The 124,109-nt window shown below is 46.8% G+C and overlaps 2 protein-coding genes, 1 long non-coding RNA gene and 1 pseudogene across 6 annotated transcripts; 2 read left to right on the forward strand and 2 right to left on the reverse strand.

Annotated features, from left to right (window-relative positions):
• Positions 1–34,550: 34,550 nt before the first annotated feature.
• Positions 34,551–41,887, reverse strand: LOC148162820 (uncharacterized). Its single transcript, XR_015766520.1, has 2 exons — positions 41,612–41,887; positions 34,551–37,045 (listed from the first exon to the last, which is right to left on the reverse strand). It is a non-coding gene; the product is annotated as an uncharacterized LOC148162820 (long non-coding RNA).
• Positions 41,888–47,908: 6,021 nt separating this feature from the next.
• On the forward strand, positions 47,909–48,062 carry LOC148162821 (thymosin beta-10 pseudogene; annotated as a pseudogene).
• A 3,450-nt stretch (positions 48,063–51,512) lies between these two features.
• Positions 51,513–90,830, forward strand: WDR26 (WD repeat domain 26). 3 transcript variants are annotated; one of them, XM_028111518.2, is made up of 14 exons: positions 51,513–52,263; positions 54,094–54,193; positions 54,295–54,399; positions 59,723–59,859; positions 63,156–63,253; positions 64,366–64,522; positions 70,209–70,347; positions 74,478–74,618; positions 77,454–77,573; positions 79,247–79,392; positions 79,901–79,979; positions 80,253–80,382; positions 83,661–83,846; positions 86,204–87,189. In XM_028111518.2, the coding sequence occupies exons 1-14, from the start codon at positions 51,851–51,853 to the stop codon at positions 86,227–86,229; spliced, it is 1,977 nt and encodes a 658-aa protein (XP_027967319.1). In that variant the 5' UTR covers positions 51,513–51,850; the 3' UTR covers positions 86,230–87,189. The 3 variants fall into 3 exon arrangements, with proteins under 3 accessions (XP_027967319.1, XP_027967317.1, XP_027967318.1); XM_028111516.2 differs by lacking the exon at positions 86,204–87,189 and adding an exon at positions 89,441–90,830 and having other exon boundaries at positions 51,768–52,263; XM_028111517.2 differs by having other exon boundaries at positions 51,768–52,263; positions 54,295–54,351.
• Positions 90,831–96,407: 5,577 nt separating this feature from the next.
• Positions 96,408–114,657, reverse strand: CNIH4 (cornichon family member 4). 2 transcript variants are annotated; one of them, XM_028111843.2, is made up of 5 exons: positions 114,536–114,657; positions 111,209–111,277; positions 106,213–106,325; positions 100,249–100,389; positions 96,408–96,610 (listed from the first exon to the last, which is right to left on the reverse strand). In XM_028111843.2, the coding sequence occupies exons 1-5, from the start codon at positions 114,602–114,604 to the stop codon at positions 96,583–96,585; spliced, it is 420 nt and encodes a 139-aa protein (XP_027967644.1). In that variant the 5' UTR covers positions 114,605–114,657; the 3' UTR covers positions 96,408–96,582. The 2 variants fall into 2 exon arrangements, with proteins under 2 accessions (XP_027967644.1, XP_027967645.1); XM_028111844.2 differs by lacking the exon at positions 111,209–111,277 and having other exon boundaries at positions 114,461–114,543.
• Between the last annotated feature and the right edge of the window lie 9,452 nt (positions 114,658–124,109).

Raw genomic sequence — 124,109 nt, forward strand, 5'->3', positions numbered from 1 at the left:
AGAAGTGGCAGGTGGACTGAAGCCACACTTCAGAGGGTGCTGAAGTGAGGGCATATTTGTATATGTGATACTGTTCGTAATGGAGAGTCATTGACGTTTAATGAGGAGAGTGATTTGATCCAAGCTGTGCTTGGGAAACTGAACTGGCCCCACGTGTCCAGCGGATCCAAGCAGGGAGATGCAGGAAGTGAAGGCACTCGGAGCCAGAGTCCCTGCCCCACGCGGAGCCCCTGCAGGGAGTGTCCAGAATGGCCCACGGCCCACTCCACAGAGCGCCAGCCACGTCCTGACACTCACGCTGAAAACCACACCTCAGGAATTAAGACAGACACAGACACAGCACGAGACCCAAGTGCACCAGCACCAGCACCTCTGTCTTGGCAGGAAAGCCCGTGCCTTCCAGAAGCTTCCACAGTCCCACCACCACCACCACCACGGCCAGGCTGGTGCCATCTCACGAGCATGCACCAGCCCACGTCTGGCTTTAATGACCATTGTCTAAAAGAAACATATCCGGAAAGCTGGACAGGAAGGAAAAGCTTGTGTTTGGGGGGAAAGGGAGGAGGATGTGCTTTATCTCAAACCATCTAGCTTCTATTTAATAAAACCGTCCATGGCCAAACCCATGTCAGGCCAGGATTCTCACAATGCTCACACAGAATAGAAAATAAGGGCCTAAAATGGAAATGCCTCTCATTTGTTGCCCTGGTGTGGCAGATAGCCCTTTCCTGACATTCGGGGAAATGGACTTTGCTTCCAGAGAGAACAGCCTATAAAACAATGTGGGTTGGGCAGAATGTGCGGAAATGCCTAACCCTGGCCACGGGCATCGAGCGTGTCTGTGGCACATGAAGAGCATTCCCGAGCAGTGACCTAGTGTGGTTCATCATGCCCTCATCAGAGGTCGCTACGCAGAGCAAATGCCTTCCAAAGATGAGCGCACATATAACCAGTTTGATGTGATGTCTCAATCCCTGCTATACATATTAACGGGTCCCTCACACTGGGAAGCCTATGAGTTTCTGCAATTCAGCATGAATCCAACTGGGAAACAAGATGCCAGGTGCTCATTTCTTGCAGACAGCCTTGAAAAAAGAGCAGTGATGGAGGTGAGTTTTGGTGTACCACAATATGCTGTGGCATGCTATAGTATACTGTGGTATTCTATAATATTCTGTGCTATGCTGTGGCATGCTAGAGTATTCTGTGGTATGCTGTGGTATGCTATAATATTCTGTGGTATGCTGTGGCATGCTATAGTATCCTGTGGTATGCTGTGCCATGCTATAGCATTCTGTGGTATGCTGTGGCATGCTATAGCATTCTGTGCTATGCTGTGGCATGCTGTAGTATGCTGTAGTGTACTGTGCTATACTATGCTATGCTGTGCTATACTATAGTATGCTGTGGTATATACTGTGCTACACTGTAGTATACTGTAGCACACTATAGTATACTGAGCTATATTGTGCTATGCTGTGCTATACTGTAGTATGTTGTGATATATTGTGCTATGTTGTGGTATGCTGTGGTATCCTGTGCTGTGCTGTGGTATACCGTGGTATCCTGTGGTATACTATAGTGTACTGTGGTATACTGTGCTATGCTGTGGTATACTGTGGTATACTGTGCTGTGTTGTGCTGTGGTATACTGTGGTATCCTGTGGTATACTATAGTGTACTGTGGTATCCTGTGGTATACTATAGTGTACCATGGTATCCTGTGGTATACTATAGTATACTGTGGTATACTGTGGTATGCTATAGTATACTGTGGTATGCTGTGGTATACTGTAGTATACTGTGCTGTGCTGTGCTGTGATATACCGTGGTATACTATAGTATACTGTGGTATTTTGTGCTATGCTGTGGTATACTGTGGTATACTGTGCTGTGCTGTGGTATACTATAGTATACTGTGGTATACTATAGTATACTGTGGTATACTGTGCTATGCTGTGGTATATTGTGGTATCCTGCGCTGTGCTGTGGTATACTATGATACCCTGTGGTATACTATAGTATACTGTGGTATACTGTGCTGTGCTGTGGCATACTGTGGTATACTGTGCCGTGCTGTGCTGTGGTATACTGTGGTATCCTGTGTTATACTATAGTGTACTGTAGTATCCTGTGGTATACTATAGTATACTGTGGTATGCTATGCTATGCTGTGGTATACTGTGCTGTGCTGTGGTATACTGTGGTATCCTGTGATATACTATAGTGTACTGTGGTATACTGTGCTATGCTGTGGTATACTGTGGTATCCTGTGTTATACTACAGTGTACTGTAGTATCCTGTGGTATACTGTAGTATACTGTGGTATGCTGTGCTATGCTGTGGTATACTGTGCTGTGCTGTGGTATACTGTGGTATCCTGTGGTATACTATAGAGTACTGTGGTATCCTGTGGTATACTATAGAGTACTGTGGTATCCTGTGGTATACTATAGTGTACTATGGTATGCTGTGCTATACTCAAAGCCTTTTGGTTTAATGATGGGCCCTCAATGGCAAGTCAGACTTTAGTATCTAACATTATGGGCAGATATATGTATCAGAGAAAGATTTTAAATATATATGCATATTCAGCAAACACTTATACAGAGTTTATCACATTAGGCATTATCTTAATCACTTTTAAAATGTGAACTCATTTAATTTAATGTTCATAAAAAACCCAAAAGGCTAATTAGTATTATGATCCTCATTTCCAGAGGAGAAAACTGAGGCACAGAAAGAGTACTCAACTTGCCCAGGGTCACAATGTCATGAAGCGACAGAGTTGGTACTTGAACCCAACCTGTCTGGACCCACGTTCTCTGCCAACCCCTGGTCTTGAACACGCCTCTTTTCTGGGTTGCTACAATTCTCCTACTGAAAGATTTTATCTGGAGTGAGAAACACTTGATATTCTGAGAATTGGAGCATGCACGGTTTTATGAACAAGAGTGCTTCTCACGTAGATGTCAAGCATTAACATGCAATCATCCTCTCCCTAGTCATGCTGGCCTAGCCTGATGGCTGAATACACATACAATTTCAGCATAGAAAGGGCCCAACGTAAAAACAACTCATTCCATGTCCGAAGGCTGGCGGCTAGACCCGGGGGCTTGTTGGCTCCCCTTGGGACCCCACATTCCCCCCAAAGGGCTAAGTTGGGTTTGACTTCAGGGAAGGCCTTAGAGGTGGAGGTGAGGCAGACTACTGTTGATCCGCCCCACAGACGGTGCCCACTAGGAACACAGACTCTGACACTGGGCCCACGAGCAAGCGGCAGGGCACTGGCTGCCATAGGCCCTTTGCTGTGGGGCAGGAGGAGGTGTTGCCAGGAGAGCCAAGCCAGAAGAAGGAGCGGAGATGGTGCAGATGGAATGTGCTAGTAGCGGAGCTCTGCCCGCGGTCCTTCACATTCCACTGTTGTTGCACAAGGAGCAGCGGCCGTGTGTGCCATGCGCACACGTGTGGGTGACAGGCGCGCGGCCCCTGTCCCGGTGACCCATGGCAGCGCCACCTCACTGCTGGGTTTTGTCGAACACCCTCTGTCACAAGGGAATTTCATTCCTGAGACACGTGCTAGGCCCAAAGGTTTCCTTCCCAAGAGGTCACTGGAGGGCAAAATTCCATGAACCAAGATTCCTTAAACTAAGGAAACTGCCCGAGGAGCTCGGGCACCACAGTCTCTCTGACGGGGGCAGAGAAAGCGTGTGTGTTCACAGTGGCAAACGAGCGTGAGCCTGCAAGCCCGCCGTTGCAGGAGAAATCACCAAACTTCCAGTGCAACTGAGAGCCAAGTACTACTCCCAGTTTGAGCGCTGGGCCAGTTCCAAGTATTCCACTCCTCCGGATTTTTTTATAATCAGTGGACGGTTTGCCAAGTTCGTGAACACCGAGAGTTTCCAAGGTATCAATATAATCAGTAAATAGGATTCAGGTTTAGCATCTGTTGTGCCAAGACTGTGACCAACAGGCACCGATGATGGAAATAAAACAAAGCGAGACCCCAGCTGTGTAACCTGGGTCAGGTCACTCAGGCCCTCTGAGCCCTCGTTTCCTTGTTGGTAAAGTGGGGAGAGTTAACACCTGCCCCAGGAACTTGATGTTCCTGCAAAAGTTAACGAGATACCACGTGAGGGTGCCGAACACCATGCCAGCTACATAGGAGACACCCCTGCTCCCCGTAAATACACACACACAAGCAACGGGCCTGATTGTGGAGGAGCATCATTCCGCAAGATTTGCTTACGAGCTGACCACAGTGGGGGGGAGGGTGATCAAGGTATTTATTGATTATGCAACACCTCCATGCTATGATAGGTGATATGGTGAGAAAGCAGAGGACACAGCCTGCTTTTACAGAGCTTACACTCAGGACCGGGAAGCAAAAGGCTCCTATGAGACACTCAGCAGCATGGAAGTCTTGACAAACCTGAACTGAGCAGGTACCAGGCGCCAAGCGCGATGACCACTTCAGACATAGGGTCTCATCAGATGCTCTTACCGACCCCTGGAAGAACTTCCCAGGTTGGGGCCTTGAACTCGAGCAATCTGGATCCACGAACACTGGCATGCACGGCTAGTTACAGAGGGGTAGTCGGACCGGCGACACAGCCTTCCCAGAGGAGCTGAGCTGAGTCCCAGAGGAAAAATGGAATTTGGACTGGCAGGTGCCGCGGTCGGCTGACATGTGGCCTTGGTGGGGTTTGACTCCAGATCTAACTCTGGAAGGCATCCCCAACCAGAGTCCTCAAAACGGGGCAAGGATTGCTTCCATTTTGTAGGTGAAGACACCGGGTCTGAAGGAGAGCAAGTAACTTGAGTACGTCTCTCCACTCACAAGCCAGCCAGGCTTTGGGACATCTACGCCCTGCCCTCCCCCAGACGGCCAGCTGGGAACCCTTCCTTCTCCTGTGACCCATGCAACTGGGAGCAGCGCCACAGGCCTTGCCAGCCCGAGGGGCGTGGGGTCCCGAGCCCCCCTCCAGCCCCCCGCCCCGGGAGCTGGTGGCCACAGCCCGGGCCGAGTGTTTGTGCCTGCTGGGCTGGGCCTGTTCTTCCTTCACGGTGCGGACGCTGCCAGAGGGCTGGGCCGGCTTTCCTATCTCCCCTGCCACAGCTGTGTTCTCAACAGGGAGAGTCGCCCTGGCTCGCCTGATGCATCCCAGGCCCCCTGCGCAGCCAGCAGGGTTGTGTGAGGATGAGATTAGGTGGGTGGGCGGCCCCTGGGCCCGGGACAGCCTGGCCACGGCGGGCACAGGGGACGAGGGTGGGGATGCAGACACCAGGGGCCAGAAGGACAGCACAAACAAGAGGTGCAGCCAGCCCTAGCTTTCCAGCCAGCATGGGGTCCTGGTCCCGGACACGGCTGAACGGAGGTTACATTTATTCAAAATCACGTCACAGACAGAAGTTGGCCCCTGGGGACCAAGTGGTATACTGGGGTTTCACCTCAAATCGAGGCAGACCCCCGCTCCCCAGGGCGCTGGCTCCACCCCTGCAGAGCCCCCCAGGGGCCTGAGCCCGGCTCTCGGGAGAAGCACCCCGCCCCACGCTGCGCCTTCTCTCTTCCCACCCTCCGCGGCTCCTTCACGCCCTTCCCTCCACCGTCCAGTCTCTCTGGCTCTGTTCCTTCCTCGCTCTTCACATGGTTCTTAAATCCACTGCTTCCTTTCGGTGGTTAGAGAAGGGATAAAAGCTTCCCTTTTCTGTCTGCCAGTGTTTAAATTCCTTCTGAAAACATCCAGAAAAGCCTATAAAAGGGAAACAGTCTTTTCCTACGGACGGCTCAAGTAGAACTCAGCAGGCAGTGCATGTGGGTGCAGGCGTGGGGATGCCCAGCCTTGGGGGCTCCTCCCGGCCCCCCAGCCCTTGGTGGTGCAGCTACACCCCCTCCCCAGGGCCCCAGCCCCCCGTAGACCAGGAGCGAGCCTCCGCCCTCTGCCCGCTCAAAGCCCGGAGTCTGCAGAAGCAGGCCCAGTGGGGTTGGGCTGTTGTTTTCAGGGACCCCGGCTTTCTGCTCCAAAGGAAGCTCCTCTCCCCTTGCTCCACGGCGTCCACGTGGACCTTCTATAAGGAGCGACTCTCCGTGGACCCTCTGCCTTCTCAGAGGTTGCTCCTGGCCAGCCGCGTACCACTCAGTTCATCTCAGCAGGTGTTTCTGATCAGGAGGTCTAGCAGAAAGGCTTGATCCGCCACCCCCCGTTTCTGAGGACCCCAGGACATGAGGGCCTCAGTCTCTGCGCGCCATACTCAGCAGCACTCCTGGGCCCTGCCCACAGGTGGCTTCCTGGAGGAGACCCTTCCCCCGCAAAACACCTGTGCAGTCTCTCAGGGGGCACCAGTTCCTCGGCCCCGCTTGCCCCTCTCCCCAGCAGTCACCTCGGCAGGACTCGGCTTCCAGGCAAGTATCTCTTGGCACACAGATCTGGCAACATGATCGTGCTTAAGAACGTGAACTGTGGAGAAGGAAAAATCGAGGTTCACGTCTATAGCACTGCCTGCTGACCGTCTTGCCAGACTAAACGGGATTAAGTAGAACCGTGTCAAGAGACCTTACAAAGAGCCGTAGACGCAGAAAGCTCAGTAACGATGTTATTGCGACTCACAACCATGTGCTCACCACTCACGCCCCTACCATGAGCACCCTACAAATCCCCCTACCTCAAGGTTCTTTCTGCTGATTTTAGGACTCAGATAAATAAACAACTGGATATAAAGCTGTAAAACAGTAAGAAAGATGTGTGTATATTGGTCTCTGCCCCGTGCCTACTTCTATTTTGTCTTTGACCCCAGTTCCTGACACACGGAGCTCCTCAGTCCTCCCGGAATTTCCTGGGTGATAGGAATCTCTTTTGTTCTACTGAGGTGATTCTCGGGGGGCTCCTGGGTGGGGGCACTAGAAAATCTAAACCATATTCAAAGCTCGGGACTTCCAGCCCCATCCCCACTCTTGGGGAGGGGCGAGGGGTGGGGAATGAGTGAACAATCAATCTCACCAATGTGATGAAGCCTCCATAAAAATCCCTGCAGTGCAGGGTTCTGGGAGCTGGCGGGCTGGTGAAACAGGTGCGTGCTAGGAGGGTGGCACACCCCAGCTCGGCAGGGACAGACACTGCTGCGCTCTGGACCCTTCTGGACCTCGCCCCATGTGCCTCTTCATCCGTATCTTTTATTATAACCTTTATAATAAGCTGGTAGATGTGTTTCTCTGAATCCTGTGAACCATTTTAGCAAATTATCAAACCCGGGGGGGGCACGGAAACCCCAATTTATACAGACGAGAGCCTGGGACTCGTGACTGGCCTCTGACACAGGACAGTCTTGTGGGACGGAGCCCTTAGCCTGTGGGATCTGAACTGAACCCCAGGCGGGTGCTGGAGCTGAACCGAGTTGTGGGACACCCTGCGGGTGTCGAATGACTGACACCAACGGTGTGGGGAAGAAAGCACGCATCGGTGTCAGAGTGCCGAGTGTGAGGATACAGGGAAACGGCGTATTTTTCCACGACAAATGCAGAATGAACAAAACACAGTCACACATGAGACGGAGCTCTGGGGAGTGGGGGAAGGAGCGGCATGAATTACAGCGGGAAAACAGCAGGGCTCCACCCAGGCGAGGCTGTGATGCATGAGCAGGACTGTGGTCAGTGGGAGCGAGCAGGGAGCTCCGGGAAGCTGCAGGAGGCAGGCGTGGAATTTCGAAGGGTGCAGGCGGGTCATGCGGGGTGAACACATGCTGGATGCTTCCTTAGGTTCGAGCTTTCCTTCCTCCTCCCCCCAGCTCCAGTGTCCACTTAGGTGCCCACTCAGTTCTGGGGAAACCCCTAATGTGAAGAGGAGGCTTGCAGCAGAGTGCAGACGGGCTAGGAGTGCTGGGGCAAAGGCAGTCTCTCTTTATTTAGAGACATGAACGAAGAAGCACAAAGCCCAACCACCTCGGGACCATAAAATCAGACAGAAAGAAATTGAGTCCTTGAAGAAATGGCTGAGCTGCTGGATCAAGCCTTGCCTGAAGCTCACACTGATATTGGACTTTTTTTTTTTTAGGAGCTGATAAATTCCTGTCTTATATAAGCCAGTTTGAGCTAAGCTAATGAAATGATCCGAAATCACGTACAACATGAATTGTGGGGGCATGGAGGGATGTAAACAACATCAAAACTAGAAGGAAATCCGAGGATTAAGCCATGAGGGGCTTTCCTTGTTCCACACTAGGGCGTTGGACTTCATGTAGGCAGCAGGGAGACCACTGAAACTCCTTGAGGAGGGAGGTGTGGGGGGATGGAATCTGTTTTAAGAAATTAGCTCTCATGGCAGAATGAGTGACAGACTGGAGGGAAGGGAGATTAGGAGCAAAAAAAAAAAAAATGTGATTAGTAATGGGTCTGGGAAAAGGACATTTTATCAAACATCCCCAGATGTCGGCACTGCGGGGAGAGGGGGTGTTGGTGAGCTGGCAAAGTCACTCCAGCAGCAGCCTCTCCCAGTATCAGTACTGAGGGGCTCCCCCTCACCCCTAAGAGCAAACAGCATGCACCTAATATCACAATACCTCCAAAGGCTATCCAGTCGTCTTAGAAGTTTCAAAAAAACAGGAGAATCTTTTTATTTTAAAACCTAAAACAAAGTTCATTGTAATTTACTTTTAGACTAACCATACATTTACACAGTGAAAAAAAGAATACACCGCAAAACAAGAAGCCGTAACAAAGCGTCCCAACTCCCAAAAGTTTGTGAATCACCGATCTAAATCATGGGGCTCCCAGCTCCGCTCCCCAGTGGGAGCACCTGTCCCGGCAGCCGCCAGAGTGCTAGAGCCTTCCAGAGCCTTCCAGAGCCTTCCAGAGGCCTCCAGAGCTCACGTGGTTCCGTCTCCACGTCCACGAGGAAGGTAAGCATCTTCAACTCCTCCTACTGTGGCCAGAGAGCGCCCTGGCTGCCCCACGGGTCCACCCTGCCTGGGGCCCCACACCCCACACCTCGCCCCTGCCTCACAGCCTCCTCCCTGACCTGGCTGTTCCCATTCTCAGCCCCCAGAGCTTCCCATACCCAGACTGCCACCTGCGTCCCAAACCCACTGTTTAATTTACATAATTCCGATAGTTTTCCTTGCCAGCTTCCTGTTTTTGTAAACCCTGCAGGGTTTTTTTTTCCGTCTCCCAAGAGCCCGGCTCACAATCGCTCTCTGCCAATCTGGTTCTTCTGCATCGAAGGAGACAGAGGAGCTTCTATCTGATGAGTTCCCTTTTTGTTGTAGAAACAGAAGCTTAAAAACAGCCAGTGGTTTCCAATCCAGAGAGTTTCCTACAAGCTTTTGACTCCACTGGTTACTGGCTTCCTGTCAGCAGAACAAAGTTTCAGGCTGAGTCACAGCAGAGCGCCAAGCCCAGCAGTGATTCATGAGTGTGGCTCATGATGGCCCTGCCACCACCAGCAGCCACCATCAGCGCAGCCCCCAGTTCGCCTGATCCTCGGAGCGCAAGAGACTGATTCTCTTCTGGGTGGAGAAGTGCCAGCAGTCAGCACAGGCCGGCCTGGAGCTCGGGGACCAGATGGGGCTGAATCGGCGAGGCTCCAGGGATGCCTGGGAAGGCACCCCTGCTTCAAAATAACGTCCCACCCTCCCCTGCACAGGGCTAAGGGTTCCTCCCTCTGAGCTTTTCTGGTCCTCCTTTAAGGCACAAATGGGCCACTCACACCCTAATGTGATTAACGTGATGAGCTCACTTAGGAAAACACTCATCACTGCAGAGAAGCAGATGGGAGAGACGCAGAAAAAACCCGAAACACAAGCAGGCCGAGACACGGATGTCAGCCGCTTCTCAGTCTCACCCAGGACCAGGCTTGGCTGCAGGGTCAGCGGCAGAGAAACCCTGCACCCTTTGCCATGACTCAGTTTGGGGGTTTCTCCAGATTCCAAGATTCTCTTGAGGGGCCTCAATGCCTAGCAAGCCACACGGAAGCTGCGCTATAAACACGGGGTGAAACACAGGCTCCAGACCAGGCCCAAACCACCATAACAATGAGAAGTCCGCAGGGGGATCTGTCACGCGCATTGTCCTCGTGGATCTTCGGACACCTGGGAAATGCGGTTCCTCCTGATTCCAGAGAGGAGGATGAAGAGGTTTTCTGACCCGAGGTACCATGAGACATCACGGACTAGTTGATGAATTCCTAGATTCATGAAAAGTCAAGATATCGTCCCCTAACATGAAATGCACCACTTAAGCGTCTACAGTCAATGGGCTCCAGCAGGTTCACAGTGCCGTATGACCCCCAGCACAGTGCGTTTCCGCGTCCCGGCGGCACGTGACCCAGGCAGATGTGAGAGACCCTCCCGCAGGCCCCCAGGATGGCCCGGGACACGAGAGTAGACGAAAAGCAGAAGCTCCAAGGCCCCGAGAAGGGACTGTCTGTTGTTGTAGGAGCTTCGAGGGCGAGTGACCCCAGCACCAGGAGGACCGTTGCTGAGCCTCTGGAATTCCAGAGACTTGGGCAATTTCTCACTTCCCGGATGATGTCCCAGTCCACAAGCAAGGAGCATCTCCCACTGCTTGCCTGGTATGTCTCTCGCCACGGGCACCTCATAAACGTTGTAAACTTGATGAAATGAGAGCTAAAATTCTCCATTTTTCTCCTCAAAGTCTGCTCCCTTGACCCCCGGCTCCCCTTCTGTCCTCCAAACCCACTGGCCTCCTGTCACCTGCTTTGACTCGCTCTGTTCCTCTGGCCACGGAGAACTGGCACGGGCCGCACCCTGCCCTCCATGCGCTCAGCCTGTGCTTCCGTGGGCCCTCTCCTCCCCCAGCACCCACAGGGCACACCGCTCCCAGGACCCCCAAATCCCTGCCCAGGAGGGCCCCTCGGCCACCAGCCATGCGGCCTCTCCTCCGTGCCCTCCTGGCTGCATCAGGCCCCGCCTCCAAGTGACACTCGCTGCCGCTGTGGCCCCGCACGTGCAGGGTGACAGCTTCATCAGGGTCCACCCCGCAGACACCCCATCTCTTCCAGCACGCCCAGCCCCTGGCACAACCCGGCACTAGCAGGCGGTACAGATCTGACCAACCAATGAAGTCGGGTTTTGTTTCTTTGCTTTTACTCACCTACTTACTGATCGAGGCATAACCAACATACACGATTCAATCTCTGTATGTATGTTGTGAAATGATCAGCACAACAAAGTCTAGTGAACATCCGTCACCATACGTAGTTACTAAACACATTGTGTTCTGATGGTCAGCAAGAAGGCCTAAGAGCTCCCTAGGATAAAGTGGCTGCAAAAAGAACCTCAAAAGAACCCCAGCAGTTGGTGACGGAAACCAGTGTTTATTACCATCGAGTTGCTTCCCACCTTGCTTTGACCACAGGCAAAGGTTTGGCAGGAATGTGGCTTCAAGCACAAGGACTGGCAGGCAGACAGCTTGATAAACCGGTTCCTACCTTTGGTCTATTCTACCCTGTTTGTCTTCCTGCTTCCAGAACGCAGACTGGAGGATGGGGAGCAAGCGGGGAGCCTGGCCGCTGTCAGGTGCACGCAGCCCCCACTGCCAGGGCATGGGGGGGCACAGAGACAAGTGGGGGGACACACGGACAAGCAGGGGGACACAGGGACAAGTGGGGGGACACAGGGACAAGCAGGGGGACACAGGGACAAGTGGGGGGACACAGGGACAAGCAGGGGGACACACGGACAAGTGGGGAGACACAGGGACAAGCAGGGGGACACAGGGACAAGCGGGGGGACACACGGACAAGCAGGGGGACACACAGACAAGTGGGGAGACACAGGGACAAGTGGGGGGACACACGGACAAGCAGGGGGACACAGGGACAAGTGGGGGGACACACGGACAAGCAGGGGGACACACGGACAAGCAGAGAGACACAGAGACAAGTGGGGAGACACAGGGACAAGCAGGGGGACACACGGACAAGCAGGGGGACACAGAGACAAGCGGGGGGACACACGGACAAGCAGAGGGACACAGAGACAAGTGGGGAGACACAGGGACAAGCGGGGGGACATACAGACAAGCAGGGGGACACACGGACAAGCAGAGGGACACAGAGACAAGTGGGGAGGACACAGGGACAAGCAGGGGGACACACGGACAAGTGGGGAGACACAGAGACAAGCGGGGGGACACACGGACAAGCAGGGGGACACACGGACAAGTGGGGAGACACAGGGACAAGCGGGGGGACACACGGACAAGCAGGGGGACACACGGACAAGTGGGGAGACACAGGGACAAGCGGGGGGACACACGGACAAGCAGGGGGACACACGGACAAGTGGGGAGACACAGGGACAAGCGGGGGGACACATGGACAAGCAGGGGGACACACGGACAAGTGAGGAGACACAGGGACAAGTGGGGGGACACACGGACAAGCAGGGGGACACAGGGACAAGTGGGGGGACACACGGACAAGCAGGGGGACACACGGACAAGCAGAGGGACACAGAGACAAGTGGGGAGACACAGGGACAAGCGGGGGGACACACGGACAAGTGGGGAGACACAGGGACAAGCAGGGGGACACACAGACAAGCAGGGGGACACAGAGACAAGCGGGGGGACACACGGACAAGCAGGGGGACACACGGACAAGCAGAGGGACACAGAGACAAGTGGGGAGACACAGGGACAAGTGGGGGGACACACGGACAAGCAGGGGGACACACGGACAAGCAGAGGGACACAGAGACAAGTGGGGAGGACACAGGGACAAGCAGGGGGACACACGGACAAGTGGGGAGACACAGAGACAAGCGGGGGGACACACGGACAAGCAGGGGGACACACGGACAAGTGGGGAGACACAGGGACAAGCGGGGGGACATACGGACAAGCAGGGGGACACACGGACAAGTGGGGAGACACAGGGACAAGCGGGGGGACACACGGACAAGCAGGGGGACACATGGACAAGTGGGGAGACACAGGGACAAGTGGGGGGACACACGGACAAGCAGGGGGACACAGGGACAAGTGGGGGGACACACGGACAAGCAGGGGGACACACGGACAAGCAGAGGGACACAGAGACAAGTGGGGAGACACAGGGACAAGCGGGGGGACACACGGACAAGTGGGGAGACACAGGGACAAGCAGGGGGACACAGAGACAAGCAGGGGGACACACGGACAAGCAGGGGGACACACGGACAAGCAGAGGGACACAGAGACAAGTGGGGAGACACAGGGACAAGCGGGGGACACACGGACAAGCAGGGGGACACACGGACAAGCAGAGGGACACAGAGACAAGTGGGGAGGACACAGGGACAAGCAGGGGGACACACGGACAAGTGGGGAGACACAGAGACAAGCGGGGGGACACACGGACAAACAGGGGGACACACGGACAAGTGGGGAGACACAGGGACAAGCGGGGGGACACACGGACAAGCAGGGGGACACACGGACAAGTGGGGAGACACAGGGACAAGCGGGGGGACACACGGACAAGCAGGGGGACACACGGACAAGTGGGGAGACACAGGGACAAGCGGGGGGACACACGGACAAGCAGGGGGACACACGGACAAGTGGGGACACATGGACAAGCAGGGGGACACACGGACAAGTGGGGAGACACAGGGACAAGCGGGGGGTACTGGGTGCCAGGGAGATGTGCGTGGACTCCGTTCCTTCTCATCCCTGGGACCACACGGCCTTTAAAGGGCTCGGTGACTTCTGAAATTCTGTATGAAAATGATAGATCTAATTTTTCCAATTCCCTTTAGTGAATTTTATCGATAAAGGATGTGAAATACCGACATGGCTGATACAATAGTCAGAAATCACATTTATCACAGCTTTTGACCCAACACCTGGGATGAGATGAATTCAGGAATGGGCCCTTGAGGGCTGCTAGAGTCTGGAAGACATTATTACCGATTTTGCAGTTACGCTGAAGAACCGCAGCTGGTGTGACACCGCCCCTCCTCATCAGATCAACATGTTCAAGTGTACCGTCTGTTGAGAGCCTGCGGTCGTGCGGCTGGCTTGCGCAGCGCTTGGCTCCGGGGCCGCCACCGCAGAGTGGTGTGAACGGAGGAACTCTGGCCTGCGTGCACACTGGGGGTCGGCACGGGGTCTCCGGCAGAGAGCAGGGAGGACCTGCACTCGGCCCATCCCCCCCGCACCTCCGGCCTCCACACCCTCACTACCCGGCCCCCCAAGCACCTGCGGCTGCCAGGGAATGAGAATGACCCGAATTATCCCTGATACACAAGTGAATCATCCCCAAATGACAACATTTTTACTATAACCGCAACAAATCCCGTGTGATACACCTTCCAGCTCATCTGGACACCTGGTTGAGAAGCTCCGTGAGGACCTGGTTGCTTTCCTGGAAATCAAAGCCCTGGTTTTCCAGCCCATGTCCACACATTACCACCCCTGCTAGCGGAGGGGAGAGTCCAGCCTCCGTTCAACTTCTCTGAGGTTCGGTCTCACTTCACAGATAGCTGTGCCCCTGAAAATCCGCGTGCATTTAGTTTTCTGTAAACAGTCCCACATTTGAAAGACACTAAGGAAGCCTCCTATTTAGAGGAATTCCAGGGGCACCTCGGTGGTGCAGTTCAGTGTCCCTCTTGATTGCAGCTGAGGTCATGATCTCGGGGTCGTGAAATCGAGACCCACCTCAGGCTCCATGCTCAGCGGGGAGTCTGCTTAAGATTCTCTCTCCCTCTGTCCCTGCACACCCCCACGCTCCTGCTCTCTCTCTCCCTCTCAAATAAATAAATAAACCTTTTAAAAATAATACAATAAAGGAATTCCATGTGAAGCAAATATCAAAATTATGGCTACAAAGATTTTGTGGCAAAATGAAAAATGCTTACGAGTCAGAGTTAAGAGGAAAAAGTCCCAATCAAAATTGTGTGCCTCATGTGGTGTGTCCCCCTCACCGTTCTGCCTTACCCTGTACTGGAAACCCTCCACTCCTCCTCCTTTTACATTTGCTAACAGCAATCACACCACTTCCTTGAGCCTCTGGGGCAGACTGAAACTACTTCAGAGACCACTGCAGTTCTACACGCTCACACAGGCACACTCGTTCACGCTCACACACGCTCACACTTACATCACACCACTCACGCTCACACATGCTCACTTGCATGCCACTCATGCTCGCACATGCTCACACTCACACATGCACACATCTACATGCACACCACTCACGCTCACCTCGCTCATGCTCACATGTGCTCACACATACACACCACTCACACACACTCACATGTGCACACACATGCATACCACGCATGCTCACACATGCTCACTCACACATGCACACACTTACATGCACACTCTCACACAAACTCACACACACTCACTCAGTGTCAAACCCTCCAGAGCCTCCAGTAGGTTTCCCTGGCCTTTAGGTTTACTAAGCACAACTTTAAAAGCCCCCCCCCAAAAGGCTGGTAAACATCCTTTATGCTCAGCAACTATAAAATTGCCACCTGTGGGGCGCCTGGGTGGCTCAGATGATTAAGCGGCTGCCTTCAGCTCAGGTCATGATCCCAAGCTCCTGGGATTGAGCCCCACATCAGGCTGCTCAGCAGAGAGCCTGCTTCTCCCTCTCCCTCTGCCTGCCACTCCCCTTGCTTGTGCTCTCTATCTCTCTCTCTCTGTGTCAAATAAATAAATAAATAAATCTTTTTAAAAAATAATAAATAAATAAATAAAATTGCTACCTGTCTGTTACACAAATGAGCCACCTATCCAGCAACCTATTTATTACCCACTATATGGAGTTTATATACAAAGACTAACCAAATAACTCTCAACAAATTAATTCCTTTAAAAAATAAATAAAAAGAAGAAAGATCTTATTTCTCAGCCTAAAATGCCCTTGTCAACTGGCGACAAATAAACCACACATTATGGGATAAATTAAAGGCCCTGGGTCAGTGCCCTCACTATCCAGGGAAGTCAATGACTAAATCCTTTTAAATGGATTCGAGGCTCCCTCTCCTCCATTCTGACATTGTTGGATGTTATAAGAAATTAGCCAAAGTCATTTAGTCTTGCCATCAACAGACGGCATCTGCTTTTCCCTTCTTCTTGCCTAAAGGCCTCTGCTCTAAACTCAGAAATAAAACAGAAACTTTTGGAAATAACCTGAAAAAGAGGTATAAAAAAACCTATAGCGGGCACTCCTAACTATGGACGCCACAGTGAACAGACCCAGGCATGCGGGCTTCCCCGTGGGCGTGGACACCATGTCCGCAGACACCTGTCCAGTCCGTACCATGGAACTGGGTCAGGACCGCCAGGACCCCAACCACAGAGACAGGTGACCTCGTGAAGGCAGGCTGCTCAGCCCATGGTTGGCAAAATAAAAATCGATTTCCTGGGATTGAGTGAACAGATTTAATTTGGTTAACGCTCTATTTTGAGTAGGGATATGAGGAAAAATACTTTTCTTCCTCCTTTATCTCTAACTTTCTGTTTAACATGCTTCCATAAACTGAAATGGGACATTCTGCAAGTGGTATAATATTCCAACATCCCTCTTTAGAATTCAGGAGGAAAAAAAACTTTTTATGAAAATTTACAATATAGTGTTTAAACGAGGAAACTAAAAGAGAAACTTGAAAATACTGATTCTGTAGAATATATTAGTAGACTTTACAAACTACCCAAAACAATGGTCACAATGGTTAAATATTACTCAAAATGCTTTTACTAAGTTCCTTTACTTTTCATTATTATGTAATTATTTACTGAGGACCAATAAAAATCCACCCTCCTTCCTGTAAGATTGAACTGGATAAATCAAACTTGCAACCATAAGCAAGACATAAACCTCATTTAATTTGATATGGCAAAGCCACCTTGGGACCAAAGGCTTTATAGGTCGAAGGGAAATGCCTACAAGCACTGCAATGTTGATAAGGGTTTAACACCAGCTCTCCGAAGGAAAGGCACTGCCTGGTCGTACTTGCCAATTTCTGTTTCATAAACACTCCCATCACAGCCAATGTCAATAAGATGTCTCTGAGCACGGAGCAGGGAGCAGACACACAGCAGCATGTCACTGCAGCATCTCTACCACGAAGACCCAAGAGACGTGAATGACCTCAAGAGCACACATCGAAAAACAAAATGTCATACGATAATTAGGAAGCATGGATTTTGAGTACTACCACTGCCTTAAGTATAATGTATTTAACTGTTAAGTGATAAAGTTAATAAATTCTAGTAATGGCCTCGTTTAACACGCAGCTCACAAAATTCCCACAGATTTAACATTCAACTCTTGTGAACCAGGATGAGCCAACTCTAGTATACTGCTCCGGGAAAACGGTCCTGGAACCTACTCCACGGTTTACAGAATATCAGCTTTACAGGTAATAAACTTTCCCCACAGGCCAGGAATCTGACAAAACTGAGCGTCTCGGACAGAGAGTAACCCTTACTCTAACCCTTCCAGGCTACTGCAGCCAGACCTCCTAGAAGCAAACTGGATGGTCCTTGTTCCTTAGCTCAGGAGATGAGCTGATAAAGCCAACGACATCGTTCTGGAACATAAAAGGAAATTACAACTGTAGAGGATTTACAAGTTAACTCTGGAAGCAGAAGTGCCCTGGTTGTATTACTATGTAACAAGGATGCCTCTGTACAAGTGGTCCCTGACTTAGAACGGCTCCCCTTACTGGTTTTCAACTCTGTGATGGTGATATGCTTTCAGGAGAAACCATACTTCCAATTGTGAATTGTGCCCTTATCCCAGGCTAGTGATATGCGATACTCTCCGGCGATGCTGAGCAGTGGCCCCGGCACCCTGTCAGCGGGCCATCACAGGCTCAACACGATACACTTATAACCATTCCATAGCTGTACAACCGTTCTGTTTTTCACTTTCAGTACAATATTCAATAAATTAAATGACATAGTCAACACTTTATTATAAAACAGGCTTTGTGATAGATGATTCTGCCCAACTGTAGGCTAATGTTTTGAGGTCTGCAGGGCTAAGCTGTGATGTTCAGTAGGTTAGATATAGTACGTGTATTTTTTTTAAGATTTTTTATTTATTTATTTGACAGAGAGAGAGACACAGCGAGAGAGGGAACACAAGCAGGGGGAGTGGGAGAGGGAGAAGCAGGCCTCCCGCTGAACAGGGAGCCGGATGCGGGGCTTGATCCCTGGACCCTGGGATCATGACCTGAGCCGAAGGCAGGCGCCCAATGACTGAGCCACCCAGGCGCCCCTATAGTACGTGTATTTTCAGCTTAATGATATTTCCAAATGACAAGGGGTTTATCAGACATAACTCCATTGCTGTAAGTCGAGGAAGATCTGTGTATTTTTTTTAAAGATTTTATTTATTTATTTAATTGACAGAGAGAGAGACAGTGAGAGCGGGAACACAAGCAGAGGGAGTGGGAGAGGGAGAAGCAGGCTTCCCGCTGAGCCAGGAGCCCAATGTTGGGCTTGATCCCAGGACCCGGAATCATGACCTGAGCCAAAGGCAGACGCCCAACCAGCTGAGCCACCCAGGTGCCCCGGAAGAGCTGTGTATTAACATCTCTTACACACTATGTAAATAAAACCAGTGAAATAAAACAAAATAGCAGTTGAGTTACACTGAATTGGAAAACCTCAAAACAGTCTATGAGATCAAATCTGAGCATCAGGGTGGGGCTCGAAGGAGAGATAGTGAAGATACAACACTCTGCGGACCCACACTTACGCGCACCCATCCACTTTGCACCGAGAGACAAAACAAACAAACAAAACAAAACAAAACACAAAAACCAGGATCACTCTGTGTCATCCCATACCCGAAAATGTGAAGCCTTGAACTTTTCCTGCAGGTTGCAGACCCCCTACAAAAACATCTCTCCCCCTACCGTTTGCAATGTTGGTGTCTGAAGATACATCTAGCCTCTGTATGTACTAAAATCATGCAAGAAAACTATGATTTTTCTACCACACACAGACCGACCGTAAACTCAGATATTTGGTCGTTTCTTTCCTTTAAATACCTGTCACATTTTTACTTAATGAGCCCGTCTTTCCAACGCCTGGACTCGCTTACAAACCTCTGTGTAAGTTATTTTCATCTCGGAGTCTTTCTGTGAGAGTCACTTGCCTATCTGTCCCAATCTTGTGGTCTAAACAGCGAACGAGGTTCTCCTAGTCACGGCCACGTCGCTGCTGTGAGACCAAACTTTGCACAAATAACAACTATAAACTCTGCACAAAATATAAAAACAATTATCTGAAGATGTTGGAGAGTCATCAAAAACAGGTGGATACCGAAAGGAAGTCAACACTTGGATGAAAGGAAAGGAACTGGGTGCATTTCCCATTTTTTATGGCTTTTACCCTGAGGGGAGGCCTCACCATGCAAGGCAGCTAAAGGTCAGAAAGGAAACCTGAAGTCTTACTGACTTGAAGAACCAGAGCACAGAGTTGAGGGACACATAGCCGTAAAGCAAAGGGGAAATCCTGAAAAGTGGAGAGCCAGAAATGGGGCGGGGGGGGGCAGGCCTCCAAATTGTGTATATAAATTTGGCCAAAACCTCTGGCTTATGCCAGAACCACACATGTATGAAGCAGACTTCAAGCAGTCCAGCAAATACTAAAAGAAGAAATTGGACCTACCTTTCACAGCAGGGAAGATAAAATTAGCATCTGAATTCGACCAAGTTCACTGCCTACTATCCAAAAAAATAAACACAATACTCTTTAGGAGAACATAACAGAACTGAGAATCTCTACAACATATCATTGTGACACAGTTCAAAATTACTTAACATTCAGGGTGACTCAGATGGTTAAGTGTCTGCCTTCGGTTCAGGTCATGATCTCAGGGTCCTGGGGTCCAGTCCTACATCGGGCTCCCTGCTCAGTGGGGAGTCTGCTTCTCCCTCTGACCCTCACCCAGCTCATGCTCACACACTCTTTCTCTCTCTCAAATAAATAAATAAAATCTTTTTTAAAAATTACTCAATATTCAGGGCACCTGGGTGGCTCAGTCGTTAAGCATCTGCCTTCGGCTCAGGTCATGATCCCAGGGTCCTGGGATCGAGCCCCGCATCGGGCTCCCTGCTCAGCAGGAAGCCTGCTTCTCCCTTTCCCACTCCCCCTGCTTGTGTTCCCTCTCTCACTGTCTCTCTCTGTCAAATAAATAAAGTCTTTTAAAAAAATTACTTAATATTCAAAGAAACAGGAAGACATTATCTATAGTCAAGAAAAAAAATGAAGATCAACCCTGAAGTGATTCATGTATTGGAATTAGCAGACAAGGGTTCTAAAACAATTGTTGTAACTAAGCTCAAGGACATAAAGGAAAGTATGCTTATAATGAATGAAAAATAGGAAGTATCAGCAGGTAACTAGAAAGTATAAAGAGAACTAAATTGACATTCTAGAGCTAAAAAATATATGTCTGAGATGTTAAAAATCACTGGATGGGCTTAACAGCAGAATGAAGAAGACAGAAGAGTTGGTGACATTGAGGACATTAACAGATTTCTAATCTGAAGAGTAAAAGGAGAAAAAGAGAAAAATTAACAGAGCTTCAAGAACCTGTGGGACATTATCAAAAGATTTAACATAGGTACAATTGGAGTCCCACAGGAAAAGAGAAAGAAAATGAAGCAGACAAGATATTTGAGGAGATAATGGCCAAACATTTCCCCAGATTGCTATGTCCCATCTGGATGGCAAGCTCAGTGAAAGCAAGGAATTCTGAGTTATACCTCTTTAGTGGCCCACACAGCACCTAACAAAGTTAGGCCACATGGCAGATTTGCAACTAACACATATTTATACATTCGGCATCCAAAACAATTATCTATTGAGTGCTTACTGTATGTAAAGCATAATGAAAGGGGCTAGAGACACAAAAATGCTTTAGTTACAGCCACTGTGCTTTAATGGAAGACGAAGATTTTGGAAAAAAGGTAAGAGGGAAAATCCCCACAGTTTCTTTCTGAGGAAGGGTTTCATTCTTTCTTAGGCAATTTATCATGATTTGACTGGCTTGCTGATGGTGGTTCCTGACAAAGGGAAAATACAACATTGTGAAAAGGGGTCTCAAATCAGCAGGTGATGGTTACAGCTATCTCTGTCTGGATCCCCTTCAAACAGCCCTTTTCTCCCCTAACTTGGTTCGTTTAGGATGAAAGGGTGAGCCTCTCTACACAATTTTCACTGATTTTGCTGGCCAGGGCCTTTAGCTTTTAGACAGAATTTGTACCTTCAAGACACCTACAGATGATTCACCATGACATATTTTGATAGTTCCATAATATACAGGGAGAGATCTCTGAGAAAGACCATCTCTCACTTTGGAAAGGACAGGCAGAGGTGTACGTACCTCTTCAGAGCCTAAAGAATATAAGATCAAAGGGATTAGGTTCATGTGTGCGTGCGTGTGCATGTGTCAGACAGCGGGGCAAAGAGAGTCAGAAACACAGAGAGAAAAAGAGAGAAAGTGGGACTCTTAACGTTCCCTTCTCTGTGTGAAACCTTGAAGCATTTCCCTCGGTCTACCAGCAGTCTACGATTCTGAGGAGCAGCCTGTCCACAAATAAACTCAGCAAAACACCCCAGCAGAGATGTACTGGACTGATATGCTCATTTCAAGTATTACCATGGATATAAGGACATGGTTTGGGGCACTGTGCCCAAAACCAGATGCCTGAAACCATAAATGCAGTAAATCCCCTCGAAATGAGCTGCTGGAAATGTCTTCTTTCTGTTATAAAAAAGAATTCGCCCATAAAGATATAAGCAGAAATTAGATTTTGGTATGTTTGCAGGAGCCTCTGAGTCCAGGAAGTGGCATTTATGAGTTTGGTTATGGCTCTGTCACTGGCTCTCGGTGTGACTTCAGCCAGTATTTCAGTCTCTCTGGTGCCTGTGTAGCCAGCCAATCGGGGATCACCCTCCCTGCCATCCATTGCACAGCCATGCCACATCTGTCATAATATCATAGTCGTCATCCACTGACTTACTCCCATGTATCAGGCACTGTGAGGAGCACTCTGTTTGCATTATTTCTAATCCTGGCAATCTTCCTGCAGGTGGGCATTATTCAATCCATAGATGATGGCACTGGATCTCAGAGAGGTCTAGCAAATTTGGAAAAGTCACACCAGCTAGTAAATAGGGGCACCAGGATTCTATTAGATGCCTCTCACTACATGACATTAGTTTGCTCTTACATATTAGGCATAGTTGATATATAAAAGGACACTCTAGGTATATAAATACTCAGAAAAGAAGAAGAACGCTTAGGAACTGCATTCACAGAGTGTAAACCTAGATGAAAGAGGAGATATGGCTGAATCAACTAGAGGCTATAACAACGCACAGAATGAAAGCTACAGGCTGCACTTAAGGACCGTGCATAAAACAAAAAGAGTATTTGAGATGCTTGGTGGGTCCCCTGGAAATCACTGGAGACTCTCAGTTCTCATGTGGTATGCATCCTAACCTGGATAATAAACCAGAGTCCCACCCCCACACCACAAGACAAAAAGGGCTGTGTATCCCCCACTGCGTGATTTCGGATATAACTTGAAAATAAGTCCCTAATGTTTGCAAATCCACAGCATTAGAAAAATGCACTCACATGAGTGGATGATTGTTGATGAGGACACAGGAGCCCATTATACCATCTTCTCTATTTGGGCAGGCATAAAATCTCCCATAACTGAAGTTTTAAAAGAGACAAAGGAGAAAAGAGAAAGAAAAAGAAAAATGGCGGTCCCCCTGGGGTGGAAGAAGAGTGATGCCTGAAAACAAAGAAATCCTGATAAATGACATACGAAGGTGCCTCTTGCACCTGTTGGCCAATAGCTACAGGGTTTCCAGGGGAAAAAAACTCAGGGAAGAAACAGAAAGCCTGTGAAAACCTGAGTGGGTTCTTACAAGAAGTGAGGGATTCTGAACGATCAAGAAAAGCCGGGACATGGGGCGCCTAGGTGGCTCAGCTGGTTAAGCGACTGCCTTCAGCTCAGGTCATGATCCTGGAGTCCCAGGATCAAGGTCTGCATCAGGCTCCCAGCTCAGCAGGGAGTCTGCTTCTCCCTCTGACCCTCCCCCTCTCATGTGCTCACGTGCTCTCTCGCTCACTCTCTCATTCTCTCTCTTTCAAATAAATAAATAAAACTTAAAAAAAAAAAAAAGAAAAAGAGGGCGCCTGGGTGGCTCAGTTGGTTAAGCGACTGCCTTCGGCTCAGGTCATGATCCTGGAGTCCCGGGATCGAGTCCCGCATCGGGCTCCCTGCTCAGCAGGGAGTCTGCTTCTCCCTCTGACCCTCTTCCCTCTCGTGCTCTCTCTCATTCTCTCTCTCAAATAAATAAATAAAAAATCTTTAAAAAAAAAAAAGAAAAAGAAAAAGAAAAGCCGGGACCTTGGAAGAGACTCCAGGGTGGCCCAATACGGCAGGGCTGGGAGCAGCTGTGTGCGCAGCTCATGAAGGAAGGGCAGGGTTACAACAGAGACCTGTTTACAACGGACTTAACTGCATTCCAGCACAAAATTCAAGAACATCACTAGGGTATATTAAAATACACATATCGGGGCGCCTGGGTGGCTCAGTTGGTTAAGCGTCCGACTTGATTTCAGTTCAGGTCATGATCTCAGAGTCGTGAGATTGAACCCCACATTGGGATCTGCACTCAGCAGGGAGTCTGCTTGAGATCCTCTCTCTCCCTCTCTCTCTGCCCCTCCTGCTTGTACACAAGCTCTCTCTGTCTCTCTCTCAAATATAAATAAGTCTTTTTTTTTTAAGATTTTATTTATTTATTTGACAGAGAGAGAGGAACACAAGCAGGGGGAGAGGCAGAGGCAGAGGGAGAAGCAGGTTCCCTGCTGAGCAGGGACTCGATGCGGCACTCGATCCCAGGACCCTGGGATCACAACCTGAGCTGAAGGCAGCCACTTAACTCAGTGAGCCACCCAGGTGCCCCTCAAATCTAACTAAGTCTTTAAAAAAAAGTCCCCATATCAAAGATACATCTATACCAATGTCTCAGGGAATCAGTCTGTTTAAGCACTTATCGGGGCTTCCAAACAGTTATTTATTTTTGTCAAGTTGATCTTGTTTGCTGCCATTGGCATGAGATGGCAAGCTGGAGCTGTGACCATTGTTCTTTTGTTCAACTGTAAGTTGTAAACCATTGATTCCCAATCTTTTTCAAGTTACTATTGCTTATTTGACTTTATGAAACTTGTTCCTTTTTTTTACCTCCCCAAAGGAAAAAAAGCTTTATGACATACTTATTTTTTTAATAAAACCAAGCAAAAATAAAAGTTCTGGTAATTCTTTTCAAAAAATTGTTTTTCAGGGCACCTGGCAGGCTCAGTCGGTGGAGCATGTGACTCTTGATCGCAGGGTTGTGAGTTCAAGCCCCAAGTTGGGTGTAGAGGTTACTTAAAAATAAAATCTTCAAAAAATTGTTTTCACATTAATAGGAATACAAAAATACCCATCATTCAATGTGGTGAAATTAACAATATTAGGCATCCAATCAAAAACTACTAATCATACAAAGGAATGGGAAAACCTTGCCTTTAATGAGTAGAATGATCAATCAAGATAAACTGACCCAGATCCCAGATGTTAAAATTAACAGACAGGTACATAAAAATTGTCATTATAGTTGTATTAAATATGTTCAGGGATGCCTGGGTGGCTTAGTTGGTTAAGCATCTGCCTTCAGCTCTGGGATCGAGCCCCATGTCAGGCTCCCTGCTCAGCAGCAGGGGGGTCTGCTTCTCCCTCTGCCTGCCGCTCCCCCTGCTTGTGCTCTCTTTCTCTCTCTCTCTGTCAAATAAAATCTTTAAAATAAATAAATACATAAATATGTTCAAAATTTAAGTGGACATATGAAACATATTTCCTAAAGACTCATCAAATTTCTAGACAATATAGAACAATAGAACAGAACAGAGAGCCCCCCCAAAAAACCCATGCATATTTGGTCAACTAATTTATGACAGAAGAGCCAAGAATATACAATGGGGAAAAGTCAGTCTCTTGAATAAATGGTGCTGGGAAAATTGGACAGCTACATACAAAAGAACAAAATTGAACCCCAGTCTTACACCATACACAAAAATCAACTCAAAATCAATTGAAGACTTAAATTTCGGACCCGAAACCATAAAACTCCTAGAAGAAAACATAGGTAGTAAGCTCCTTGACATTTGTCTTGGCGATGAGTTTCTGGATTTGACAACAAAAAGCAAAAGCAACAAAAGCAAAAATAAATAAGTGGGACTACATCAAACTAAAAAGCTTGTGCATTGTTGGTAGAAATATAAATTGGTGAAGCCACTATGTGAAACAGTATGGAGGTTCCTCAAAAAATTAAAAATGGAAATACCAGATGATCCAGCAATTTCACTTCTGGGTATATATCCAAAGGAAAGGAAAGCAAGAAATCAAAGAGATATTTCTATCCCCATGTTCACTGCAGCATTTTCTGAACAGTGAAGATATGGAAACAACCTAAGTGTCCATCAATGAGTGAATGGATAAAGATGTGCACGCACACACACACACACACACACAAACAACGGAATATCACTCAATCATAGAAAGGAAATTCTGACATTTGTGATGTCATGGACCTTGATAGCACCACTAAATGAAATAAGCCAGACAAAAGATTACATTACAATTCAAATGTAAACTGTAAAATTATGAAATTTTGAAAAAAGCAAAAACATAGGAAAAAATCTTGAAGACCTTAGATTAGGAAAAGAGTTTAGACTTGACATTAAAAATATGATCTATAAAAGGATAACTTGACAAATTGGACCTCTTAAAAAGTTTTGCTCTGTGAAAGACCCTGTCAAGAAAACAAAAAGACAAATTACAGACTGGAACAAAATTTTCACAAACCACATATCTACCAAAGGACCTGGTGTCTAGAATATATAATAGAATTCTCAAAACCCAACAGTACAAAAGCAAATAATACATTTAGAAAGTGGGCTGATGACATGTCAATGAAGAGAATACACAGGTGACAAGTAAGCAAATGACCCAATGTCAAACATCAGCAACCAGGGAAATGTACATTAAAACCCCAAAATAGGGGCGCCTGGGTAGCTTGGTCAGTTAAGCGTCTGACTCTTGGCTTCAGCTCAGGTCATGATCTCAGGGTTGTGGGATCGAGGCCCTAGTCAGGCTCCATGCTCAGCGGGGAGACTGCTTGAGATGCTCTCTCTCCCTCTGCCCCTCCCTCCACTTGTACGCTCTCTCTCTCTAAAATAAAGAAATAAAATAAATATTTTTTAAAAAGCCACAAAGTAAAAAATCCCAATGCTGGCAAGAATGTGGGAAAACTGGATCGCCCATAGACTGCTGGTAGGAATATAAAAGATTACGGCCACTCTGAAAAATAATTTGGCATTTTCTTCTAAAACTAAAAATGCACTTACCATGCAACCCAGCATTAGCACTCTTGAGCATTTATCAAAGGCAAATGAAAACCCACAACACTCAAAAACCTATACATGAATGTCCATAGCAACTTTATATATAATAGCCAAAAACTAGACTTGACAGGAATGTCCCTCAATGTGTAAATGATTAAATAAATAAATTGTGGTACATCCAAACCATGGAATACCACTGAGCAATTAAAAGGAACAAACTACTGATACAATGAGACCATAGACTAGCCTCAAGGGAGAGCAAAAGGCTCTCTGCATGATACTACATAAATTATTCCACTTATATAACACTCTTGAAACAACTATAATATGAAAATGGAGAACAGATTAGTGGTTGCCAGTTGTCATGGATTAGAGGAAGGGGGGCAGATTGACTATGAAGGGAGCCTTGTGGTAATAAAAGATACTGTATCTCACTTGTGGCAATGACACAAAGCCACAGAAAAAGTAAAATTGCACAGATATATATACACACACATTACACACAAATGAGTACATGTAGAGCTGATGAAATCTGAATAAACTCTGGGCTGTTCCAATGCCAAGTTCCAGGTTTTGATATGGTCCTACAGTTATGCAAGAAATCAACACTCAAGGAGGCGCATGTGAAGGGTACACAGGACCTTCCCATACATTTCCCTGCAACTTCCTGTGAATCTACAGTTTATTTCAAAATAAAAAGTCAGAAAGAAAAAGAAACTTACTATTTAACATAAAAACAATAATACAGCCTAGGGTTTATAGCAAATATATAAAGAAAACATATGAGAGCAATGGCATAAAAACCAGAAGGAGAAAAGCGTAGGTATACTCCATCAGCTCTTACACTACACCTAAAGTGGCCCTAATATAACTTGAAAGCAGGCTGATCAGTTAAAGATGATACTATAAACCCTAGTGTAACCACTAAAAGAGCAAGGTGAAGAGATATAACTAACAACCCAACACAGAAGATAAAACAGAAACACAGAAAATACTCCATCCAAAAAAGGTAGGAAAAGAGGAAAAAGGGAATAAAGAACAGTGTCAAGAGACTAAGAGAAAAATATAAATGATAAATTTAAGTCTAATCATATGAATAATCACTATTGCCAATAGAAGCAAAATACATTCAAGTGCACATGGCACATTTACCAAGATGGACCATATTCTGGGCCATAAAACATGGCTCAAAAATGTAAAACGGCTTAACTCATACAAAGTATGTTCTGTGATCACAAGGAATTAAATTAGAAATCAATAACAGAAAGATGTCTGGAAAAATCTTGAAATGGTTGGAAATTAAATAACACACCTCTAAGTAATCCATGGGTCAAAGAAGAAATCAAAAGGAAAATTAGAAAGTACTTTAACAAGATGAAAATGAAAATACGACCTATCAGAGTTTGTGGGAGTCTGCTAAAGCAGTTTTTACAGGGAAATTGATAGCACTAATTGCCTATATTAGAATAGAAGAAAGGTCTCAAATCAGTGACCTCAGGTCCTACCATACGAAACTAGAAAAAGAAGAATAAGTGAAACTAAAGTAAGCAGGACATAGGAAACAATAAAGATCAAAGAGGAAATCAATGAAACAGAGAACAGAAAAACAACATACATAATCAATGAAACCTAAAGGTCATTCTTTGAGAATATCAGTAAAATTAATAAACTTCTAGCCAGACTAATCAGGAAAAAAGAGAGAAGATACAAATTAGCAATATCAGGAAAGAGAGAAGTAAGTAACATCACTACAGACTCTACAGATACTAATAAAATAATAAGAAAATATCATGAACAACTTTATACCTGAAATTTGACAATGTAGATAAAATGAACAATTGATTGAAAAATGCAAATTACCAAAGCTCACTCAAGAAGAAACAAATAACTTGAATAGAACTATATCTATTAAAGACGTCAAATTTATGGTTAAATCTTTCCCTCAAAGAAAGCTCCTGGCCCAGATAGCTTTACCAGTGAATTCTACCAAACATTTAAGGCAAAAGTAATACCAATACTACACAAAGTCTTTCAGAAAATTGAAGAGTGAATACTTCCCAATTCACTCTATGAGCTAGCACTTCTCTGATACCAAAGACAAAAGCATTATAAGAAACTACAGACCAGGGGGCGCCTGGGTGGCTCAGATGGTTAAGCGTCTGCCTTCGGCTCAGGTCATGATCCCAGGGTCCTGGGATCGAGTCCCGCATCGAGCTCCCTGCTCCTTGGGAGCCTGCTTCTCCCTCTGCCTCTCTCTCTCTCTCATGAATAAATAAATAAAATCTTTAAAAAAAAAAAAAAGAAAAAGAAACTACAGACCAGTATCCTCATGAATATGGATACAAAAAATTCTAAACAAAATTTTAGTAAACTGAATCCAACAATTATTAAAAGGATAATACATTATGACTAAGTATGGTTTATCCCAGGAATGCAGCCTCAGTTTAACACTTGAAAATGAATGTAAGTCATTCTGTTAAGAGGTTAATAAGAAGCACCATGTGATCATCTCCCATGCAGAAAAAGCATTTGATAAAATCTGACACCTTTTCATGGTAAAACAACTCAACAAATTAGGAATAGAGGGGAACTTCCTCAACCTGATAAAGGGCATCTATGAAAAGCCTACAGCCAACACCATACTTAGTGGTGAAGGACTGAACACTTTCCCCTAATATCTGAAACAACAAGAGGACACCCACTCTCATTACTTCTGTTCAACAGTGCACTAGAGACTCTAGCCAGTGCAATCAAGCAAGAAAAAGAAATAAAAGACGTCAAGATTGGAAAGGAAAATATAAAATTGCCTTTAGTCACAAACAATACGATCATCTAAGCAGAGAATGTGATGTAATCTACAAGACAGCTACTAGATCTAGTGAGTTTAGTAAGTTTGCAGAACAAAAGATCAATATAACAAGTCAATTGTATATCTGTATACTAGCAACACAAAATCGGAAATTGAAATTTTTAAAAATAATATTATTTACAACAGCATTAAAAAAAGGAAATTAGGGATAAATATGACAAAAGGTATGCAAACAGGTACACTGAAAACTACAAAATGTTGCCAAAGGAAATTAAAGAAGAGCTTTCTAAAAGGGGGAGAAATATACATTTTTCTTGAGTCTGAAAACTCAAATTGCTAAGACATCAATTCTTCCCAAATTGTTCTATAGATTCAACACAATCCCAGTGAAGATCCCAGTGGGATTTTCTGCAGAAACTGGCAAGCTGATTTTAAAATTTGTATGAAAATGGAAAGAGCTTAGGATAGCTCTAAACAACTATTAAAAAAAAAAAAAGTTGGAGGACTCATGCTACTTGACTTCAAGATTTATTTAAGGACTACAGGAATCAAAAAGTGTGATTTGGTGTAAATAAGTGAATAGATGAATGGGAGAGAATAGAGAACCCAGAAATACATCCATACATATATGGACAACCAGTTTTTGACAAAGGTACCAAGGTGGTCAGTGGAGCAAGGACAGTGCTGGATCGACTGGATACCCATCTACAAAACCAACGAACTCTGGTTCATACCCGGCACCAGACACAACATGGAGCGATAGACCTAAAAATATATTCAAAAGCAAACACAAATAACATAACATAAAAAAATTCATTAAATTTCTTTGAAAGACACATATATGTAAAGAAAAAGTATATATTCAAAAACAAACACAAATAACATAAAAATATAACACAAATAGCATAACATAAAAAAACAAATTCATTAAATTTCTTTTTACTTGTGATCTCGAATTGGAGGTAACACAAGGCAAGTAGGAAGTACCTTCTATGTCAATATTTTTCTATAGAATTTTGGCACAATTATCTCCCCACAGAATAAAAGGGAGTAAAAGTCATACTGGCTACAAAAACATCTCTTCAAAATGTATAATGACTCAGAGATAAGTCTGTATTAAACATCTTTTGTTTAAAATATACAATGAGGGGGCGCCTGGGTGGCTCAGTTGGTTAAGCGACTGCCTTCGGCTCAGGTCATGATCCTGGAGTCCCGGGATCGAGTCCCGCGTCGGGCTCCCTGCTCAGCGGGGAGTCTGCTTCTCCCTCTGACCCTCTTCCCTCTCATGCTCTCTATCTCTCGTTCTCTCTCTCTCAAATAAATAAATAAAATCTTTAAAAAAATAAAAATAAATAAAAAATAAATAAAATATACAATGAGGGGCGCTTGGGTAGCTCAGTCACTAAGCGTCTGCCTGCCTTCAGCTCAGGTCGTGATCCCAGGGTCCTGGGATGGAGCCCCGCATTGGGCTCCCTTGCTCTGCGGGAAGCCTGCTTCTCCCTCTCCCACTCCCCCTGCTTGTGTTCCCTCTCTCTCTGTCTCTCTCTCTGTGTCAAGTAAATAAATAAAATCTTAAAAAAATAAAAATAAAATAAAGTATTTTAAAAAATAAAATAAAATATACAATGAATCAAGGGTAAGGGGTAAGTATAGTAAGAATATCTGATTAGGAATAAAGAGTTAAGCATACTCCTACCATATGACCCAGCCATTCTACTCCTCGATATACACCCAGGAGTAACACAGAGTCCTGCACACAAGTGCTCTCAGCAACTCTAAGAGTCGATCCCAGTAATTCCCCAAACATGCATGAACAGGCGCATAGATATTGTGATGCACCCACAACAATATCAATGGAATATTATTCCACAATAAAAAGGAATGATACATACAACGAGATAGATGAATCTTAAAAAAAATTATGCTGATACAAGACAGACTAAAAAAAGAGAGAGAATGTGCTATGCGATTGTATTTGCATAAAACTTTAAGAATGCAAACTATGGCCATAGTGACAGAAAACAGTGTGGAGCCTGATGCGGGGCTCCATCTCACCCTGAGATCATGACCTGAGCCGAAACCAAGAGTTGGCTGCTCAACCGACCGCACCCCCCAGGCGCCCCATTAATAAAGCTGTTTTTAACAAAGGATGCATCCAGGATCAAGAAAGACCTGGGTCCTAGGGCTGGAACAAGCCCCAGAGTCTCCTGTGCAGGGGAACGGAAGTGAGCTTTTCAGGGGCTTAGGACCAGGGCGTTCAGCAAGCTCCAAAGGGACACTTTACCAAGGCAGCCTGCCTCTCCCCTTTGCATCCTCACTCCCCTCTTCCCTGCTCATCCCCCATCTTTAAACAGAAGCTGAGAGACACTGCAGTGTGCTCATGAAAGTCCAGGCCCACCCACCCCACAGTGAGAACACTGGAATTCAATAGTTCTAAGAACAATAGCGCAAACAGATCTATTTTATTGTGTGCACAAGGTCTTCGCAGAGATTCGAGTTGTGGGATTCCGTTCTTTATTAGAGATCTTTGCCCACATGGCACAGCGTGTAGATGAGAGCAGGAAAACAGCTCGGCATCACTGAGGGTCCCTGCATCTGCTCCAATTAGGTTTGACTTCGTTTAACAGGAAACCCGGTCATTGACATATGTGGGTTCATTCTTCTACTTTCCCGGAGACTAGTGGTGCGTTGTCAGAGAGCAGCTCTGCAAGGCCATCAGGGTCTCCGCCTTCTGCTATCTCCCTGGGCACGTGGCCTCCAGCCTCCAGGTTCCGTGACGTCTGTGATCCAGCCAGCAGGAGCAGGAAGGGGGAAAGGCAAAGGGAAGAGCCCTGGTTGTCTGGGAAGGCAACAGGGGTGCTGCCCAGAGGAGGGAGAGAGGGGATCACCAGCAGGTCAGGGGCCCGGCTGTATGGAGTCAAAAAGATGGCAGATACTGGAACCAGTCCTGGGATAGCACTCGTGCTATCTTGTTTCCCTGAGGGTGTATCCTAAAAGAGCCAATCACTGGAGCTGAACCACGTCCTCTGGGTCTAAAGGCCAACAATTGAGTGTGTTGCTACAATTTTCTTCCCCTGAAGAATGGCTGCCAAGGAGCCCCACGGCAGGGCTCCAGTCCCACCCTTGAGGGACCACATGGCAAGTGCAGGAAGGAGCCCCCCTCCGCGGAGACCCAACCCGGCACCGCTAATCACTGAGGCTCTGCCCTGAGCGCCGGGCATGCTCCTCTAGCCTCCTCAGCGCCCAGGGTCTCTGGGCCGCCAGGGGGGTAGCTGGGTGAAGGGGCCCAGCCCATTGAGGAGTGTCTGCTGTCCCGGAGCACAGACTCAACAAATGGTCAAAGCAGGTATGTCATCACAGGGGTGCGGTGGGAACGCAGGAGGAAGTCTGTTCAATGGGGGTAAGGTCGCATTGATATCAGACAGTAAGAGGCACAGAGGTGGTGGGTGTTTTCATCAGACCCGGCTCTCCTGCCAGCCAGCCACAGGCACACCCGCCTGCAGCCCCGCTCCCTGAGTGGGTACCTGAGCAAGGGCTCAGCTCTCCACCTGGAGCCCTGGCCCTGAGCTCGTCCCTGGGGGGGTGGGCGGCCCAAGCCCGGCAGGAGGGGCCCCACGGGAGCTGCTGCTCGCTCCAGGCCCAGCCTCCACTCGTGAGCAGGGTCAGGGTGAGTCCAGCTACACGGGCTCCCGCACATGCATGACGGCACTCAAGGTGCCCGAACAAGGAACGGGGAGGGGCAGGGGTCCCTAGGGAACATTCTGCACCTCTGGGCCTCCCGCTCCAGTGCAGCACCTCAGCTACAAGGACTAAAGCAACACACCCCTTCTTGTTTAAAACAGATTTCAGAGAGAACCCAAAGGTACACTGTCCAAGAAGTCCCCCAGACCTGGCTGCGCTCCCCATACGGTTCCTGTACATCTTTGCATAAGTTTTCTGGTCCACATGTATTTGCCAAAGAACGTTACTTATAAGTAATTCGATTCACAATAACTAACGTATAACGTACATCTTATGTTAAAATTAGAAGCAGGGAAGCTACAGCCCTAAAACTGATCCGAGCAGAGGGGACCCTCCCAGGGCGCAGTTTCCGGGACGGCCAGCAGGTGTCAGAGCCTCCAACAGTATCTCCGCGCTCCCGCGGCGAGCTCCGGGTCGGGAAAAGTCCGGAGGGAGACGAGATGGGGAGACCCCCATCCGCCATTGTTTGGCCCTTTGGCCCGATATTTTGTCTGCCACTGGGTTTGGGGCGGGGGGGGTGGCGAGGGGGGCTGCAGAAACCAGTTAAATCATCAGACCACAGATTCCCATTCAGCTGGGGAGCCTTTGATCCCTGGAGAAGCTGTTGAAACGCCGCCGTTGGACGGCCTCCCACAGCTGGGCGGCACTCCTGGAAGCCAGGGCCGTCTCCCCCCGCCAGCTGGACACCCGAGGAGGGTGCACACAGAGGAGGGCTCCGCCATGGCCATCCTGGCCTCCCAAGTTCTGTATGCGGAGGCCCCCGACTTAGACTTAACATCGGGGTCACGGCCTCACTGGCCAGTCTGGCTGTCCTGAGCTGCTGAGCTAGGAAGCCCTCGCCGTGCTGGAGCAGGCCTGGGGCCCAGGGCTGGAGGCACCGTTCCTCCCGCAGGGGCGCCCAGCGGGACAGACATGCCTGTGGGGCACCATGCAGCGCCCCCACCAGCCTCACCCTGTAATTCCTGGAGCACCAAAGCTAGGCCGGCACAAAGGGAATGTTGGGGCAGGTACAACACCGTCGGGGACCGGGTAGGGGGAACGGCGACCATGGCTCTGGCCAGGCAGACCCTTCCCTGAGAGTGTCAGAAGGGAAGGGATCCTGGCCACGTGCCCCAGCTGGCACAAGCCCGGGCTGCTCCCCAAACCATACCCCACTTCTGGCCGTGGGTCCAGGGAAGGGTTCGGACAGGGTCCAGACCCACTGCACGCTGGGGCTTTCCCCTGGTAGAACTTCACCACGCAGAATGATGCCAAGCCTATGGGAGAGGGCAGGAGGCAGGGTGCAGGGAGGGAGGGGGTAAGAAAAGAGTTCAGCATCTCCTGGACGCTGCTGATCCTTGTGATTTCCATGCATTCTGACAGGCGGTGAAGGCGACCTTTCCATGTGATTCAAATGACCTCATCTGCTAAACTGGTACATCCTACCACAGGCCCCATGAAGCAGCAGTCATTACTTAACTCACTATCCATCTTCCATGTCATCTATATCATTTAAAATAATACACCTGTGCTGCCGTACACACAATAAAAATGGCAAATTACCATTAAAACACAGGTGGCGTTCATATTCAAATACGATCATGCATTTTGATGCTCAATGTTTCAAGCATAATATACAAGCCAAATGCTTCATTTGAAAACAAACAAGGATAAAACACTGTCTATATGGGGATCCACATTCATTGACCACAACTGGTGTAATGACCACAGCTTTGATGTGGCCCACACTGGTCTGGCCATTGTAGGGCTTTCTTCCATCACCCTGTTCCATATGATGTAAGAGGTATGGAACTGGAAGAATCTCTCGTAATGCTAACCAGACTACTTCTTTGATCATTTCAAAAGGAATACTCACTCTGAGGAGGGTCACACGGAGGCAAGGGAAGGGGTCATCAAGCACCACCCCGATCTGTTCGGGGTTTGTCTACCTCAAGGAAGCCAGGTTAATGATGGGGCTTCCCCTCCAGGCACTGTGTTAACGCAGTGACTCCTGGATAATCCTGGACCCGATGCATTCCTGGTAAGTCAAAGAGACTCCTAAGCCCCTGAAAAGTCTAGCTATTCTTCCCTAGTTCTACTTCATCAGGCCGCTCATGTGATGAGGCTACACAAGGCCAAGACAGACTTCACTGGTCAAGGTCTGAGATCCCCAGGCTTCCCAGTCCCTGGAAAAAAAGCAACCAGTGGGGTCTCGGGGTGGGAAGGGACAGGGTTCAGGCCCCCGCCTGCCTCGCTGAATCAAATACCTGCTTGCCACACACCCCCTCCAGTTCAATCATGCTTTGGGGGTGAGTCAGAGAGGAGGTGGGCGGTCGTGCCTGGTTTTGACAGGTGTCTGGTCCCCTGATGACCACGACTCCTCCCTCGACTTAATCCTTCCCACACAGAGACTCCTCCTCTAAGCCCTGTGCTCAGCCAGGCAAAAGGCCTGATTCAGAACCCTGTCCCCTCAGCAGTACCCGAGGCTGTTTCCCTGCCGTAACGCAGGTAAGGAAATCACCGATGTGGACACACAAAAGCAGACAGAGGACTTCCTGAGTCACACCTGAGTTTGGGCGCAGAGTAAGGCCAAGCTACAAGCTCGAGGTCACTGACCATAATTATCCCTCCCGAAAGGGCGGTCTTCCTTACCTGCCCTCAAGCAGCTTCTGAGGCCATGACAAATAGCCGTGCCCGTCGGAACCCCAGAGGAAGCATTCCTCAGCAGGTCTCCCAGCCCAAGCGTCAGGGACGGGCACCAGCAGAGTAAACAGACCAAACCAAGAGAAGAGAACTGGTTCTCCTGCTCTCCAGATGGCTCACGACCCGCCAATTATGCGCAGCACAACATCGCTGAATTATTTTTAACCTTTACGGAGCCTCCTGGCTTCACAAAAGAAGTATTAGATGGTGGAGTTGAAGGACGGCTGGAAGCAGAGACCAGAAGGCAGTTCACGAGCAGGGATGAGCCCAGCGGCGGACCATCTGCAGTACTGGGCAGGTAGAACACGGCACCTCTTGTCCAGGGAACCACGAGTGTGGTCCGTTTGGGCTGTGGCTTATTTGCAGTTTATTTCCCCAAATAAGAAGTGGGTGTCCTCGAGGCAACGTCAGGGTCAAGTCAACAAGTGGCAGAGGAACCCCGAGGTCCGATTCCCCGAGCTCTGTTGCATGATGGCCCGTGGGCGGATCGAGGTAATCCTCCAGGAAATCGGTGCAGAGTTCCCAAAGCCCAGCCTTTTGGACAACTGGACTCAGGGTCTAAACAAACTGATCCTCCTTTTAGTAGCTCTGCTGTGGGCAAGGGGGAGAGAGGGGTCCCATGTCCTCTCTCTGTTCCACTTTCTCTACGAAAATCTCCTTTCAAAACTTGTCAAAGGTATACCATAGCCCCCCAGTGAAAAGACGTACCCAAAGCTCTTCCGATGACCACGGTATTGAGAGTTGCAACTCCCAACGCCTACAGGTGCCAAACAGATCTGTTTCATATCACCTTGAACTGTATTCTTCTGGTCCTGACACACTTTACTTTTTTAAAATACCCATTCGGGGCGCCTGGGTGGCTCAGTTGGTTAAGCGACTGCCTTCGGCTCAGGTCATGATCCCGGAGTCCCGGGATCGCGTCCCACATCGGGCTCCCGGCTCAGCGGGGAGCCTGCTTCTCCCTCTGACCTTCTTCCCTCTCATGCTGTCTCTCTCTCTCTCTCTCTCTCTCTCAAATAAATAAATAAAATCTTTAAAAAAAAATTAAAATACCCATTCGTCTTGAAACACAGCCCACGTTTAACAGAGACGTGGATATGAGAGACAGTTCACCTTCTTCTTAGTTCCACTGCCGGAAATACGACAGCACAAGTTTGACCCTAAATGGCTGCTGGCCATCAGGCTCGATGCTGGAGAGGTCACAGGGAGCAGAGGGGACCATGCTGAACTAGAATGTACATCACCTGCATGAAGGCAGAAGCCACTGTTAACACCAACGGTTAGTCTTGCAGAAGTGTGGGCTCGGCGCTTTCCGAAGAAACCAGAAATCCAGATTTTCGTGTACTCTCCCAGTGTTTCAACATGGACTATTAGCTTAAAAAGAAGAAGAAGAAGAAGAAGAAGAATCTCGGGTCACCAGTTTGCTACCTCTCCTTCAACGACTAAGGGCAGTCCCTGGGAACAGAAGAACTGGCCTGGAAGCCAGGAATGCAAGGCTGTTGGACCTCGCTCTGACACCTGGGCCAGACACCTGGCTGTTGTGGGTCTCTGTCACCTTGCCCGAAAAGTTTAGAGGCCCAAATTCCTTTCGACACTAAATTACTGTACTGTACAGTTATATAAGTTTTCTAGATGGCCAATTCCCACAAGAATAACCGGGAACATAATTAAAAGGGAAAACACCCACAGAAATAGATCACAGGACCACAGCAGCGTCTACGACACCGTGTAGACACAGCCTTGGCGGGGCCAACCCCCTGGGTTAGTATGGCCATAAGAAGGTGGGCCTTTCCGCCAGTGCGACCTCTGCCCTGAGAGCCGCCCGCCCACTGGGGAAGAGAAAGTGCCATCTCCTCCTGTGTACGTTGGCTGTGCTGGGCAGCACCTCTCTACGCGACAGAGCTAGCGTGGGTCTCCCGCCCCTAAACTCAGGGTTTCCGGGGGACATTTGCAGTTGGAAAGCAAACGGGCTGCTGTGAGCCCCAACTCCCGCTGAACCCTTGGCCATGGCCCCACACCAAAGCACACAGGGTCTCGGACAGGCACCTTTCCTTCTTGGGGCATGGGAAGGGAGTAAGAAAAGAGTAAGCTGGGGAATGATGGCGGAGGGTAAACTAAGGGCCTCCCCACAGCAAAGGGTAAAAATCGGCGTATTTCAGTAGAAGAGTATTCACCTTCCTGCAGATATATGAAGTGCATGTGCCTTGGGCAAAACAAAGGCACCAAGAAGAAGAGAAATTAAAACTGTGCAGCTCCTTCACACGGGCCTTCCTGACCTTACAAACAGGTGGACAGACAGAACGCCCAGCTCCAGGTGCCGCGGGGAGGGGACTCGGCACCTACTTTCCTAAGCACTTCTGTGCCTCAGTTGTGAACAACAGGGCCCTTCATTCTGCCATTGGCCACCGCCAACAACAAGTACCCAGGAAGTTTCGGAGAACGAATCACCTTTGACTCCAAAATGAGCTATGACCTTTCTCTCTACTTGTCTCTTGGAGGCATTTTCTCCGCTGCGCCCTGAGACGTTAGGTCACCAGTGTGCTTGTTCTAAGTCAGCTTGTCGTTAGCCCGAGGCCTTTGTATTATCTGCTGCCTCTGCCTGGAATGCTCTTTACCCTGATCTCCTCAGGGGTGGCTGGCTGAGGTCTGAGCCTCCGGGGCACCCCTCCGAGGGGCCCTCCCTGGCCCTCCAAGTATTTACCCACGCATGGCGGGTCACGTGACCCTGCCTCTCGCTTCACACCACCTGATCTGTTGCTGCGTTTCTGTCTTCCTAGCCTGCCTTCTCTCACGAGCATACGAGCTCGGTGGAAACAAGCATTTAGTATTTCCAGCTGCTAGCACGGTGCCTTGCATACAGCTAGTGCTCGGGGAGGAGTAGTCGAAGGAACGGATGGATGGCTGGATGAAGGGAGGAGGGCCTCCAGCAGATAGATCCCTGCGGTTTACTGGGCTCGAGTCTAGCAGGGAAGGCAGACATTTAATCCGTGCTTCAGAGAACAATCTCCAAGGAAGTGAAGGGCTGACCAGACGGGCAAAGGAGAGCAGAGGGGTGGCAGGGAAGGAACCCCATGGGGGAACAGCACCACGAGGCACCATGTCTGGAAGCAGAGCCCAGGCTCCGGGAGCCCCCAGGGCAGGCACGAGGGAGACGGGGCCTGGAAAGAGAGGCAGGAGGAGCCAGTTGGTAAGGAGCTGCGGAGACCCGCCTCTGCCTGTTGGATTTCAGTCCTCTGAGCAGTGGGGGCCATCCATGTATTTTTAAGGAGGGAAGTGACACGATGGCTTTCTGTTTACAGAGATAATTCCGGTGGCAGCAAAGGCAATTAAGAGAGAAAAGAGCAAAACAGGCAGGAGGTTATCATCCAGTCCAGGTGAAAACACATCTGTGAACGTACCTCCCAGCAGCACCAGAGGAGGAGGAAGAGGAGACACACGGAAAGCTGGGGTTTTGTTGTTGTTGTTGTTGTTGTTGTTTTTTAAAGATTTTATTTATTTGAGAGAGAGAGAATGAGAGATAGAAAGCACGACAGGGAAGAGGGTCAGAGGGAGAAGCAGACTCCCTGCTGAGCAGGAAGCCCGATGTGGGACTCGATCCCCGGACTCCAGGATCATGACCTGAGCCGAAGGCAGTCGCTTAACCAACTGAGCCACCCAGGCGCCCAACGGAAAGCTGTTAAAAGGTAGAATCAGTGGAGCTCCGTGACACACGATATGTGGGAGGCGAGGGGAAGGACGGGGTTAAAGGAAATCCCATCAGCATCCACGGTCTTGTGCACGGGGCCTGTGGAGCCCTAAGTGCCTTCTGCGCAGATGCGGCTGGGGCCTGCGATGCTGGCCCAGCTGGGAATCTCCACCCGGGCACCACCGCGGTGCACCTGCTTCATCCGTAAGTCTGGAGAGAAGTCCCTCTGATGTGTGTGCATCGAACCTACCACATTGATGATTTCTCTGTGCGATCACCTCCATGCACAGCCGTGTTTGGAGGTACACACTGATCCATCACCACAGAAGCATGACTATCGGTCTAAATATAGATGTGCCCATCACCTCAGAGAAAGAACAGACCACAAGTCATGATTCCACTTACCCAAGGAAATTTTCAGGTGATAAAATTAAAAAATCCACGTAAGGTTTCCTAAGTCTGGAAATCTGATCGGATGGTCAAATTACGATGAACTGCTTCCCTTCTCTTGACCTTCAGCGGCTCATTCAGCCCCCGCCCCACCCCGAGCTAGTTCTCAGTCCTCAAGGGAAAGCTCACGGGGCTCTCCGCCAGGCATGCTGCAGGATCCTCACCCTGTTCCCGCTCTCCCGCGCTAGCCCCTATCTGCTGCCACCGCCTGAGCGGCCACATCCTGTCAACAGCACAGGCTCTGGGACCTGCGAGCTTGGCTTTGAATCCTGGCATGGCCATCTGTGAGCTCCGAGACCTGGGGCAGGTTCCCCAGCCTCTCTGTGCCTGTTTCCACCCTGGTAAAAGTCAATGAGTTACTGTTTATGAAGTACGGAGCACATGGCAAGTAGCCAACACGTGGAACCCGTTGTTCCTACCACCACTGCTCCTACTGGCAGGGGGAAGCCTGTACTACGTCCTGCCACAAAGTGCCCAAACGACAGGGCTCTGGGTGAGGTAAGGGACAACGCCCTCCTGCTATAATATGCTGCCCAACAGATTACGCCCAGTGTTTTCTGAAATTATCATTGAAAGAGTCACTTACCAACAAAACCGATGAGCATATGGGAGGGGGGAACAAACCATAACAGAAAGATAGAGAACAAACTGAGGGCTGATGGAGGGAGGCAGGTGGGGGAGGGGCCAGAGGGGTGATGGGGATTAAGGAGGACACCTGTTGTGATGGGCACTGGATGTCATCATATGTAAGTGGTGAATCACTGAATTCTACTCCTGAAACCAATATTACGCTATATCTTAACTAACTAGAATTTAAATAAAATTTTGAAAAAAATAAAAAGAGTTCCTTCCATGTTTTACCTGCAGCCCTCCCTTCTGCACACTGTCCTCCCGGGACTAAGATATGAACTATGGACACCCAGGCTAGAAGACAAATGAGTGACAGACACCACACGGTCTCCCTCCCTCGGGGAAGGGCTTTGTTACGGGGTCAAGTAGGTCCAGCCTGGCTCTCACTCGCGTAAGATGGATTCTTCCCAGGAGAATCCTTCGTTCCTCACCTAAATAGATTTCTGGAGCCACCCTCTTCCCGATTCTTCCAAAGGGAGAGTTTGAGTTTGATCCTTTAAAATAATTAAAGACCGATCATACAGTTAAACTATTTCTAAGTGGAAAGCAAATATAAACTGTAAAAACATGCCAAGTTCAAGACTAAAAAATAGTTCTGATAATAGGAATTTGAATTTACCTTTGATGATGAACTACCCGTCAATAATCTTAACATTAGGACAGGGAGAGGAAAACAAAATTTTAAACATGACACCACTTACATTAGCCTAAAAAAAACACATCCAACCCATGGGAATAAATCTGATAAAAGATGTGCAAGACCTCTCCAGAGAATCCAGAAACACTGCTGAGAAAAACTAAAGAAGACCTATATTAATGGGAAAGCATGCCGTGCTCCTAGGCACAAAGGTTCAATATCATAAAGACATTTGTTTTCCCCAAATTAATCTACAGATTTTATTCAAGTCCAGCCAAAATCTCAGCAAGTTTTTGTGGAAATTGACAAGATGACTCCATTGTTCTGTGAAATGCAAATGGCCAGAAGAGCCAAGGCGATATTGAAGAAGCAAAACACAGTGGAAAGATTTACATCCCCAGACGGCAACACTTATTGTAAAATTACAGCAATTAAGTCAATACGGTATTAGCAGAAACTTCTATCAGCAAAACACAAAGATACACAACAGACCAATAGAACAAAGAGGGTTTAGAAACAGACCCACATGTGTACACACCTCTAATTTTTGATAATGACACCACACTGCAGGGCAGAGAGGAAGGAATGGTCTTCTCAAAATGGTGCTGGTCCATCTGGATATAAACATAGAAAAACAAATGAGCCTTGACCCCTACTTCACACCAGTCCCAAAACTAAATCTTAGGGGAGCCTGGCTGGCTCAGTTGGAAGGGCATGCGACTCTTGGTCTCAGGGTCGTGAGTTCGAGCCTCATGTTTGGTGTAGAGATTACTTAAATAAATAAACTTAAAAAAAAAAACACTAAATTCTAGGAGGACTGTAGACATACCCTGGAAAGGCAAGACATTGAAACTTCCAGAGAGGGCACCTGCGTGGCTCAGTTGGTTGGGCAGCTGCCTTCAGCTCAGGTCATGATCCCGGAGTCCTGGGATCGAGTCCCACATCGGGTTCCCCGCTCAGCAGGGAGTCTGCTTCTCCCTCTGACCCTACCCCCTCTTGGCCTCTCTCTCTCTCTCTCACTCTCTCTCAAATAAATAAATAAAATCTTTAAAAAAAAAGAAACTTCCAGAGAGTATCTTAGGAGAATATCTTCACGCCCTTGAGGACAGGGAATGACTTCCAAAGTAGGACACAAAAAGCACAAACCATAAAGGGAACAATTGATGAATTGGATTTCATTAAGAACTTCTGCTCATCAAGACACCATTAAGAGAGTGAAAGCAAACCACACAGTGGGAGAAGAAATTTGCAGTACATGTATCCAACAAAGCCCTCATATTCAGAATACATAAATAATTCCACAAATCAATAAGAAAAAGGAAACACAATTTTAAAAGGAGGGAGAAGTAAAACACTTGAAAAGGCACTTCATAAAAGAGACTATCCCAATGCCCCCCACTAAAAAATATTTTAAAAGGGCACAACAGGATTAGTCATCAGAAAAATGCAAATTAAAACTACAGTAAGATGCCGTTGAGGTCCGGGCAACATTCTATTTCATGACATGGGTGGTGGTCTCACAGGAAACAATTCACTGAGTTGTACACATAAGGATTTGTGCACTCTTCCCCATTTATTATACTTTCTTTTTTTTTTTTAAAGATTTTATTTGTTTATTTGGCAGAGAGACAGCAAGAGAGGGAACACAAGCAAGGGGAGTGAGAGAGGGAGAAGCAGGCTTCCCACGGAGCAGGGAGCCTGATGCAGGGCTCGATCCCAGGACCCTGGGATCATGACCTGAGCCAAAGGCAGACGCTTCACGACTGAGCCACCCAGGTGCCCCTTATTATACTTTCATAACAAAATGTTTCCTAAAAAAAGAGACTTGAGAAATATATCAGTCAAAGTTAATGTGCAGACCTTGTTGGATTTTGCCTCACACAAGCCAGCTGTTACAAAAGAACTTGCGAGACTTTGGTCATTAACTGCATATTTGATGATAACTAATAATTGTTTAGGTGAGATGAAAGGTTTGCATCAGTGTTTTCTATTTGACAGAGAGAGACACAGCGAGAGAGGGAACACAAGCAGGGGGAGTGGGAGAGGGAGAAGCAGGCTTCCCGCTGAGCAGGGAACCCGATGCCAGGACCCCGGGACCATGACCTGAGCCGAAGGCAGACGTGCATCAATGTTTTCAACAAGAGTTCTTATCATTTAGAGCTACATACTGAAGTATAAGTACATATATTATAACTAAAATAACATCTTGGATTTGTCTCAAAATAGTCTGAAGAGGGGGGACAAGAAGACGAGAATCGAGGAGCTGGCGGCTGGTACAGCTGACCTGGGAACAACACGGGGGCTGAGGGCACTGACGCCCCCCCCAGGCAAGAATCCATGTATAACCTTTGCCTCCCCCAAAGCTTACCTGCTAATATAGCCTGCAGTTCCCCGGAAGCCTCACCGATAACATAAACAGTCAATGGACACATTATTGTGTATGTTGTGTGTATTATGCATTGTGTTCTTACAATAAAGTAAGCTGGAGAAAAGAAAATGCTATTAAGAAAATCATAAGGAAGAGAACATACATTTACAGGACTGTGCTCAAAAAATCCGCATCTCAGTGGACTTGCACAGTTCAAGGGTCAACGGCGGTGTTCTACTTTTGTGTATGTTTAAAATCTTATACGATAACACCTTTTTAAAGCTATAGCAGAGCCAAGTGGTTATGCTTTGGGGGCTGTCTGTGACTCCTCTCCTCCACCCCTCCCCAGCCGAATCAAACATTACATAGTGACGATGGAAACCATCACCATTGAACCCCTAGGCTACCGGGGCCTCCAGAAGTTGGCTCGGCCATTCTGTCTTCATCAAGCAGAGCATCTGAAACAGGAGGACCCAAACCACATCTGCACACTGAGCAGCAGAGGAAACACAGTGTGCCTACTCTCAGAGAAGGGGTTAAATAGAAATATTTACTAGGGATTCGGATATGAAAGAGCAATCATTTATCCACACCCTCTGGGGGGTGTGCCAGTGGAAGGTCTCTACAAGGCCCGGATGCCCCCCCGGAAGAGCGGACCCAGAACAGAAGCTCCTGCAGCCGCCTGGTGCTAACCCTTCCTGTGTATCCCTAGATACTGAGGCTGTGCTGTCCAGCCTCATCTCAGTGAGAGGTCTCTGGCCCCCTTAGCCCGCCGACCAGGCTGGAGCTGCTAGTGGAGTAATCAACTGTCAATGCCTGTATAAAACAAGTCTGGCTCTTTCTTACTCCAGGATGCTGGACTCATATGGGCTTTCAGTCTAGAAGCCCTCCTGAGACAGACACAAGTCATTGCAAAAATAACCTGGCTAGGGCCTCTTGACCCCAGCGTGTCTCCCAGGAAGCCCTCCAGGTCTGGGGCTCGCCTCGTCCACTCACCACCTCTCGGTGAAGGCACTCGATTGAGAAGCACATCTCCAGGCTGCACCTAGCTCACTTTGCTTCCCTTCTGGGCAAAACGCTGGATTTCAACAAGGGCTTCTTGGAGAAATGAACCGGCTCTCTGATCCCTGCGGTGGCTCGTGGAGGAAGGACAACCCTGCCCTCCCTCTGGGCTCACGTATCTACTAACCAGGCTAATGAAACAGTAAAGGTTTCACAGGCGGGGAACAAGGATTCATCCCCACTAAAAGGGCAAGGGTAAAAAATTAATTTATAGGACTTGCTCCATTTTTTCTTCTGACCCCTAGGAACCTCAACAGTGGGCACTTTTCAGACTAATACCAGGCCTCTCTGAAGAGCATAGGGGTTGAGCACCCAGCTCCCCCGCACACCAGCCACATGACCTCTAATGTCCCGTGCTTCAGTCTGTCACCTGGGAAATGCAGGTAACAGTACACACCTCACAAGGTTGTGAGATTAAAATAGTACAGTATGTGCAGAGCACTTAAAATGATGCCCAGTGTTGGCCCTTAGCGTTACTCTAGGACTACAGAAGCCCTGCTGAGGACCCATGCCACACCGCCAGAAAGAAAGAACAGGAAGGGTGGGCTCTCAGAAACCAAAGGAAGGGAACAGTGTTGTTGAAACTCTGTGGTTAAACCTTTCAAACACATCTATCTCGAGCTATTACCCTATTTGTCACAAAACAATACTTGTCAATAATTGGAGGTAAAGAAAAAAATACTCTAAGAGGTCAGAGGTGTCGCAGGAAAGTGGACGCCCTTGTATTTCAGAAATGCATACAGAAAGGCCACTCCTCTGTTCGAGGACACAAACCCTATTCGCACCCAAGGGACCAGCAAGGCCCTCAACGGCCAGTCTTTCCGTTTTTTTTTAAAGATTTTACTTATTTATTTGAGAGAGAGAGATGGTGAGCACCAGCGGAGGAAGGGGCAGAGGGACAAGCAGACTCCCCAACATGGGGCTCAGTCCCACAACCCTGAGATCACGACCTGAGCCGAAATCAAGACCCAGACGCCTCACTGACCGAGCCACCCGGGCGCCCCTCAACTGCTAGCCTCGGTTTAGCCTAGCGCCACTCCACACATCCCAAAAAGAGGCTAAGAGCCACTATTTTGCTCTTTTGTTGTTAATGACTGGCATCCGTGGGCTCATTCAAGTTTTTTTTTAATTGAGGCTATTATAATGCTTCACATTTGCCTATACGTTTAGTATTATTTAATAAAGAGCATGACTTCCAAATAACTGAAAAGTTCCAGAGAATTAAAATATTAAAATTTTTAATTTTTAAAAGTCTTGCCATTACACCATTGCTTCTATATGCCCTGTGCACACATTCTGAAAAGGTATTTTCTCATAATGAGAATTTCTTTCTGTTAACACTCATAATTGTGTTTTACCGTTGGCTATTCTTTATGATTATAATGCCAGAGGAATGAAGAGCTTATATGAAACTGAGAATGAGGAAGACTGCCCAAAGGGCCTGTTGTCTACCATGCAGACCCCAGGGGCTATTAATTATTTAGCAACTTTTCAAAGTTAATAAATAGGAATGTCTTTTTGCCCTTTATTCCCCAGATGAATTTAACCAAATGAGAAAGAGGGTGTGTGTGCACAGAGTGAGCAGTCTGAGGACACAGGGGGTGCAGGTAACGAAAAGGAGATTTAAAAATATGTATATATTTAATGTCAATTAAGTATGTACAACACTACCTTACGTGGCATGGTTTTATTATGACTAAATCCTCATGAATATTTTGATGGTTTTTGAGTGTACTGTGAAAAACATGAGCACTTTAAAAACATAACATTAATACAAAAAAAAAGGGAGCAAAATTAAAATGACACTTGAAAAAAATACTTATAGTTAGAAAATGCAAACACCAAAGTATCAAAGGGAAAAAATAGCCCCCGTCTCACTACCGGAGTCCTTCCCCCCCAAAGCTTTATGCTTTTCTATTCTACCAGAAAAATAACGTATGCGTGTACATTGATTTATTTACTAAAAGGAGTCCTATCGTGCAGTTTTGTGAAATGCGTTTTTTACTCAATAACATATCTTATTTTTTTAAAGATTTTATTCAGTTATTTGAGATAGAGAGAGAGCTCAGGCACTAGTGGGGGGAGGGGCAGAGGGAGAGGGAGAAGCAGGCCTCCCGCGGGGCAGGGCGCCCGATGCGGGGCTCGATCCCAGGACCCTGGGACCATATGACCTGAGCCGAAGGCAGACGCCTAACTGGCTGAGCCGCCCTGGTGCCCCCTCAATAACGCATCCTGATGCTGTTTCCGGATCAGCACAGGCCCCTGCCGCACTCTTTCTGCTCTTACACCAGTGCTTAGGGAAGATCTCAGCACGTGAAGCTCAGCGTCCTATGGGGTGTTTCAATGGGGCCTGCCACCAAAGGGAGTGCAGCAAGCACAAGCCACTCCAGTCCATCCCAGGTGCCTGGTTGGAAAAGGACTATCCAGTTCCCTTGGTTCACTTGGATTCCTTCAGAAACCTCCTGGGACACTGACGTACAGCCAGTGGGTCTCAGCAACAGCTCGGGAAAGAGCTGCTTGCCGCTGAGGAAGGCGACACTGCTCTCTGTCCACGTGTGAGAGGAAGGGTTCCTGGGGCAAAGCAGGAGTCCTGCCCTCGCACTCAGATCCGCCTGCTGTCCCCGTTCCGCTGCCAGGCATGTACGGAAGGCTCGCGGCAGGAACGGAAGGTGTGTAGACGGGGGAGCAGACGCGGGCGCCAGAGAGACACGCGGGGGGCAGTGGGTTCGAATGCCAGGTTATTCTGCAGGTATTGGAAGCTCCCTGCTCAGGAAGACCAAGGAAGCAGGGCATTCAGAGCTGCCGGCCTCAGGGTGCACAAGAACACAGTCCCGTGGCTGAGTCGGGGTTAAAAAAATGACCACAGAGCCCACGGCTCAGAAATATGAACAACAATGAAGCCATCTTACATCTTTGCACTTAGCTGCCTCGAGTCCTTTTTGAAACGTTGGAGGGGTTAAACTCTATTTTGAAATCTTTCGACGGAGCATTTTTCCAAATACCTGTTCTATTTGTTCTCTCATTTGACCCCCACACCAACTCAGCAAGTAGGCCGGTGCCACTTCCTGCACCTGCAAGATGGCATGTGTGCAGGGCCACAACTCACCCAAGGTCAGCGGGCCAAGGGTTCTGACTCCAAGCACGGGGCTCCTTCCTGGATTGTCCCTGGCCCCCCCAAGTCCAGGGCCAGCTTGCCAATTTCAGAACCCTCAGTAAGAAGAGCCCGAAAAGAAGCCAGAGATAGAAATATGAAATATGCCCTCCTCAGGAATACCCGAGATCATGAAAACTATCTTTTCCTAACAAAAATTTAATGAACTGGGTCTCTTGCACGGGAGCACCAGGCGCCAGGCTCGGAGCGGAACTCCACGGATCACTTAAAGAAAATGGCAGACAAGCCTGGCAGACAAGCCGGACATGGGGGAAATCGCCAGCTTCGGTAAGGCCAAAGCTGAAGAAAACGGAGACGCAGGAGAACACCCTGCCGACCAAAGAGACCACTGAGCAGGAGAAGCAGAGTGAAATTTCCTAAGAACCTAGAGGATTCCCCACCCCCATCATCTTCAACACACCCCAGTCATGATGTGGAGGAAGAGCCAGCTGCAAGATGGACACGAGCGACAAGCTGCACTGTGAACCCGGGCACTCCGAGCCGACACCACCAGCCTGCGGGTCTCTGACGGGACTCCCCCCCAATCGGACTGCCAAATTCTCCAGTTTGCCCTGGGATATTATAGCAACTTATCTGTATGTTTAATGAAAATAAAACACACCTCGTGGCAAAAAATAAAAAAATTTAATGAACTGAATAATACTGATGTTGCTAAGTACCAGGTTGTGATACCAAACTCACACCGTAACAGAACAATAGTCTTTACTAGTTTTACAAAGACTTTTGTGAAAGGGAAACCCAGCTGGCTCACTCAGTGGAGCCTGCAACGCTTGATCGTGGGGTTGTTTGAGCCCCATGGTGAGTGTACAGATCATTTAAAAATTAAAAAATCTTAAAAAAAAAGACATTTGTGGAGCAACTGGGTGGCTCAGTTGATTAAGCACCTGCCTTTGGCTCAGATCATGACCTCAGGGTCCTGGGATTGAGCCCTGGGTCGGGCTCCCTGCTCAGCGAAAAGTCTGCTTCTCCCTCTCCTCCCGCCCCTCCCTTACCCCCTACCTCATATGCTCTCTCTCAAATAAATAAATAAAGACTTTTGTGAAAATGTAGTTTTATATTTTATTATTAACACACACTACCTCAGCTTTTTTTTAACCCAGTAGCTCTTTAATTTTTCCAGTTAGGCACTAACTTGGACAGTACTAGTAATTTGCATTTCAGTATCTAACACCTATGTCTTGTCTTTTTGTCACTCACATGTCCTACATGACTATTTTTTAAACTTTTTTGAGACTGTCCAAAAGGAGAAATATATTTTACTTTGTGAAGCATAGATACATATCTGTCACTGAAACAAAACTTTCACAAAATCATAATTATCCTTCCTGTGTGTGTTTTACTTGGATATCTCCTATGCTTTTTATACCTCTGGGGAATAGAGGTCTAGAAAGGTTCCTCTCTGCTGACTTAGTAAATTAGCAAAAATTAGGAACAGCCTTTAGGATTGAAGTAATACACGGAGGGCCAGGAGGCTGGAAGTCAGGAGCCAAATCTTGAAAGATGAACTAGAATCAGAAGGGTGGAGACTAAAAAGATGAAGTGAGCCCAGCACATCTGGGGGACAGTCATGAGGGGTTCATATAGGGAGTGGTAAGGAATAAAATCAAAAACAAGGCCTGAGGTCAAGTCTGCAGAGAGCAAGACAGACTCTGGATTTCATCCTGCAGGTAATAACGCTGTGACTGACGGTCTGTGAGTGTGCAGAGTGCTATTCCAGAATCGTTCATCTGCACACAGACTTGAAACCGGCTCTAAAAACACCCGGAGCTCAGGCACCAGGTTCTCCAGCTCTATTTCAGCACGGAGAAAAAGTGCACACGGACCTCATAAATTCAGAATTCTAACAAGAGCAGTCTGGGTCACCTAAAAAAAATAGAAAAGCTGGGATAAACATATTAAGTTTAGACAGCAACTGAGCCGTTTGTTTCTTTTCATCCTTTTATTTCTGTTAATGAAGTGTGGGCCTTATCTGCAGTGACCACTAAATCATTATTTCCTTTATGAAAGCTATACACTTTATTGAGAAGCTCGTCCTCAATACCGTTATGAGTCTAACCAATAAATAACTTTGCAAAAAATAAATTTTGTATCAGCAGTAACTTTTAATAATAAGGTCGTAAAGCTCACAGACACACAGGGACCTCTGAAGGTGTCCAGCACCCAGTAATTCAGGCTCTGCTGGACACAATGACAGTGCCCTCTGATCCGCACCTAGCACTCCGTCTGTCTCAGGAGAAGAAAAACATCCAGCGTGAGTCACCTTGCAATTACACCGCCACCTGGAAGCATACTTGAGAGATGAGAACTATAAAGCTGGGTCTCTGTAAGCGCCTGCACTGGACTTCCTCCCCCTTCTTCCAGTCTGAGGATCAATAGAGCTCAGGATTCTTTCACTAATTTCTCATAAGCATCATTTTTTTTTATCATTTTTTGAATTTAAAAGGGACTGTCTCCCAAGGCCTCCCTGACGTTACCTTGAGTTACTAACACTGGAAATTTCAGAGATAGAAGGCGCATCAGTTGAATCTACGTTTTTTCCACGCGGAAACTACTTCTGAGGAAGATTTCCTTTTCATTTCCGAGAAAATGTTTGTACAGGCGCGTACACACCGTCTGGGGTAACGCAGACCCTTCACCGACGGTCAGGGTTCATTCAGCCCAGTCTTTGCTGCTGCATTTCTGCGTGCACACAAACGGGCACGTCACAGTGACACGGAACCCTCACGTCTCACCTGAAAATGTCAGGCCTGGATCTCAAGCCGAGTCCCAACCCTGCTCGGGATGCACGTCCGGCAGAGGCGGCTGGCAGGGCCAGGGGCTGCCCCCGGGCAGGGCCTCGGGGTCCCGCACATCCCGCTCTCCCGCGGCAGCCCACCTCCCCTGGGGGGCGCGGGCTCCCTTCCGCCCACCGCCCCAGACCCCAGGGGGCGGCCCGGGCGCGTCGGCGGGGCGCCGCTCGGAAATTCGGGTTTCTCCACACTAAGACGCAGAGCCTGGTCACGCCGGTTTCGGTCCGGGTGACCGCTGGGTGAGCCGCCGGGGCCGCCCGCCCTGTGCCTCCACGTCCGGGTCTCGACGCCCCGCCGCGCCCGGCCCTCCTCGACCGCGACCCCGGCCCGCGCCGACTCCGACGCCCCCCGACCCTCTGACCCCCCCCGGCCCCGACCCCCTCGACCCCGACCTGGCCCGCGTCGACACCGACCCCCATTCCCCGGCCCCGACGCCCCGGACCGCCCCCCCCCCGACCCCCGCCGCGACCCCGGCCCGCGCCAACCTGCGCCGGGCCTGGGGCCGCCGCACTTACTCCTGCCAAGGCGGCCGTCGGGAAGGCCAGGGTCCGGGGGACCCGGGTCGGGGGGGACCGGGGCCGGGGTCGCGGCCGCCCGCCACCCGCCCCAAGGCCCGGCCGCCCGGCGCACGTGCCGGCTGACAGGCCCCCCATAGGTTCCATACCTGCCACCGGAAGTGAGTGAGGAGGGCAGTATAGGCATTTCCTGTGACGCGAGCGCCTGGACTCCATTAGGCAGCAGCTGGGGGAAGAATCAACACACCAGGGAGCGGAGCGCAGCCACCGAGCGCCGAGGCGGCCGCTGCCTCCGCCGCCGCCCGCCGCCGCCGCCGCCGCCAGCGCCGGGGCTTAGCCCCGCGGCGGGCCCCGCGCCCCCGCTGCCGCCCGCGGGGCCCCGGCGCGCCCCCCGCCGCCGCTCCGAGCCGCCCGGGGGGGGGAGGAAAGGCCCGGACCCTCCTGCTCCCCCTCCTCCTCTCCCTCCTCCCGCCCCTCCTCCCGCCCCGGCCCCGACCCCTCCCGCCCCCGGCCCCCTCGCCCCGACCCTCCCCCGGCCCCCGCCTCGCCCCGCCGGCTTCCCACCACGGCCTCTCTCGGCGAGGAAACTCTGGCCTCCGCTTCCTCCTCCTCCGACTCGGACGCCGGCGGAGCCTCCCCGCCCCCGCGGAAGAAACCCCGAGCCTCGGCGGCGGAGGGAGCAGGAGAGCCCGGGGCTTCGGCAGGCAGAGCAGGCCTCTCCCCTCCGTCCTCGTCGTCCTCGTCCTCGTCGTCGTCGTCGTCCTCCTCCTCCTCCTCCTCCTCCGTGGTGGTGGTGGTGGGACTGCCCCCGGCCGCTGCCCCCGCCGCCCCCCACCGAAGTAGCGGCCACAGCCTGGTCAGCGGCAGCATCATGCAGGCCAACGGGGCAGGAGGAGGAGGAGGAGGCGGCGGCGGCGGCGGCGGCGGAGGGGGCGGCGGGGGCCAGGGACAGACCCAGGAGCTGGCCTGCCTGTCGGCCCAGAACGGGGAGTCGTCCCCCTCGTCGTCGTCGTCCGCGGGGGACCTGGCCCACGCCAACGGGCTGCTGCCTTCCGCCCCCTCCGCCGCCAGCAACAATAGCAACAGCCTGAATGTCAATAACGGGGTCCCCGGCGGGGCCGCCGCCGCCGCCGCAGCCGCCGCCGCCGCAGCCTCGGCCGCCGCCGCCGCCTCCTCGGCCACCCCGGAGCTGGGCAGCAGCCTCAAGAAGAAGAAGCGGCTCTCCCAGTCCGACGAGGATGTCATTCGGCTCATAGGACAGCACTTGAATGGCTTAGGGCTCAAGTAAGTGCCCTTTCCAGGCCGCCGGTGTGGACGGACCGAGGCCCGGAGGCCGCGTGGGGGAGGGGGCCGGACGGAGCTCGGGCCGGGCGAGAGATCGTGCGCGGCCCGCGGGGCCCGGGCCCCGGGAGGACGGGGAGGAGCAGCTGACCTGCCGGGAAGGGGGAGACGGATGGGCCCGGCGGGGCGTGAGACGGAGACAGGCGGTGGCGGGCTCGGGGGGCGGGGGGGGGGGTGCAGGAAGCCGGTACCTTGCCCCCTGCCCGCACACCTTCGGAGCTGAATTGTCTGTCAATAAAGACAGATGCGGGAGTGTGTGTCTGCGTGGTGGGGGAGGGGTGCGTTCGAGCTGCTGGGAATAATGGACCTCGGAGGATTTGGTTTTCAAGTATATCTCAGAGGCATCTTTGTGGGACACCTCCCCACCCCCAACTATGACAGACAGCCCCGGCCAGCCACCAATCAGGAAAGACAATCGCCTACAAGTGTTCATGGGAACTGAGGGGCTGGCAGAATTTGGGAGCCACCGAGTGAAATACCCTGTTGGTGTCATGGAAAGGCCCTTGTGTATGCGCGAGAGGCCTGCCACTGACCCGGCCGAAGTCCCACTTGAATTCCAAGAAAAGGCCTCTGAAAAGGGGACCTCCGATCTGGGCAACCGTTCATTTTCAAATGCAACCCCAGTGGCCTTGTGCACCTAAAATAGGGTGAGCCCACCGATCCCTAGACACAAAGGAAAAGCGAGGGGGTGAAAGGTGGGGGGGGAGTGCCCTGCAGGCCCGATGGTGGGTGAAGCAGAGCCAGAATGAGACCAAGGTGGGGACATGCAGCAGTCTGCCTCCTGGCTTCAGAGCCTAGGCCAAAAGCAGCTCTTAGGGCTAGCCCAGGTGTAGTTTGGGATTTACAGATTTGTTCTCGGTGGAGGGGAGAGTGAGGGGAGCACTTTATAAAAGTGACCTAAGTATTTTGATTCTCTGGCAGATCGAGGCACTGGTTAGCTGAAAAATAAACAGCTGAATGAGAAAGCATTGAAACATAATCACAAGTAGGGAAAACTGATAAAGATTCTTAGGTACCAGAATATCTGATGAGACAAACTGCATTTGGTAGATCTTTTCAGCTCTCAAATAGATCTTTGAAAGATTTCACTTTGTTCCCTAAGGAGAAGGATTAGTATGAAAACAGATTTTGTAAATGCTAACAGAACATGTTACTGAGGCAAGAAGCAAGCTGACAGCAGCAGGAGGAAATAACTCGTGACTGTTTGGAACCTACACCATAGTAAATTTGCTATTTTTAGTATAGAGAGAAAGAGAGTGATTTTTGGTGCTGGATTTATTTTAATTTTAAAGATTGACCTAGTAGAATTTCTGTGCAAACATCGCGTCTGGATGTAAGGCCCTTCCCTGACCCAGGTCATCTCTCTTGCCTTGTCTGGAGCTAACAATTTCTGTCTTTTGAGACGTTGTAACGTGGTTAGTATCCTGGTTTTTATTTATTTAACCACTTGGTTACAACATGTTCTTGGAGATTTTATACTTCACTAAATTTCTGAGGCATTAAGTGGTAAAACTTGGAAGAACTTTTTTTGATTCTGGTTTCAAGAAGGCTTTTAACCTGACTAGATAAAACATCACGGTGGCCGTTTAAAAAATGCAAGTTTGTTGAACCAAGCACAGTTTAAAAAAAAAGAAAACAACTATTGATTTCTTTTTTCTCCATCATGAGGTTAGCTTGAAAACTTTTGCAACTGTTTTTATGGACATGAGTTGATTTAGAAGAGTGAATCCTACAAGTTGGCCAGGTCTTTTTTACACTGTATCTCTCCTGCAGCCAGACTGTTGATCTCCTCATGCAAGAGTCAGGATGTCGTTTAGAACATCCTTCTGCCACCAAATTCCGAAATCATGTCATGGAAGGAGACTGGGAGAAGGTAAAGTAGGGCATATAGAGCTGTGTGACTGCTGCTAAAATTATATATTGGAATGTGCATTTTGTGACATTTTTGTTTTTCTTTTATGCCAATTTTTGCAGGCAGAAAATGACCTGAATGAACTAAAGCCTTTAGTGCATTCTCCTCATGCTATTGTGGTAAGAGGCGCACTTGAAATCTCTCAAACGTTGTTGGGAATAATTGTGGTAAATACACTTTTGTTCTTAGTTTCACATTCATGCTTATTTTAGTAGGTTATTGATAATTCTAGGCTTCTGCCTCTTACAAAAGATAAGGCAAAAGAAAATAAATTTCATATAATTAAGTTTGTAAACTAGGATGAGTGTTGATGATGCTTTAAAGTTTTGCCTTTTTTAAAATCATGTTTAGTAAATGTGTTGTCTGAACCTACTTTATAAGTTAAGCTTCTAGAAATTAATTGAAAGATCTTCATGCTTTCAGTACTGTTAATAGCAGTTTTATATTTGTGTAATCAAAGATAAATTATGCTTTCACATTATTTATACTGAACGTTCTGGCAGAGGAAATGTATTTGGGTGTGTGTATCCTATAGCTTTAAGTAGCTGATATGTGAATTGTCCTGGTTTGGTTTTGTTTTTTTAATCTTTGGGAATTACAGTTAATTCAAAGCAATTCCTTTGGTGTGCTCACCATTTTCCACTCTTGCATTCCAGTTGTGTGCACTGACAGTGTCAAAGTGTGTATAATATGGATCGCTCTGGTGGAGGGTTTGTGTGCAGATTTGACCACTGGGCTGTGCTTATAGGCCGTATTTCCCCAACAAGATCAGTTCAGTAGTCTAACCTATTAGCTTCTTTCATAAATCTTGATGAATCTTTTCTGCTGATAGGCTTTAATTCTTTTGAAGATGTCGGTGAGGGAGAGGAGGGGGGATAAGTTTTTCTAAGTGCCTGCGATTGGAAACCATGAAGAATCAGCTGCTGGCTGCTGGCCTTTTAACTTCGAGCTGATTCATTTGTTGTCAAAAGCAGTTTCCTGTCTGGTGGGGGAGGGAAAGAAGGCCAATAGGAAGTCAAGTAGGGAAACCAGCTGTTTGTTAAATATTAGTAAATGACTACTGTTACCTTTTGATTTTTTTTTTTAATTGGGTCAAACATTAATCTTGCTGCCTTTGTAAACCTAATAGAGCCTCTTGTTCTTGTTTTTGGGGTTTTTGTGGCCAGGGGAATCTTAATTACAAAAGTTTTCAAATTGATAATATATAATCCTAGAGAACGGACTTCAGGCGAATTGAAGGTGCAAACAAGTATGAACAAATATGGATTAATGTAAATTGATGACTTAATATATATATATATTTTGCTTTCAGTAAATATTTTAAAACTAAAAATTTTACTTATTGTGGAATCAGATGATTGATAATAAATTAACTCATGGAATGATCAATTCCATGCTAAATATTAAAAAATGAAAACACAGAAGTTAAACACCTACATTTGAAAGGGTTATACATTTCGCAGCAACTAAATTTTTCCCAATCAGTGTGTTTGGGGTTTAAAAAAAAAGAACCTAAGTATATTTTAATTGGGCAGTTTCTCATAAATAAATAGCTCTGACAGAATGGAAAGCTGACCCTAAAATAAGTGTGTGAGTTTTGGGGGGATTGTTTGCCTTTTTTTTAAATCCTCACTTCAAATTCTCTTTGTAATTAGGTAGTAAAAATTAAATAGGGTCACTTCCTATTTTTTCTTAATTGTTCACAGAAATGTGGGGCTTCTGTGTTGGATTTAGATTATGACTACCTCACCTGAAACCTTCATTAGAAGCAACGTGTAAACTCGAGAGGTAGTTGTAGATAATGAGGAAGAGTCCTTTCTTTTTACAGCCTGTTCGGTCAATGGAACATTGCAGCATCTAATAAAAGATGAAGGTTAAATCTGGCTGAGCCTTGCACCATCAAACTGTTTAGGTATTTGTACAAAGAAAGGGGCTCTGGGCTTAAGATTCAGTTCAGCACTTTTTCCCCCTTCTAGTTTGTGTTCAGATTTACTCCTCTCCCCCACTCCATCTCCAGAAGAGAACCCAATCCCAGGGTAGCTGTGATAATATCATAGAAGACAACTGTTTGGGACTTTTTTTTTTTACATAATTATTTTAATTGTACACCCAGACACATTTGATGACTTAATCAAAACTAAAATTATATTTTACTTTTTAAGCCCAAACATTTTTATTGACCCAATTCACTCTCTGCTCTCTCCCATATTTCTTAATGGTTTCAAGTCAAATGATACCATGGATAGCAGAATTTGCTCTGGATTTTCTGGAAAGTGAGCTCCTGAATCAACATTTTTCAGTTTGGGGTCAAATGTGCTTTACCACCTTGGGAGTTTAGATGGGTAGTAGAGGCCAGTAACATGGGAAATTCCTCTGTGTAAAATTTGTATTTATTTTTTAGTATAATAGAAATGTGCTTAAGAAAAGTTTTGTTCAAATGCTAATTTCAGGACAAAAATTAACTACTGTTTTTTAAAGTTAAATAGGGCTTTGAAAGCCATGGTTTAAATATAATTCATTTCCCCTTTCCTCTGAGTCATGGTTTAATTGATCCAACTTGGTTATAACCTTATTGCAGAGTTAGTCAGAACCACTCCTGAGTTAGCTGGGAGCCTGCCCTGGATAGTCTGTCTAGCCTCGGACTTTTCCTTCGGTGGCAGTCAGGACAGTTAGGTGGGAGGAGAGGGTACAGTGGTCCCAATATTGGGTAGGATGGGAGGCGACAGCAAGACCTACCATGTGGAGCTGTCTTTCACAGTCCTAATGGGTAGTAAGAGACAGACAGGCACCCTGGGCCGAAAGACGCTGGGAAATTATCAGGGAACAGAAGTACTCTCACAGAGGTCTCATTAGGAGCTGGGAAGAGCTGTAAAGGTAGCAATTTGTTTTCTCAGCCTCTCTCTTTTTTTTCTTCATTTAAGAAGCTTGCGATCTTTAAAAAAAAAAAAAGTTCATAAGGGTCTGTCCCCACCTCAGCAAACTTTAGTTTTGCCTGATTTTTTAAAATTTACATAGTTAACATCATTTGTGAAAGGTGTTTATTTTCTTGAAATTGTGTTTACATTTTTGTGCTTTAAACTTTGGGAAGTGAAATGCACTTTTACTCTCCATCCTTATATGTCAAATACGAATGGAACTGATTTTTAGGAGAATAAACATACTGTCTTTCAACCGAATCTCTAGCTATGCTTGGCCAGCAGCCTGTCCATTGCCATGCGCACTACCAGGTTTGATACCCTGTTTGAGGGGATCCTTGGTCTTCGTCTGGATAAAATGGCCCCTAGCAAATTGTGCACTGCCTTCGTAGCATGCCCTGTATATCCAGAAATACGTGTTTGAATGGGCTTCCCTCACGTGTCCTGCCTCCCTCCTCTCCCGCCCTGCCCCTTCCCCTTAGAAAGACAGAAGCATGTTCCAGCAGGATCTTGGTGGGAAAATAAGGAGCAAACAGCACTTGGGGCACTGTCCCTACACACATTGGAATGGGGGCTGTGCCTAGGACCTCACGGTTGGCACCCCAAAGATAAATCGTGAAAAAGTAATTTTCTCCAAATTTCCGAATGCCAAGAAAATTGCGGAAATCAAGTACACATACTGGCCAGTTCCATGTGGCACCTAAATGAAAAAATAGTGCAACTAAACATGATTCTCGGGTTTGAATCAGAAACGCTATGTGAAATATAACTCTGACAGTGTCGGTAAACAGAAATATATAAACTCTACATTTCGTAAAGAGTGGAAGTTGTTTTCAGGAGATAAAATGGTGAGAATATCCAGGGTAACTTCAAATATATAAAATACTTTGATTTTTAAGTTGTTTTATTAAGTCTTTGGTTTTTGTCACCTGACGGACACCAGAGTATTTTTTTCTTTGACGTAATAAAGGGTAACTTTGGGCTCCACGTGCAGCACACTTTTCAGGGCATCTTGGTAACCGATCTGTTTCTGAGGCATTCGTTAGTCCAGCATGATGTGTAGAATTTGGTAGGTGTAGTTTCTCTAGAGTTACAGGAGCTCATCTGGATAGTTGGAAATTTTTTCTGTTCTTTAGTTACAGATTTAAGTTTAGATTACCACCAAACATACACAATGCATCTTACAAAAGAAGTGTTTAAATGTAGGCCTAACTTACCTGACGAGGTTTGTTTTGCTTACTTTCCTTAGAAACCATTTTTAGAGGCTTGTAAGGTAGGCCTTTCTTCTAAATACTCCCTACTAGAAAATCGTGCAGAGAAGTTCATGGTACTCTTAATTTCTTCAGAGGAAGAAATGATCTTTTCTCCACACCATTTTGGGACAGCAGAATATATATACTTAACGTTTTACTGAGGAAGAAAAAGCTATCGTTTGTTTTTTTCTTTTAAGTGGGTTTAAAATCTTGACCACTGTATTTCTTGGGGTCTCTAAATATGGCTGATATTTTCTGTCCGCTGACCTCCGTACCCGCCTCCGTCGGCTTGCTCCAGAGCCATGGGTAGCAGATAGGATGAAAGAGTCCCTCCAGGCAGTGGTCTTCTATTATAAAAAATTCTCAACTTGATACTCATAAGTATCTCTTTAGCAAAAAAAAAAAAAAAAAAAAAGCTGCTAAGACCATGATGATCACTTTCCAGTTAAAAGTACAATAATAGAGTAAAGGGACATTAAAAAGTATTAGAGCCAAACACGTTTCAGAGAAATAACTCAGTGCGAAAGTGCTTCACCATGAGCAGGAAGCGGTTTGTCCTTTTGGGGGAAACGAGCTGATCATAATTGTCCGTGTCCCATAGTTAAATGCATCAGCGATCAGGCTGTTAGCAGTACACACAGACAAATGCTCCTTTTGCAGACTTTGGAGTTCACCCTTCTGTCGTAGACCTCCTAGCAAGAGCGAGGCCATCAGGCTCACGCTTGCCCACTCTGCACATGGACCCCTAGGCCTTTTGCTGGACAACTCTCCTTGTTTCCATGAGCCTCGCCTGATGCTTTGTGACCTCTGCCCCAAGGCTCTAGTTCTGTTTGGCAGTTTGCTTAGTCCCTCCGACACGTTGTAGGTTTTAAATAATTCCTACATTAACCGGTTTTTCTGCCATCTTTTTAAAACTTGTGGCATCAAACCCTCTAATGCCCTATTATAAGAGTCAGTCTTTTAAAACCAGTTTAGAATACCTGGAATAGTTCTGAATTTTCATGCAAGAATAAAATTCTAGGTGAATGTTTTTAAGGGCAGAGTTCATTTTTTCCTCTGTTGATGCCTTGGTCGCTAATGGTCTTACCTAATTTGAGATTATTGGTTCAAAGCAGTTTTATGAAGGTGTGGAATTGAGCAAAGTGATCATTTAATCTACTGTGACTCTATTAAACCAAAATAGTTTTGAGTCATCCTAAAGCGTTGTAAGAAGTGATTTTCAGAGGGCATAGTAGAATGGTTTCTACTGTTCTGTTTAGGCACAAACGTTTTCTGACCCTCCCATCAACTTTTCCCCTCACTGCTCCTTTCTGTCCTGTCAGAGGATGAAGTTTTTGCTGCTGCAGCAGAAGTACCTGGAGTACCTGGAGGACGGCAAGGTCCTGGAGGCACTTCAAGTTCTGCGCTGCGAGTTGACGCCCCTGAAGTACAACACGGAGCGCATTCATGTCCTCAGCGGGTAAGGACGCGGGCTCCTGACGCTGGGGTGAGGGAGGGGCCGGCAGGGCCAGCACGGGTGCCACTCTTGCAAGATCGGAGTCGGGCTACGTCCCTGCACAGTATTGCTCTGGATACACTCATTCAAATGCGTTCATGCTACTCTTGTCCTGCTAGGAAGTGTTGCATATTAGAATAGATACGTAAGTGGGTGAAAGAAAAATATGTATCGCTATTTCATAGTCTCTCGTCAAAACCCTGTGGCGTAACCTTCTGTGCAGACAGCGGTGAACCTTCCATGGTGCCGCGTCAGGTGCTCTTCCTAACATGTGCTTGTCCCGCCCTGGGTCCTTGCTGAGCATTTCCTGTACACAGTCTCAATTGATCTTCACGTCTGTTCTTTCCATGTCAGGGGCCGAGGCCTCAGATCTGGGCCCCTCTTCTGTTCTCTGTCCACACACCCCACCAGGTCCCCTCGTTCTGTGCTGCACCCTCATAGACTGTCTCTCTGCTGGAGGCTCTCGTCTCAGGTCCCAGTGTATGTTTCTGACCGCCCCCTTAACGGTCTCCGTTTGGGTGTCTCAGAGGTGTATGTCCACAGCGAGCTTCTCAAACCCAGTTGTCGTCCCCCCCCAACCCCCCACCTGCTCCTCCCCTAGTTTTCCTGTCTCAATAAATGGTAAGACCTTTGTCCAAACAAAAAAAAACCTCATCCTTGCATTTCCCAAATCTTTTAACTCTGACATCTATTGGCCAAACTCTAAAACATCCCAGATTTGTCCATTTCTCTCCATCTCCACAAATCCTATCCTAGTGAATCCGTAAATGTGTCTCCTAGAATATTCGAGTGGACTCCTCGTGAGTCCCATTGCTTTCATTCTCACTCCCTTAATGATGCACATTTCACACAGCAGCCAGATAAATACATAAATATGTAAGTAAAACCATACGTTAAGCCATTTCTCTCCCTTTCTTAAAACTTCCCACTGGCTTTCTCTCACCCTTAAAATCCAGAATCTCCGCTCAAGCCTTTGGAGTCCTTGACCTTTTCCCGCCATCTTTTCCTTCCTTCATTTACTCTCCAGCAACATTAATGATTTTTCTGTTCTTAACTGGCTGAGCCACTCCCACTTCCCTTTATCTTAAATGCTCTTCCCTGAATCTTTCCATAGCTGGCTACTAGGTGCTCAGATCCCAGCCCAGAAGTCCTCTCCTAAAACCACCTAACAGGCATTCTCTTGTCACATCACTGGTTTTAATTTTTTCTTCATAGCATTTTTTATTATATGGTATGGCCCCAGCCTCTAGAACATCATTGACGCACAATCAGTTTTCAAATACAAGATGATGGCCAAATCGATGGACCCAAAGAGGTATAGGGTTCATTTTAGGGTTTTTGAGGAAAGGGAAATGAAACCTCGGAGAAGTGAAGTAACCAGTCGCCTGGTAAAAGCAGAGAGCCAGGATTCCAGGCCTGGTTTGACTGATGGCAGAGTCATCCATCCTCACCCGCTGCATCCTCGAGCAGCAGGCTGGGTGTTTTACTACTGTAGTTGACAGATTTCCTGCCTCTGTTTATCTCTTTGATAAGGAGTCTGATTTCTGTGTCACCTAAACACCATTCACATGATGAATATTTTCTTGCTCTGGTAGCAGAACATATAACTCAATCACATAGTTTGACTCCAAAACGAACTTCACCCAGTGTGTCCCTTGACGGTTTCCCATAAGGAAATGGCCCAAAGATGGCCAGATGCAGAGCTGGCATGAGGATACAGGGTTTTTTCCCCCACTGGTCCAACATCTTTTCAGTTACGCCACGCGGCTTCCCGTAAACAGACATTCTTTGGAACCCTTAAGGTGTAGTGTGTGTTTTCAAAAGGGGCAGAAGCAGTCATGGGTTTCTTTTGCAAAATTTAAAAAGTGAACAATTTTTCCATAAAATTATTGATAATAAATTTTACCCCAAAACTATTTTAGAAACCAGTAGTTTTGCAATACCCGGCTTCTTATATAAGGTATTTTAAATCAGGTTATTCATGCTATTAAAACAAAGTAAGCTCTCATCAGCTAAGACACCGTATACTAAATAAATAGCAAGAGAGCAGGTAGTTCTCTGCTCCTGGGTAAGAGGCAAGTAACTACTCAATGCTGAATGCGGTTTGCTTGGTGCAGTTGAGAAAAAGAAGGTGACACATCAACTGAGAGGTTTCCCATACTACTATTATCGTATATTAAGCTCCATTTGTATTACCAGGTAGTGGACCAAGTACTTCATATACTCTGTCTTAGTTAATCCTTACTTTCCTGTTTAAGACCCTTTTTACAAGTGAGAAGAACAGATCTGAGAACAGAGTACCAGACAAAGTAGCAGGAGACGTACTTGCCAGGTCTAATCTCCATGTCTGAATAATGCCTTCACTTCTTTTACTTTTAAAGCCAGTTCTTCTGAGAAGAGCCAGAACAAGGTCAGGGTCACACTTCCAGCAGGGGGCCTCATGTATTCTCCAGAATCCATGACTTTAGCGTTTATGCCTCCTTCGGCACATATAGTGAGTAATAAAACAGTTCCCAAAGTTTCTGCTTTGGGATCTCAATACCTTTCACAGGATGACCCAAGGATGATTATCCAATTATACCATTTCTTGAGTGACGTTTATGATAAACTCTTGAAGGTATGTTGTTTTTGTTTAATTAACTTAGTGTAAATATCTTTGAAGGGTTTTTTATTTTATTTGGGGTTTGGGGGGAGTTTTGTTTTACTACTGAGAAGCAATTCAATTAGCATAGTAGTTAAGAGCAAGTTTTGCAACTAAAAATGCCTGAGTTCATATCCCCTTTTTTGCCTCTTAACCCTAAGCCGGTTCCTTAACGCTGTCCGTGCCTTGGGTGGTTCATTTGTGAAATTAGAACGCCAATGCTCCCTTCACCCAGGATTGTGGTGCACGGTTCAGTCAGGTGGTACGTGTGGAGTGCTTGGGACCAAGCCTGGCACCCAGGAAGAGCCCCACACACAATGACGTATGATAATAACAGATGAGGGAGTATGTTCTACTAACGGATGATAAGATGTCATAACAGTAACATTATACATTTTGCTATTACCGTGGTATTACATTTTAGTAAATGTATGCAGGTGCCAGGTTGTATTAATGAATTGGGTCCACGGTAGAAATTTGTTCTTGATACGTATTTCTTAGTAAGAACTTCATATATATTTCTAAGTATGATCAACTTTTTTAATTATGAAAAATTATATTATTATTTTACCCAAAGAAAAGTGTTTGATATTTGGTGCTTTCTTTGTCCTGTTTTTAGGTATCTGATGTGTAGCCATGCAGAAGACCTACGTGCAAAAGCAGAATGGGAAGGCAAAGGAACGGCTTCCCGATCCAAACTGTTGGACAAACTGCAGAGTAAGAGTCTTACTTTTTGGTGCTTCTGTGTCTTCTCTTAATTAGAAATAGATACTCTGAATTGATCAGGAAGACTTCTTGCATCCAGATGCACGCTCAGTGAGCAGTTACATAGGGAAGAAGGGAAAATCCAGTAAGCCCTTTCAAGCAAAGCTTTCCACACTACCCTAGAGTCTGCAAAGCAGCTCACCTTCTCAGGAGTTGGGGGAGAGGGTACGGGTCCCAGGGCAGCTCTCCCTTCACTTGTGTTATGCAGTAATGCTCCCGATAAGATTTTGTTTGGGGGAGAGAAGTGCTGTGGTTGGAAGAAAAAATACATAAACCGGAAATGTAAACTACAAGTGTTTTAAATATTTGTTGATTTCAACAGGAAGGCCCAGGTTTAAGTAAACTGTTTTCCTCTCTGCCCCCCCCCAGATATGTTATATATAACTTACAGATTAGAGTCGGGGTTTTATTTTTGCCACACTTTTATAGAGAAGATCTTTTTTCTCTCTCGGATTAAATCATGTTATTCTGTGTGTTTCACATTGAGATGTGGAGTAGAGATCCTAAGAATCAGAAAATCATGTTGTTGGGGAGGTGTGAGGCATGGAAGGATTGGAAGAGATGGGTATCCGCATCAAAACACCAGTCATTCCCAGAGTTTGCACAGGATTCTGGGCATTAGAAGCACTCTGATGAGACCTGGTGCTTGTCCCCACCTGTCGGCTGGCCCTTTGTTGGGGAAAGGTTCCTTTTACACTGTCAGTGATCTGTAGTCTCCCTCCAGTACACAGTCTTCTGCAGGTTTTCTTTTCGTCATCACTGGCTTTTTTTTGGTTGGGCGGGGGGGTTGTTGGTAGTGGGGCTTTGAGGGGATTGCTTTGTGTTTTTGGAAATTCACATACAGATTAAAGCCCTCCTATCTGTTCCATTTTGTGACAACATAGCTGTAGCTGCTGACAAACACGCCTGAAGCTCCCGCTGTGTCACCTCTCCTGCTCTGAGGGACATAAGATTTCTAGGGCGGCGGCAGGTGCAACAGAAGGGGGGCAAGTGTCTTAAAGGTTATACTATCTTGGTATTTTAATGTTTGTTATTTCTCTTTTTAAAACTGTCTTGTCTTACAGCGTATTTGCCGCCATCAGTGATGCTTCCCCCACGGCGTTTACAGACTCTCCTGCGGCAGGCGGTGGAATTACAGAGGGATCGGTGCCTATATCACAACACCAAACTCGATAATAACCTAGATTCTGTGTCTCTGCTTATAGATCATGTTTGTAGTAGGTAAGAGACAAACTTCTACTTTTACAGACTCAGTGGGAACTTGGTTAAAATGTTTTCTTTTGGAGGTTTTCTCCTGTCGCCATGAAACCATTCGTGTCTGATTTAGTTCCCGAGCAGAGCTAGAACCTACTGAAGTGGACACTTTAAGAGACATTTTGCACGTGTTTGCATAGGGAACCACATCTCGAGAAGGGAAGCTGGGAAGCCTGGTTTTCCTCTTGTCTGGGTGTCAGTTGGTCATTTTGTCCTGCCGTCTTTGTAAGGGCTTGTGGGTGGTGGTGGGCGGGGGTGCCGGCGACTGGAGGGTCTCCTGGCCTAGGATGCCAGACGGCATGGAGGGACTTTTTCTGGATGTTATGGCTATTTTAACAATGGCCCCGATTATTTTCTGCCCATAAAGATCATGGAAATACTTGGTCTATAATGGAAGTTCTGCTTTTTAGTAGAACCTGGCCTGTAAACAAAAAATGGTTCGAGAAACAGGCATTAACTTTCTGGTTTGGATTTTGTTATCATTACCTGTCCATGTCCATAATTCAGCTCCACTTTAGATATTAGGAGTAGTTTGAGTGAAAATGTTCCTGCTATTTTAATAACGATTTCCAAAACTAAAGCAGAACCTTAGTTTTTAAGATACTGAAAAATTAATCCTGAAATCTTTCAGAGTTCAGGAGGGAAATGATTTGGGTCTGGTGAACCACACATGAACAGCTATAGTACACGTGCCCAGTTTCTTTGGCAAAGATCATTGGCGAAGTACTAAAAGTGGCCAGGGGAGGCAGGGCCAATGTGTAGACCGTTGTGTGGGCTTTGGGAACAACTGTAGATGTTTTGTGCGTGTGCGCTGGGACTGGAGGTGACGGCGAGGAGGTGCATGTAAACTGCCTCACATGTGGTTGCGTTCTCAGCTCTCCCTCCCCAAATGCAGTGAAAACCTGAGGATATTTGTTTGAGCTGTTGGCTTTAAGTGACTTAAGTGCCACTCATCTTAACGTACTGGATAATTACATGGCATGTGTCTTAAATGTTCTAGAGCAAGGTGATTAGAGATCCTTCTCGTTCTTACCATTATTTATTTTGTTCTGATAATAGAATTTTTAAATTTTTTCATTTTATTTTTCATTTTCATTTTTTCATTTCAGTACCTCTACCTTCAATAGAGGTAGAAGATAGTAGATTAAAAGGGTATATGGTTTCATCCTTTATGGCTCTTCCGGGGAATTTGAGACCAACGTTAGAAAATGAAGGCAGACGTGAGCCCAAACCACTTTTTGGTTTGTGAATGTGTTGCTGGTGGAATGCACTGACCAGTGTTTCGGGTAGACTTGATGGTTTAGGAGGTGTCAGTGGAAACTGAAATTCAGGAGAATGTGACCTCCGTATTTCCTAAGTGCCTTGATTTTTCTTACAGTACCTGTGAGAGGAAATGATGGCAAATGTTTAGTCTGACTTTTTCTCCCTCAGAACCGGGATCAGCCTCTCCTGCAAAGCTGCGTAGAAAGCACTCCTGAAGTTTGCATAGGGACAAAAGTTCATGCTCTTCAGAACTAACCACTGATGGACGGGCCTTCCCCATAGTCTTTTAAAAACAGAACAAAACTTTGACTCTGTGCTTCTGCTCGTCACGGCTGCACGCACACACCTGCCTTAGAGGTTGCTGCTTAAAGCAACGCCCTTGTGTGCATTCACAATACTGCGTCCTTCACTCCTCAGATTTCTGCGGCCAGCACAACACCACAGCTGTTGCTGGTGTCGGTGAGGAGCAGCTTCTTTGTTAATCCAGTGACTCCTCTCCAGCCCACACCTAGACCTTTCTAGAGCATTTGACTAGTTTGCCTTGAAACTGGTCCTTCGACTTCAAAAACATTACAGACTCTCTTTCACTGTTGGCTGCTCCTTAGGCTCCTCCCCGTCCCTGTCCCTTTAATAAGGGCATGTTCCAGAAGATCTCTTTGTCTTCCCACCCCCCTCTTTAGGTTCTGATGGCGGGCAGGCCTGGGCTAGAGCCGCAGGATTGATCTCCTAAGGCTTCGACCTTCATACAACTGTGTGTGTTGCTCGAGTACCTTACAGGCAACATGTCAGAAGTAGAATTCCCCTTCTCTCACTGTCCCCGCAAAGTCTGCTTTTCCTCTTGAATTCCCAGTCTCCGCGAGGGGTTGCCATCTCCCCAGCCTGTCCAAGCCAGACCATCAGAGTCAGACACTGAGGAGGGACGCGTCAGGCAAGAAGCCAGTGTCCACAGTCTTTACAGATGTTGCTGAACTAGGAAGAGAAAACCTGAACGTGATTTAATTCCTAATATTCCCCATTCATCTAGGGATTGTTGAAAGAAAAGCTGATACTTTTTATTATCTGCTTTACTGCCTCGTAGAAATTAGATTAGCCTTGGGCGCCTGGGTGGCTCAGATGGTTAAGCGTCTGCCTTCGGCTCAGGTCATGATCCCAGGGTCCTGGGATCGAGTCCCACATCTGGCTCCCTGCTCTTTGGGAGCCTGCTTCTCCCTCTGCTCTCTCTCTCTCCCTCTCTCTCTCTCCTCCTCTGTCTCTCATGAATAAATAAATAAAATCTTTAAAAAAAAAAGAAATTAGATTAGCCTTGAAACTAGAAAACTCTTATTTTCGAAATTCTTAGCATTGAAATCTAAATACCAAGTTTTATTTCTTCTTTCTGAAGAATAGAGAATTGATTATGAATAAGTGAACTGTAACTTTTTTTAAAACCCTAATCAGCACAGAAGGGTTTTCATTAGATTGTGTATTATTTGTATTTTTCACGGTGTATACATATATTTGGTTGAATTTATGATGGAGTTTTTTTTCACCAGCAACCAGTGGAAGGATGTTTCCATAGGTAACTTTATAAGTATTCGTTTTTAGTGAAGGATTGTTAGGAGATATTTATGGAAACTTAAAATGTTAAGATTCAGTTTAATGAAAATACTACACTATTCAATTTTATTTGGGAAGGTACTGATATTTTTAACACCATCTTAAATTTTAAATTTACTTGAAAACAGTCATCAGCTTTCACTTGTATACATCTAAAATTAGGCTTTTAATAAACTAGAGCTGTTAATTAGTCTTTTTCAAAGATTTAAGTACTAAAAATAATGTTAATTTAAATACCCCTTTAATGACTTTCAGTTACAACTGTCAGTAGACTAGATGATTTGTGCCCTAAATTCTGATTATGAAATGGTCCTTCCTTAAGGACATTTTGCTACTCTGATTTTAGATCTGTCTTTTCATTCATGATCCGTTTTACCCATTTGAATTATCGTGTATTTTGTGCCTAAATATAAAGTGTTTCTCACCCAGTAAAAGACATCGTTATTGATTACTGCCCATAAGAGGCAGGGAAACATTGTTGATATTGAAAGTACTTATTTGACTGGAATTTTATCTAACAGGGTCTTGAAAAATGCAGTTTAAAAAATATTTGAAAGAAAACTGGTGTTGCAGAGTCAGCCATATGTTTAAATCTAATTCAGTTACCAGTTTATGATTTGTTAAGTTACTTGCCCTCTTCAAGCCTCATGAAGTTGAAGATATTACTTGCCTTGCAAGGTAGTTTTGAGAATTAGCAATACCCTTTATAAACATGTAGTACAGTGCTCGGCATCTAGTAAGTGCTTAATGTCAACTGGTATCGATTCTGTTTAAGTTCACTTACAGAATAATAATTTAAAATTAAAGCAATTTTTAGACTGAAAATTTAAAGCAGCCTCCAAATAGCCAAGTGCTAAGGTAGATTCTGTGTGTGCCAGATAAAGTAAAGAATGTTTAGTTTTAAATATATATTACTTATCGGGCTGGTGAATTGATAAAATACATTTTTAAATTATAGATTGGGGAAAAAAATAGGGAAGACCATTTTTCAGGACAGACTTAAAAGTTCTTCAAGTCCTGGGGATGAGAAGTAGGTAGTCAATAATACTGTGATACACTTGCGGTGGACATTTTGTCTGTGTATATAGTGGTAGATTCACCGCTGTGCGGCTGAAACCAATTTACAGTTAGTGTCAACTGAACTTCAGTTAAAAAGAGAAACATATATGGGGCGCCTGGGTGGCACAGTCAGTCGAACTTCTAATTCTTGGTTTTGGCTCAGGTCATGATCTCAGGGTCGCGAGATCGAGCCCCGCGTCAGGCTTCACACTCAGTGCAGAGTCTGCTTGCGACTCTCTCTGCCTCACCCCCTCCCCCCCCAAGGAAAGAAAAGTTTATCCGCTAATGTTTAAATAACTTTTTTATAATCTTACAGAGACTGTAATAGAGTGCTATACTACCCAAAAAGTAGCCACTGATTACATGTGGCCATTTAAATTTAAACGGAAAGAAATTAAAATTACATTTAGAAGTCCAGTTCTTCAGGTGTCCTAGCCACATTTCGAGAGCTGAGCAGCCACACGTGGCCAGGGCTTCTGGGTTAGACGGTTTACACATGGTTTGAAAAGTGCTTCCTGGTAATAGTCACTCTTGTGATTACCTTTCCTCTCAAAAGTCGGAAGTCGTAGAGTTCTTTGCCCTTAATCTATAGTAGTAGCTGCCACTGAGGAAGTGCCAGTCAAGTGTTGGGCTCCGTGTGAATGCTCCGCCTTCATCATCTCATTCTTCTTTTTTTTTTTTTTTTTAAAGATTTTATTTATTTGATAGAGCCAGGAGCAGGGGGGAGGGGCAGAGGAAGAGGAAGAAGCAGGCTTCCCGCTGAGCAGGGAGCCCAAGGCGGGGCTGGATCCCAGGACCCCAGGATCATGACCTGAGCCGAAGGCAAACGCTTAACCAACTGAGCCACCCAGGCGCCCTCATCATCTCATTCTTGTATGTCATCCTCATACAAAAAATCCCATAAGGCAGCTACCGTTCTCTTTAGTTTATGGTTGGAAAACTTGAGACTTGGATTAAATGAGTTTACTGGTTTCTGGGAAACAACCTAGAAAATGGCTGAGCCAGGACTTGAACCTGGTCTCTCTCACTCTGCTGCCCCTGTTTTTAAGGCTTTTATTCTCCGCCACTGCAGCCCCTTCCCTCTCTATTGCACCACTTCTCTGCTGTCCCCCAAATATCTCAGTAATCACTTGTGAGCATCTGTTGCGTTCCAGGAATTGTAGATGTTTTTCTCATCCTGAGAAGAACCCTGTTAGGTGTATATTAATCTCCTTTTCTAGATGAAGGAACTGAGTCTCAGAGGAGTGAAAATGAGGTGCTGGATACATGAAAGCTTGTGACCCAAGCTTGCCTGACTGTGGTGCCTCGTCTCTTTTTGTTACGTCAAGTAACAAATAAATATAAAAATGCACATTCCTCATGATGCTGGCCAACTTATACAAACTCAAAATCCTGATTGTTAATTTTTACTTATATGAATTGACTTAATCAGACCAAAAAATTCTATGATGGACACATACTTTTACTCTTGTTTAATCTTGAGAAAGGGGAAAAGAATAAATGCTACCCTGAAGCTGACGTCAGAGCGCCGATTTCCCCGGAGATTGCCTGGACTAATGTAATAAACTTTTTTCAACATACCACTGTAATGGTATGATTGAGATCTGCAAAGGCATTCATATCTTATTTTTAAAGTTTTTATATCCAAAGAATTTTATCACTTGTTTCACCTTTTTCATTATTAGATTATACTCTATTCTGAAAGAATAATTACGTGTGAACTTCTTTGTTTTAGGAGGCAGTTCCCATGTTATACTCAGCAGATACTTACGGAGCATTGTAATGAAGTGTGGTTCTGTAAATTCTCCAACGACGGCACTAAACTAGCCACAGGATCGAAAGATACCACAGTTATCATATGGCAAGTCGATCCGGTATGTACTGTGTGCGTGTGTGTGTGTGTGTGTGTGTGTGTGTGTGTAGACTACAAAAAGGTAATTTGTCATCTAATTACATATGTTTTAAGGGTGCATATATAAATGTCTTCTTTCTTTAGAGCATTTGTCTTACGTCTTCCTGCGTTTTCTAGATGGTATATGTAGATATATAGTGTGTGCTGGTTTATTCCTCAGAATAACTCTGTGCGACACTCACATCTCTTGTTTTCAGATCAGGAAACTGAGGTAGACATTAAGTGCCCAGGCTCTCAGAGCTAGTAAGTGGCAGAGTTAGACTCAAATCCGGGAACAGTTGTACTCCAAACCTGCTGCCCTTCATGCCCCTTGCCCATTTTATCTTTGTTAATATTCAATTTACCATTCTGTCACAAGTTAGGAAAGACCCATTACCGTTTTGCCTTCTGAAATCTTTCATTGTCTTGTGTGATTTGTGGAACTTCTGTTAAACACCCCCTCCACCTTATGTACAAAAAGTACTGTATTCTGGATTTAAAATTCTGAGTTCTCTCTAAAATGAGATGTTTGTCTTTGTTTATAACAAGATGACTTAGAGATTTGTAGAAATAAGTATTTGTTTCTTTTAGCCAGTGGAACATTTATTGTCCTATCAAAAGAAGTACATGCCTCTACATAGGTTAAGGAGAATTATTTGGCTTAAGTCATAACTAAATAATCTTACTTTAAAATTTAGAAATAGAATATGATATTAGTCCCAAATAAAGTTGTGGACTTCTACATTGAAATAAATGGAGAAAACAGACCATAGAAGAAAATATTTTTTTAAAAAAAGAATCAGGTGGGGCGCCTGGGTGGCTCAGTCGGTGAAGCGTCTGCCTTCGGCTCAGGTCGTGATCTCAGGGTCCTGGGATGGAGTCCCACATCGGGCTCCCAGCTCGGTGGGGAGCCTGCTTCTCCTTCTCCCTCTGCTCCTCCCCCTGCTTGTGCTCTCGATCTCTCTCTCTCTCTGTCAAATAGATCAATAAAATCTTTAAAAAACAAACAAACAAAAAAACTATGCTTTATTACGATTTCTTTTGGCAGCAGTATGTAACGGCGCCCTTCATTTAGCACACATTTATTGAGCACGAGCTTATTTGCGGCCTCACCATGAGCTCATGATAGTACCGTGTAATTGTTCTGTGGTGGGTGCCACAGGGGCTCAAAGGAGAAACCCCCCTGGAACTGGAAAGTAAGACAAGTGAGTCCTAGCAGAAGAAGGAGTGAACCGTTATCGAGGCAAAACCAGTTTCTACTGGCCCCTGCAGGACACATGGAAAAGGTGGCTGGGGTTTGGGCAGTCCCAGGGAAGAGGTTACACTGTGGAGTGGGAGGTGAGGTTAGCAGAGTTGGTAGCCGCCAGTCAAGGAGAGGATCTTGTATACTTGGCTAAGGGGTTTAGACCAGAGTGCTTTTGTCAGAATAGTGTTACGTGTAAAGGGCTTTTGTGGCCAGATTAGCGTGGGAAACGCAGGGTTAATGCTTTCATTCCAATCTGAGATGCCATGGACTTTAGAGTGTAGTATGATAGTATTTTATTATGTCAAATACTATTTGAAAAACTTAAAATTGGGGATCTTTTTGAGTATGTGTTTTGTGTGTATGTTTTTTAATGGATAGAAAACAGAATACATGGAGAAGGACCTTAAGATTTGAGGTGACTGACACACCTGGTGGCTGAGTTGGTAAAGCGTCTGACTCTTCGGCTCAGGTCAGATCTCGTGAGATGGAGCTCCGTGTTAGGTTCCACAGCTACTTAAAAAAAAAAAAAAAGATTCGAGGTGATGTGATCCCAATGCCTGGTTTCTTTTAACAGGTTTTCTTACCTTTGCCCTCCCCCCCCCAAAAATTTTACCCATTCCCAACTCAAAATCTGAGCACAGTTAAATGGATTCCATGAACGTGGTATTTCCACTTGAGCTAGGTTAGTGTAGAGACACTGTACTTGTGAAGATCTAGCATTCATATCCCCATTTATTTTCAACATTATTTTATTACAGGATTATATTAATGTGCTGAAACAATTAGTGTTTTAGTTAAATACTTCTGAAGTAGTTTATCTTCAGCTTAGAAGAAACTCTTTGTGTGGATCCAAAGCACCACTGTGATTGCACCCATCCAAAAGCCAGGACGTCCTGTTAAGTTACACCGGCCTGTGGCCATGCTCTGGACAAACAGCCCCACCTGTTAGCCTTCTCCTGGGGAGGAACCAGAAGTAGTGGTAGTGGTAGCTAGTTTTTGTCAGACATGGCAGATGGACTAAGTAATGAAATAAATGATAACCGTAGGGTCAGGTGAAGAAACAAGGCACAATATCCATTTGTCATTGACATTTCTGGCAAAAAAAAATTCCCATTCTAGTTTTATCAGAGGAGTTCCAGACCCATTTCTCTCTCTCTCTCTCTCTCCTTTTTTTTTTAAATTTTATTTATTTGAGGAAAAAAGCACGAGTGGGGCAGGGGCGGGGAGTAGCAGACTGCCATCTGAGCCCAGAGCCTAACTCGGGGCTCCATCCCAGGACCCCAAGATCACCACCTAAGCCAAAGTCAGATGCCCAACTGACTGAACCAGCCAAGCACCGCTGTAGACCCATTTTTAATTGCTTCTAAGTCTTGGCCGTTAGAATTCCACAGGCCCGGTACTGGTCTCAGTCAGTCTTTGACCAAAGTCTAACACTTAACTCATCACTTTTTGCCACCTTCAGCCAGCTCCCTCTTGCTCTTTTTGCTGCGCATGTCTGTCCTTTCCCCACACAGAAACCTGCAGTTTGTCTCTGCACATTTCTTGTCTCCTCCTGTCATACGTATTTTATGTTCCAAGTACATTCTGATCTGACGTCTTTCAGTGCAGACTGTTAGTTTTGGAATTCGTTTCTTGCCTTAACTCTAATGGCTCTTGTCGGCTCTTTAGGGGTGTCCGTGTCCCCCGTCTGTTCATTCTGATTCATCTTCCACATCGTCATGCATGTTCTCCTCCTCAAACCAAATACTCTGTTATGTACTCACCAGCTTAAAAATCTTGAGCAGCTCACCACTCACAGGGTAAAATTGCACCCCTTAGCCTCAAGCAAAGGTGTCCACTTCCATGAGAGGCCAGCAGCCCAGGCACAGCCCCCGCTGCCACTCACCGTGGCAGACTCCATCTCCTTCCATCTCCTTCCCTGTCTTGTGGGGCAGGGGAGGAACACTTAACCTTCAGGTTATGATACTGGGCTGAGGTACTGTTGGTGACCAGTGCTAATACTGAGGAGCACGAAGCGGCAGTGCTGCTGGTGGGAAGGGGGCATGATGCGGATGCTCGGGAGACCTAGAGTTGGCCGCTCTGCTCCAGCGTGTGTCCCCAAAGGAAACAGAAACAGATCTGCACAAAAACTTGTCCGTAGTCCTAGCTGGAGACAGGCCAGACGTTCATCGGCTGCTGAGTGATTGAACAAAATTAGGGTATTTCCGTAAAACGGACTGTCGACCAACGAAAAGGAGTCAGATACACACGCTACGGCGGGTGAATCCCAGAAACATTCCACTGAGCTAGAGAAGCCAGTTCCAGAACACCCCCCCCCTGGGGTACGGTCCTGGGTGTGAAATGTCCGGAACAGGCGAATCCTGGAGGAAGGGGCGTGGGGGTTGCGAAGTCATTGCTAACCAGTGTGGGCTTTCTTCGTGGGGCAACGAGAAAGTTCTCAGCTTGGAGAGCGGTGGTGGCTGCACAGCTCCATGAACACTCAAGGTCATGGGATTGCGCACTCTGAAGGGTGAATTTTATGGTGTGTAAGTTAAGCTGTTTTCAAAAATAAGTAAGAGGTCGCTCTTGGTACCCCGGCTTTCGGTTTCCTCAGAAGCCTTACAGGCACGAAGCCTGTGTCGTCTTCACATTCCATCCAGCACACCGTGCCTGGTGTGTAGTAGGTGCCTACTAGGTGTTGCAGCGTGAGCGAGGCTTTACGAAGCCAGCTGTTGGGGCTTCAGGTCAGGGGAAAATGAGTGAAATCTGTAAAAACCTCCTGAGATTTCATTACATCATCACCGTATATCCTCGCAGCTATTTCAGTTCTGATGCCAGAAAACCTTGGACTTTGAGGACTCTAACCAAGTGGTCTCTTTCCCTCCTAGGATACACACCTGCTAAAACTGCTTAAAACCTTAGAAGGACACGCTTACGGCGTCTCCTACATCGCGTGGAGTCCGGACGACAGCTACCTTGTTGCTTGTGGCCCAGACGACTGCTCTGAGCTCTGGCTTTGGAATGTACAGGTGAGCACGTTCGTCCTTGCTTGAGCCTCTCAGTACAGCGTGGCCGCCCTGCACGCACTCCTTATAGCTTGATTCTCACTAGAACACAGCCACTCAGCCGCAGTGACTGGAGTGTGTCCCTCCTAAAAGAGAATTCAGCAAATGGAGCCAGGTGTCCCCGCTTAGCAACTTAACTATCAGGCTGAGCACAATAGAGTATTTAAAAGAAGGACGAAAGAGTATTTTCAGTAATGTTGTGCTTTGTACTGTGAAATTCATACTATTTACCATGGCACTTTTACCTCCGAGAAGATTTTACAGTGGTTTCACAGTGTGATGATTGTACGCGAAACTTAACCTTTCAAGTGTGCAAACATCTGCAGGGAACCGGGTCTCTCGTTCTGGTGGCGGCCGTATCGTCGTCTCCTTACCGTGTTTAATACGCTCATCTAGTTTAGGAAAAGTAACGTCTCAGGACTTTAGTAAGGACTCTGTTAACACTGTTTCTAAACCAAAACTTGACCTCTGTCCAGGGTCCCTTTTTTTTTCTTTTTACAAAAATTAGCATTAAGTTCCATTATTTTTGTACTATGTTTTGGACACCTTACAGTTCCAATTTAAAAATTATTTTTAACTTCCTTCTGTAAGATGGCTGGTTGGATGCTGCTCTTTTCATTTTTCTGCCCCGAGGCGAGGGTATGGTCGGGGCTGTGGTCTGAGTATACCAGTGTGCACTGAAGGGCTAGGACTGTGAGTTCGGGGACCTGTACGTGAGTCGGTTTTTACTGAGAGAGTGGAGCTAAAACTGCGCAAGTGTGCAGAGGGCAGAGCAAATACTGAGACCCACCTGCGGGAGATACGCCGTAATCCCCGCCCTGCTGTCAGACAGTACAGTCTTCTTATGCCCACTTAACTGCTTATGTTTCAACCCCAGCTTTTCATTAGGAGAGTTGTCAAATACTAAGGAAAGTGGAGTACAGTGGTGACTCTTGCCCACCACCTTAGATGCATCGATGAACATTCTATATATTTTATGTGGACACACACGGAGACGTGCGTACATGGACATCCACATCCAAAACATTTGGAAGGAAATTACAGCTGCAATATTTTATACCAAATACTTAAGCATGTATCTTCTAGAAAGTAACATTCCCTCATATAACACGTCCTCATCTTATTCAGGAACGTTAGCTATCATTCTCTAATCTCTAATGTTCGTGTCATAACTAAAATCCCCAGTTGCTTCCCAGATGTCTTTAGGCCATTTTCATCAAGCCAGTGTATCATCGGTGTTTGTGATTGGGTTCGGGGGGGCGGGGGGCAGCAAAGCCAAGAAGAGAAGAGACGGCTTTCTCGCATTAGAATAGACTGGAATGAATCTGACCTAAAAGACAGAATGGGTTTTTTGGGGTTTTTTTTTCCCTCTCAAAGAGAAGATGTATGGAGTCCTAATCGTCCAGTAGTGGACTCGGAATTGATGGTGGCTGTAGTCTTCCTTTGAGTCAATTCTGAATTTCTGGACAGTTAGAGGGTGTTGTAGCTTAACAGTTTGTGCATTACCTTACAGACTTGGTTTTCAGTCAGTTTGCACATTGTTCCTTATATTGTGAGGTAGTTTCCTATGATAGACTCTCTCATATACCCACCGTCCTCCGCGCAGCAGAAGAAAAGACCATTTCTGCCTCAGCACTTAAGAGTATTAACATGTGTGAGCACAACGTGCAGATGATTTAGCCACTGCGTGTGTGCTTGGGATTCTGAACTTTCAACTGTTTCTCTCTGGCAACCCAAAAAAAGATAAATCGGCAAGACCTATTAGCAGCATGGGGGAAGGTTTTAAAATTGCTGATTTTTTTTCCAGTATAAAGGGAGACGTCTGGCTTTCTATTTTTGTGCCCTCTTTGCTTTTAGTGCTTGGCCCTGTTCCCTGATCATACACTTTGTTTTCACTTTTTTTTTTTTCCTACTTTTGATTACCCATTTCTCACAGGAGAATTATGCCCATGTACTTTTTATTATACCAAGGGCAGCTATTATCTCTCAGAGCCTGTTTCTAATCCATGAACAAAATGGAATCAAGACTAGATTAAATGGTATGTGTCTACCTTCTAAGTTCGATAACTTAGAAAAAAATAACAGGAGGATAGCTTAGGGTCATAACCAGTAAATAGTCTTTCTGACTTGGGAATCCTGTAAAATATGGCTATATGCTAACCAGTACAAAAGTCCCTCTTTTCTGCACTTTTAGTTGAGATAAAATTAGATACCAGAAAAATAGTTTTCATTTCTCTCTTCCATCTTCCCTACTACATTTTTAGCATCTCAGATACGAGATTTCACACAATTGAGAATTGCTGCACCCTTGCCTTAGTTCAGGGCCCTGGTCTTTCTGTCCATTAATCATGTTCTTGAGGAACTGCTAACTGCAGTCTCTACGGTTTTAGAATAAAATTTGCCAAGAACTATGGACTGAGGAGAAACGGGAACTTGAGGGAGTAGTGCATGTAGCACTGAGCTTCTCCTCCTTTTACTTGGGGAAAATGTGATTTAATTTATAAACGTCATTGAAGATGAGAGTTTTATTAAGGGTTTATCTAGTCAGACCTATTGTTGGGATCACCTGTGCTGAGTGTTGTTCAGCTCCTGGTTCTTCTTGCTCTTCACTCCTCTGAGCACTGCAGTCTGGTTGGTTGGTTGGTTGGTTGGTTTTTTGTAAGGCCAGTTAGAACAGTTCATTTCTCTAATTAGGAATACCAAACTGACCTGATAGCCCAGTTACTATTTTTTTTTCTTTATACATTCCCTTTAGAAGCCTATCTTGAAGCTGTTAGCCACAGTTTTATTTCTTTGTAGACGGGAGAGCTAAGGACAAAAATGAGCCAGTCTCATGAGGACAGTTTGACGAGTGTGGCTTGGAATCCAGATGGGAAGCGCTTCGTAACTGGAGGTCAGCGTGGCCAGTTCTACCAGTGTGTGAGTACCTCCTGCCCCCGTCCACTGCCCACTCCTTTTGTGGAAATAATTCTTTTATGAAATATATTCTGTGAAGACCTACTTAGCTATCTTTCTAAATAAGCACCATCCAATAGAACTTTCTGTGGTTTTTTTCTTTTTTTAACCATTTTAAAATGTTTATACAAAGTCTAGACTGAGTTTAGTAAAACATTAAATTATTTTACTAAATACTTTGTTCTCATAAACAAGTGTCTAATGTATAGGATTGAAAATATTGAGTACTTTCTTTTGAGGCTTTAGGATTTGTATCCAAGCTGTGCTGAATTTCATGAGTTGACCGTCTTAAATATGTGAGGACTAAAAGTGGTGATGAGCACTACCAGAGAACCTTCCAGTCTTTATTTGAAGTATCTGCCCCATTAATCTCGTGTTGGTGGGATGATGACAATAAGGAATAGGTGACCAATCTCGTGACAAGGTGGACTCTGCCTTGAACATCGGTCTGGTTGCCGTGTCTCGTGCCACGGCCCGGCTTGCTGCCAGTGGGCACTTCCGCGTGTGATCTTAGGATTACAGTTAAATGAGATCATGAATCCCGTAAATCATTCAACATAGCTGAAGATCACCGGTCATAAAGACCTCTGTGTGGCCGGTACAGACCACCGGCGTCTGGTTGGTAAGCCAGCCGTGGGACTTGTGGAACCTCGTGTCCTGTCCCCAAAGCATGGTTATGAGCCACAAGTTCTTTCCTTCCCCCAGCCATCTCAGCACACCTTATTGGTCTACCTGTGATTTTCCCAGTAGTTTAAAAAGTTATTTCTGGAGTTTCTATCCATGGGCTAATATACTACTTGGGTTTTTTACTTATTTTCCCTTTGTTTCAACGGAGGTATAGTTGACCTATAACATTATGTTAGCTTCACGTGTACAACATAACGTTTTGATATCTGTGTGCATTAACAATTACAACCACAGTAATTAGCTGTTCCCATACACAGTTCACAGTTGTGATGAGGACTTTTAAGAGTTATTCTCTCAGAAACTTTCAGATATGCAGTCCAGCTGGTCTCCATGCTGTACTTTCCGGCCGCAAAGCCGTTTGTTCTTGACTCCCTGCCTGCAAGATGACCATGTGTGTGTCTGCTGACCCCACTGTCCCCTGTGGTGTTGACACCTTCAGGGCCCGGGACTTGGTAGCTCCCCCATCTGTGGAGTGGACATGGGATGCCTCTCAGAACTTGGAATATTCAACAAGATAATGATCCTTAGAGCTTTGATCTGTAGAACACATTACAAATTTGGTGATGTTTTTAAAATGTCATAACAGTTTCTGAGTTCCCTAAAGCTAGAAGTAATGTTTTGCTAATCTTTTCCACAGGACAGGTCCCGGTAGCAGTGCCTCACTTAGAACTTAGGGATTCTTTCTCTGTGTGTTTTGTCATCATCTGTGCCTGGTTGCATGTTGAAGGGAAGACAGAGTGTACAGAGATTCTCTCCCCCTCCCCCTGAAGTATTGTTGTAATGAAATTTGACCTATATTCACATTTTCGTGATGAGAACCACTTATGGAACAATTAAGTCGAGCAGGAAAAAACAAACTTATTACAAAAAGATACTGCTAAGAGATTCTTTTGGTTCTTGGCTTCCCAAGCGCTGTTTCAGAATGGGGTTCACAGTGAATTTCTCCCCAGGATTTAGACGGGAACCTCCTTGACTCCTGGGAAGGGGTGAGAGTGCAATGCCTTTGGTGCTTGAGCGATGGCAAGACTGTTCTGGCATCAGACACACACCAGCGCATCCGGGGGTACAACTTCGAGGACCTTACAGATAGGAACATGTAACTATTTTTTTATCTGTTAAATAATTACTTTATTTATGTTAAAATGTGTGGTGGAACTCACTATTTGAGAAGAGCTCTTATGTTTTGGTTTGGGGGGTTTGATCTTAAAATGGATTGGTGGGGGCTGCCTGGGTAGCTCACTTGGTTAAGAGTCTGCCTTCGGCTCAGGTCATGATCCCAGGGTCCTGGGATCGAGTCCCGCATCGGGCTCCCTGCTCAGCAGGGAGCCTGCTTTTCCCTCTGCCTGCCTGCCTGCCTACTTGTGATCTCTCTCTCTCTGTGTCAAATAAATAAATAAAATCTTTAAAAAAAAAAAAAAGTGGATTGGTGGTCAGGGGGTGCTTCGTAGCCATTAACTCATTTTTTTTTCTTAATTGAAATACAGTCTCTCATACTGATTATAGACAAAATTGCAGTATTTAAGCTAGAACATTTTATATTTTGATAATTTGAATGTTCTTGATTCTTAGTGTGTCGCTTTTAACAGATTATTTTCTGGTTACAGAGTACAAGAAGATCATCCCATTATGTCTTTTACTATTTCCAAGAATGGCCGATTAGCTTTGTTAAATGTAGCAACTCAGGTAAGTTTATTATAAAGATTTAGCTTAGTTCAAAATTTAGTATGATTTTTGGTGTATACATATAGAAATAAATATTTTTACAAATTCTTAAATTTTACTGTATGTGTTTGGTCCTTAAGTTTGTGGGTCAACCATTAATTTATCAGAACGTTGCCATTTTGCGTAAATAGGAATTGAAAATGTTCCATCAGGCAAAGAGATATTCACAGATTACTTTTTAAAATTCTTTTGAATTGAGGAAGAATAAATACGTCTGTTTTCTTTCGCCTACAGGGAGTTCATTTATGGGACTTGCAAGACAGAGTTTTAGTAAGAAAGTATCAAGGTGTCACGCAAGGGTTTTATACGATTCATTCATGTTTTGGAGGCCATAACGAAGACTTCATCGCTAGTGGCAGTGAAGGTGAGTTGTGTGCACGCGGTCGTTCTCGTGGATGGATGGGGGATCCGGGGGGAGCTCTGTGATTGACTCAGTGCATGAGGGTAGCCACGTCTCCAGGCAAATGCAGGGTGTGAGATTGACAATTGTTGGAGTTTTATCTCTCCGGCACACTGTTCTTTTCCCCTTTTTGGAATGCCTTTGCGTCCTCCGGATTGTCCCATTCTGGCCACGGGGAGGTGTGCGTGGTGCATGCGTCAAACCAAGATTTAGTTAATCTTCCGTGATGGTGTGCAGAGGTTCGTAGGATCTATGAAGTTAGGGTTAATTATGATGTCTTACCTGAACTTAGACAAATTCGACTCTGGTTAGGACCTGCAGTGTTTCTTTAATGGCCAAAGAGAATAATTTAGTTTGAGGATTCTTCCGGTCTCGGAAAAGCTGAAATTGTAGAATTGTCTCTAGTACTTTTTCTGAATACACGTACTCTCCAGTCTAATAACACCAGTATTCCAGCCAGGCCTGTTCCTAAAGTGGTCAGTCGAATTTAAAATAGAAATTGTTTAAAATACAGGGGTGCCCGGGAGGTTCAGTCGGTTAAGTGTCTGCCTTCGGCTCAGGTCATGATCCCGGGATCCTGGGATCGTGCCCCGCGTCAGGCTCCCTGCTCAGCGGGGAGCCTGCTTCTCCCTCTGCCGCTCCCCCTGCTTGTGCTCGCTCGTTCTCTCTCTCTCTGTCAAATAAATAAATAATCTTTTAGGCAACACAGATAGGTATTAAAAGTGAGTGTGCTACTAGAAGCATAAATAAGGGCAAATTATGGCAGAATCTCATTGAGCACCTGCTGTATACTGCTCTTAGTGCTACAGCAGCATGTTAGTTACGTCACTTCTAAAAATACTAAATCTAGTTTTACAGCATAGACCAGGGAACTGGCTTCTGTTGGTGATGTTCCATTTATCCAAGGTGTTGGCCACCCCTATCTCGACGAGAAATTGATCTCAATAGATCCAAGGATCACAGAGTAACACGGGTTTTCCCTTTGTGTATAAGGTGTGTTTAAGAATTAGGACAGAGACCTTTAGGAATTCATATGAAGCATAGGAATTTATCTGCTGTTTCTTTCTCTAAAAAAAACAGTCAGGGCGCCTGGGTGGCTCAGTCAGTTAAGCATCTGACTCTGCATCTCAGCTCATGTCATGATCTCAGGGTCGTGGGATCGACTCTGTGCTCAGCGGGGAGTCTACTTGAGAGTCTTTCTCCCTCTGCCCTGCCTCTGCCCCTCCCCTCCCCTCACGCTCTGTTAAAAAAAAAAGAAAAAAAAATCAGGTAAGATTGAGAAGAGAGAAGAGTTGGTTTGTAGGTAACACTTTTGAGAAGTTCACATCTTTCCAATTACTTTCTCCCAGATTCTGCACTAGCACGGTCCAAGCACGTGAAGACTTCTGCCTGCTTGTTAGCGCTCCCCTGCCCCCAGTCTCTCTCCCAAGCTCCGTTCAGCCCTGCTTCTGGTGGGCTTCCCCTCTTGATTATGCTCCCCGGTCTTTCTAAACATAATATGGACCCTAGAAGTGCTTCAGAATACCTGTGACTGCCATTATCCGTAGTGATGTCTGTCCTTTTATTTTAAAGCCTGAACTAACTTTGAACTAATGATTAATTATTATTAATTAATCAAACCATACTATATTCTCTTTGGGCTAAAAATGAAACATGAAGTGAAGAGATGAGCATTCTCACGACTCAGGTGGTTTAGAATGGTTCTGAAAAATGTTTTCAACACCAAGTGGACATAGTGAATGCATTATGTCCCATGATGATCACATTAATCCATTTGTCATTTATTTGCGGGGATTCTAAGAACCTTCCAAATCCCAAATACATGACTGGCAATATAAAATAGAGCAATTAGGGAACGTTTTCAAAAACGTTACGTCATTACTCAAGCTTTTTCACTGTGCGGGCAGTGTGTAGAAAACCCTGCTTTCTTTTTTACCGCCACACAAGCCGTGGGGTCTGTGGACCGCGGCGGCCAGCAGAGCTCAGTCAGCAAGCCTGTCGCTCTGACCCTGACCCCTGCGAGTCCGAGGGCCTGCTGCCTCTCCAGCAGACACTGTCCTTGGGTGTGTGCTCACAAAGCATCTACCCGCGGCGGCGGGCAGGTGTCCGGTGTATTCATACTTTTCACTGTGATTGTCTTTGTGAACTTAGTTCAAGGGGAAGCGTAGCTAATCTGTTTTGTCTTTCTCTGCTTTTTTCTTTTTTTGCTTATTTGATTTTACGCAAGGAAAAAGTGACTGAACGACATACACCTTCTAGGAAAGTATAATTCAGTTCTTCAGTGAGTGTGTCAGCTTTTGCTTCCCGTATGCACACACAACGCTCAGAGGGAGTCCCAGCCTTTCATGTTCACGTTAGACGCTTTGAAAGCAGGACGTGTTCTTTTACCACAAATGAGCTGCTTCTCAGCACACTGAGGTTTGCTCGGTGGGAAGCTCGTCCCCCAGGAGCTCCCCCACTGGCCGCTAGTTGGCGGCTCGCCTTCAGGTGGAGCACTTCTGTCACTCACTCAGGGTGTGCCTTCTGTTTGAGAAGTGTCACCTGGACGTAGGTTCCTCTTTACAGTAACGCGCACTGTTTACTCTCTGCCAGGCTCTTTCCCAAACTCTTGCGTACGCAAACTGATTTTACCCTCACACCATGTCGCGTGCAGATGAAGGACCACCCAGAGTGGGTGATGTGTCCACAGGTACCGGGTAGCCAGTGGTGGAGGGCGGGTGTGAGGCGGGTCGTCCGAGCGCCTCAGGCCCCCTCCCCGGGAAGGGCAGAAGCGCAGCACCCACCTCGTGGCGGCGGTGGTGAGAATGATATATCAGTCACTGAAGTGTCTAGCGCCTGGGACGCGGTGAACCCTCCGCAGAGGTTGAGCAGTTGTCTGCGTGATAGCTGCTGTTGGATTTGGACACATCGTGGTTCCATCACCCCCCATTTCCAGAGCGTTTGTCATCTCTGTCCTACGTTTGTTTACCTTGAGAGATCTTGCCTGTGATCCATTTCTCGGGTATTAAGAGAATATTGCAGACTTCGTGATGACTTGAGAGCTAGTCAGTCACCTTTAACAGGGGAACCGTATGTTTTGTTAAAATGGCTTTTCTCGTAAGGGAATTGATTAAACTACACACGTATTAAGTTCTAAAAATCGAGTCCTATGTTCTGTGTGTGATGATGAGCAATTTCAGATCAGTTGGCTTTGTTGAAGTACAACAGCGCCCTGACCTCTCTCTGAATTCCTGTTTATCCAGATCACAAGGTTTACATCTGGCACAAGCGTAGCGAGCTGCCAATTGCGGAGCTGACAGGGCACACGCGCACAGTGAACTGTGTGAGCTGGAACCCACAGATCCCATCCATGATGGCCAGCGCCTCAGACGATGGCACTGTTAGAATATGGGGACCAGCACCTTTTATAGACCACCAGAATATTGAAGGTAACAGCACCGCACACCATCCGCGCGCTTCCTCTGGGTGACACGTGGCCCGGCCTGTTGGGAACTTTTCAGTGTGGGCTAGAATTTACTTCCTCCCCCATTCAGAGATTGTACTCTCTCCACAGGAGTTTCCGTAACCTGACATACAGGGGTGGGTGTGTGTGTGTCGGGTGCATGTATGGTGTGGGTGCGTGGGGGGGGGTGTGTGGTACACGTGTGTGCACGTGTGTGGTGGTAACATTGGGGAAGATGAATGGGAACGCACCACCTCATTTACAGCTGCGTAGCTGTGTAGTTTTTTTCAGCTCAGCAAATCTTGAAAATCTCACTCCATGATGCAGGAAGCATTTTATACTTTCACGCCCATGAGAACTAGCTAATATTACAAAATTTGGACAACTTCAGACCAATTTGCTCTTGAGCATACACGCCCGTAACACCGTGTGGCCCCTGGCCCCAGGGCACTGTGTGTGACCCGGAGAGAGGATGCTCCAATCTGCCCTGCGCCTTGGGCACGCACCAGGCTGTCCTGCACAGTCCTGGGGGGGGGGGGGAGTCCACCCGCATTTCTGTGGGGGGGACATGGAGTCGCCGTCCCGAGTCTGCAGGGTTTTTCCATGAGGATCTGGCTCGGTTGAGCAAGACAACTTGTGCTGGAGGGAAGACACGGTGAGAAATTTTATGTAAAGGACGTACCGCTCTTCTTTCAAACAGAGCAAGTGAAATATTTGGTTTTCTTAGAAGGAAGCAAGTCCCCCAGAAAACAGATGACGAGGTTTTTGTTCACCGCGGGTCCCACCTAGACGTTTTAGTGAGAAAGAGCAGCCGCAGTGAGGTGAGAGTCAGCGTGTGAAGAGGACACGGGTGATGGATTTGAGACCCGCTGCGCAGTGGTTCAGAGCCTGAAGGGCCATCCTGTGTCTGCATCACTGCGGGACGGGCCAGCACGCCTCTGGGAAATCCGCCAGCACCGAGACCCTTTGCCTCCGTGTGTTGTCCTGTTCAGGTTTCAGCGCCCACTGTCAGGGACTGACGTGTTACAGATCCATAACTGTGATTACGTGCGTTTCTCTTATCAGTCATTTGGAAGTTACTTCTTCAAGGAAGCGTATTCGATTTGAAATATTAGGTAGATAGTAAGAGATTTACCTGGCAAGCGGATATACTTCAGACCCAGCTTTGAGCTTATGCCTCTACGGCCGTGAAGTCAAAGCTGCCACTCTGTTGGTATTGGGTGGATCAAGTCGATGTGGACGCACGCCGCGTGGGTGAACCTCATCTGGCGCCCTTGGGAGATCTGGTCCAATGCAGCAGCTCTGCTTTGTGTTTTTGCAAGAAGTTCATTTATACCTAAAACAGGAAAAAAGTGTCTTCTGGGTTCTTTTCTCCCACTTGAATTTTTTTTTTTTACTAATGAAAGTAACGCCTGTTTGGAATAGACATTTTGAAAAATATAGATGAGGCTGAAGAAAATGACATTCAAAAATCATGACACTGTAAGATACTGTAAGTCTTTTAAGCGAAAATATTTGATTCCCGTTTCAGAAACCCATCTGCTGACCTTTTATTCTAACAGTAGAGTTCCGTACTATATCGTTTTGAGGGATGCGTAAAGTAGAATAGGATCAAGCAGACACACGCTGCAACGCGGACGAATCTCCAGAACAATATGCCAAGTGCAAGACCCGAACGCAGAAGACCACTTAGTGCGACCCCGTTATGTGAAATGAGTGGGCAGGTCCATGGAGACTGAAAGTAGACCAGTGGGGTGCTGAGGGCTGCATGCTGCCATTTGTGTATGACTGCTGGCGGGTGACGAGACGGTTGTCCAGCCCTGTGAATGTGCCCGTAATAGCCACTGAACTGTATCCACGAGGCTTATTGACCCATTCCCGAAAACACAGTGGGAACATGCCACAGAACGTGGCACGGGCTGAGCGGACGAAGCACGCGGTCCCAGGCACCCTCCTACCTTGGACCACCGGATCGTTCACTCCTCTTTCCTTTTGTCGTCTAATCATAAAGATCTGCTGTTCCACAGAACTACTTCAAGGTTCATTTTTAAAGTATGAGATTCTAATTTGATTATTCACTTGGGTTCTCCAATATTCAAAGTAATGAATTTAAACTATAATATGCAGGCTAAGTAAGACACAATACGGACACATTGTTCTAGAGGTTATGATGGAAAGACCAAGAACTTGCTGTGGTGTGATTGTTTTCAGAGGTAGGACAGTTTGTAATGTCATGATGCTGATATATTAAAACTTTCTAACTGGTGACTTTTTTTTCCCCTCCCCTTTTCTCCTCCCCCCCACCCCCATCCCCGAAACACATTTCATCCTGTCTTCATTCAGAGGAATGCAGTAGCATGGATAGTTGATGGCGAATGTGGAGCAGACGACTTCTGTTTAACTTAAAATTAGTCGTATTTTAATGGCTTGGGATTTGGTGCAAACAAACATGATTGATAGCTGGACAGACATGCTCGTCATGAAAAAAGAACCATTTCTGAAGCCCGATTGGGGCCAAACATTTACACCTTGCTTCATAGTAACCAGTTGAGATGAAGCACGTCGTTAGAACGTTGTTGGACACCATGTTGAATTATCCCCCCATCGGTTGTGAAGAACTGTGCTACATTCAGGCTTACCCATTGAACTCAGTATATATATTTTTTTCCCTCCTGCCTTTTGTCTGGTGGGATACCATTCTTGTTGCTCTTCTGTGTAATGAAGTTTAAATGCTTGTTTGGAAAACTTTATTTAACAGTTTAGAAGGCTTGATAGAAGGAGTGCATTAGTCTGAAGAGTATACATTGGATAGGAAAGAATTTCCTTCTTTTGTTTCTCCAAAATCTTTCCGCCTTATTTAGCTTGAGATCTTTGCAGCTTGGTTCATGGATTCTAGCCTTGCCCGTTGCGCAGTATATACTGATCCAGATGATAAACCAGTGAACTATGTCAAAAGCACTCTCAATATTACATTTGACAAAAAGTTTTGTACTTTTCACATAGCTTGTTGCCCCGTAAAAGGGTTAACAGCACAATTTTTTAAAAATAAATTAAGAAGTATTTATAGGATTAAAGTGACTTCATTTGTATACATTTGGAATCTAAACCAGCTTCAAAAAGTTTCCTCTCTGATGTAGATAACGCAGTATAACTGATGCTCTTCTACAATCCCACGTGAGACTTGCCCAGAAACAGTGCTTGGAAGGACATTGCACAGGGAATCCAGAGTCATACCGTGAAGGTTTCCCCCCTTTTGTTTTATTCCTGAAGGAACAGCAGTACCTGATGTTGAAGAAATTCAAGATTAAAAAGAGAATTTTAAATCTCTACCAACAGGAGAGATCAGTAGTCCACTTAGGTTCGCACCAAAGCACATTCCAAGTTGTTCTCGGCTTGGGAAGGTGTTCTGGTGCGATCCAGCGGGAGCGTGGCGATGAGGCGTAACCACTGGGGAAGTTCCTAGTCTACTTGAGCTTGTCCGAAGAATTCAGCAGGTTCGAGACAGACCGAAACTGGGTTTAAAACCTCACAGTCCTTGATCTTAATGGCCCTTGATATTCTGACCTGTAGAGATACATAAATTGACAGAATGCTCCTTCTCAGTTTTCCGGATATTGCCATACTGAACCTCATTCTATACTGGTGCTGTGGGTAGTCCTTGCCTCCCCTCCCCCTTTAGCTTAAGGAAAGGTCTCTTTTGTGGAAAAGCACTTTTAACCCTGAGAATTTCACATTTAGAATAAGCCAAAAGCCTGATGTTCACATTGTGCTTTTAAACCCCGTAACAGCTGAATGCAGCCGACTTCGTCTCCTTGAGACCTCCTCCCTCCCCTTCTCGGTAGAGGCTCCGGGGGGGCCGCAGCTGTTACGCTGGGAGGAGGGGTGGGAGTACCCCCGAGATAAGATTCTGGTGAAGCAAAGGGCTTGTACTAAGTCCCCTTTGGGGCCAGCCAAGCCTGCCATCTGGTCTGTCACCGGCCTGAGTTGGCGCCCTCAGGACCCAGAGCGGGGAAAGGCTTGGGTGTCAGGAACTGTCCCGTGGGCGCGGGGCAGGGCGGCCGCAGGGAGAAGCGGGGCAGTCAGGGAGGGGAGAAGAAAGACAAACACATTTGGCCTTAAACTAGCACGGGTTCTCCCAAAAGCTCATAGTACAAGAAAGTGACGGACCGTGGTCAGCAGATTATTTTATCAAATTGGTATGTAAAAGATTTCTTTAAGCTCCATTTTGCAGAGACCACCACTTAGAGAATCAAGAATTCCTGTTTTGATACTTCTGAGTTACAATAACTATATGTTACAGTTTATCTGGTACTTCATTTTTCTTAAATTACTTTTTACTTTGAGCTTGAATAAAAGTCTTCATTGGTAACTGTATATAATTAAGTGGCAACTTCTCTTTACCTCAGTGCAGTTAAACCCATTCGTGTTTTCAGTGATTCGCTAAACCCCGAAGCCGTTAATGTGCCCCAGTCTCTACGGAAACGTCCGCATGATCGGTGGGCAGAGAGGGGCGGCAGCGGCACTGAGCTGATGCAGTGGCCCGGGGCCACCGCTGACGCCCCCTGGGAGCCCTGCCTGGCCCGCAGTCTGTCCCGGGCTTCACCCAGCCAGCCCCAGATGGGAGCTTTTCCTGTGAAAAACACTGTTTAAAAGGGGGGGGGGGGGCGGGGGCATAGAGGTGAGGCGCATTTTACAAAGAGCATACCTCCCCTAAGTTAGCAGAGTGACAAGGGTGCCCGCAGAGCAGCTGAGGGAGCGCACTCTGGGCCCCCGGGCCACGCAGGGACTGTGCTAGGCAAGGTCACCGTGAAGACACCTAGGACGGGCTGAGCCGTAGCTGTAACCTGACAGCCTCTGACGGTGCCGCCATCTGTAGGCTCAAGAGTGGGGACACGGGCAAGCCAGCACAGGATACTAACAAATGTGTAAACTGAAAAGTACCAATACTTTTTGCACATAGATCAAAATAGAGGAGAGAATTTGGGCTCCAAAAATCAGGTTAGTAGGCTCATTCCCATGTGCTTAAAAATGTTTTTGTTGTTCATCGATTAAGGGGCTGGAGTGAGTATGAAATTAAATTTTGTCTTTTTCCTCCAAACAATCGGTTCCGGCTAGTACAGCGTTGAACTTGAGGATCAGGGCCGGGTTGGAGGGGGATGAAGAGCCGCGGGGGGCGGGGCGGGCACAGCTTTCCTTCTGGGCCTCGTGTCATTAGTGTTCGTCCCGACTCCATTTCTGCTACTCTTCTAGGCCAGGCGAACACGTTGTGTTAAACCAGGTAAGTAGTCTAACCAGGAGATTTGCAGGCGTCCCGACACATGGGCCCATTTTAGCGGGTGGGAGAACAGACAGGGGTTACCTAGCTTTAAGTACGAACGAGCTGATTAAAGGAACCTGCTATTTGAGAGGGAAACAAACAAAAAGTCCCAGTTTAGGTCTGTATTTTCATCTGCACACACCCCCGGAGAAATAGGGCGGTTTCTGTTCTCGGGCGTGTTCTCCCTCCAGAACGGTGTTCTGTGACATTAATAGAAAACCCTTCTTTCCCACCCCTCCCCGTCTTGAAATTTTCTTTTTTAGGCTGTTGTTTCCTGCACTCGAACTGACCCTATCACCTCTGCTCAGTGGTAAATAGACCGCACATCTCTTGAAAGGGAGCTATCTGAGTCCGTTTCTATGACAGCAGAAGAATGGCTGCTTTTGAATGGGGAGGAAAGAAGACCTTTCTCTCAATATCCTTTGTGTCCCATCTCCAAAATGTATAAACATCCTGATTTCATTTTACGTCAGTCTGTCATTTAGACCCCAGCAGCTCTTTTGGCCTTATTCTCCAGAATTTCCTACTTGCATTTTCAAAACCATATCTGATTTCCTAGAAACGGCTAACTTTAAAAGAAGTGGTGACTTTGCATTTATTTACACTTAGACACTTTCTAAAAACAGGGTGAACTCAATTGAAGTTCTCAGTGTTGTTAAGCTATTGTTACAGTAGGTGCCCCATAGTTGCAGAAACAAAACCTGTAAAAACCCATCCCCTGTCACTTAATCCAGATAGGCTGGATTTACTGAAACTAACAGTATGAAAACGTGTGTGTGCGTGCGTGCGCGTGCGTGTCGTGCGTCTGTGTGGGGGAGAGCGCTTAATCCATGAAAAGTCCTGGAAGCCGCTTTCTGGGTTCTTGTCGATTTTACTAGTCTTGTGCACGTGTGAAGTGCCCTCTCTTGAGTTTAGGGTCTGGTTAATACTGGTATATTTTTATAAGATTCAGATGTGTCCCCATCTTTAACTCAAGCATTTTCATTATCAGGGTCACTGTGCTAAAATCGAATTGCAACATTTTTAGGCACAGATGGAAAAAAATGTCATTGGCTCCTTGAAAACGTGTGTATATGTGTGGTGAGGGGATAGATCCACAGGAGCATGTTTGTACTTACAAACCAAGCTGGAGAGATCGCGAACAGGACTTAAGTGCTGATCTCAAGACACCTAAATTGTCAAGATTTCCATGGCATTGTGATGGAACTGGCTGACACGTAGAGCTTTCGGTCTGTAATAACTATTTGCTATGGACGGATTCAGTGTTTCAGAGGATTGTGTTCTTAAATTTGGGGGGTTCTGGGTTTTTGGTTCTTGGTTTTTTTTTAACTGCCTCAGATTATATTTAGTAGTTTAAATTTCTTTGCTTTATTATTTCATTAAAGCATAAAAACTTCAGGTCTCTGATATTTATTTTCACTCGTTCTAATTATTTACAAAACACCCTGTTAACTTTTATTTTATAAATGTGTGGTTATATTAAACGTCTTTAAAATTTTGTTCAATTGAAACCTCCATTAACTTTGATTTGCTTTACTGGGGTTTTGTTTTGTTTTGTTTTGTTTTTAATACACCTTTTCCATGTCTGTGCGTCGCACCTACCCAATCGTTTGTACCCCCTTCAACCCAATAAACAGAATGAGTAAGACGTTGTGCCGCGTCTCCTCGTGTCCGTTCATCTGGGCGATCGGTGGCACCGCTTCCAACCTCAAACAGCTGACTGGCTGAGTCTGACTCCTACATACCTACCTGGAGTTTTCAAGTTGGTATCAAAGGAAGAACCGCCTCATGGTTGGCATGTCTTTTTTTTTAAAGAGCAGGCGTGCCAGGGGCGCCCGAATGGCTGAGTCGGTGGAGCGTGCGACTCGACCTCAGGGTCGTGGGTTCGAGCCCCACGTTGGGTGTAGCGATGACTAAGGATTTTCCCAAAAATAAAAAGGGCAGTTTTGCCATCATGGATTAGTTTAGGAAAATTTAGGGAACACTTACGTTTTCTTTGTATTTTAAAGACTTATTTATTCAGAGAGAGAATCAGTCTGACTCCCCGCTGATGTGGGGCTCGATCTCACGACCCTGAGATCACAACTTGAGCCAAAATCGAGTCGAATGCCCGACAGACTAAGCCATTCAGGTGCCCCAGGAACTTGCATTTTAAAGGAATCACGTGCCTGCCCCATCTTGTTCAAAAATATTACTGTATCTGACATTATGCATTAGAAATTGCATATGTTGACTAGTAAATATACTTTGAAATTAAAATTTATTTCCTCATGAATAATTACGTAGTTCTTTATTTTTAAGATTTTATTTATTTGAGAGAGCGCAAGAGCAGGGGGGAGGTCAGGGAGAAGGAGAAGCAGGCTTCCTGCCAAAGCAGGGAGCCCGATGCGGGGCTTGATCCCAGGACCCCGGGATCATGACCTGAGCCGAGGCAGATGCTTAACCCACTGAGCCACCCAGGCGCCCCATTATATAGTTATTTACAGATCTCCTTGGTGAGGGCCACCTGGGTGGCTCAGCTGGTTAAGCATCCAGCTCCTGATCTCAGGGTTGTGAGTTCAAGCTCCGCTTTGGTCTCTGAGCTGGGCACGGAGCCTGCTTAATTAAACAAGAAGATCTTGGAGAAAGCATTGAGTATGTACAAACCCACAGCACATTTGTGTTTGTGAGAAAAGGGAAAGAAAATCAGTTGTCCCAGTTGCCCCCTTTAGGAGGCTTCCCTCTAGGAGCAGAGTCCTGCACGGAAGGACTGTCTTCTGAAGTCTGGGCTGGGTGGGCAGTTGGCGGGAGTCTGCTGCGGCGTCCTGAGGAACAGGTGGGAGAAGTTTTTCCACTTGTTTTCTTTAAATACGGCTGTACTCTGCAGACTTGGAAACACTATTCATCTACATTAACCTGTCCTGCCAGACCCCAGGACCAGGGATACAGAACTTCCCAGCCTTAACAAATCCCAGAGTAGGGAGCTGTATTTGGGGGGGTTGGGGCAGAGGGAGAGGGAGAGAGAATCTCAAGCAGACACCACGCCCAGCACAGAGCCGGGGGTGGGGGTGGGGGGGCGCTTGATCATGACCCGAGCGGAGATCAAGAGTCAGATGCTTAACCACTGAACCACCCAGGTGCCCCAAGAGCTGTATTTTAAAGATTTTATTTATTTGAGAGAGGATGAGAGAGAGCATGGGAGGGGGAGGGTCAGAGGGAGAAACAGACTCCTCGCCGAGCAGGGAGCCCGATGCGGGGCTCCATCCCAGGACCCCGAGATCATGACCTGAGCCGAAGGCAGATGCTTGACCAACTGAGCCACCCAGGTGCCCCGTTTTGTGAATTTAGAGAGTAGTGGTTAACATCGTGGTTTTGGAGTCCTCAGGCCTCACTCGATCCTCTCACTTGACACGAAGCTCGGACAAGTTCCTCCACCTGCCAAAGCTGGGTGCCCGCATCTAACAGCGGCAGCTGACCATACCGTACCGGCCGCTCGGCTCTGTGGCCTCGGACGACACGCAGTAAATCGTCAAACGAGTTTTGAAGATTGGCTGAAAAGTCAGTAGAGACGATGCAGCCAGCAAAATCCAGAATGTTGGGACTTCTACGCAATAAATGACCTGACGGCTAGGTCCCATGACCCAGTTTCTGCAACAAACTGCAAGGAAAGCAGAGGGAGCCCAGCAGATGCAGGGACATTAGCCAGATGAAACGGACACGTCTTGTCTGGATTTCAGGGCGATCAAGCCAACCGTTGGGGCGGGGGGGGGGGGGAGGACAGACGTCTGAGCACCACCTGCAGGCTTAGCCCTAAGGAACGAGTGCAGTTTATGTAAGGTGTTGCTGCTGGTACTATGGTCGTGTGTTTTAAGAACCCTTATCTTACGGAGATGCATACAAAAATATGACGGTATTGCATGTTTAACGATGTCGATGTCAGGTAGATTAGGGAAAAACCAAGAATGTAGCTGGTAAGATACAAAATGACCAAGCAACATGCCTGAGTCCTGTTACTGTGTCCGTGGAGCCACACGAGGACCGGTCATGCCCCACAGGCCTCCAGCCGATGGAGAGGACGTGTCCGTTCTCATCAAGCCCCACGGGTCGTGCCTGCTGTGAATGAGGCCGCGCTTCACGTAAGCAGTAAGCTGAGCCCTCAGAGGAGATTCGTTCCTCATCTGACTTGATTCCACGTCACATCCTCATTGAGAGACTATCGATTTCCGTGAACTGAGCTGTGAAAACAGACAAAGGAAGGACTCAAGCTCCTTCCCGCTCAAGTGCCAGCCCCTCGCCCCAAAACCATGTGGTCCCCAGAGCAGCAGGGGGACGAGGTCCGGTCGGCACCTTCGTGCGTCACACAGACTCCTGTGCCCTCTCAAGGTCACGCACGCAGGGGCCGTGGTGGGCACGGGGCCTTGTTTGCTTAAGCAGACTTTCTGACCAGGTGCTAACGTTCGGTGGGACCTGGTGCAGATGACAGGACTGCTCGGTCACGGGTCCCCAGGGAAGCCAGCCGCGCCCACCCAGCCTCCAGAGCAGCAACTGAACACAAAAGCAGCTCTGACCGAGGACTTGGAAAGAGCAGCCCGACGCAGGACCCCGTGAACGACCCCCGGGACAGCGACAGTCTTAATGTCTGACGTCGTGACCGCAGCTCGTGACGCTAACCCTTCAGCTGGGGGTGACCCTCGTTTGGGAATTCGACTACTTTGGGCGAAAGATGTTTATTTAACTAAAGCAAACCGCGTTGACTATGGGCTCCTAGAAGCCTCACAGGAAGCTCAGCTGAGAAGCACAAGGCCTCGCTGACGACCTCTCCGGAAGCCAGGGGAGCTGACGCGACACAGGCTCCGGGGGCCAGCGTCTCGATGGTCCTCGCAGCACTGCAGCCTCACTCCTCCGGCTCGCTGGCCGCCGCTGCACACCAGGCACGGATCCGCCCGGCACCTGACGCTTGTTGCCACCATGACTCCGGTTTTGGTCGCAAGGACAGCAGGTGCGGTGGTCTCCGATCCTGGCCCCGCAGGTCTCAGCCCGTTCAGTGGGACCTGCCTTATGTCGCTCCATCATGTCTTCCTTCCCGGATGGACTTCTTGCTGAGAGAGCCGTGGAACCACAGTAGGACACCGTTGTGCATCCAGCAGCCGCTCAGGGCCTCTGCGCGAGGAATGGTGTCAGGTGGCGGCAGGAGACCCCCTGCCCACAAACGGCCAATCGCGCAGAGGACGTGCTAAGTGCCGGACGGAGTCAGGTCCACGGGAAGCATCCTCGGCTCTCAGCTGCAGAGCACGATGGTGTGAGAGGAAGCGGGCTCGGACTCCCACTGCCTTGTCCTCGGCGAGGGAGGAGAGCTGCCCAAAGGGGCTCCCGGGCTCGGGGCAGCGAGCAGCATCTCGGCTCTGGCTTCCTCCATGCTCAGCGAGGACGGGGACCAGGAGCCAGGACGCGACGCAGGCAGAGGTCACAGGCGGGAGCACCCCGTGGGCGCTGGGTCCTGCCCGTGCAGAGATTCCAAGGCCACCTCCAGCCTCCCTTCCCGCTAAGCGGTGGGGAGATGGAAGGATCTGGAAGGTCAGGGAAAGCACAGTGCACGAATCCCTAGCACTTAACCCCAGCTCTCGAAGTCTGTGCTTCTCCCCTCTTTTCATCATTCGTAGAGGGACCCCGAGAAAACACAAACACTAGTCACCCCCTCTCCTGGCTCTGATGCAGATGAGCAATTCAAGTTTGGAAGCTTTGTTCCTTCTCAACCAGTTAAGTGTTTCAGAAGGGCTTACGGCCTGGGCTCGCCAACGACGCGGGTCTGCGCTCGCTGCTAGAAGACTCACGGGGGGAGAGCAAACCCTCCACCGCCTGCAGTGGCTTGAAGTGACGTGTCTCTTCAGCTCTCAGGATTGAAGCCTCCCCCCACCCCCGCACGGCTTCGTGGCTTTAAAAGCTTGAGCAGGACGTTGGGGCACTGGAGAGTGGGGAGAACGATGGGGGAAGAGATCAGTTTGTTCTCGGGTTGGGTTTTTCAAAAGGCGGGAAGGCACCTCCAAAGGAAAAGGTAGGGAAGGTGCCCCCCAGTCACTTCCACATCACAGCTGCTTGGCTCCCGGCATCAGCTAGACCAGCAACCCGGAGGAGGGACTCGCGAGGCCCCGGAGGCCAATGGCCTGTTTCCCTCAGCTGCCAGTCCCTGTTCTGCCACGTGCAGCCAAACGCTCCAGACAGGGGCCCTTCTGCCCAGGCCAGACCGAAAGGACACGCAGCGTCTGATCTCTTGGTGACCCCACACTTTGTGTAGCTGCCCCGCTTTTGCCCCGACGTGGGTCACTCCCCTGGACTCTGCTGTTACACAGCAGTGTCTGGCCTAGAGGCCAGTGCCTCAGATGACGACGTCAGGGCGCAAAGTAGGACTGAGAATGAACGGCCGGGTCACATCCCCAGGCAAACAGAGCCCAAGAGGTCAGCGCACCAACGGCAAGAGCAGACCCCGCTCCAGGGCACCAAGTTTGGCTGGGCAGCACCACGTCCGTGAGACGGCCTGTCCCGCGTCTCCCGAGTCGCAGAGTGGACATCGGCGCGGCAGGACAGAGCTGAGCAGTGAAGGGCTCCACGGTCACTCGATGACCAGCTAGTCCTGCTCTAATCTGATGCACATCTTCTACCAAATCACCTCTCCAAACCCACGAGGCAATGTGTCTGAGAGACCAGACGCCACGGGGTCCTCAGAATACAAGAGCGGGACCCACAGGACGGAGCAGCTCCTATGGGTTTGAGGGTGATTTTGGAGGCAGTGGCTTTAAATGAAAATTCTTGATAAAACTTTGCTTTTTTGATTTATTTTCCTTTCTAGAAGCAGGAATTACATTGTACCTGGGCAAATGGCTTATAGGGTTTCACAGATTCTGCAAAGATGTATTTTTCGAAATGCCATTTTCTGTTAACATTCTTGTGAAAAGACTTTTAGCTGACAGTCCCATAAATCTTGACACCGAATTAAATATATGAAGCTGCCAAAGAGGGGTCATTTCTCTCTTCCTCTGCCCGGGTTAACAGCACTGCTTGCTCTAACACTCTGCCTCCTTGGCAGAGCTTCTGGTAAGCTTTCCCTCTGATCTGTGTCCTTTGTGTCTTGGCTCGCAAGGCCAGCATGGTGCTCCCGCTGCTACGTACCGGTAATAATCTTCAACACGCAGATGACGAGAAACACGTATCGGGGTTCGGGCTAAAGTTGAGAACCAGAAATCTACAAAAACTCAATTTGTGTTTTTTAAATACTTTATATGGTAAAAATACAGCAAAAATATTTTTTTTTTTGTTCAAAGAGGAAAAAATATACTGCTATGGTCCCGGTTCTAAGGATGGGCTCAGCCGTCTCAGGCTCCCGGGCTGCGCGCTGCGGTGTGGGCGGACTCGGGCCGCGGCTCCTCCGGCTTCAGTCGTTTATCAAAGCTAAAATCATACTGCGGAGAGAAGAGACGAGCGTTACCAGCGGCCCCTGAGCAATGTGCCGACAAGTCTGCTCTGTCCCGGCTTGTGTCTCTGAGGCTCAGCAAGGAACATTCATTTGAGCAAAAGACAATCACTGCTACAGTTTTTACAAGAAGGACTACTTACTTGGGGCCTCTCAAATCCCGATTTTTTTCACGAAACAAAATAAATAACTGGGGTGGGGATGGGAGTATAACCTAAAACCAACGTTGGGCTAGAGTTCAGAAGAAGCCATGTCCAGAAAACAAAAAACAGAACGTTAATTCCCTAGCCAGGCCTTGCACCTGCCGTCCCGAGGCCCAGATCCCTGCTCCCTGTCCACCCGGGATGCCCCTGCACGGACCTCACAGCGGCCGGGAGGGCCCACTGCAGGCCCCAAGCACTGAGCTTAGCGGCCCCCGCTTCCGCGCCAGACTCTGTGCAGAACCCTGGGCACCATCCATGCAGCCTGACCCGTCGGGCACGTGGCAGTCACTCGGTGGACACTCCGCCCAAACCACCGCGACCTACACGGCGACAGGACCATCATCATGGCCCTGTACTGAAGTCAGCCTGGCTGTGCTAAGAGCAGAGGACCAGAATACACAGAAACCCCTTACACACCACTAATGGTGTCCTTAGTTGTCCAAATTTCACATTAGTGAACGCCGCACACAGCGCGGATTAACGGCAGTAGCTAATACTCCTGAAAGATTTTTGCAGGGCGCCTGGGTGGCTCAGTCGTTGGGTGTCTGCCTTCGGCTAAGGTCGTGATCCCAGGGCCCTGGGATCCAGCCCCGCATCGGGCTCCCTGCTCCGTGGGAAGCCTGCTTCTCCCTCTCCCACTCCCCCTGCTTGTGTTCCCTCTCTCGCTGTCTTTCTGTCAAATAAATAAGAAATCTAAAGGAAAAAAAAAAAGATTTTTGCGAGTTAACTCTAGGTCAGCATAAACCCAAGTGCTTTACGTGCATTATCTCATTTAGCGCGGATCACAACCCAGTGAGGTAGGTACTAGTTACTATCCCATTTCCAGATGAAGAAACTGAGGCACAGAGAGGTTAAGAAACTAGCCCTGGGTCACACAGTAAGCAGTGGGGCCCAGATGGCACCAGGCTGGCACCCAACCCAATACCAATGGCACTGAGTCCAGCACTCTCTAAAGATGGGCATTCTCCCCTCTAATTCCATGGGACAAACCCTGAGCGTCAGCCACGCAGCAGGCAACACGAAGCTGGAGAGGCCTGGTGAGGGGCCGGACGGCTGGGAATAAAGCCACCAGACACAGCAGCAGCCCCCAGCTGGAGAAAGCGTGAGGCACATGTCCTCTGAGACCAGACCGCTCCCTCATCCGGGGTGCGAGCAGTGGGTGCGCCCAGGGGCAAGGACACAGCAGGGTGGCGGACGTGACAAGCTCAGGAGGCGAGGCAAGAAAGAGGGACGCGGCGTCTCCCAAACCTGCTATGAAGGCTGCCTGCCTTACACTCAGTTGTGCGGGGTCCCCCCTCGACCTGCCCCCAGCGGCCACCCGGCCCCTCCACCCGCCTCCAGCACCGTGCCCCGGCCAACCCCGGAGACTCCTGTGTGATTTCAAATCCCAGGACTTGGTGTCTACGCCTCCTCCTCCCCCCACAATCCTGCATCCCCCCGCCCCTCCCCCCCACCCCCGGGCTCCGCCGTGACCAAGAGCAGCCACACAAGACAGCCGCAAGCGACACGGCTCCCAGCCCTGCCCGTGGCCTCTCCAGAAGCAACTATGAGGGAACCTCTCTGGCGGCCCAGATACCTTCACATGGTTTCACTTTTAAAAAGTCAAAAAAAGCCAGGGTGCCTGGGTGGCTCAGTCGGTTAAGCGACTGCCTTCGGCTCAGGTCATGATCCTGGAGTCCCGGGATCGAGTCCCACATCGGGCTCCCTGCTCAGTGGGGAGTCTGCTTCTCCCTCTGACCCTCTTCCCTCTCGTGCTCTCTCTCTCTCATTCTCTCTTTCTCTGAAATAAATAAATAAAATCTTTAAAAAAAAAAAAAAAGCCAGAAGACGGTATGTCATCATATCTTAATATTACATTTCTTTGGGGCGCCTGGGTGGCTCAGTCGTTAAACATCTGCCTTCGGCTCAGGTCATGGTCCCAGGGTCCTGGGATCAAGTCCCGCATCGAGCTCCCTGCTCTGCAGGAAGCCTGCTTCTCCCTCTCCCACTCCCCCTGCTTGTGTTTCCTCTCTTGCTGTGTCCCTGTCAAATAAATCTAAAATATATATATATATATATATTATATTTCTCTGCTCTTTATTTTTCACCATTAAGGATTAAAAATTAAACACATAAGGAGTGACGTATAGTTCGAGAACCAGAAAATGATACCAGTGTGCTTCTTCTATCCCACTTTTTAAATTATTTAACTAATATTTAAACTCAAGTTAGTTAACATAGATATCTATCAATTATCTAGATACCAATATATCTATAGAGAGAAAGAGAGAGAGATTTTTTTTTTATTTAAGTAACTCTATGCCCAGCGTCCCTCCTTTTCTTATTTTAAAAACCAGGACAGGGCTCCTGGCTGGTGGAGCGTGGGACTCTTGATCTCGGGGCCAGGAATTCAAGCCCCATATTGGGCACAAAGATTACTTTAAAAAAAATTAATAAAATACAGAAAAAGCAAATATGATTAATAATGAAAAGAATCTAACCTAATTTCAATCCAATCTGTTTGTGGCTGCAATAAGCCCAGGAGAAGGATTTTAGGAAGCCTGCTTTATCAGGCAGAGGCTAAAATGGCTCTGACTTCAAAACTGTTTCAGACAAACAGCAATTTTTTAGAACCACTATCTCTATGCAGTTTCTAATTACTGGAACCCTCTGAATGACAGCAGTTTAGTTCAACACAAGTTCTTCCTAAGAGTCCTCATGCCTGTGTGAAAAATTTAATTTTACCTGGGGGAAAGAATAGGCATGATCTAGTTAAGCTTGCATGCAAAGGTTAAGCCTGACTTCTGGCCTCCTAAACTTTTAACGAAATCCGAAATCATAGGCACACAATCTTGTCTCTCTTCCTTGCTCTGTTCATCAGTCTCTGACAGGTAAAGAAGGTGGCATGTTTATCTCTAAAGATAACTTAACACGGGACGCACGAGGCTTCCCACGTCTGAGGGCCAGGCCTCGCTGGTGGCGCTCATCTCCGTGTGCCGAGACCAGGAGGCTGACACGGTTCTACCCGAATGGGCCACCTGGCCCGCGGGTGAGGCAGCGCCACCCTCAGATCCTCACGGCCGACAAAGACCGCACCAACTCTCAGCTGTCCGCGCCTGACCCCCAGGAGACCCGCGGCAGGCCGGTCCCTGGGAGTGCGGCCAGCACCACTCATGACCGGCAGTGAGGCCTGGACACCGGGGAAGGAAGAGAAAGCACGGGGCCAGCGTCGGGGCTAAGGAGGAGCGAAGGCCACAGAGTTGCTCCAGTGCAGGTCACAGCACACGGATTCGATCACACTTTTATACAAAATGCACACAGCCGCCAGCAGCCCGCAGGACCCCCGAAGCTCTGGGTCGCCCACACGAAGTCGCACAGGCCAGTGGTCTCACCTGCCGAAAGCAGGCATCACCAATGGGGAAGTGCCGCGACGCTGTAAACTCACCTGTAGAGATACATGAAGAAACAGAGCAGGTGGAAGCCGAGCTTGACCATGGCCTCCTTCATGTGCGACTTCAGCTGCCCCCGGTTGTGTATCTCTGTGGGGTCAAACACCCCCATGTTCCCACTCGGCACCATAATGAACCTGGGGAGCACACGTTAAAGGGACAACCAAATCGTCAGTAAAAATACTCAAAAGTAAGTACCCAATAACAGCCAACCTTCAAAAGTGAACCAATAATAGGGGCGCCTGGGTGGCTCAGGTCCTGATCCCGGGGTCCTGGGATCGAGCCCTGCTCAGCAGGAAGCCTGCTTCTCCCTCTCCCACTCCCCTTGCTTATATTCCCTCTCTCGCTGTGTCGCTCTCTGTCAAATGAGTACATAAAATCTGAAGAAAAAAAGCACTGAACACTTTAAATGTGTGGTATGAAATGCACCCTCTTCACTAGTTATTTTTATTGATCATATTCCTGCCAACTCTAATTTAATTAAGAAATTTAACCCCCTGGGGTGCCTGGGTGGCTCAGTTGGTTGAGTGTCCGACTCTTGGTTTTGGCTCAGGTCATGATCTCAGGGTCCTGGGATCGAGCCCCGTGTCGGGCTCCCTGCTCTTCGGAGAGCCTGCTTCTCCCTCTCTGACTCCCCCTGCTTTATTCCCTCTCTCGCTGTGTCTCTGTCAAATAAATAAATAAAATCTTTAAAAAAAAAAAAAGTGAACCAATCATAGCAGCCTTAAATTCCGACCAGATATGGACAGGGCGCCACGTGCTTTTCCTTTGAAAGACACAACACTTGTTGATTTGTGCTGTAATTTTCCACCCTCTGAAACAAAACAGTGACAATCTAGAGAAGGATATTTGATGCATCAAGACCCTTTTACCCACCTGTAGGAAACTCCTAAACTGGTCATTCCTACAGCCATCTTCCACCGGACACAAGTAAAGGGGGCTCCAAACCAAAACAATTTTATCAAGTTCTTAGAAACTTCATTTAGAAAGTTCTAAAATAATTAATGCAACATCTTTATTAAAAAAGATTTATTCATTCACTTGAGAGAGGGAGAGAGCATAAGCAAGCAGGGCGAGTCGGAGAGGGAGAAGCAGGCTCTCCACTGAGCAGGGAGCCCGACGCGGGGCTCGATCCCAGGACCCCGGGATCATGACCTGAGCCAAAACCAAGAGTTGGACACTCAACCGACTCAGCCACCCAGGCGCCCCTTAATGCAACATCTTTATAAGGAGGAGTGTTAAACATAATTATTCCCATTTCACAGAAGATAGAAAAGAAAAATTCTATGAAACGAGATTAGACACATCTATGTCCAGATGAGAGCCCTTCTCTGTGGTGCTCCTGCTGATCTGGAGATAATAAGCCTCAGTCTGCCCGGTTCGTAAATGGCACCCAGCCTAAGCACAATTTAAAGAAGACAGAATGGAAATGATTTACAGTAAGTACCACCACGGTAAAAACAAAACTCCTCTTCAGTTAAGACAGCAGATAGTTGAGTCAACATGTAGTGTCTAGCTCTATGTAACTTTTACAAAAACGGGCCAAGTTCAAGATATTATTAAATAATAATACTCTGACGAGCCGGAAATCTACTTTTCATAGTGGTGGAGGCCTGGCCGCGGCGGGACAAGCAAAGGCAGAAGAGAAAGGCTCGGCCAGCATGCACCTCCTTCCAACCCCGAACCAATCCCACCCAGGGTTCCCACACACTCAGAAGAGTCCAGTTGTTTTTTAAAAACCCCGAAGAGACTGTGTTCAACATATGGTGGAGTCTTTTAGGCTTTCATATTTATTTCACGTCACTCCGTATGTCACAGTCTTCTTTCCCTGAAGGACTCCCTTTACGAGTGAGGAAACCAGGTCACTCCGGGAGGGCCCAGCAGTGTAACTGTACGGGTGGCAACACCCCGACTGCCCCCACCACTAGTACGACGATGACGTGTCCTGACCTTGCGCCGCCCCCGACCCCTTCCTGCCACACGCACGGTTTCTCAGCAATGACTTCTGTGAAGCGCAAGTGCCCCTGTGGCCCACAAATCTGAAACTCTCCCCCAAATCCTGCAGCCCATCTAGAGCTGAGTGGAGGGTGCAGACAACACCTCAGCTCCGTCTCTGATGACAGTATTGTCCTCCTCGGCCATCCAGGTGACCTCGCAGCACGGTCTCTCTTCCTGGTGGTCCTGGCGGGCTCTCCGCCCCACCCTTCACAGGCCCCCTCCCTCCTAGCACCGCGCTGGCGGTGGTCTCCTCCGCATTCCTGCATCCCGACCCCCGTGCAGCTCCACGGCCTCACCCCAGACTCTGAACAGGCTTCCCTACACCTCCTGGCTTTTCCCCACCATCCAATCGATACTACACGAGGCTTCCAGAAAAATCTTCCCAAAGACACTTTACTTCATCAATTTAGTTAATCAAAAACATACAGAGCAAAGACTACATGAATGGGCTACTAAGCACATGAAAAGGTCCTCAATTCCCTTAGTCATTAGGGAAATGTAAATCAAAACCACAGTGAAACACCACACCCAGCAGGATGGCTAAACTAAAAAGACGCGGGCGCCTGGGTGGCTCAGTCGGTTAAGACTGCCTTGGGCTCAGGTCATGATCCTGGAGTTCCTGCATGGACTCCCGCATCGGGCTCCCTGCTCGGCAGGAAGTCTGCTTCTCCCTCTGACCCTCCCCCCATCTCATGTGCTTTCTCTCTCTCTCATTCTCTCTCAAATAAATATCTTTATAAAAAAATAAATAAAAATAAAAATAAACTAAAAAGACCCAGGGGCGCCTGGCTGGCTCCATTGGAAGGGCACGCAACTCTTGATCTCGGGGTCAAGAGTTCGAGCCCCTCGCTGGATGTGGAGAGGACTTAAATAAAAACAAATGTAAGAAAGAAAGACACACAACAGGTTAGCAAGGATGTGGAAACAGTGGAACCCTCATAACACAGCCGAAGGGAAGGTAAAATGGTGCAGCTGCACCAGGCAGTTTGTCAACAGGTTAAATATAAAGTTACCATATGACGCAGCAATTCCACTCCTAGGAAAAATGAAAACGTATGTCCACACAAAAATGTGCACATGAATGTTCAGGAGAATTATTCATAATAGGCCAAAAATAGAAACAATTCAAATGCCCTTCAAGTGCAAATGGACACACAAAATGTAGTCTATCTGTACAGTGGAATATTATTCAGCGATACAAGGGAGTGAAGAACTGACACCTGCCACCCATGGATGAACCTTGAAAACATTACAGCGAGTGAGAGAAGCCCGTCACAGAAGAGCACGTACTGAACTCTCCTCTATGACGTGTCTGTGCAGAATGGGTCTTAGGAGACAGAGCATACTCTGGTCGCCACCAAGGGCCGGGAGGGGAGGGCAGGAAGGAGTGACTGCTAACACATAGAGAGCTTCCCTTTGGGGTGATAAACCTGTTCTAAAATAGACTGTGGTGATGGCTGCTTAAATCTCTACACCAAGGGGCGCCTGGGTGGCTCAGTTGTTAAGCGACTGCCTTCAGCTCAGGTCATGGTCCCAGGGTCCTGGGATGGAGTCCTACATCCGGCTCCCTGCTCAGCGGGAAGCCTGCTTCTCCCTCTCCCACTCCCCCTGCTTGTGTTCCCTCTCTCGCTGTGTCTCTGTCAAATAAATAAATAAATCTTTAAAAAAATCTCTACACCAAAAACATAGCGAAAAGAATACTTTAAATGGGGCGCCTGGGTGGCTCCGTTGGTTAAGCGACTGCCTTCAGCCCAGGTCCTGATGCTGGAGTCCCGGGATCGAGTCCCGCATCGGGCTCCCTGCTCAGCGGGGAGTCTGCTTCTCCCTCTGACCCTCCTCCCTCTCGTGCTCTCTCTCTCTCATTCTCTCTCTCTCAAATAAATCTTTAAAAAAAAAAATACTTTAAATGGGTGAACTCTATGCTACCAGTACCTGTATTTATAGATCAACTCCTTGGGCCGAGAGTCTCTGTGACCCATCCTATCCAACATGACCAGCTTTGTCTATTCCTACCCCTACATCTAGGTGGCTGCCACCCGATTAGTGCTTAAATATGCCTTGCGTGTCTGCCTGCTGGTTTCCCTTCCAGCCCTCCCCCGCCCCGTGTCTGGCACGCCGGAGAATCCCTCACCAGCCCTGCACAGCTCCGCTCACACCGGCTCTCCTGAGAGGCCCGTGCGCAGCCATCCGACTCCCTCCCAGCCCGGGTTCCCCATCGCTCATCAGGCCCTGCAGCCGGCCTCTCACTGACCCAGAGTATTTTGTTATTCTGTGTTTTGCCTCTTTGTCCACTTCAGATGTCTGCATCCCCAAAAGCATAAAGTGCAGACATCTGAAAAGAGGGGCAGGATCCATCTGTTGATTTTTTTAACCTTTTTATTTTTTTAGTTTTTTTTAAAGATTTTATTTATTTGACAGAGAGAGACACAGCGAGAGAGGGAGCACAAGCAGGGGGAGTGGGAGAGGGAGAAGCAGGCCTCCCGCGGAGCAGGGAGCCCGATGCGGGGCTTCATAGGCGCCCCTATTTTTTTAAATTCATTCCCTCTATAAAAAAATTTAAAAAAATAAATAAATTCATTTCCCCAAATCCAGTCACTTCCTCATCCTCAGGGCTTCCACTACCACGTGCTCCCTACCCCCTTCCCACCCCTCCTTTATTATTTTCTTTTGTCCTTCTTTTTCTAACTGCACTTTTAAAAAAATCACACGTATGGGGCACCAGGCTAGCTCAGTCCGAAAAGCACGTGACTCCTGATCTTGGGGTCGCTGAGTTCAAGCCCCACGTTGGGTGCAGAGATTACTAAACAAAATAAATAAACTGTAAAAAGTTAATAAATAAACTTTAAAAAATAAAAATTAAAAAATCACATTTAGGGGCGCCTCAGTCGTCAAGCGTCTCTGCCTTCGGCTCAGATCATGATCCCGGGGTCCTGGGATCAAGCCCCGCATCGGGCTCCCTGCTCGGCGGGAGGCCTGCTTCTCCCTCTCCCACTCCCCCTGCTGTGTTCCCTCTCTTGCTGTGTCTCTCTCTGTCAAATAAATAAATAAAATCTTTTAAAAAAATAAAATAAAAAAATTAAAATCACATTTAAAAAATAAAAATTAAAAATCACATGTAAAGATCAGCTGATTTTACCCTAAAACTAGATAAAAGTTTAAAAAAAAAACAAAAAACAAACCTAAAAATTTAGAACAACTAAAAATAACCTCAAGTTTGTCAAGATTATCCCACAGTTCTTCACAAGAAAATACATACTGTACAAGTGCCCAACCATACTATTATATCCAGTTAGTGTTTACACCAAGCTATGTTTGAAAAGCTTCCTAAATTCGTTAAATTAGAATTCTGACATTATCCAGTCTGCAGACTTTAAAATGAAATTCTCTCTGGAGCGTTCCAAATATACTTTAATTAAAAACCTGCAGATATAAGGAACAAGAATCTTATATTCTCAGACTTTTGATCATTCTTTTTTTTTTTAAGATTTTTTATTTATTTGAGAGAGAGAGAATGAGAGATAGAGAGCACGAGGGAAGAGGGTCAGAGGGAGAAGGAGACTCCCCGCTGAGCAGGGAGCCCAATGCGGGACTCGATCCCGGGACTCCAGAATCATGACCTGAGCCGAAGGCAGTCGCTTAACCAGGTGAGCCACCCAGGCGCCCAGACTTTTGATCATTCTTAATGTAAAACACGTAAGTCCCTAGACATCACAACTAAACATTCCATATTTTTTAAACTTACACATGTAAATTTGTGTTTTTATCACAAGAGTGGCCCATGCAAATTGCTACTTGTCCAGTATACCAAAGTAAACAAAAACATATGCTGATATAATGTAGCATTCTGCGGTCATGTGTTTCTTGACTGGCACATATTTTATTGCAGAAGAAAAAGCTATTACAGTTTTTTAAATTTTTCTTTAAATTGCCGCAACACAAAGCCGTAAACAAACTATACTCACCGATATATATTCCAAGTGGCAACAGGCAAGTTGAGAAGGAAGATGAACCAGTGCAATGAAACGAGCATTAATACAGTGACAATGGTATGGCCAATCAATTCTGGAATTACCCACTGCAAGGGAAGAACATAGTATTATACCTCCCTGCTGCGCTCTTCCTGAATGTGCATGTTATTTGAAGCTAAATCAGTGAATACACAGAGAATTTACAAGCTCATGTTTCAAGATTATTTTTAGACTCAGATGACCCAGATCTCCATACTGCAGGAACCGCTTACCCCATGCAAATACATCAAGGCACAGCTTAAAAATAATGTCCTTAAATTTCAATTATGTTTTATCCTAAGCAAAGGTTCAGATTCATTCACGAAGAAGGCATGAATGACAACCGGGGTGAAAATGGAGCATCATTTACTTTCTAGTCCAGTGTTTGTCCTAAAGCCTCTTACTCTAATTTGGGGTGGTTTATATCCCAATATATAATGCCTTGGAAGTCAGAATATCAATCTTCAACATTTTCCAATCTCCAGAATCCTGCAGGGAAATCATTTCACACACACGCATGCACACAAAAGGTACTTAACAGCTCACATTAACAGCTCAAAGTTGAACAAATATGGGGCGCCTGGGTGGCTCAGTCGGTTAAGCGTCTGCCTTCAGCTCAGGTCATGATCCCAGGGCCCTGGGATGGAGCCCCACGTCGGGCTCCCTGCTCGGTGGAGAGCCTGCTTCTCCCTCTCCCTCTGCCTGCCTCTCTGCCTACTTGTGCTCTCTCTCTGTCAAATAAATAAATATTTTTTTTTAAAGTTGAACAAATATGGTAATGAAGCAGGATGCCAGCCTACCGGCTTTCGAGCACCCACTGCCCTTCTGTGTGCTCCCTTTGTTAACTGTGCAATATTCTAGTTCTCATGCACCAAGGGCTATTAAGTCCTCCACTCACCAATAATCTTCCTCCCCTATGAATAGAGATTTTTCTTTAAAAGGAAGTTAATATATTTATGCAGACACAAACTGGTAATCCCCACTTGCAGAAATGAGAAAAACTCAGAGGTTAAGTAACTTGCCCAAAGTCAGCTACTTAGTGGTAGAACAATACAGTATAAACCCAAACACACTGGCCCCAGGGCTCTCTGCACTTAGATTTTAGAGAGTGTTTTTGGAAACAAAGAAGAAGGGATTTGCTAGGCCTTAAACCTAATTTGCAATCAACTGGAACTTTTTAATATGTAATACAGATTTTTTTAAATTTAAATTTAAATTTTTTTAAAGTGTAACCAATTGGGGCGCCTAGGTGGCTCAGTCGTTAAGCGGCTGCCCTCGGCTGGCTGCGGTCATGATCCTGCCTCGGGCTTCCTGCTCGGCGGGAAGCCTGCTTCTCCCTCCCCACTCCCCCTGCTTGTGTTACCTCTCTCGCTATGTCTCTGTCAAATAAATAAATAAAATCTTTAAAAAAAAAAAAAAAAGCCAATTTTCGGGCGCCTGGGTGGCTCAGTTGGTTAAGCGACTGCCTTCGGCTCAGGTCATGGTCCTGGAGTCCCGGGATCGAGCCCCGCATTGGGCTCCCTACTCAGCAGGGAGTCTGCTTCTCCCTCTGACCCTCCCCCCTCTTGTGCTCTCTCTCTTTCATTCTCTCTCTCAAATAAATAAATAAAATCTTTAAAAAAGAAAAGCCAATTTAAAAAATAAAAAAATAAAGTGTAACCAATTGCGCATGGTGCTGACCAGTGCAAGCTGCAGAGTCAAACCTGGGGTGGAATTCCTGCTCTATCCTACTGATCAGCTTAGCAATCTTAGGAAAGGTCACCTACCCTCACTGAGCTATGATTTTCTTCCCTATAAGATGGAGATGACGATCCCTGCTGTACAGAATTAGATGGACAGCCCACCGAAGCCACAGGCCGAGCGAGCGCTCTGGACGGGGCAGCCCGGTTCCTGTTCCTCTCCCCGGGCCCTCCGCCCACACGCAGTAGCTCCCAAACTGTATTTCTTACCGTGTTTTCCACAGACAAACTGGAAGCAAAAGTTTTAGGAAGCGATACTTAACATGATGATGCTTGCTTTACTTACTTTCCAACCAAGCTCTATGTTTTCATTCTCTTCACTGCTTATTAGCAATGTGTTCTTCCCCTAATTGCTCTCTAAATACCAGCACTAGGCTTACAGCCCCCAGCAGGAGCCTGGAAAGTTCTCCTGTGGAGTAACTGGATGGCACAAGAGAGAACACAGACAAAACAACTGCCCTTGGGGCACCCCGACAAAAGCCCAGGTAGACTTCGGCCAACAGCCTGGAGTGCGCACGGGCTTCCCGTGAGTATCTTAGGGCTTTACCCTTACATATGGACAGACAGCCATGAACCAGAAATTGAGGGAAGCCTCCAATATGAGAGGAAAGAACGCAGAGGGAAAGGAGCTTGGAGGGAACAGAAATAATGGAGGAAGCAGAAGGAAATTTCAAAACTACTATAATCAAAATTTTCAAAGAGCTAAAAAACTCAAACTTGAGCCAAGACAACAAGCTCTTAGAAACGAAAACTTGACTTAAATGGTACGCACACTAGGAAATCAGAAGAGAGAGCAGAGGGAATCTTGAAACAAAAAGGCAGGAAAAAAACAGAGGGATAAAAATTTTTGAAAGGACCAGGCAGATAATCCAGCAGATCAATTATCCAGTGTGTGAAAGTTGTTGAAAGAGAAGGGGGGGGAAGGGGGAGCACATTATCAAAGAAAGAACAGATCTCCCAGGTTGAAAGAGCCATAAGATGGCTGAAACAGGGGGGGGAAAAAAAAAAAAGGTGGCCGAAACAGTGCACTGAAAAAGGCCTCAGCAAAGGCACACAAAGGTAAAGCCCTGCAAAATTCCCAAACACCAAGGATAAAAAAAGCTTCTACAACTTCTGGAGAGGACAAGGGAAAAAACACAAAAAACAAAAAACGACAGGCGGGGGGATCACATAAAAGAGAAAGAAGAAATAAAAACGGCATCATACTGCCCGACGTGAACGACACTGGAAGTCAGAAGACTACTGACCAATGTCTTTCAAACTCTGAAAGAGAATCTTTGCTAACCTAGAACGCTATGCTCAGAGAAACTATCGCTCCTGGATAAGGACAAGACATTTTCAAACATGCAAGGCATCCGAATTTAGTCCCCATGTACCGAATCTCAAGAAGCTACTCCAGCAAAATGGAGCAGTGGGCCAACAGAAAAGAAGACATGACTTCCAAGGAGGGCCCAGACCAGGGGTCCCAGGATGCGGGCTGTGGGGCGGGCCTGTAAGCGGCCAGTCCAGACCACAGCAAGGACGGTGGTCTTGCGGAGAAAGGTCACCTGGAAAAAGAGCTCCCCGATAGATTAATGTTTGACCCACATAGAAAATAGTACAGTAAAGCTTTAAAGATATATCTGAAAAGACTTCATAATGGGTAAGTGAAAACTAAGGAAATTTTAAAAATGTAGCAATTACTAACATTGGGAAAGAGAAAGCTATCCAGAAAAACACAAAAGAAAGAAAAATATGATCACTGTCTACTATGAGGCTCAGTACCAAAAAAGATTTAGTATGTTACTGTAACAGTACATTGTAACAATGTAAACTTTGAGTATCAATTTAACTCAAAAAGGAAAACAGGAGAGGTGATGCTTAGGGAAAGAGGTACCTAAAAACTATCATATTGACTCAGAAGTCAAGAGATGATACTTAAAACTGATAAATCAAGAAATAGCAGTACAAGCATATAAAAGAGAAATATGGATGTAAATATCAGAAACAAATTAACAGCTCAAGTGTGGAAATCAGCTGCCACTAAAAAGTATGACAGATTGGATTCAAAGGGGTGAGGCAGGGACTGCTGTTTTTCAGGGTGAGCTTTGTAGTACCTTTGACTATGGTTGTGTGCAAATATTACCGTCACAAAAGTAAAAGTTAACATTAAAGAAAGTGACTTAACTTCAAACTGAAGGGGTAATTTCTCAGTAGAAGAATCCAGGTAATCTTAACTTTGCATTTCCAATTTTTATTTTTATAAACAAAAACCCAATTAAACGCCCCCTAAAATACCCTCTAAAATATTGAGTAAGAAATATAAAAAGAAATACAACCCAGCTGGTAAAATATATATCTAATCATTCTTCTGAAGACGATGAGGACTGAAACTAATATTAATTACATCTCAATTTTTTTTAAAGTACAGCAGATAAATACAAAATATTTTATTTAAATCAATCACTGTATTAAACCATGCTCCGGAAAATTCAAAATAACGAAAACAAGAAGAGGAGGAATATCGTTTATTAGTAATTTTAGTTTTCCACATGTGACTTTTTCCCCTCGTGGGCCAGAGAAACGTTAAGCAGATGAAGAGGTGAAAAGACACATGGGAATAATTTTTAGGTCAAGCCAAAAGCACCTCTCAGTATTTAGGGAACTGTTATATGAACTTTTATCCAGAAAGCTCTTCTGTCTGCTCAGCCCATAAAATGGATCAGGACTAATTGGTTTCCCCCCATCCAGACAAACCCTGCAACTCAGCATATTCTTGCCAACGTAAAGTTCTGACTATATACCAAAGGTAAAATGGCCTTGAAACAAATCAACTCATTAATTCCATTTTTCAGCAAGCCACGAAAAGAAGGTCGTCTTTTATGCAACAAAAAACAGCCTGAGCTTTTTTGTCACTAGCAGGGAGGATGGGTTTAGACACAGAGGACAAATACCATTACCCTCAATAATGAGCCTTTCCCTCATAAGTACTGATGGGCACAGGGACAAGGAAGAAGCACAGTAAAGAAACAAAATTTCCAGTGAGGTCCTCTAGTTTGGTTCACGATCTAAAATACTGCAAAAACACAGTAGCTCTACAAACATTCCAATGAATAAGCAGCAACATGAACTTCAAAATCACATACACATACATTGGTTATCTATAAATAATCTCTAATGCAGAAAATGGAGAACCACCTTCAGCACCAGAAATGAGTAAAGAAATGTCTTACCTTGTTTAATTTTGAGCAACATGATCTAGCATTAATGTAATCACATTCTAAATCAGACAATGTAATGATCTGAGGACCAAGATAAGGAATTGTAAAACTTCTTTGAGAACAACTATTTTTGTCTTTAAGTTTCAGACAGAAACCCAATTGCAGCGCAGAATTAGATTTGACTTGAAAAACTTTTATTTCCGTAAAGTTCACTCATTAGACAACTCAATTTTCTGAGTTATACTCCTTCAACTATTTTCAAAATAATCTTATTATGCTCAATTCTAAAGTGACCCATACGAGACCATTCAATCGGAGTTCCTCAAAAATCAGTGACCGTTAAGAAACGGAAAATAAAACAATTTAAATGTGAAAAACCTGAATTCCCAATAATAGGAAAAGTGTTTATTTATGAAAGATCCATAAACTGTCTTTGAAGACTCAAGCTGTGAAAAAAAAGATACAAAACTATCAATATAGGGGCGCCTGGGTGGCTCAGTCGTTAAGCATCTGCCTTCGGCTCAGGTCATGATCCCAGGGTCCTGGGATCGAGCCCCGGATCGGGCTCCCTGCTCCGCGAAGAGCCTGCTTCTCCCTCTCCCACTCCCCCTGCTTGTGTTCCCTCTCTCGCTGTGTCTCTTTCAATAAATAAAATCTTAAAAAAAAAACCATCAATACAGGATGGTCCTATGTCCGTACTGGTTATGTCTCCTTCCAGGTGATCTGTTTTCCTAATACTTTTCTCTATTTCCGAAACCTTCCACATTAAACACACTTTATACTAGAATTAAGCAAAAAAATGGTTTTCAGGGCGCCTGGGTGGCTCAGTCGGTTAAGCGACTGCCTTCGGCTCAGGTCATGATCCTGGAGTCCTGGGATCGAGTCCCGCATCCGGCTCCCTGCTCGGCAGGGAGTCTGCTTCTCCCTCTGACCCTCTTCCCTCTCGTGCTCTCTCTCATTCTCTCTCTCTCAAATAAATAAATAAAATCTTAAAAAAAAAAATGGTTTTCAGTACCAAATGTAAACTCACGAGGATATGTGATACAGAAGGAAAAGTCCTCAACTGAACAAGGCCTGAGATTTGCTGTGAAACGCTCCAACATCCCCTCCCCACCCAGGAAAGGAGAAAGCAAAATGCTGAAAGTCACTGTTGGTGACAGAAACGGGGTTTATTTCACTATGCTCTCTACTTTTATGCTTGAAAATGTCCAATGAAACAAGTAAAAATAAATAAATAAGTTCACGTAAATTCTAAACATCTCCATATGGATATTCCCCCCAACATCTCAACACAAAGTCAAACTCATCTCATTTTCCACAAATCATCCGCCTCCAAATGTGTTTTCTTTCTGTCGCTGACACAAGCACCATTTGCCCAAGCTCAAACCGCGACAAGTTATTTCTGTCACATCTGCTTCACATCCTACACCCAGCCTTCCTCCTCACTCCACCCATGAATCCCTCCTTTCACCTGCCCACACTCAGAGCTGTTTCAAACTCACAGGGGCCCACTCCCCAGCGGTTTACCTTCCAGTCTTTCCCATTTCCAACCCACTTTGCAGATTCATCTTCCTAATACTCCATTTGCTTACTTCAAAAATGTTCAGGGGCTCCCTACTGCCTAGAGGATAAAAGTGAAAGCCCTCCCCGCCTTAACACCCAAACCCTTCAAAATCTGCTCGAATCCAGCCTTTCCCACCTGACCTTCTACTACCACCAAAATCAACCATGTCCTCCGGATGGTCCATTCTTTAACCCGGTCATCCAGAAATGCCATAAACACACCCGAATCTGCACCTCTGCTCTTGCCTGGATTCTGAATATCCACCCCTTTCCTTCCGTGGTTTTCTTCATGGTTCAAAGTCCAGGAAAACTTCTATCCCTACAGAACTTCTACTCTGACCGTTTTCTACCTCTCGCCTCTAATATTAAGCTAGTGCAACTATCCAAAAATACAGTAATACAATATACTGAATCTCATCAAAACACACCCTAAATGTACCTGAATGTCTAAGTCAAATATTCCACCTAACATTTTTCCGTGCACATAAATTGGTATAAGCCATGCCTATTTTAAACTATCAAGCCGAGCTTGCCAAACTGCAAATACAGAAATCCATGCTTCATTTCTCTGGAAGCCCCAGTTCCTTAGGTCGCAAGAGGGACATAGGTCGTCAAAACCTGGGCCCGTGATTCTGCCGTTTCAGTCAGTTCACCAAACCTAAGAAAACTCAAGGTTCTCCCTCGACTGGCTGACTCGGTGGGTACAGCATATGAGTCTTGATCTTGGGGTTGTGAATTCCAGGCCCAGCTTGGGTACAGAGATTACTTAGAAATAAAATCTTAAAAGAACACAAAACCAACTCAAGGTTCTCATTAGAATTCAAGTAAAATGTGCAGCTAACTGGGGCCGGGGAGGCAGACGCGGTGCTGCGGGGCCCGGAACGCCAGAGCTGGGAAGTGAACAGGTCCCGCGGTAAAGATAAGAAACCCCAGGCGGAGAGAGGTGAAGTACTGTGCACAGCAAACATCTACCTAAGGAAAGGGTCCTGACTGCAAATTCTGTCCCTTTCCTCTCCAACGGACTGCCCGTCCACCATACCATGAGGGCACGCTGAAAGCACACGCTACCAACACCCCAAAGCCAAGACGCTCTGGCAAACAGGAAGTTTACTTCCATCAGAAAGCACTACGAGTGACTTCCAAGGAAAGAAAATGCAATTCCGCATGTTTGTTTCCTAACATGTTAATGACTTGAACTGGAGGATGCACTGGGCGACGACGAAGACTGGTTGCTCCCTGAGGGCAGGGTGCGGGTCCAAACCTCACGTGCTGGCCTGTACACCAGTCTGCGGACGAGCACAGGAGCCAGTCTTCTGTGCGGGCGCTGCTTCGGCACGGTCCCACGCACGGTCCCCCGCGGAGGGCTGCTTCGGCCGCGGGGCCCGGCAGGCCCCGCACGACGCCCAAGTCCCAGGCAGGGCCCGGCCGCCAAGGCCCCGGCGCCACAAGGGCGGCGGCGGCGGCTGTCGCCCACAGCGACCAGAGGCGGCACGTCGCGTCCGCTTGCCCGGGACCTCAGTGTCCCCCGCGGCCCCGCCAGGGAGGCCCCGCCGCCCGGCCGCTCCGGGCGGGGCCGGTGCGCAGGGGCGGGGGCGGCGGGAGTGGCGGGCTTCCCGACGGGCCTTCCCGGCTGGGCCGTCCTCCCGCCCCGCTTGCCGCCCCGGTCCCGGTCCCGGCCGCGCCGCCCTCGCCCCCGCGCACCTGCCCGGCCCTGCCTCAGCCCCGTCCCCCGGGCGCCGGGCCCGGCCGGCCTCCGCCCGCCACAGGCAAGGATACGAAGTACACCGAGAGGAAGATGAGCGCGCAACAGTCGAGGAGAGAGAAGACGAACACCACCGCCTCCATCCTCCTCCGCCGCCGCCGCCGCTCCTTCCGTCAAACGGGCTGCGGCGCCCGCCGCGCCCGCCCGCCCCTGATAGGCCCTCGCCGGGGCCGCTGGGGCGCGTAGTGCGGGCGCCACGGCGCGGCATGCCGGGAGTTGTAGTCCTCCCTCGAACCACCCGGCCGCCGTAGTTCTGGCGCATGCTGGGAAGTGTAGTTCATGAGCACAACACCTGACTGGGGGACGGTCGGAATGCTACCCTTAATCTGATTCCTTCCGAAATTTATGACAAGAATTAGCGAACAGGGGCGCCTGGGTGGCTCAGTCGTTAAGCGCCCGCCTTCGGCTCAGGTCATGATCCCAGGGTCCTGGAATCGAGCCCCCCCGTCGGCCTCTCTGCTCGCGGGGGGCCTGCTTCTCCCTCCCCCACTCCCCCTGCTTGTGTTCCCTCTCTTGCTGTTTCTCTCTGTGAAATAAATAAATAAAATCTTTAAAAAAAAAAATTATCGAGCATTTACTGAATGCTGGTAATCTGTTGGATACCTGTTACAACGTGTTATCATGTGCGATTTTTCTTTTGGATTCCGCGCAGGGCCCACAGGACCCCGGACTTGGCAATGCTAAATCTCGCCGCAACAATCCTTGGCTTACAGGCTGAGACTTGCCCTTCCTGATCTCCGTTTCTCCAGAGGTTTCCCAGTACGTTGCTTATTCTGTGACAGTAGAGATTCTCTCCACTCTAGACTTTAAGATTTTTGGAAGTGTTGGGGCGCCAGGGTGGCTGAGTCATTAAGCGTCTGCCTTCAGCTGGGGTCATGGTCCCAGGGTCCTGGGATCAAGCCCCGCATCGGGCTCCCTGCTCCGCGGGAAGCCTGCTTCTCCCTCTCCCACTCCCCCTGCTTGTGTTCCCTCTCTCGCTGTCTCTCTCTGTCAAAAAATGGATAAAATCTTTAAAAAAAAAAAAAAGATTTTTGGAAGTGTTGTCATCTCATCCATTCATTCATTCAACAACTACTTACTGACTCCACCCCCGCTACCTGCCACGACCTGCCCTACACCCGAGGTACAGGAATGCGCGAGGCAGACAAGGTAGTAAGGAGCGACCAAATACAGGGAAAAGGTCATTTTAAAGTCACATTATATCAAAGTCATACATTCAGTCACCCAATATTTTCTGAGCAGCTAGCACATGCCAGTTACTGCACCTTAGGGATACATGATGGGGAAAAGTCCCCGCAGTCCTGTAGCTCCCATTACAGTGGAGGAGACAGAGGACAAAAAAATTGTATTAATCACAGGCAGTTTTAAGAAATCTGAAGAGGGGCGCCTGGGTGGCTCAGTTGGTTAAGCGACTGCCTTCGGCTCAGGTCGTGATCCTGGAGTCCCTGGATCGAGTCCTGCATCAGGCTCCCTGCTCAGCAGGGAGTCTGCTTCTCCCTCTGACCCTCCCCCCTCTCATGTGCTCTCTCTCTCTCTCACTCTCTCTCTCAAACAAATAAAAAAAAACTTAAAATATAGGTTGTATTATATTTTTTATTTAATTTATTTATTTTCAAAATTTTATTGATTTATTTGAGAGAAAGCACAAGCAGAGGGAGAGGGAGAAGCAGACTCCCCGCTGAATTGGGAGCCTGACAGGGGGCTCAATCCCAGGACCCTGGGATCATGACCTGAGCCGAAGACAGACGTTTAATGACTGAGCCACCCAGGCACCCATAGGTTATATTTTAAAAGTCCAAATTGAACCGTTTTGGTTTGCAATCTGGCTTGTAAGGAGAGCTTGGAGATTACCACTGGGTCCTAACAACAAATAAAAAGCCAAACACACTGAAATATCAACAATTCTTAGATCACTCAAAGAAGTGAGGTCACTGCTCCAAACAGGGAAGACAGACCAGTACAATCACAACTTACCAAGGCGGAAACCTCCGGGAACCAGTACTGGGGCAGAAAACCTGAACAGTCACTGACAATAATAACTTGGAGGCTCAGTGTGGACCAGCCTGAATATAAGAACTCCAGAGGGCGCCCCAGCCTGAGTGGCTCAGCTGGTTAAGTGTATGACTCTTGACTGCAGCTCAGGTCATGATTTCAGGGTTGTGAAATTGAGCCCCATGTGGGGCTCTGCGCTGGGCCTGGAGCTTGCTTGGAATTCTCTCTCTGCGCCTCCCCCTCCCTCTCTAAAAAAACAAAACAAAAACAAAAACAATAAAGAAAAAGACTCCAGGGGACCACATTACTGTTCATCTTACCTCCTGGAGTTCTCCAAGGTTTTCCTAGGCAGGATCAAAGAAAAACCCTCTTCCAACAGGGGAAGGCAAAAAAGTAGCCATTTGAAAATGCTAGAGTGGGACAGTGTTACTTGAAAGCAAACCGGTTTAAGCATAAATGTATACTGCAAACTCTAGGGCAACCACTAAAAAAAAGTAAAAGAAGTGTAATTGATATGCTAAGAAAGAAGAGAAAAAGGAATCATAGAAAATGCTCAATTAAAATCCCAAATGGCAGTGGGGCACCTGAGTGGCTCCCTCAGTTAAACATGTGACTCGGTTTCGGCTCAGCTCATGATCTCGGGGTTGTGGGATTGAGCCTCCTGTCAGGCTGCGCACAGCACAGAGTCTACTAAAGATTCCTCTCTTCTCCCTCTGCCCCTCCCCCAGGTCCTGTGCTCTAAATAAATAAATAAAATCTTTAAATTTCCTTTAAAGTAAAGCTTATTTAAAAATAAATAAATAAGGGGCACCTGGGTGGCTCAGTGGGTTAAGCGGCTGCCTTGGGCTCAGGTCATGATCCCATTGTCCAGGGATTGAGCCCTGTGTCAGGCTCCCGCAGAGAGCCTGCTTCTTCCTCTGCTCCTCACCTCGTTCCCTCTCTCTCTCACTCTCTCACACTTTCTCAAATAAATAAATAAAATCCCGGAAGGCAGAAAAAGAGTACAAGACAAAAATAGCAACAAAGACCAAGGCAACAAATAGAAACCAGTATGATAGCTATGAATCCAGCTATAGTGATTATCACTATTTTTTAATTTTTTTAAGGTTTTATTTATTTATTTGACAGAGAGAGACAGCCAGAGAGAGAACACAAGCAGGGGGAGTGGGAGAGAGAGAGGCAGGCTTCCTGCGGAGCTGGGAGCCCGATGTGGGGCTCGATCCCAGGACCCTGGGATCATGACCTGAGCCAAAGGCAGACGCTTAACGACTGAGCCACCCAGTCGCCCCTTGATTATCACTTTAAACGTCAGTGATCTAAATATACAAATTATAAGACAGGGATTATCCTAGTGGATCAGAAAACAAGACCCAACTATATGTTGTCTAGAAGAAACTCACTTTAAACATAAAGACACATATAAATCAAATGTAAAGGGACATTTGCTGTGAGAGTAAAACTTTTATGTTCTCACCATCACAACAACAACAAAATGGATGTACTAACTAATCTTACTGTGGTGAACATTTTGCAATATATATGCACATCAAATCACTTTGTACACCTCAAACTTACACAATGTTGTATGTCAATTATATATCAATAAAGCTGGAGGGAAAAAAAGTGAAGGGATGGAGAAAGATATGCTACACTAACACTAATCCAAAGAAAGTGGGAGAAGTTATATTAATTTCAGACAAAGCAAACCTCAAAGCGAGAGAGAGTACCAGGGATAAAAGGAGCACTGCATAATGATAAAAGGCCAATTTTCCAAGAAGACACAACAATCCTTAAAGCGTATGCACCTAACAGCAGGTTGTCAAAATATGTGAGGCAGAAAAGGACAGAACTAGCAAGAGAAATAAATGAATCCACTATTATAGTTGCAGACTCCACAACTCTGACAGAAATGGACAGATAGAGCAGCCAGAAAGTCTGTAAAGACATAGCTGAACTCAACAATACCATCGATCGATTGGACATAATTCACATCTATGGAGGTCTTCATCCAACAGGAGAATACACACTCTTCTCAAACTGAATGGTTTCCTCACTTGCTGGCTGACTTCCTTTGGCAGATTCCAGATAAAGGATGCATGGATATACATTTTTGAGACCTCGCATGTCTGAGATTATCTTTGTTCTATTCCTACCTTGAGTGATAGTTTGAATTAGTACAGAATTATAGGGTTGGGGGCGCCTGGGTGGCTCAGTTGTCAAGCGTCTGCCTTCGGCTCAGGTCACGGTCCCAGGGTCCTGGGATCGAGCCCTGATCGGGCTCCCTGCTCCACGGGAAGCCTGCTTCTCCCTCTCCCACTCCCCCTGCTTGTGTTCCCTCTCTCGCTGTGTCTCTGTCAAATAAATAAATAAAATCTTTAACAACAACAAAAAAAAGAATTATAGGTTGGAAATTATTTTCCAGAATAATTTGACAGCATTGCTCCCTTGTCTTCTTGTTTGTATCAGTGCCTAAGTTGAAAATTTTGTGGCATTCTAAAATTCCTGATCGTATGGATGTATTCTGTCTGTTCTCCCTGGAAAATTTAAGAACTTCCCTTTTCCCTGACATTCTGAAATGTCATGATAACATGTCTTTTTCACTGTGCTTCACTGGTTGATTATGAAAACACATGCCTTCCAGTTTTGATTAATTTTCAAGTGTTGCTTGATTTTTTTTTTTAAGATTTTATTAATTTATTTGGCACAGAAAGAGAGAGCACAAGCAGGGGAGCAGCAGAGGGAGAGGGTGAAGCAGGCTCCCTGTGGAGCAGGAAACCCGATTTGGGGCTCCATCCCAGGACCCTGGGATCATGACCTGAGCCGAAGGCAGATGCTTACCCAACTGAGCCACCCAGGTGCCCCTTGATTTTTATTTTTATTTTTTTACTTCTGTTAGGTCCATTTTTGCTTCATAAAACATCTTTTAGTCATACATTGGGACCTCCCAGATCCAGGATATTTCCTCTCCAATTTCATTCCTGTGTATCTTGTTTGTTTGTTTTTCACTTTCTGTGGGAATTCCTCAACTTTACCTGACAAACCTTCTGATGAAGCTTATTTACTGTCATCTCTTTAATTTATAAGAGATCCTTTTTTTCTTCTGTTCTTGTTTATAGTATACTCTTCTTGTTTCAGTGATACAGTATTTTCTCAATTCTAAGAGGATGTAAATTTTAGTATACTCAACATATTCTGCTCTGTGCATTCTCTATTTCCTCTAATTTCTTTTTCCATTCCTTTGTTTTGGTCTATACTTCATATTGGAGATTAACTTTAATCCTTGACAATCTGTTCATATGTTACATTTAAAAATGCAAAAAAAAAAAAAAAGGTGGTTGAGAGCTCAGTGTAGATGGGCAGGTCTGGTTGATTAGTAAGTTTCACTGTGTGTTGATCAATGGTAACCAAGTTGGTCAGTGGTTGACCCTCGCCTCCTCAAATGTGATCTGTTCCCTAGGGCCCTTTAATTAGTCCAGAAAAGAATCCAAGCTCTTGCCTGGAAGAGTATAAGCCAACCTTGTCATATTTCTGAGAGAGATGAATGGGGAAATGGAACTGGGGTTTCATGTCTGAAGACATTCACTTAATCTTCCTGTTTTCAGTTGTACATCCTTTCTGTTCTCTGCTGTATAGTTCGTATAACAAGGGAGGAAAAAAATACATATGGACTAGAAAGGAGGAAATCAATTCTGTCTATGTAGATTGTCTTTTTTTTTTTTTTAAAGATTTCATTCACCCATTTGAGAGAGAGAGAGAGCACATGAGAGGGGGGAGGATCAGAGGGAGAAGCAGACTCCCCGCCGAGCAGGGAGCCTGATGCGGGACTCGATCCCGGGACTCCCGGACAATGACCCAAGCCCAAGGCAGTTACCCAACCAACCGAGCCACCCAGGCGCCCTATGTAGATTGTCTTTTTAAGAAGGTTGGAGGACACGAAGTCAATACAGAAAAAATCAATTATATTTTTATATTACCAATTAACAGAAATCAAAATGTTAAAACAGTACTACTTACAATATCACCAAAAAAGCATGAAATATTTAGGGATAAATCTAATAAAATATCTCCAGGACCTGTATGTGATTAAAACATTGATGAAATAAATAAAGGAAGACCTAAATAGATATACCATGTTCATGGATTAGAAGACTCAATGTTGTTAAAATGTTAATTCTTCCAAAACTGATCTACAGGTTCAATGTAAGCCCAATCAAAATCATAGTAGGATTTAATACTAATATAAAGCATATTCTAAAATTTATATGGAAAGGCAAAGGACTTATAATAGCCAAGACAATTTTTGGAAAAAAAGCCAAACACCCAAGTTGAAGCACTCCACTGATCTCAACAGAAGCAACCAAATAGGATTTAAGGAGTAGGAATGAAAAATTCACTACAGGGTGTCAACATTAGATTTGAGCAGGCAGAAAAATAATCAGCAAACTTGAAGATAGACTAATTGAAATTACATAGTCTAAGAAGAAGAAAGAGAAAATAAAGAACTAAGGTCAGGGTGGGTGGCTCAGTCGTTAAGCATCTGCCTTCGGCTCGGGTCGCGGTCCCGGGTCCTGGGATCGAGCCCCGCATCGGGCTCCCTGCTCGGTGGGAAGCCTGCTTCTCCCTCTCCCGCTCCCCCTGCTTGTGTTCCCTCTCTTGCTGTGTCTCTCTCTGTCAAATAAATACAATCTTTTTTTAATTTTTTTAATTTTTTAAAAAGATTTTGTTTATTTATATGACAGAGACACAGCGAGAGAGGGAACACAAGCAGGGGGAGTGGGAGAGGGAGAAGCAGGCTTCCCACCGAGCAGGGAGCCCTATGCGGGGCTCGATCCCAGGACCCTGGGATCACGACCCGAGCCGAAGGCAGACGCCCAACGACAGAGCCACCCAGGTGCCACTCAAATAAATAAAATCTTAAAAAAAAAAAAAAAAGAATCCCTACAATTCAACAACAAAAACAGAAGTACCCAATTAAAAAATTGGCAAGGATTCGAACAGGAATTTTTCCAAAGAAGACATACAAATAGCCAACAAGCAGGTAGAAGTATGCTCCACACCATGAATTAACAAACCAAGGCAAATCAAAACCATAATGAGATATCACCTCCTACCCATTAGGTTGGCCACTGTCAAAACAACAACAACAAAAAACAAACAAATGCAGAAAATGAGAAATGTTGGCAATGATGTGGAGAAACTGGAACCCCCATGCACTGTTGGTGGGAATGCAAAATGGTGCAGCCACCATGAAAAGCAGTATGAAGTTCCTTAAAAACAAGGAAAAATAGAATTACCATATGACCCAGCAATCCCACTTCTGGGTATTTCTTCAAAAGAACTGAAAGCAAGATCTCAAAGAGATATTTGCACACCCCTGTTCATTGCAGTATTGTTCAAGATAGCAGGGAGGTGGAAGCCGCCCACATGTCCACTGATGGATGAATGGACTTCAAAAATGTGGTATATGAATAAAGTGGAATACTTTTGGCCTCTAAAAAGAAGGAAACCCTGTCACATACCATAGCATGGATGAACCTTGAGGACATTATACTAAACTGAAATAAGCCAGCCACAAAAAGATAAATACTACATGATTCCACTGATACGAAGTATTTATAGCAGTCAAGTGTGTAGAAACACAAAGTAGAATGGTGGTTTCCAGGGGCAAATGGGGGCTTTTTGTTCAGGCAAATCCCTAGAGACAGACAGAAGCTTCGAGGTTTCCAGGGCTTGGGGGAAGGCAAGGGTTGGGTGGCCTGGGCTTTCTTCTTGGGATGAGAAAAATGTTTTCGAACTACATGGTGGTGATGCTTGCACAGCACTGCAAACGTATGGTGCGCCACTGAATTTCATACTGTAGGATGGTGAGTATTGTGTTATGTAAAATTTACCTCGATTTTAAAAATCACTGAATTATACACTTAACATGAGTACATTTTATTACACATAAATGACCCCTTAAAAAAATAGAGTTTTTTTAAGATTTTATTTATTCATTTGAGAGAGAGAGAGAGCACGAGAAGTCAGGAGGCAGAGGGAGAAGCAGAACCCCACTCAGCAGGGAGCCCGAAGCAGGACTCAATCCAAGGACCCCAGGATAATGACCTGAGCCCAAGGCAGACACTTCAGCCACGGAGCCACCCATGCACCCTCTCAATAGAGTTTTTAAAGAAAGAGTGATGTGCTGAGTTCTCATTCAGGAATCACTGGGCTCTTCTTGGCCATTTGTTCCTTCCCATTAAGCTTAGACTCAGCCTTTAAAATTCCTCCAAATAACCTACAATCGCTCAAATTAATGTTGGTTGTGAATGACAGAAACTCGAAATGATTGTGATTTAAATGAGAACGAAGTTTATTTTTTCTCTCTGTTCCTCGAACAGGTCAAAGGCTTCAGGGCCTTTGCACACTCTCCCTACCTTCAGAAACTCTCTTCCTACTAAACCAGTCCCTGCTGACCTCAAGGTTCCTAAATGTAACCTTCTCAGAAAGTCTTCCCCTGGCCACTGGGATGGATGGAGGCAGGCTCGCACTGTTATTCCATACCACAGGACCCTGATTATTTTCTTCACAAAACACCTTATGAAAGGGACTACTCCAAGAGCTGTGAAATCCTTGCTCTTTCTCATTATTCTAATCATAGCTTTATTGTTTTGCCGGCCTATGTTGGCCCCTCTCACCAGAGCATTAAGCTCCAGATCCAAATCCGTCTGATTGTCACTCTCTCAAGTAGCACAGACCTGGCATAGAGTAGACAATAAACATTTGTGGATTTGATGCATAAAATGCCAGCTCGAAATCTTATTTTCATTCTATTTAAAATTAGGGACATGAATGAGGCAATCATCTCAAAGGAGGACCAACCTTATTAGTGAACAGAATTATTAGCCTTTACCAGATAAAATAAATCAAAGTTTTTTTCCCCCGAAACCTCAGAAAACAAGGACATGGACTCAGTCTCTAGCCTCCAGCAAGCAGGCAACCTCCCTTGTGAACCTGGGCAAGAAATCTCTGCCAAGCACACTCTCGCCTTTTCTCCATGTCCCTATTATACAGAGGGGGTGACCATATCATTTATTGTCCAGACTGGACCCTTCTGGGAGATCAAGGTGAGAAACCAAATATACGAATGAACAACAGCCTGACCCTATATAGAAACAGAGCTGTGACTTACACTCTGCAGCATCCGTCCCAGGAAGAAAGTCTGCTACCTAGAAGTCGTCAGGCTCATAGAACGTCAGACCGTTACTGCAGCAAACGATCCGGGAGGCCAACAATAAATCCTGTAACAACTGGCCCCAACAAATGGCCAGGACTCCATTAATAACTGACAGCTTCCCTGGTTTTTGTCCCCACTTCCCATTTCGGGACCAGCCGGAGAAAGCAAAATGCACTGCCCTATTTACATAGGATGCCCTGCTTCTAGTTAGCCATACTGCAGCTTCCCCAGGCCAACAGCCTCCAGCTGGGGACCCCCCCCCCGGAAGCCGCCCCTGTTCCAGCCACAAAGCTTGGCCGCTCCTGTCTGCCTTTGAGCCTCTGCCACAACGTGGTGGAGGCGGCCGCCTTGCTGTTGTGAGCTCTGGACAGTCTTTGCCT

Source organism: Eumetopias jubatus, unplaced genomic scaffold (genome assembly GCF_037043125.1).
Source record: "Eumetopias jubatus isolate StellerSeaLion01/CBP00866 unplaced genomic scaffold, mEumJub1_p1.0 scaffold_12, whole genome shotgun sequence".
Classification (NCBI taxonomy): Eukaryota; Metazoa; Chordata; class Mammalia; order Carnivora; family Otariidae; genus Eumetopias; species Eumetopias jubatus.

Excerpts from the sequence above, each read along its gene's own strand:
- WDR26 (XM_028111518.2), top strand. The coding sequence starts at position 51,851 with ATGCAGGCCAACGGGGCAGGAGGAGGAGGAGGAGGCGGCGGCGGCGGC. Across the intron at positions 52,264-54,093 it reads TTGAATGGCTTAGGGCTCAA|CCAGACTGTTGATCTCCTCA; the intron begins GTAAGTGCCCTT and ends TCTCTCCTGCAG. Across the intron at positions 83,847-86,203 it reads AGACCACCAGAATATTGAAG|AGGAATGCAGTAGCATGGAT; the intron begins GTAACAGCACCG and ends GTCTTCATTCAG.
- CNIH4 (XM_028111843.2), bottom strand. The coding sequence starts at position 114,604 with ATGGAGGCGGTGGTGTTCGTCTTCTCTCTCCTCGACTGTTGCGCGCTC. Across the intron at positions 106,326-111,208 it reads GTTGCTCAAAATTAAACAAG|TGGGTAATTCCAGAATTGAT; the intron begins GTAAGACATTTC and ends CTTCCCTTGCAG. Across the intron at positions 96,611-100,248 it reads TTCTTCATGTATCTCTACAG|TATGATTTTAGCTTTGATAA; the intron begins GTGAGTTTACAG and ends TTCTCTCCGCAG.